Source organism: Phyllostomus discolor, chromosome 7 (genome assembly GCF_004126475.2).
Source record: "Phyllostomus discolor isolate MPI-MPIP mPhyDis1 chromosome 7, mPhyDis1.pri.v3, whole genome shotgun sequence".
NCBI lineage: Eukaryota > Metazoa > Chordata > Mammalia > Chiroptera > Phyllostomidae > Phyllostomus > Phyllostomus discolor.
In genome coordinates, this window is record NC_040909.2 from 133,550,750 (window position 1) to 133,672,645 (window position 121,896).

The 121,896-nt window shown below is 49.2% G+C and overlaps 2 protein-coding genes across 4 annotated transcripts; one reads left to right on the top strand and one right to left on the bottom strand.

Moving 5' to 3' along the window:
* Window positions 1-27,912: 27,912 nt before the first annotated feature.
* EFR3A (EFR3 homolog A) lies at window positions 27,913-93,484 on the top strand. Of its 3 annotated transcripts, XM_036031430.1 has the most exons (24): window positions 27,913-28,153; window positions 48,951-49,027; window positions 51,682-51,809; window positions 53,026-53,176; window positions 56,262-56,383; window positions 59,760-59,909; window positions 60,529-60,666; window positions 61,250-61,328; window positions 62,194-62,329; window positions 63,881-64,048; window positions 68,355-68,469; window positions 69,388-69,439; window positions 71,212-71,384; window positions 71,804-71,879; window positions 72,584-72,745; window positions 73,355-73,486; window positions 74,576-74,643; window positions 75,558-75,685; window positions 76,751-76,801; window positions 80,873-80,964; window positions 86,030-86,078; window positions 87,196-87,299; window positions 87,815-87,864; window positions 90,689-93,484. In XM_036031430.1, exons 1-24 carry the CDS (start codon window positions 28,144-28,146, stop codon window positions 90,792-90,794), a joined length of 2,517 nt encoding a protein of 838 aa, XP_035887323.1. In that variant the 5' UTR covers window positions 27,913-28,143; the 3' UTR covers window positions 90,795-93,484. The 3 variants fall into 3 exon arrangements, with proteins under 3 accessions (XP_035887323.1, XP_028389669.1, XP_035887324.1); XM_028533868.2 differs by lacking the exon at window positions 76,751-76,801 and having other exon boundaries at window positions 90,689-91,143; XM_036031431.1 differs by lacking the exons at window positions 27,913-28,153; window positions 76,751-76,801 and having other exon boundaries at window positions 48,954-49,027.
* A 988-nt stretch (window positions 93,485-94,472) lies between these two features.
* Window positions 94,473-121,522, bottom strand: OC90 (otoconin 90). Its single transcript, XM_036031432.1, has 15 exons — window positions 121,315-121,522; window positions 117,353-117,445; window positions 114,229-114,294; window positions 112,989-113,045; window positions 110,856-111,030; window positions 108,137-108,249; window positions 106,057-106,185; window positions 105,861-105,907; window positions 105,089-105,134; window positions 103,023-103,100; window positions 101,212-101,271; window positions 100,066-100,182; window positions 98,905-99,076; window positions 97,393-97,499; window positions 94,473-95,009 (listed from the first exon to the last, which is right to left on the bottom strand). Exons 2-15 carry the CDS (start codon window positions 117,396-117,398, stop codon window positions 94,708-94,710), a joined length of 1,515 nt encoding a protein of 504 aa, XP_035887325.1. The 5' UTR covers window positions 117,399-117,445; window positions 121,315-121,522; the 3' UTR covers window positions 94,473-94,707.
* Between the last annotated feature and the right edge of the window lie 374 nt (window positions 121,523-121,896).

The following is a 121,896-nucleotide window of genomic DNA, read 5'->3' on the forward strand; positions in this document are numbered from 1 at the left end:
CTCTGAATCATATTAGATCCTTTTATACATGGTCTTTAGCAGTCAGGGTAGGCGAGACCTCTACTGAGAAGCATACCACTCAAAATCTCAGGTGTTGCCCTGGCTGGCATAGCTCAGTGGATTGAGCGTGGGCTGCGAACCAAAGCATCGCAGGTTCAATTCCCTGTCAGGGCACATGCCTGTGTTGCAGGCCACGGCCCCCAGCAATTGCACATTGATGTTTCTCTCTCTCTCTTCCTCCCTCCCTTCCCTCTCTAAAAATAAATAAATAAAATCTTTAAAAAAAAACCTCAAGTGTTAAACCCTGTGAGTTTACTTCTCACCCTTCCAGAGTTAACCACAGGTCGGTTTTCTCTCCAGAGACCTGTGCTCCATGCTGTGACTCCGTGATCCAGGATGCTCATGGTGTGACTTCACCATCCCAAATCAAGGCTTCCAGAACCTCCACAGTAACATAGGAAAAAGGAAAATCCCAAAGATACCTTTCCCCCTCATTCAGAAGCAACACACTTTGCTACCCCTCACATTTATGGCCAAAACTGGCTCCATGGCCTCATCTAACCTCAAGGAGGGACTGAGAGATATAGTTTCCATTGGTCTAGATGGAAGGATAAAGAAACAGGGTTTGTTGAATTCATAATTATCATCTCTTCCACATGGTCATTAGGAAGGAGTATAAAATAATTTTTAGAGTGCTAGTAATGTTGACCATTCTTCAAAAATAATATCTGTGAGCCTTTTAAAGAGTGTACTAAATTTTATCCAAATTTCAACATATCTATATCCTTAAATATCGTGTAGCAAGTAAAAAATTCTATTAGAGAAAGGTGTATAAAATACTAATACCAAAGTGGAATATACTTTGTTGGTATTCCAATACCATGGTATTCCAATACCATGTTGGAATTATCCAACATGCCCTCAGTTTTGTCAAAGAGTAACAAATGAGTACATATGTATAAAAATACTTATACCAGTTACCTCCAGGAGGTGGTATTATGTATGTTTTCATTTTCTTCCCTGTTTTGTTTTGTATCCCTATTTTTTATGAGAAAGAATTATTACTTTTGTTATCATTTGAAAAAGGAGTTTTTCCTCCTAACTTACCCAAATAATGTACCTCCTGAGACAAGAAACTATTAAATCACTCAAGGGTGGAATTAGCTTTCGGTGTTTTTCATCTGGATTCTCCTGGAGGTTCGTGAAATCTGCCCAAAGACAACAGGGATTTTGCCTTCTCCTAAACTGGTGTTTCTAAAACCAATACCCTGTAGCGTTCAGGCATCACATGTGAGAACTGCCGGCCCTGAATTTCAGAAGAAGAAGGACCAGGCTATGAAAACAGCGCAAGCACAGGCTACCCCAGGTGCTGAGCGAGGGAGGCAGGGACCCAGCAGAGACCGTGTAATGGGTGGAAAGGTTGTCACACCCATCCAGGTGGGCATGTTGAGAGCCATGTACCAGGTCAGGAGCTCAGGTGCAGTTTGAGACAAGGGAACAGAATACAGGAGAAGGTGGAAGAGAAAGTAGGAGAAAAGAAGGGAGGAGACTAGAGAAAAATAAGAAGAGGGAATACAATAAGTCATGAACTATGGTAAGGGGATAAAGACAGGGGAGACAGGATGGGAAGGGACAATGGGAAGAAAGGGGACCTCACAGGTAGGACTATTTAAATCAACTACACCTCAATTCAGGTATTGTTCTGCCTCTTATTACCTGGCGTATTCATTTTTACACCTAACCTCTGTTCCTCATTTTTATTTGATGTACATACTTGTTTTTAATCCAAATAATGAATAAACATAAAAAATCCTAGAAGTTTCACACAGCTGTCCAGCTTCTCTGTTCTGTGCCCAAAGTTCTGGACCTTTAGATTCAGAAATTCAAATTCCATTTCCAAAGGGAGGAAGGAGAGGGAGAGAGAGAAAATAGGTCATTATTACCATAAATATACCTATTTTCTTCTTTTTCTGGCTTAATGCCAGCCTGGCCAGGGTGTGTTAGAACCTGAAATAACCTGATGACTAGCAGCGTGGCCTGGGTCGTGTCCCATGAATGAGCACAGCCCCTCTGATTCAGGGCACCGAGCTGTGGCTTCTACCAGCATGGAGCCTGGAAACCCGGCAGAAGGAAATCTCTGCTACCCCGGTGCCCAGGGATGAGGGTTCCCGAGCAGGCAGGAGACACAGAGGGTTATGGAAGGTAGGTTTCTGTGAGGCTCTTGCAGAAGCTACTGTAGAGGTCTCCAGATCTGGCTTTGGAACAAGCAGTCAAATGCACAGTTCCATTAGGGGTAATGTGTTTTTTCTCTGGAACAATGGACAAATAAATCCCTTAGCGAGAACCCCAGGAAAGCTGATTACTTTCATGAAATATTTTTTCTTTCCTTTTTCAATGTTTGGTAAAGATTAAAAACAGAAGATAAATTTCAGTTCCTTGCGTGTTTTTATGTGTGTGAACCAAGAAATTCTATACAGATTCAATTTTAAAAAATCAATGAAGTTTTTGAAAGTACTATGCAATCTAAAGTCCCCCCCGCCATCTAGAATCATCATATTCGGGGGGGATGCACAGAAGGCTTGCAGAATTGCTAATGAAAGAAATCACATTTCCCCGAAACGGTTCTGAATCATCAAGTCTAGGCGCTGGAGAAGGGGCACAAGAGATCACTTTGTCATCTCCCAGCTCAGACACTAAACCAGAAAAATCCTTGTCTGTTCTTTTCCATAAGCCTCCAGAAAAGAAAAGAATTTTCATTCTCCCTTGATAGTGCCACCAGCTGGTGAGTCACTGAGTCAATAGGCACGGAGCATTTTTTTTTTAGCACCCAGTTTGCTATTAACTGGGAAGAAGAAAATTATTCTTGGCATCAGTCGAGCAGGCGGGAGAGACGAGGCATCTGGGACGCTGGCCTAGCAGGTTCTCGAGCCCCGGTCCTTGCCGTTCCCACACTGAATCATTCCATTCGCCTCCCTTCCTTCATCAGAAAAATGCGGATAAACACTGCCCCGCTGGCACGATTGATGAGAGGATTGCGAGAAAGAACAGGGGCTTTGACCGAGATTCAGATCCTAGCTTTGCTCTTTTATGACGTGGGTGATACAGTCAAGGCCCTTACTACCTCTCAGCTCAGCTTCCTCATCTGAAAAACACCACGAAGGGCTGTTGTGAAAATCAAAGATAATCTACACAGTGTAATGGGCACGCGTCTAATAGATGAGGTACTGTTCTTGTTGAAAGTATTTCATTGACTGTGAGCTTCTGTATGCATTTTGGGGACCTCGTGCTCCACCCGAAGCCTCATTGTTATCCCATGGAATTGGCGTGTCGAGTTGTCTCAACCTGGTTGGGAATGAACACAAAAAAGTGTTCTTTTTCTCCCATCACGGCCTCTTCCCCACTCCTCAGTTCTCACTGCCAGGGCCACACCTCATAGTTTCTCGCTGCTGTCCCCCCGAAGCCTAGGATGGGGCAGCTCGGGTCTGGTTACAGTGCAGAGAAAATGCAGACACCTTTGGATGCCAAACGGTGGAAGGATAAAGCAGCTACACTATCAACTCTCTACCTGGCAGCTCTTTCCCTCTCCCTGTCTACCTGCTCAGGTAGACTCAGGCCAGATCGGCAGGCCCGCTGCCTAAGCAGGTGCCCAACCAGCCCATGAGGTGCTAGTAATTGCAAGTTGCCTGCAAATTTCTCAATGGCCTTGCATTTCCTGACCCTTTTATCTATATTGTTGAATCCATCTAGGATATGCCTGCTAGGGAATCAGGTTCAAATGTTGGTTTTAACCAATTGCCTGCCTCTCAGATCCTGTGGGTTTACTTTTCCTCTTCTGAGCCAATCCAGAAACAAAAGAACCCTAGCCACTTGAACTGTTTAAACTAGAGGAACTGTCGGTTGTTAGCTAAAGGCTGTTGTCACAACAAAAATATTAAACCTACAGCCGAGACATGTCCCTACTTGTGCCATATGAAATGCTGGTGTCTTTGCTCACACGACCAATTCCAGGCACTGCAATACAGGAGGTGCAATGGCTGCCATCTATTCCCCCCAAATGCTGCATGGAAGGAAGTGCAGAGGCCAGAGCCCTGGCCAGAATGATAGATGAACTTGTGTCCCCTGACACCAACACCCCGGCCAATGTCTTCATCTACATCTTTGAGGTCATTTCTGCAAAACTGCACGGCCATCAAACAAAGTGACCCTCGGCCAGTTATTCCCTGATCATCCCAGTCATGTGGCATCATTTTCTCTCATTTGCTAGCAAGCGAGGAAGGGGTCGTCAATCAGACCGCAGAGAAGCCAGCCCTAGGGATGCAGACCCAGACCAAAAGGAATCCTCTCCTCCTGGGTTCCCAGCCTCCTGGAGAGACGTAAATTAATATTTACCTTACAGACTGATAATTTTTATGGTGAGGGTCAAGTACTGTGCCGTGGGGGCACAAAGGAGAAGAGTTCGGGGGTCAGAGGAGTCTCACTGAAGAGGATAATGGCCCTCAGCCCTGAAGGACCAGCAAGCACTCCCTGGGTGAAGACGGAGGCTGGTGAGGGCAGGGAGAGCATTTGCAACAAGATTTCTGAGGCATGCCGCCTACGGCATTCTTGGGAAAACTCCAGGTAGTCGGGTGTTACTGAACTGTAGGTGAAGGAGTAGGGAGAGGTAGTGGTGGGAGGTTGTATCTATTGGTGGATCCTAAGTCTTATGACCGTATCTCTATATTTAGTTTAATCCACAGCTCCAGACCACAAGGATTTGCATGTTCTCTATGAGGTTTGTCGAAGAGAGAGTAACAATCCTAACCACCTGTCACATAGATAAGAGATGTTTCTTTCAATTAGGAAAACACTTAGAAAAAAAGAAAACTGAACATTTAGCAAAGATAGTTTATGTTGTACTTCCCTCTGTCATTAGTGAGTCACCTTCCAAGGTCCCTTATGGGCTATTTCTGAAGGTCTCTGATGGTTGAGCACCCAGCCTCAGAATGTTGCCAAGAAGAACTCGGAGGCCAGCAGTCTCTTGGTGAGATGACATGCCCATCTCCCATCTTTGACGCAAGTGACTCCAACAGCTTTCGTGTTTGGTCAGCTTTATCGTGAGTTTAAAATTGGATGCTATCTCTCAAGGGGCCACTTATTAATTTGTTAGTCCAAATGCATACTGTAATATTCCTCCAAATAATACAGAGAGGAGGTGTGGCAACATTAAATACACTAGGACTGACCAAACATTGCAACAAAGGCAAGTCATCGGATTAATACAATAATTACTTTTGCTTGCTCACCTCATAGTCCAATAGAGCAGGTAAGGAGCTCTGTTCTACACAGTCGTCTATGCACCCAGGCTTCTTCCATCTTGTGCAACAACTGCCTTCAACAACTGGTCTTTAAAGTCCTCCTGAAGAAGTAGAGAGCATAGAAGATTCCATGGGCAGGGGTATTTGGCTGGGCGTGGCATGGATTTCTTTTGCATGTACTCTCATGGGCAAAACTCAATCTCATTGCCTCCCTCCAGTTCTAAGGGAATCTTGGAAATATGGTCTTTCTGTGTGCCCAAGGGGAAAATTAAACTGTGTAGGCTGATAATAACATTATTTCAGACACATTAAGAAAGACGGAAAAAAAAAACTAGAGTTGACCACGTCCTTTTGTCAAATTGACTACTGGCACAAGCGAGCAGAGAGAAAATATGGAGCTATTACTCCTTTAGGCCTCTGTACTGAACACGTTCATGTTCACGTGGAGGCCACTTCCACGCGCTGAAGTCAGGATGCACGTACCATCCGAGGCATGCAGCATGGCCGGTGACGAACTTGTCTACTTCTGCACCTTGATATTTATGCATGCGAGCTGAACATTGGAAATGGGCCTTGCAAGCTACTGGAGCTAACTAGAGAATGAAGTATGGAATTTCGCAAGCTCTAAGAGCCTGTGAGTTTGCTAACAAATCTCGTAGTCTGAGAAATGGCCTTTAATATTTTCCCTCTGAGTCTATGCTTTTCAGGCTGTTGGCAATTTTTCCCCCCATATAACAAGATGTCACTTTCATAAGAACACTTGGCAACACCCATGTCCAAGGACTATTCCTCACTGGCCAAGGTTACGATAGAACTAAATTAAATTTGGGAGGAAAAAATGTACCTTTTTATCATCCAAGAGCAAATATATACCTAATAACAGAGCCCATGTAACATTTACACATAGATCTAAAACGATAGCACCTTGGGTGAAATGACAGAAAACAAAGAAGGACATTTTGGTTCATTACATCAGATTCTTGCAAAAGTTCACAGACTTTTGAGCTAATTCTACATTTCTTTTGTATTTGCCATTTCATTGCCTAGCTATATAAAGAAAAGAATTTTTTCTTTAAGATTTATTAAAAATGGCTAAGCATCTTAATGTGAAACATTAGTTATGATACAGGAATATAAAGCAATAGAATCATTTGGGGAAAGACATTATTATATCTCAAAAATATAATGCTGGTTTGGGGGGTTAACCTTTATAATGCTGGTTTGGGGGTGGTTTTAAGACTCATCTTACAGTTATCATTTTGTGTGGGAATTTGAGGTTCCAACATTCTTTCATTTTCTACCCTCCTTCTACCTTGTGCTAACTGTAATTGTTAATATTATTTTGACAAATAAGATAACACAATTCATTCTCTGATAGTGTTGGTGTAAGGATCAAATGAGATAACATGTACCTAATTATTTTTACATAATAAAACGGTCTAGCTGTTACATCACGTGGCCTTGTGCAGGCAGACGTGTCCTGCTCTCCACTGCCCTGCGTTCATTCCCCTACGACAGTCTTATCCCCTGTCGTTGTCTGTCACACAGTCAAGAGCTTGCAGTAGACAGGGTCTTGCGGTAGGTTGGGCAGGAGATACTGCAATAACATGGTGGAGATGCGTGGTAGATGGGCCAGGCACAGGCATGGCACCAAGACCAACTCATGCCCCATCTGAAGACACACAGGGTGTTCTCAATGTCTTTCTTCCTTGGACAGGAAGACACTGAATACCTCTCAGCCCGCCTTCCCATGCAGGCCCACAGGCGGACAAAGAGACTGTCATTTCCACCCCAGCCCCAGAAGGGCGGGAGAGAATGCAGCCGATGTGGCCTACGGCTGTCGTCTCACCCACAGGAGGTCCTGCGACTGGAAAGAGCCTGATATATTTTGGACTATAGCTACCTATTTTCTAACTTTCTCTTTCACCCTCTTTGTTCTTTGTTCTGCCTAGGCTTGGTTCATGAGACAGACTTAACCACTTTCCATATACCTGGATGGATCATGGGGCAGATCCAATCCAGAGATAGGCCCAATATTTAGATTTAGAGGGAGTGAGGGAGAGAAAGAAAGAGAGAGAGGGAGACTTAGCTGGAGGAATTGGCTCACGTGATTGTAAGAGTCTCAGGATCCCTGGGTTCCACAGTCCACCAGCCAACAGTGTGGACACAGGGAGCTCCTGTCCGAGTCTGAAGGCGCGTGGACAAGGGTGGTTGAGGGTGTGAGTCCCAGTGTGAGCCCAAGTCCAAAGGCAGGAGGAGACGGATGCCCCAGCTTAAAGACGGGCAGAGAGAGTTCTTTCTTCCTCTGCCTTTTAGTTCCCTGTCAGCCTTCTGCTTCATTCGGCCTATGAATCTGAAAGTTCATCTCATCCAGAAACCCCTCAAAGACATACCCAGGACACTGCGTAACCAAATACCCAGGCCCCCTCTGGCCCCATCGAGTTGACTTGTAAGACAAACCATCAAAAGTCACAATCTTTAATTCTTTACCAGGGAGTCATCCGTCCAACATCATGAGATCAGCATTGTAAAGCGTCTCCTCTTTCATCAAATCCTTAACACCCTCTCCGTGGAGCCGGTGCTTTGTTCTCCAGACAGCTTCTGGTGATCCCCTAGTGTCCCTCTGCGCTTTCTCTGTATTGTTATTGCACACAACCGCTGAGGCCTAAGAATGTGCTTTGGAGAAGAACAGAACTTGCAGACTGGCCGAGAAAGGACAGCCCTGGAAGACTGATGGGAGAGAGGGGAAAGAGCTAGACACGCACCCATCAGCATTAGGACTTCTTGACAACATTAAGAGAATTCACAGAAAGAAAGGAAAAACAGAGAAGGAAGTAAGGAGATCAAGGTGGCAGATAAGTGCAACCCAAACTTTCATGAAATCAGAAAATTACCACCGTGGAATTGGTGGATTTTTTAGGGCAAAGGAGGTAGAAACTGAGGGTGGCCACAAGCTGTGTGCACATTAGATCCACACAAGAAAGATGCGAAGGTCATAGGCCCTCATTCATTACCTCAAGGGCACCAGCGGGGGTGTGCATGTGTCCATCATTGCCTTGCATCCCAGTAGAAATGTCCACACTCAGAAGGTGAAGAAACTAGGCCAGACGTTGGCGGTGGGTCTCAGGACTCTGCCGCCCTGAAGCAGAGGGACCCAATGCCTGGTCGCTGATGTCCTGGTCGAAGAGAAACAGTGCCACCCAGTGTTCTCAGACCAGCGCCTGTCTAGCTGTTTGCGTTTTTCCCGACTGCATTTGGGAATCTCTTTCAGCTAAGATGTATTTCGGGCTGAAGGACAGCAGTTGATTCACTGGCAAGTATAAATGAGGCCGTCGTTCATGTTATGCTTTGAGAGAGAGAGAGAGGATGGGCTGGGAAAGGAAAGGAAGAGGGTTAAGAGGGTGTTGAAGGTTCCCACGATGGGTCAGGGTCCAGCCTGTGAAGAGGGTAAAGCGAGGTGATCAACACGGAGGGCGGGTCTCACGGGCTCCTCCTTCTGCAGAGGAGGGGCCACCACTCCTTTGGGCAAGGATAAACAGGAAGTACGCGCTAAGCTATCACTTCTGCTAAGGCCCGCGGGGCCCCGGGGCATCTATGTAATGAACCCCACAATAGAAGCAAATGGCAAGGTCTGTGGGAACACGGAAGGGAGCACTTAACTTGATGTGTACACTAAAATAAGATGCCGGCCAATGAGGGTTCTAATCCCAGCCCTAACATTCCCTTGCCGCGGGTCCCAAGACCCTTAAGCAGCCTTAAGCCTCCCTGAGCCTCAGTTTCCTCTGTGAACATGGGGATGGTAATACCGACCACATTGCACTCACTGCAAGGATTAAATAACTGAAGGTATTGAAAGAGCCTAATGCCAGGCTTAACACCTACCAACATCCACCCGAGGCGATTTCCTATCATAGAAGAGGCTCGGCAGGTTTCATTGGGAAAAAGACTTTTGAGCCAGATCCCTATGAAGTAAGAGTCCCATTTTCTTGCCTGAAGAATTTGTATCCTCTTTCATGGAAGGAATAGCTTAAGATTGCCGTGCATGAGGCCATGGGGACCCAAGACAGCCATCCTTCCAGCCAGCCAGATGAATGACTCATTGCAAGAGGTCAGTGGGTGACAGCTGTCATAGACAGACCAGCCAGACAACCCAAAGAATGGGCAGGTCACCCCCAGGTGGAGAGAGCAAGCTCCTTATTCCCAGACAATTTTCTCTGCAGACCAGAAGCTCCAGTCTGAGCCTGTGTCCCTGAGGCTGTTTCATAGGCTGTGGCTGGAAACCCGTGGGTAAGGGGGGCGTTTGTTACAGAGAGCACGAAAGGTTATTCTTGTACTTTATGAGGGCAATGGCTGCTTTCCTGCCACTGAGGGGTTCAGAACGCATTGTGCCTGGAGGAGAGGAGGCTTCCTCTATCCCAGAGATCTTTTCCTGGCTGGCGAGCAGCACGCATTTAAATATGGCTCGGCTCTAACGCCAGAATCTGCAGATTGTTCCAAGTCCTGATCCACAATCACAGCGACACTTCAGGTGAGAGGAAATCGTTCTCTGTTGGGAAAACAAAAAAGATTCTTCCCCGACACAGAGCTTAAATGCAGGACGGCTCTGCACAGCTTTATGCCTCGCTTACAGCGCCACCTGCCGTTTAGAAGCAAGCGATGTCCTCCGTAGGCGACACCTCCCTTTAGAAGGAGTCTTTCCAAATCAATGCTGTCTTCACCGATCAAGAAAAATAGAGATCGGCACTGCATCAGGCGTTAGAAAATACCAAAAGAAGTAAAGGTGACACATTTAACCAAAACTGTGGATTTTATTTCATGAGGAGGGCTGAGGAGGGCAGGGAGAGACATCAGAGCAAAGACATAAATCTGAGAATATGTCAAAATTAAATTTAACTCAGTATGAAAGGAACTGTTGAACCTAGCAACATGTGCCTAGCATTCCTAGGTGCTGGCAATACTTCCGAGCTGAGGAAGATACAATTTTTGGCTTCAGAGATCCAACGTCAAAACAGACCATTGAAACATGGAGTGATTAAGTAAGAGATCAAGTTATAAGGAACAGGGGAAGGGGGCCTGGGGACCTTTGAGAGTTTGAGAACAGGGTCCGGAGAGTCTCAGAGTGGAACCTTTAGAAGGCTAGCCAGGTAAAGACAAAAAGAGAGGGGAAGAAGTGTTTGGGCTGAGGGGTTTAATAGGTATATTTAGGGTTGTCGACCAAATCTGGGGCTGCCCCAAGGGCTGCTTGCTTCGCAGCTGGGGTGGGGCCCCCAGCTGCACGGCTTGTCCTTGGCTGCCCCATTCCCCAGCCTGCGCCGAGTGCACTGAGAGGGAGCACCTTACCCACGCTGAGCTGGGGGTTTGGAACCGGGACCCAGCAGTCTCTGGGTGGGAAGAAGGTGACACCTTACCTAAGGAGGTGTGGAGAAACCGAGATGTGGTGTGCACATGAAGTGTCAAAGAAATCCAGCCTGCAGCAGGAAAATCTAGCTCCATCCCCGTTTACCCCGTCTCTGCTGCGACCCTCTCTCCGTCCTGCATTATTGAAACAGAATAGCCTCCTGACCCACATCCCCACTTGCCTGCCCTTGCCTTCTTGGTCTGTTTTACAGCAGGGGGTGACTCCGTTCAAAGTGTATGCAGATTGTGTTGCTTCTCGTCTCAACAGTCTACCCACTTGACATCTCAGATGGGAAGCTGGAGCACTTCAGTAGTTCAAGAAGCCCACGTGACCTCTCTCGGTCTCTGATCCAACGTCCTGCTAACTAATCGTCCCCTTCCACCACCCTGCGCCAGCCTCCCTGGCCTCCTGCGGTTGCTCAGATGTGGTGCCTCAGGGCCTTTGCATTTGCTCTGCCCACAGCCTAGAATCTCCCGCCCCAGAGATCTGTGTACATGACTCATTTACCCTCTAGGATTTGCTCACATATCAAATTTTTAGGGAAGCCCTTCCCCAAACACCCAGTGAAAAAGCAAAACACTTTGTAACATTCTCTACCCCTTGTTCCTGCTTTCCCCTTCTCCGTAGACCTTATCACCATCTGAATAATTTTGTTATTTATTTTGCTTATTGTCTGGCTTTGACACCGCCATCACCACCACCAGCATGGGGAAAAAAGATTGTAATAAATTCATTAGCTAATTAATGAACTAGATACTCCATTGGTAGGCCACCGATTCATCTGGTCAGAGTCCCAGGTCTCCTGCCACCCGGCCTTGGCCTCTCTACACAAAGCACTTGCTCTTGAAGTTCGGCATAACTGGGTGCTAGGACCACACCTGTCGTTCACTGTCCACGTGGGAAGCAATTGGCCAGTCCTCCAAGCCTTACGTTTCTCATCTGTGAGGAGGTTTCTATTCCCTATTTCCGGGGGTTCTTGCCCGGACTGACTGCAAGAATGGACATAAATGCCTTGTGTAGGGCCTGGCCCTTAGTGATACATGTGTGATAAATGATCCCTACCTTTACACGGCGGGGGGACAGACAGATGAAGGTGGGGACAGACAGATGAAGGTGGGGACAGACAGGTGAAGGTGGGGACAGACAGGAGCAGCAGGGGATTTCGTGGGCCTAAGGCCACGCCTCTGCTGTCTCCCACCCCCCGTGAGTGAACCATGTGTGGAAGGGGGCAGTCTCCTGCAGCGGATCAATGGCCATTTCCGGTGCTTCCTTTTATGCCTGTGTAGCAGAATCTTGGTAAACTGGAGCTGTTTGGACCTTACCAGAAAAAAAAATGAATGGCACAAATTTAATATTTTGTGCACCCCACGCTAAAGTATCTTCAGTGCGTGTGTATGTTTTATTTTTGCTCTGTGTCCAGGCTTTTTGCATACATTACCTCACTGAAGTGGATAGGGAAAGCCTCATTTTATAAATAAGGGTACAATGTTGCAGTGTTAAAAAGGCTCCTCTCTCTCTCTCTCCCTCTCTCTCTCTCTCTCTCTGTGATAGCTTTCATCAGTATCTGAAAATGTCTTTTTCATTTACATGCCGAATATGTACCTTTCTCACGCACTAGACTATAATGTCCTTGAGGGTAGAGATGCCATGGTTTTTACTCTTGCCTCTCTGGAACACAATCGGTGCTTAATAAACACTTGTCAGAAGGGAAATGTACAAGGAGACTAGGCATTTCTGAAAAGATTTGACTGGCCAGAATCAGAGGGAGCCACCACGAGGCTCAGGTAATATGCTTCTCTGAAAAACTACCAGATTATTGAATGTCTATTAAAATCCTGAATATATGCTTTTCTGAAAATTTATGTGATGACTAAGAATATACTAAATTGATGGGGATACCTTGTCTCCATCAGTTTCACCCCTATTACCAAGTCCCCCTCTAGAGAACAGAAAGAAACTTCTTTTATTAAAGATTGAGAATTTCTTTTTTTTCGGGATTTTATTTATTTATTTTTTAGAGAGGGAAAGGAGAAAGAGAGAGTGAGAGAAACATCAATGTGTGGTTGCTGGGGGTTATGACCTGCAACCTAGGCATGTGCCCTGATTGGGAATCGAACCTGCGACACTTTGGTTTGCAGCCTGCGCTCAATCCACTGAGCTATGCCAGCCAGGGCTGAGAAAGAAACTTTTTAAAAGCATCCCTGAGCCCCAACATGCTCAGCAAATTCTCTTTACTCTTCTACTGAATTCTTGGAGGTGTTGAGCCGTGGTCAGATTTCATTGTTGTTGTTTACAGTACACTAACAACATAGCAATATCTACAAATGCCTAGGCAGTCTAAAAATATCTGTGTCCATGGTTTGGGGAGACATGTTCAAGAGTATCCTTTGAGATCGCCCTCACAGTAAAAATGCTGTGGGACTGTATTCTCCCTTTAGTGGTTTTATTCCTTATTCTTATTCACACAAAGGTGAGAATATATTGATGGCAGATATCCTTGGGCTTTTGTATTTCTGCAAAGATGTTCCCATTGAGTTCAACAGCTCTCAGTGAATCATTATAAGACATTCTGCTTTTTAACTCCCGGAAAGCACACTAGGGCAATAAAGGATTCTCAACATCTTTTTAACATTTCAACCATCTCTCCTAATGCATGCCAGCTGCCTGTTAAGAAACGCAAGGGGAAAAAAAATCTCCATTATGTACAAAAAAACTTTAAGAAGGAAAACATAGTAAATGGCAGGAGGAGATAAAAATTGCTCAAGACTCCCTGTAAAGTTTTCATCAGACCCAATTTTGTTGAGAAGAGAATAATGAGCTGCTATTTTTGGAGGCTATGATAATCAGACATTCTGACGACACTGATTCGCTTCGAGGCACAGGACAGGCTCAGGTGGCCGGATGGGGGAGCGACCAGTTCCCAGGCCCATGGAAAGGGGTTAGTGGCTGACTAACACACCAAATCTCCGCATTCGAGAGCTCGTGGCCATCTAGTCCGTAGGGACTCAGACACAGATTCCTGTTTATTTCCCCCATAGTCTTTGCTGCTTAAAAAAGCATCGGCTCACTGATGCGATGGGAAAGAATCTCAGAAGACATGCTGACCGCATCCTCCTTTCCATCCATGGGGATGCCGAGGCAAAGAAAGATTTTCCCAAGTTCAGTCAACAGGATGGACCCTCAAGATGGCAAGGAGCCGCTTTCACTTTTAATAGTTGAAACAAGAGACTAAATTAGCAGCATATACAACCTAATTTAAAACATCAAATTCTACCACCCTACTCGGTAGACTAGTTTCAACCATGCAAGCATAAAGTGTTCTGCAATTAGCCTGAGGAGGATGGTTATTTTCAATAGAATGGCCGTGAGACTGGATGTGGGGGGTGAGGAAGACTGACGTTGCAGATTTCCGGGAATCTGATTAGGTCGACACCTTATGAATTCCACCAGCCGAGAAAGAAGGCAGGATCTCATTTTCACAGCCCCCTTCTCAGCCAAACTCGGTCATGTGACCTGAGCGCCACCAACCAGATGCACCAGTACAAGAATGAGAGGAGGAAGCCGCCAGCACAGGGAGTTTATTCTCCCAGAGAGATCTGGGAGTGACGTAGCAGAAGTTCAAGCACACAGAGGCTGGCATCCTGCGTCGGTGCTCAGGTGAGACGTCGGCGGGTTCTGCGGTATGAGCTTTGCCCTAGAGTTTGGCGCTGTTCTGAACATTTCCCTTGTGTTGACGTGAGCAAGGGCCACGCGGGTAGGGAAGTTTTACGGGCTCACAGGAGCCAAACTGACAACTGTCACCGGAGAGCAAAACCTCAGCTCATTGGGAAAATGCTCTGGGGAGTGGCAGTTTCGCAGCTTATTTTATACGTGCGAATCAAAGGAGGAGAGGGAAGGAGGTTTACATGAAATCCACTGGTGGCAGATTAAGGAGAGGGAGAAGCAAAGTGGGGGACTCTCTGGGACTGGATAAAAAGACAGAACGGAGAGACACACACTCTTCTGCGTCGGTGGGCGGAGCACAGTTCACAGTGGACGTTTGCAGTGCAGTGAGGTGGCGTGCGGGGAACCAGGTCACGACGAGGGGCCGTGGTCTGTGCCTGGTGCAGGGCTGTGCTCTGGGGATCTGGGGAGGAGATCACTCAGACACAAGCCCCGAGGCCGTGCCGCCTTGGATACAAAAGACGACAGACAGGCTCGCCTGACGGAGAGACTGACCTTTGTCATGGAAGTTACAGGCCCAGGACAGGACTCCCTGCCCTGGGCCGCTTTTAGTGTCCTGTGTGGGTTCCTTTCAGTCTCTGAGTTTGCAGGGCCCGCCATGCCGGCCTCCCCTGAGCTTATCTGCTTTTATACACGGCCTGTTTTTTTGCCCACACACCTAAACCTGATTCTTTGGCTTCCCTGGGGAGTCTATGTTATCTGTTCATCACATCTTTCTCTTCAAACCTGTTCGAGTGCTATGGTAGGTGGGCTCCAGAGACGGGTGCCCCTGAGCCTCACCTGGGGTTGCCCCTCCCTCGCATCTGAACTAACCCTGTGACTTGCTCAGGACAGAATGTGATGGACTGACACTGTGTGACTTCCTCAGCCGAGTCGTAAGAATCCTTGCAGTTTCTGCCAGTGCCTCTTGGGTCGCTGGCTCTAGGGAAGCCTCCTCTTTGGAACCCAGCTGCCACTCTGCGAGAAGCTTAAGCCACACGGAGAGGCTAGGCAGTGCAAGGACAAATCAAATGCAAAAGAAGAGACTTTGCATCGTGTGCCCGCCAGCCAAAGTCAGGTCTCCCTCCATCACCACACACGCGACCCCTCCCTACCCATCATTCCCCTCGGGTAACCACCACACTGTTGTCTGTCTCCACGAGTTTTTGTTTGCTTGTCTTGTTTGTTCACTTGTTGCTTTCAGTTTTATATCCCGCATATGAGAGAAATTATAGGGTACTGATAACTAGACAACTTGTAATTTGAAGTACCTGTCTTTGAAATGTATATAGATCCTTTTGAAAACTAAATATAGGTCTCTTATCAACTTTATGATCCAGGAAGGTCTTTCTCAAGGAGCCACTTCTTTAAAGTGTAAACATCAAGATAAATACCATCCCTCCCTCTCTCTCCCTCTCTCTCTCTCTCTCTATGTCTCTCTCTCTCTATCTCACACACACACACAGAGTTTCTCTGAGAGCCTAGGAGCCTAACCTGGGTAGGCTAATCTTGGTCCACACTGCAGAACAATCTCCTGTCCTAAAGCTATCGGAAGTTTGTTATTCCTCTGGATGCCAGTTACTGACAGAGATGGTCCCCCCGATGATCCAATTACCCAGTAAAGCTGGACTGAACTATGTGTGACAAATGCTGTCATCAAGTCCTCTTAACCTGAGAACCAGCTATTGTTTATCTTGGGAGCATGCGTGCAGTAGGTTGCATCTGTTTGGCTGTAGAGAAGGGTGAGATTCCTTCCCGTGCAATCCCTTCGCAGGTTGCCTCTGAAGTGTGTCCCACTGTGGTTTAGTGGCCGTGCGATAGTAAAACCGGTTTCTTTCTCTACTCTCTTCGTGGATGGGTTTTCTGGGTTGGGAGAAGATTTCTTTCGGATTCTATTTCTCGAGAGTAGGTACTCTGGTTGTCAACCCCAGCTGAGGTCCCAGATGACAGACAGCACCAACTTCCGGCCGTGGGAGTGAGCCACCCTGGACATCTGGCCCGGTAAGCCTTCAGGTGACCGCCACCATGGCCAGTGTCTGGCCACACCACATGAGGGACTCCAAGTCAGAGCCTTCTAGCCGAGCCCAGGCAATCGTAGAATTGTGACAGCTCGTGAATTGCTGTTCTGAGCCACTAAGTTTGGGGATGGTTTGTCATACATCGAGAGATGACAAAGACAAATGACTTTTGTTCTTGCAAATAAGAGCTCGGACACACACACATAAGCTCTTCTCTCCTGCGTAGTGAGTATCTTGGAAAGTGGGGGTCCATAGCATCTCCAAATCTCCCTGTTAGACCTGATGGTATTTTATTTTTTTTTGCACAAAGTAGTTACTAGTACATTTGCCTGATTAACTTGCTTTTTGGACAGATTGGAACTTAAAGAAAATAAAAACAACAAATTGGATGCAATTCACTTCGGTTGAACTGAATTGAATATTTTTTTTATCTAACAACTGCTTCCAAAAAGCATTTGTTTCTGTTTGTTTACACACTCCACAGATAATTTCCCTAAAGTTTAAAGCCAATGCACACAAAATTATGTTTAGAGAGCACCAAAGTGGTGTCATTATTCCAAAACCATTTGTAAGTTCTGCCCTTGGTTCGCTGGGCATTTCCCTCTTATGTCCACATCAGTTGGCATCATTGTGGGTCCTGTGCCTACTTTCTTCCACCACCTGTAGCGGAAGGAAGGCGTAACGGTATAATTACTGGTAGTACTGGTATAATTAAGAGCTCTCTGTTAGTTGACCATAGGGACCTCTTTCACAGACATCCGCAGAATACTGTCAAGGCTAAAGGCGAATGATTAGGCATAAAAGTGCTGTCTGCAGGGATCCCCCGTTTCATTTCTCTGGAGCATCAGCCTGCATCTGCAAGGAAGGTTGGGTTATGTTTCTGCTGATACACGTGGTCTCTTAGGATTTGACTCTCTCATCCTCTTGACACATGACTGACTCACGGGTTTCAAGAGAAAAGCAGTCCAGACACTGTCTTTGTGCTTTTCCCAGGGCTGGTAAATGCCTTTTAGTTGCAATTTAAATTGAACTTGGAAATGTGAAGCTGCTCTCCCTAGCTGATCTGGATCCTCCCTGATGGGATTAACTCTCAAAGGAGAAGCTCAGGAAACACGGACTGGTGACATCATTGCCCCATTCTTCCCCCCCCGTTCGTTTTTAAAAGCCTCACGTGGCGGGAATCAGCAGGCCACCCATGTACAGAAAAAAAGAAAAGGAAGGATTGTTGGAAAGGAGACGCCACAAGTGAAAACCAGACGACGAAGCCTGTTGCAGGCCACCACTTCCTGCCTGGGCCTGGCGTGCTGAAGTCCCTGTCTTCCCTCTGTTTCCCCTAATTCCAGGGTTAAAGGCCTAAAGGCAGGGGGTCAAAAGGACTTGAGCTATTTGGCAGAGTATGGGGAGAGGGAGACGTCGGGGAGACGTCGGGGAGACGTCACTCACAGCCTCAGCACCTTCAACTGCAAGAAGGCGACGTGTTCAGAATGTCAGAGTGCATGTCCCGGGTGCCTGGGAAGCCTGAACGTGTAAGTAAGGCTAAGAATGCATAGGTGCTCCCCAGAGTGTCGTGCCTAGCTCTTTGCGAAGTGCTCAGTCAATGTCACCTCCGATGACTGTCATGTCCAGGGCGGTACTGGGAGCAGCACGTGTGTTTGGGGCGCCATGCTTGGAGAAGGACACGGCAAATGCAGAACTACACAAGGAGAAGGCGGATATGGAGGAGGAGAAAGAAGCCAAAGAGAAGGAAGAGGAAAGATAGAGGACGGAGAGGAAGATGACCGGGATGGTGAGAGTCCTACGGGGGAAAAATACATATCTCAGGCCTGGGGAAAATAAAGCACAAAGGTCATGAAAACCAAAATGCATCATGGCTAAAAAAACAGACTCTGTTCATTCAACAGTTACTTATGCAACGCTTATTTTGTCCCTAGCGAGCTGCTAAGCATTGGGAATGCAAACGTGACTCCTGCCCTCACAGAGCTTACAGTGTAGCAGAGGTGACGGCTAATTTAAAAGGTACCGTGACAGTGGGTGTGCCGGTGGCTGTGGTGGGACAGAGCAGGGACGGGTGAAGAGCTTTTGGTGGGAGAGGGGGAAGAAGGGAGTTGTCTAGAGAGGTTTCCACGTACCACACCGGGGGACGAGGGTGCTGGAGAAATCACTTCACCATTGTTAAGTCTCTGACGATCATCTGTCAAATGGGAATTGTAACCGTGCCTGCCCCCAGGGGCGCTGTGAAGCGTAAACGGACAGTCCTTTCTGAGGACTTCCCTGGATCCAACAACGCCCTCCGCCTGGTGGCCTGTGGGGCAAATTAACCCCACCGCCTGCTGAGTCAGGGACTCAACAGGAAATGAGGCGGCCGTGCTTGAAAACTGAGAAATTGTACAGGATATATTTTCAGATTCTCATGAAAATAGGAAAATCTGGCAGCTCTGCTCACACAGCTCCATAAATGGCAACAGTTGGCTGGAGCGGAGAGGCCCAGCTGCCCTTCCGGGCACCGTGTGTGCCCTTTGGCTGGCCAGCTCCCCACCAGCCCCCTGTTCTCCTGTGTGTTACCTGCCCGGGCCCGCAGGTTTCTGAACTGACCACTCCCGGGCCACTGGATACAGCTCGCCCCCTTCCCACAGTTGCGCCCTTCTCCCTCTTTCCTGCAGCGATTCTGAAAAACGTACAACTCCCCCATGATCTCCATGCTCCTCTACTCTCCTTCGTGTTGTTCTTTCTGCCTGCAAGAGAAAGTACAAATCAGCTATTGCCGAGGTAGATTTTAATTATATTTTCAAGTGTGGAAGGATTTTGCCCAGACAAAGCCATCGTCGGACAGATGGCGCATCGTCCTCTGGGTAGTTTTAGACTGTTCATGCAAAAGAGAAGAAATGGGCTGACTGTTACTGTTAAAGGGGGAACCTTTCTGCTTCACACCTGTTGTTTCCTCCCAAGTGGAGGGAGATCCATCACAGCAACACCCCTGACGTCTCCCAGCCTCATGCAGTCTCCCTAAGGCAAGAGCGCGTTTCAGTAAGCTTAGGAAAAAGGTTTGGAATGCACAACCTAGCCCTTCTGTCTATCCTTTTGCTAGTTTGCCTATGAGAAGCATATATTTTGCTCTGCCTCTGTCATGGGGTAGAAGGAATCTGCCCCAGTAACAGAGAGTTTCAGATTCTCAACTGCAACTGTGTCTAGATGGGTAAGCCTGGGTGGTAGAGTATTTGCAAAATGGCCACAATTATTCCTTGCCCCGAATTCAGCCAATAAAGTATCCATACAGCTGCTTCTGGGGGCAGAGAGCTGGGGGCTGAGGGAGGCAGAGCAGGCCTGAGGGGAGCAGGAGAACCCGGAGTTATCTCAGCATCACTTTCAGTTCTGACCCCCTGCGTTTCTCTGCTGCTTTGCATGTTTTAAATTCCTCATTCTGTAGAAAACAGTCTTCAGCCTTTGCCAGTCCAGCACTTGACCTCCACACAGGGAAGGCAGAATCCAACCTCCCAGTCTGGAATTAGAAAACAAGACCAGCAGTTTGCTGTCCTCCTGTCTCCTGCAGCAAGAGGGCCCCTCCCACTGCAGAAATGCTCCTTCCGGGGATTCGCTACAGAGTCTAGGAGTCAGTTTTCCCTGACCACAAGCGTTCTGCTGGGAGATCTGTGAGATTTCTAAACGCCTTATTCATCATCAGAGCATTACATTCAACTTTGCTCTGGACAGGAGCCTCACTTCACAGTGAAAAGAAAGTTAGGTTGTCATATAGGCCATCACTCAAGGACCCCTGGCCTTCTAGAACAGTAGGGGGCTTCGTGAGAACTGAATTCTGATGCCAGTCGGGCTGCTCTGCAAGGCCACACTACAATTGTGTATGCAAGATGGAGTGTGTGCTCTGAGGCAGATACTGGTACGCAGACTATTTCTTCTGTAGCCAGGACACATTGCATCCTGTTCCCACAGCTCTAGACTTTAATGGTTTGGATAATTGAGTGTCCAGGAGAAGAATGTTTCCTTTGGCACACTCTGCGCTGTTTTCTTCCAACGGGGAGCGGAGCTACCACCTGCCTCTTCAGGCTCCTCCATCCAAGGGTCAGGAGGAATAAGAGCTAAGGTGCTGGCTGGCGTGATGAATTCTGATCCGACAGGCAGCTTACCCCACCATGGCAGCCATGTCTGAAACCCAGGAAATCTCCCGTGAGGGCCTGTGAGTATCATTGCCCCATCGAGTGGCAAAAGCTAGTGGAAAATAACAGCAACCCCGTGCAGGCAGAACACAAAGGACTTCTACTCCTCGGGAATGGACACGGGGGTCACCCCACACCAGGTAGAGAACCTCCAAGAGCCGAGCAGCTGGCTGAAGCCCAAGGCGATGGGGCCTGGGCAACAGAGAAGCCATAAATCCATGGATACCCACGGCAGCCTTAGCCACCACCACACACACGAGAACATCAGTGGTAGTCAGCATCTCGACTCACTTCCGAAGAGGACAGGACATTGAGATGGGATGGCGGCTGGAGTGGAGTGGGGATGGGAAAAACGCTCAGACACCCCAGACCTAGAGCTGGATTTGATAACTCGAGTGCCTTCGTGCTGGACTCTTTGAGAGAGGAGGTGAAGATAGTTCTCTGTTTTATGAGGGATATTTGCATTATATTTGGTGAGGGTTTTTTTTAGTGTGTGTGTGTGTGTTGATACTGTAAATGTGAAAAAAAAAACCCAGTGAACATGTGGCTGTTGTGCAGGCAAAAGGTGATCATTTGCCATGACTTTTGGCTGCCAGGCATCTAAACCTCCTTCCTACCTGAGGAGAGCCCCCCGCCCCCGCCGGTCAGGTAAAAACCTATCTCCCACTACAACGTGAAAATCCTAGCTATTTATTTTCCTCCCCTCTTGGCACCTCGCTCAGCCTGGCCTACCAGCCACCAGAGTTTGAATTGCAAGGTAGTGCTGGAAAAGAAAAACAGGCCAGAGTTCCCTGGATCTGGGTTTGGGAAGAAGGGCAGCAGCAGTAGCTGAGTTGCCGGAGAAAAAAGTAGCAATTTCTGGTCCATGAGTCATGACAGTGACAATATTATTACATCAGTGTTGGGAGCAGCAGTCCGGTGGTGCTGCATCAGGCTGGGGTGGTGTTCCCATCTGTAAACTCTGAGCTGAAAGCCCAGCGTTCTGGAGTGCCCTGTGAGTTACCCAGTTCTCTTTTAACAAATTCTTCTGCGTAAATCAGACAGAGTTGGTTCCCATTGACTGACCCTTTGAACCCTGACTGTTGCATGCCATCCATTCAACGAACATTAATCAAACTCTTACTAGGTAAAAGACAGCGAACTGAGCACTATTAGATTCCATGGATACAATAGTGAGCAAATGCAGACATGGTTCCCGCCTATGTGGAGCTTACAGTTTGTAGAGAGGGGGATGGTAATCAAATAATAATGAAAATAGGTGTGATGTTGATTCTGTTGTATTTTCCACATTCATAGTTCCTTGAAGTCCATGACATGATTTTCTCTGTAGACTAGAGCAAAATGTGATTTCTGAGTAAAAGTGAGAAGGATGAACCATCACTGGTATTTTCGTCTTCATAATTTTCCAGATTATCTCCAATTGGCATGTGTGTCTTTTAAAAACGTATCTTTCCGCCCTGGCTGGCGTAGCTCAGTGGATTGAGCGCAGGCTGCGAACCAAAGTGTTGCAGGTTCGGTTCCCAGTCAGGGTACATGCCTGGGTTGCAGGCCGTGACCCCCAGCAACCACACATTGACGTTTCTCTCTCTCTCTCTTTCTCCCTCCCTTCCCTCTGTAAAAATAAATAAATAAAATCTTTAAAAAAAAAAAACAAAAAAACCACATATCTTTTCCATTAAACAGATTGTATTTTATTTTCCAACCAAAATCATAGGAATCTGCAAAGATTTATTGTTAATACAATCAAAAATATTTCCCATGAGTATTCTACACCAGTATACCAACATTTGGAAACTGTATTTAGTTTCTGTGAGGTTACACCAAATTCATTAACTCAATATGACTTGATATAATTGGGAAGATATGCTTTATTTTAATGTCAGTCAGTCATGGAAATAAGTAAAGCAGGTCAGGTTATGGCAAGAGCAATTTTATTGACTATAGAATAAATAACAATGAGCAGCAATTATTCTGAAAATATTTTCAATTAAATTAGGCAATTTTACAATTGGCTTTTTAAATGTCTAAATGCTGGCATCTGCCTAATTATGTAAAATCGTATTACTTTACCTCGATAGTAAATGAGCAGTCACATCGACAGAAATCAATGGCATTTTTCTCTCCCTTTCCCCTCGCAGCTCATTTTTTGTGCTGGGTTTGTTTACCTGAGTCATCTGATGGTCCCCGATGTTCAGAGTCCTGCATCCCACCATGCTTGCCTCTCCTGGTACCATGTAAACGGGCACCAACCTTGCCGTGATTTTGGACAATTAGTTTGAAACTAAGTTTAATAGCAAAATGGGGAATCCCACTGGCCCCATTTCAAGAGTCACTGAGGTTTCCTTTGGCCAACGAATCCTTTCTTTGGGGGACTGGATTCCTCTCCATTTTGCTGTTAAATATCTATCTCTACAAACTTCTTTCCTCCTCAGTTTGTTTCTTTCATTTATAAACTCTTCACACTTGGTTCAAGATGCTCTCTCTGCTGTTCCTAGTTATTCTTTATCACCACACTCAAGGACCTGTTCCTTTTCCCACTGAGGACTTCTGTAAATTAGTAAGACTGACTTCTTCCATAAAAAAGCAAATCCGAAATCCTCCGAGGTTGACCGTCAGAGGGGAAAACTTCCCAGGGAAAGGAAAGCTGGACCTGGAAGCCCTCACCTTTGTCCCCCTGAAGTTCACTGTCCTCGTTGACAGATTCTCGTTCATGACTCTTTTGGAGCAGGATTGAGGGCACAGATAAGACACAGCATGTTACTCCACTCTGTGCTTCCATGCACCATCCTTCCTTCCCTTCCCATAGGCTGTTCGTTTCTGCTCCAACTTGTAGCTTTCTTTGTATCTCCAGCTCAAATTCTGGATGAACAGGCGCGTTGATCTAGGCTACGGTGTCCCCAGTGTCCATTTGGGAGGTGTTGGGCTGCCCACCCAGAGACTGCTGTGTGTGTGGACAACCTGGGCCGCTCTCAGCTGGGGTCTCTGCTGGCCTTGGCTGGACTCACTTTTGAGTACGTGCAAAGCTGGTGGGTCAGCTGTGGCTGGCCCGTTTATGGTGAGAGCACTGGGGGGACTGGGGCCTCTCCCCAGGCTTTGTCACATCTCGACAAAGGCTCTGTTACGTCTCTGAATGCAAAATATTGGTCACTGTCCCATTAGCCAACGCAAGTTGCAAGGCCAACCCTGATTAAGGAGTGGAGAAAGTCTGTACCTCTTTTGGGAGGAGTCACAAAGTCAAGTGTCAGTATGTGCGTACAGCCAGGGGGAGAAACGAGGCTGGTTTTTTCCCCAAACTACTACAAAGAGCTTCTAATGCTTTGATTTACCTACGTTTGCTTCTTGTCTTTATATCCTTTATGTTTCTCTCTCCCCTTCCTCTGCTCCTCCCTCCCTCCCTGTCTTCCTCTTCCCCTAAAAGGTTTACTAAGTTCATTTTACATGTACAAGGTATGCGGGAATAAGTAGGGTTCAATTCCACTTGCCGTAACAGTCTTGTGGAGGACCTCACTAACTAGAATGCCGCTATGTTTAAAAGAACTTCCCTTCCTTTTAGCAGCTTTAACTATACCCCATGTTAAATGTTAGCGTTTTAGTAGATAACAATGATAAATTATACTTCCCTCTAATTGTTTAAAATGATAGTGTTTCTAAGGAAGAGTTTCCTGCTGTTTGACTTAATCAAGAACGAATAACCTCGTTAACCTAGGATTTGGTCTCTACCCATTTGCAATTCTCTTCAGAGAGCACAGGAGACTGTGGCATTTGGCTCCCGGGGAAGATAAGGGCAGTGTGCCTTGCACGGTGGCCTGGTTGGCACAGAAAGGGTTAGGTAATGACCTTTTGGAGTAGAGGCTTATGCTTTGAACTTGTTTTAAGGAGTGTTTCCGACTCCTTTGGCTAGCATGGGAGTGAAAAGAGTTACTCGACAGCTCCGAGTGCAGCAATGTCAAAACACAGGAGCTTGACTGGCAACAGAAATGGCCTAATGAGGGCCACGCCACTCTGACCCAGACCTTCCTTTTCCTTCATCTCTTTCCTGAAGCAGTGAAGCTGGACCTTGGCTGCACACAAAAGGTCCCGTCCCGGGGGGCTTTTAAAACAAGCACAAGCCCAGGCCGGGCTGCAGACCAAATTCTGTCAGAATCTTGGGAGTGGGATCCTGCTCCAAAAATGCTCTTTAAAGGTTCCCTGGTGGTTCCAAAGGTTCACCCGGAGAGAGAAGGGCAGCCTTGCACAGGCTCAGGGAGCGTAGCCGCACGAGGGGATGTCTCTGGATCCTGTGATTGAGGGAAATTAAGTTTAGAGAGGTCAAGGATTGTCGACAGGCCAGGTCAAGGGGAAAAAGCAGGGTTCAGACTCAGGGTTTCCAAGTCCAAGGTCTGCTTTTTATGCTTCATAGGACCTGGAAAGCCCCGAGTCACGATGAAGGAACGGCCGAAATAAAATGGAACGCACTGGAACTGAAGGAGCACATTACTGACATTTAGTGAGAAAGGAAAGTAAGCAGTGAGAGCAGCAGATGGCATCAGGAACTTTTGGGAATGAACTTTTGGGAGAACTAAATATTCTTACAGTTATTTCCTATCAGCTGTGAGTGTGTTGGCAATTGCCTTCGAACAGGAAAATGTGTGCTAATTAAAAGTGAATCGTCTCCGCGCCTGACTTAGAAATTGGAACAAATGCTGGACTAAACTGGAAACAGAGCTATTTCAGGTAATTTGGACTGAAAGCTAATACCCTAATAGGATGTGAACAATGATCTAATGTCATTTGAATTGATGTTTTTCTGGCAGCAGGCATCCTTTGTGGAAAAGGGACCTGGTGGCCCGTCTCTGTGGGCCATACACAGAGATGCAGGGACAAGGGCTGGGCCATTGGAGGAGGGACGAAGATGGACAAAGCCCAGCTCCCACCAGTTCAAGTTTAACTTCAAGAGTGGAGCACTGGCGCAGAGGGGATCCCCAAGGTGCTGAACCAGTCCTTTTGGAAATGGAGGAGGGGGTGCACTGGGGGAGACACAAGCAGAACTTGATTGGGGGACAAATGAATCAAGGTCGTCTGTATGGAAACAGCGTTATCACTAGCCTATGTGTCCAGCCTAGGAAAACACTTAGGTGTGGTATGTGTGAGTCAACCATTATGATGTTATTCTTACTGTATTTCAGCTGTCCTTCCTCACAATCTCTGCTGCTGATTTTATTTCTGGCAACAACACAAAGCCAAAAGATTAAGGAGATCAAAACAATAAGAAGAAGAAGAACTGAACCTATACAGGCCACACTACCTCACGGCCTTCGGGGGTCGAGTCTTTTTGAGTAATGTCCTATCCTCCCTTGGCCTCGGGGCACTGTCCCCTCTGCATCTCCTCTAAGTCTGACTGTCTCTTTGGCTCCACACCCTCCCTCAGCTGGCTTTCTCGGATTCCTGGCTTCAGCTTCTGTTCCTGGGCCAAAGATTCCAAAATCTCCCACCTCGAGATTTCTCTGCCTACCTTCAGCCTGGTATGGCCAGGTCTATGCCCTTGGATGTCACCTCAAGCTTAATATGTCCAACAGAAACTCACGTCTTCTCTTCATGACCCCTCCCTACGGCAGGGTTCCTTCCAACCCGTCTGCCCCCCCTCCCAGCACCCTCGGTTTCCGTAGTCTAACCCTGGAGTTACATAACTAACAGATGCCTCGCTCTGGCTCCCAAGGAGCAGCCAGCAAATCTCCAAGATCCTGCAGTAAGATTCAGCTCTTCCCTTTCCTGCAGCACCCCCTAACACTCCCCTCTGCTTCAGCACTGGGGCCTTCCCTCCACGCTGTCCACTCTGCAGAACCCTGCTTCTGCTGACTTAAGGGTGCTGTTCGGACACAGAACCCAGAATGATTTCTTAAAGGACAGATTCCAAGCTTGTATGCCAAGTCATTAACTCTTTCTATTTTACTTGTTTTCCTGGTCATTGAATAAATATAGTTATTAAATTAATATGTGCTAGCCTCTTGCTGTGGGCCAGGCAGAAATACATAAATACAAAGAGAAATTTTTTTTTTTTAACTTTCTGAAAAGTATATAGTCCCGTCGTGGAATATAAACACTTAGGACAGTTTAATTAGGGTTCCCATGGAAACGTGCTACAGTAGAGGCCAATCTACTTGGGGAGAAAACTGGGAGTGGTAGAAATTTCAAAGATGCTAAAAATAGGCAACAGTATATTGGAGGGTAACTGTTAGTCAAGTACTTTGTAGTTTGGCCTTTACCACTGGCAAGACACTCCCCTCTGGCCAGCTTCTGTGACTCACTCTAACTTGCCTTCCACCCTCTCCCGGCCTCTTTCTTTAAGAACTTCCCAGCTCTGTGCTAATTTAAACCCTGTTTCTGTCGCCAGTCAACCTCAAGACGAATTGCCCCCAAGCCCTTCCTGGCTTCTATTGTCTTTCAATACTGCACAGTATCACTCCTTAACCAGAATGTGGGCACAACCTTCTAAGACAAATGGTCTCAAATTTAAATGTGTATTTGAATCTTCCTCAAGTGTGACTCCATAGGTTTAGCTTCAGACCTACAAATCTCTTTTAAACAGGGACCCTGGTGATTCAGGGCTCACAAGAACCCTGAAGCAGATTGAAGAGCAGTCTCAGACCTCCGTGGCTCCCTTCTATGTCTCCATGCGGGCTGCCCACCGCCTAGCGGAGCGTGGGGGCTTTGCTGAATACCCTAGGCTGCAAGGGTGGGCTTAGTTGGGTGACTATAAGAAAAGTCAATGATTAATGACACTCAAAGAGTCCAGAAATATGGAGTAGACAGACAGCCCCCCCTGGAGGAGACTAACTCCTGACGCATAAAATCTCTCTGGCAGTGCCCAGGAGAGCAGGAGAATGTGACCATTTCTGTCCTCTCCAAAAATGCGCAGCCATCACCCCAAATGACCTCAGAGCGTCTCAAAAAAATAAAATAAAATAAAACAACAACGAAAGTGCTATCAGAGACTGCAGAACGCAGTCTTTTGTTCTTTTGGGAATATGTCCAAGTTCAATAGCTCATAAAAGAAAAAGCCTACAGGTTCCCGTGCTCTGAAAGCAACCCTGCGTACCCTCCCAGGCCTCCTAAACGGGTGCCCCTGTAAGAAACAAACAGTGCTGTGCACCTCGAGAGAGGATTCACGGAAACGCGTTTTACACAAATAACTAGGGTTGGACAACAAAACGAGGGGGCCCGGAGGTGCTCCACCCGCCATCCTCCCCAAGGGCCTCGGTTGCAGCCCTGCGCCGCACAGCCCCCACGCCCGGCGAGGACCGCTCCCGGGCGGGGCCTGGGCGCCGGCGACGTGCTGACGTCAGGGCGTCGGGACGGCCACCGCGTCGTCGGGCGCGGAGCTGGGCCGGCCCCGGCAGCTGTCGCCCGCTTCGTAGCCAGAACCGCCGGTCCGCGCCGTGCCCTTCGTCCTTCGCCCTTCGCCCTTCGCCCCTCGCCTCGTCCGGCCCTCCGCGGCCCGGCGCCGGCGCGTTATGCTGCCGTTGGCGCGCCCTGCGCGGCCCCGCTGAGCCTCGGAGCGGCGGCGATCGCGGCTGGGGGTCACCATGCCTACCCGTGAGTGGCCGGTGGAGGGTCGGGTCGGGCCGGGCCGGGCCGGGCCGGGGGGCGTTGAGCGGCTGAGGCCCCGGGGTCGCGCAGTCTGGGGCGGGGAGGGGGGCGGGGGGCCGTCCGCCGGGGCGACCGGAAAACCGATCGGAGCTGGGGGGAGCCAGGAAGTGCCCGCGACCGGCCGAGTTAGTTTCGCTTCGGCGCAGCCTTCCCAGGGGGCGGCGATAGGAGCCCGCGGCGCGGACGGGGAAACTGAGCCTGGAGCGTTACGGACGCTGGGCTCCTGGGACGTGACTTGCAGTGACCTAGACCTCAGGGACTTCAAAGCCCAAGCTCTTTCCCCAGCTCTCTCTAGAGCCAAGTGACACTTGATGGAAAAATGAAAATTACGCGGCCCCATCGCCATAAACCTTGTCACTTCCTCCAGGACCAGCCCTGGGGAGGGGGGGGATGCACCGGCCGGGGGTCTGGGGCCTGTCCAGGGTCCTTCCCAGCTGCACCCCAAGTCCTCACAGCCTTGACTTGCTCATCGTCTGTAAATCGTCGGGGTGGCTGGAGTGCAGGTTCTTTTGGGAACTTGTTAGGGTTAGAAGTTCCAGAGGGGGGCTGTTGGACCACCTGCTTCAGATGCACCTGGCAGGTCCTTACAGATGCCGGTTTGGGGCTCTCCTCCCAAGACACTTCGGATAAGATTCGGAGTTTGGGGCCCCGAATCTGCATATGTAGGAAGTGCCCTACGTGTTACTGAGGGACCCTAAAATTTGAAGATCACTGGATGTGGGAGGCATTTTGGACACTACTACCCGTGACCCATTTAAAAAAGACCCAAAGTAATCACAATATGACTTTAAACTCAGCGGCCCATATGGATCCACCCTGGTCTTGGATGGAGAGAAAGCATTATTAGAATGGATTTGAGAGTCTTTTCAAGTAGGTCTCTGTTGAGCAAGTGTTCTGTGCTGTAGAATCTTTAAATATTTGTCAGCGTGTTCCTAATACAGCACATATTTCTTAGAATTCGTAACTCCTAACTGTCCTTATTTTGGTAGACATACGGGACATTGGATTTCCAGGTCAGCCTCAAATGCATGCCTTATCTAGTGGTGGGTAAAGAGAAATTAGTTCCCGGTACTGGAAAGGTTTGTGTAATGCCGTGGGAAATCTTTAAATAATCTCGATACAAAGGTTACTCCTAACTCCTCAAACACGTGTGGGTGAGGTGGATTTTGTTTTCTTTATACAGTACTGTGTGTCCTTCACTCTTGTTCTGGGATTCTGTACCCAGTAAATATGTCAGTGGTTTATATTTTTATTCCTCTGGACTGGAGGGTTGTGATTACTGTCAGTTTAGTCCCAGATTCATAGTGACGTTGTTCAGTGAACAGTTGTGATTAGCACTATGATAATCTCTTACTTTCTAAGAAAGCAAACTGAAGGGGTAAACGCCTACTCTTGAAAGTTAATGCATTGACTGGTAGAAGGGCAGTATAAGAGTCCTATGAAATGAAGCACATTTTTAGTTATGTTCACAGAGTGGATGTAGAAAACTTGTTTCTTTTCAAATGTATGGTTTGCAATGCAACATGAGGTAAGGATGAGCCGTGCTGTCCTCGGCAGAGTTAAGAATGCAGATTTCACAACACAGCTAGAAGGCAAGTGAAATGTTTGTTACTTATCGTCATTGTTGTTACTACTTGTTATGGTACAGTTTCTGTGGTTGCATACGGGTGTGGCACTGATTGGTGGTGCCCTGTGACAGTAGTAGGGCTCATTTTGTCTTTTCTTTTTGAGGACAGGATTTCTGGGATAGTGCAGTGGGCAGACAGTAGTACTTTAGGAAATTGTGTGTAGAGGAAATTTCCGGCGTATTAAGTACATAAGCAGAGATAGCAAAATTATTACTTTCTTTAGGGATACTTTTAAGGAAAAAAAAACCATCTCTAAATAAGGTTACCTTTCCTTTTTTTAATGTCAAATAAGTTAAGAGACTCTTTTACAAACCAAACCAGTTCATCCTTAAGGGGTTAGTGAAATAAAGGTAATGCTTTTCTGTCAAGTGAGTGTGGGAGGTGATTACTAGTGTCTCTCGGAGTGTGTAATTCTGAAAGTAGCCCTTGCTCTAGGTCAGAGAATTGTTCTGCTATTGCTGTTTTGTTACTTGTTTGGAATGTTGGTGCGATCTCAGTGATAAGTGGAATCCAGGGGAGCGTGGAATACCCTTGAAGGCAGAGCAGTGGCATCATCTCGCGAGTGGGAGCAGGAGCTCAGCTGCAGTGATTTCGGAGAGCTGTAGACGCTTCAGAAAGCGACTCCCAGGGAGGATTCCTGACAGGAAGGAGGCTGCTACGACACCAGAACAATTCTGGGTGTCACTGAGAGTCACACAGTGTTTTCAGCGATCACTAAGCACCGATTTCAAGGCTGTTTCACTAAGTGATCTTTTTACACCTAGGAACCTATAATTTGACACATCATTTCTCTAAAACCTTTTATTTCATCCTCCTCCCTTCAGAGGATTGTTAAGAAACATTTTGGTCTTAAAGATTTTCAAAGCCTGAATCAGAATTTTGAGTGGAAGAGATGTGAAAGCTTATTAATCCGTTCATTTTGTTTTATTTTACTTTGCATATGAGGCGAGTCAGCCTCAGGAAGTTTCAGTAACTCGACTCAGGTCACATGTGCAGTAGAACCAGGCCCTGAACACCAATCTGGGCCCTGTGACTCCTAGCCACAAGGAGCATAGGCTGCTGGCCGAGGGGCCTTTTGTGTTTGGGCATTGCCTCCCCCAGCCCTCCCGGGCTCCCTCGCCCACCCAGCACCTGGGTGTGCTGCCAGAGTTGCAGGTGAAGAATTCCCTTTCTCACAGTGACCTTTGGCTTGACACTGTTTTGGTTACTATCAGATCTCATCTTTTGATCTGTCCCCACTTAGGGGAACACAGGGCTGCGTTACAGATGGTGTGGGTGGTGGGAGATAAGGCCGGAGATGGAGAGGGGAGCAGGAATTGGAAGGAATTTGCATGCCATTTGCATGTCGGCTTCACTGAAGTTGAGCTCAGGTTGTCCCAGTAGCAGTTACGGTGGCCGTCTGTTTCATGGGCACACTAGCAGTTTCCAGCTTACTCTTTGTAGAAACTTCAAAATTTGCTGTTGAATTAATTATTGAGTACTGATTGTGTGCCAGGCGGTACACTTGGTGCTTTGTCTATCTTTCATTCTCTCCCACTTTAAGAGAGAGAGGCCCTGTGGGACCTGCCGGAGAAATGGGGAGAGTGCAGCTGAAGCGAAGTCACCCGTCTGTGACAGAGCCGCAGCTGGGGTTGGAACCAGACGGGTCCGGCTTCCAAGTCCCACTTCTTTTTTCCTGCCCGCTGCTCTGCGCCAGGCAGGAGCCGAACCCGCAGTCTTCAGATTCCGTCTGTTTTTTTAACACTGTCGCCTTTGCTTAGGGCCGTGCCTAATTACATGATAGGTGCTTGGTAAATGTTGAGTAAATGATTCATTGAATCTTAACCTGGGTCAGCGAAGCTATTCTTTGGACACCGTTACCCGAAGTAACTTCGTTCCCATAAAAACGGTGTTATGAAGTTTTTATGCTGTCTGATTAGATTCTTAGCAGGCGTGCCTGTAAATCGTGCGAGGCCAGAGACAAGAATACAAATGGAGGCCTGCAGATCATCATGTATTTCAGGGCTTTCTAGCCTTTGCACCGTGGACGTCTGGGACCAGCCAGGTGTCCGTGTGGCAGGCGGGGGCCTGCCCTGTGCGCTGTAGGGTGTTGAACAGCATCTCTGGCCCCCGCACGTGGGAAGCCAGTGGTAATCTTCCCTGTCCCCCAAGGACAACCACCAGAAATGTCTCCAGGCAGCACCGTTCTCTCAGAAACCTGAAATGAACATTAAGCTATTACCCTGAGCTGATGCTTCCTTTGGCCCATAAAAAAGAGTATTGCGTAACTGATCAAAGAGTTGTGACCACGTCTGTGGCTTAGAGAAGCGGTGCGTTCTGTTGCCGTGGCTGTGGGGACAGGAACTGTCAAATTCTGTGAACGACTTTGAGCAGTGTTTGGGGATTATGCTGTTCCTGAGTAGGAAGTAAGATAATGGGGCTTTTTTCTTGTCATTGGTGTCTTATTCTAAAAGGAGAAAGATACATTTTTTCTTTTTTTTATATCACACACTGTTTGTCTTCCTGTGTCTTTGCTTGGCATAATGCCCTCAAGGTCCATCCCTATTATTGCAAATGGCAGGATCTCCTTCTTTCTTAGCCAGGAGAAGGAAGAAATAATTTCTGAGTTATTAAGTGGCAGTTTCAGTCATGAAACGCTGAAAGGTTGAGATGAGTCATTATGTGTGGGTTTAATTTATAGGGAGGTTGTAGGTTTCTTTTCTTTTTCTTTTTTTTGAATGATCGTGCACTGTAGAATGAACACAGTTCTAAGGGAGTATGATCACAGAGTGAATGTGAGCAGTTCCTCCTATCATTAACATGTCACACGCGTCAAGATCCTTGTCACTCGCGTCTGCCGGCTGCACCCCGTTCCCAGGCGAGCCAGCGCTCTCTGCGCTCTGAAGCACACGGGAGGGGTTGCTCTTCCCCTCCTCCCGCCGAGGCTGTCCGGTTCCCCCTTCCGCATATTTGTTCCCTGCTCTCTCTCTTGAAGTATATTAGGTAGCAGGATTCTGTTTTTTTATTAAAGGAAGAATCAGTACGCAGGTCTTTTCCCTTGTGCCTCTGAGTCAGGAGTTGGCTGTATTCTGAAGGGAGGTGTGAACCCTTCCACCGCGTCGTCTTCCAGCAGGACCGCGGTCCCTCCGAATGCCGTTAACTCGTGGTGTTACTCTTCGGTGGCGAGTTGCTCAGCTGTGCTCTTTCCTTTGCATCGCCTGAGCCCCAGGGTGTTTCTGCTGCAGTAGTTTTCCTGGATAATGCTAAGTGGTCTTCATACCCCTGCTAGTTAATTAGCTTTTCCAACAACTGTCTTGGCAGTTTGCTGCAAAGTTCTCTGCGCTCCGGCTGCACTTAACTTTAAATGGATCTCGCTCCCGCTGGGCAGAGAAAACGAAGTGTAAGGTGTTCGAGTTTGGCACTGTCAGTTCCTGGGATCACAGAAACTTTGCAAAACGTAGTCTGCCAGGCTATAAAGGGTTAGAAGTTGAAAGGAGTGGCTTATTTATGACCCCTGACTTAAACTGATTTATCACCTTGGTTAGAAGTAATTTTACTTAGCTGTTTGATTTATTAATGAAAAGTGAGGGTATCTTTCAGGGGTATGCAGATGTAGTAGAATTTATGTCATTGGGTTTTGGAGGTAGAAACACTTGATGAACATGTGACTAGAATCGGCATGTTGTCAGGACAGGATCATTGCGTCTTGGATCCTGGCCGTCTGCAGGGAGGAGGGCACTGCAGGTGAGTGCGTAACCGCTGGGGTTTGCGGGGGGGTGGGGGGTGGGGTGGGTCCCAGTCCCTCTGGACTTTCCCATTCTGTTAGCTGGCTGGACTGGGGGAGCGTCAGGGGTCTAGTTTCTTCTTCAGTCCACAGTCCAGGTTAGAAGGAGACTTTAGGTGACTCCTTGGCTGTCCATGCCACCTTTCCCCTGGTTCCATCTAGTTTTTTGCATGGTCTTCCAAGGATGGGAGCACCTTTGGGAAGCAGCGCCAGGTTTGTCTTACTGCACCTGCTTTGTGAAAGGGAAGCAGGTCAGGTCGGGGGGAGCGATGGAAGAAACGTGGGGGCCCCCCGGGCCGGTTCTGCTCCTGTTACCACCGTCACAGGAGCTCCGTTTCCTGCCACGGCCGCTTCGCACTGCTGGCTCCCGAGGAGTCCGTGTTGTTCTCTGTCCACGTCGGAGCGTGGCGCAGGGGAGTCTTGAGTTGCCTTCGGAGCCAGAGTTGTCTGACCGCCTCCCCTGAAGTGTGATGGGCACTTCACACGTGTGGGGAGGATGCCGCAGAGACCAGCAGGTGGGGTTCTCCACGGGACCCCACTTCAGCTGGCAGACTGGCAGATCCGTTTTACTCGTAGGATCCTGCGTGTGATTTCAGCTGGGAAGTAAGTTGGCTACTTACAAAAAGTCTGAAATTTGTGGTCTCAGACATTAGGATATACCCTCTGACAAGAACATAAGAGGTTTTAGAATCAAAAGCTCAGGAACCCAGACACAGAAGCCAAAACCAGTTTAGCTGATGGCGTCTCGCCGGTGCTGCTGTATTGATCTCCAGGGCGGGAGTTGTGTGATTTCTCGTTGTGGGCCTTTCTCGGTCACAGGCACTGTCGATGTGCTCTCGGAGTCACAAAAGTTTGCTTTCAGCTCTTCTTGTTTTCCTGTTGGGTTTCCTTAGGGACTGATTCATTCAGCAAACGTTTTAGTGCCTGCACGTGCAAGGCACTGCTGGGTGCGGAACACAGAGGTTAGTACAGCAGCAGAGAAGTTTATCTGGTTGCTAGAACCTTGTATAGGTAGGTGGCTACCTCGAAAAGCAGGACCTGGCAGGCACCCTGTGAAGGAAGTTGTGGAGTTCAGAGGAGACACTGCACGCGGAAGACGAGTGGAAGATGAGGTCGTAAGCCTGAGCGATTTCAAAGACGATAATTGATTAGAAGTAGTGATTGTAGGAGAAGTGTGGGTTCGGGGGAAATGTCAGTGATGAGTCATGCACGTGAAAATAACCCGCAACCAGTGGGCGTAAGTCATTTGTGCTGGGGAAGGTGGAGACTTCATATACGTGGTGAATTTGTCTCTCACTCGACACACACTTATTGACACGGAGGAGCCCCCAGCACCCGCATACTGGGCATAGTAGGTGTCATCATGGACATGGTACCTGCTCCACGCAGCCTGGCCTGGTGGGGAAGACAGGTACAGAGCTTGCAATGATACTGACCAGACAGGGAGCTGTACGAGCCCCTCTGCCTGTTTTCTTTGCCAGTGCACCCACAGCTCTTGATAACAGTGCTGGGCCCATCGTGCACAGTGAGGAATGGAGAGTGGCTCACATTACTGAGAGAGTGGCCCAGGTTGCTATGGAAACACACAGGAGAGGTTGGAGAGTGGTTGGCCAGGCACGGGAGCCTGAGTGGTGGGCTTTGCATGTGGACGGTGGGCGTGGACTGCAGGGGAGACTGCAGGCTGAGGAGAAGTACAATAAATAGAGGTGCATTGGATCAGTGGCCGAGGGAGGAGGAGGAGTCAGGGTTCACTTCCAGGGGTCGGGCCTGACCACGGGAGTGAACTGCTCTGGTTTGATACAGGGACTTTTGAAGGAAGAACATTTTGGGGAATGGCGAGTGAGTTCAGTTTAAGGTATGACAAGTGTGTAGTGCCTGAAGGACATTCAGGGCACAGTTTCAGGAACACCAGTGGAGGAAGGGAGGAAAGGAATGGCTTGTAAAGAGAGCGCAGAGGCTTAGGACAGAGTCTAGAGGAGAATATCCCTTGAGGACTGAACAGGCAGAGGAACCGAAGAGGGAGCAGGTGGGGCGTCATTCAAACCAAAGCCACTGCAGTGGCTGCTCACGCGGCAAGAGCTGGGTGCGGTTCGGATGGCAGTCCATCTGCTTAGAGAAGCACTTGAAGTGGTCCAGGGTGCCAGTAAAAGAAAGTAAGCCGGACAGTCGTGCTGTTGGATGCTATGTCAAGGATAACTTACGAAGTGTTAAAAAAAATCTTATTTTAAAACTTTGGGACTTAAAGATGATCGTGTGTCTTACCATGGTGTGTAGTGAGTGCCCTGTACTCATATCCTTCACTGTCTTGTCACTGCTGCCTGGCAGGCGAAGAGACGGTCAGAGGAGAGTGGTCCTTGGTTGAGGATGTGAAGTCTGTAACTCCTGGGTAGACATGTGGAATCGTGCAGTTTGCAAATAGAAACTCTAGGGCAGCTCCCTATATGTAGTTTAAGATATTTCATATAGAACTAAGCTGTTAGTAACTTATTCCTTTGCTGTCTTCATTAAGTCTCACTGTTATGTGTATCCATGCAAGAGCTGAGTGATTTTCCGGTGGCAGATGCGATGCTTATGTAAACATGAGGAGGAAGCGCTTTATTTTAAACAAAGAGCTGGGGAGCATTCAGACAGTGGAGGTGTCACCTGAGAGCATCCATTCGCTCTTGCTCTCGGAGTTTTCAGCGGGACGTAGTTTCTCCCCTTACACGGTTCAGACTGCCTGCCCCCCTCCACCCGCAACCCTCACCCGTTGGTTTCTGGGTATTGACTCAGCGTAATGCAGTAGACAGGCTCTAGTCTTTCTTTCCAGCAACATAGGAATGTTGCTGCTCTTTTTGTTGCCATGCTGATAGGTTCCAGCGGCACGCTGGTTACAGGCTGAACATCAGGGTTCTGGGAACATTAGGGAGGGGTGAGTATGGTTAAGATGGGTTATACCGTTGAGTTTTTGCAATTTTAGATTAATATTTTAATCTACAGTTGCACTGCTGACCATTTGAGTATTTGCATAAAAGTGAAATAATTCCTAAAATAGATCATTTAAAATTTTCAAGAGTAAGTTTCTTTTTATAGTTGTAATAATAATATGAAAACTACAAATGTGTACAGAGTTCCAGGTTCTTTGTGTGTATGCCACAGGAAGTTGCTATTTTTTTTTTCTTTTTCTTCCATGCATCAGTAGTAATAAGTATTAACTTTGAACTTGAGGAAATTTAGTACTACATTGACATCTTATGGCAGCATCACATTTTGGTTTATGGTTCAATAATATTTGGTTTAATAATACTGATTAAAATAATAATTCTAATAGTAATATTTGGTTTAATAATATTGATTAGAAAAGATTAGATTATCCTTCTAGAATACTTGAAAATTTCAAGAAGTCTTAGGCTCTTGACTTTGCTACCAAACTCTCAAGTATGGAATGGACAGAAAATGTTTGGGATCGCCATACATCAGTGAGAAGTTTGCGGGGGGGGCCGGGGGGGGGGTGCGGGGGAGGGCTGTATCCAGTGCTGAACCATGAAGGGTTAAGTTAGTAGTTTAGTATTTTTTTTAATTAAACCCTTTCACTTACCTAGGGTTATTCAACAAATCCCAGTTTGTATTTTGCTGTCTTCAAACTTTGGGTAGAGAAACAATTTAAACTCTGCATGCTGTTTAGAGACATAATTAGTGTGCCGCCTTTCTCTTCCTGTACTGCTTGATCAGAAAACTTCATCATCTCGATTCAAATGAAGATCTCCAGCATATGGCACAGACACTGTGGGTGTTACGAAATCTATAAGAAGAATCAGTGCTATTGGTATATTAAATGTATTTGTTCTAAAAATAACTTTGGAAGTTACAAACACCCTCACAGATTCAACACTTTTGTTACTTTTTGACTAATGAGGAAATAAAGTTTTAAATTATGTGTTTGGGGAATTTTAAAGATGTTTTGAATTTTGCCTGAAATAACTCATATCCTGCTTGTGAAATATTCAGAGGATTTTTAATTTAAAATAAATCAACCTAGTTAACTGAAAAAAGTCACAGTCATTGCCTATGGCAGATTCTTTATGCTCATAACAGTGACAAATTAATATCTTTTTTCTAAAGATTTTATTTATTTATCCTTAGGGAAAGGGTAAGAGAGGGAGAAAGAGAGGGGGAGAGATATCAATGTGTGGTTGCCTCTCTTGCATCCCCAACCGGGAACCTGGCCCACAACCCAGGTACGTGCCCTGACTGGGAATCGAACCAGTGACCCTTTGGTTCACAGGGTGGCACTCAATCCATTGACCCACACCAACCAGGGCACAAATTAATATCTTTTGATTTAAGGGTCTGTTTTCCTAGACTGTAGTGCCTTAGCTTGTTTAGGCAGTCTTATAAAGCAGAATTGTATTTGTCGAATCTTTTTAAAAATTTTTTTAATTTGCCCTGGCTGGCGTAGCTCAGTGGATTGAGCACGGACTGCGAACCAGGCATTGCAGGTTCGATTCTCAGTCAGGGTACATGCCTGGGTTGCAGGCCACAGCCCCCAGCAACTGCACATTGATCTCTCTCTCTCTCTCTCTCTGTCTCTCTCTCTGTCTCTCTCTCTCTATCTCCCTCTCCCTTCCTCCCTTCCCTCTCTAAAAATAGATAAATAAAAATCTTTAAAAAAATTTTTTTTAATTTTTAATTTTTTTTATTCTTTAAATCCTTGCCTGAGGATATGTTTATTGATTTTAGAGGGGGGTGGGGAAAGAGAAACATTGATTAGTTCCTCTCATGTGTACCCTGACCCAGCTCGAACCCGCAACCTAGGTATGTGCTGTGACTAGGCATCAGCCCCGCCGCCGCCCTGCCCCGCAGCCCTCTGATGTGTGGGTGATCTCCAGCCCGGCCAGGGCAGGGCTTTTTATAATTTTTTTTTAGAGCTTTATCTAAACTGCAGGGACCCCCACCCTTCCCTTTCATTACAACTACATATCAAGTCAAATAAGTGTAATGAAGGAAAAAACTGATTCAAAACCAGCGGTGTTGAGATGTATTTTTGTATACCATGAAGTTTACACGTGCTAAGGGTAGGGAAGGGCCTGATGTTTGCGTAAAACAAGAACCCTGGGGATTACCCGAGTGCCGATTATAAATGTGAATCCCCGGGCACCTTGCCTTGCCTTCTCCCCATGTTTTGACTCAGTAGGACTCACTTTGCTAAATATCAGGACACTTGCTAAAATTAAAGAGACTGAGTGGTAAGATTCTGAAATTCTAGTTCTTTCCACCTCTTATTTATTAAGAAGATACTTTTATCTCTGAATTTTTAAACTCACATGGAGTATTTTTAAATATCAGAATCTGAAATCACGCAGTATCAGATTACCATAATCACAATACAGATGTTTTAATTTGTGGAGGGGAGAGTCCTTAAAATATTTCAAATTAATTCCTTTTGTATTCCTTTTGTCTTAATATAAACGTCAACATCACAGCCTTTTTAAAGGCTTCTGGAAAATGTCACTTTTTTTTTTAACTTTCACAAATTGGAAATGCCACATTTAAGCAGCTTCTGAGGAGGAAGGAGGAATGAAAGGTGGTTATAATGTGTGTAGGTTTGAATTTTAAACATTCATCCAGTTCCAGTATGAAGTGTTCTGTCTACCAAGAACCTCCGCAGACTTTGTTACCTGCGTGGCAAGTTCACTTGGAAGGAAAGTATCAAAGCGTGAAAATGAGAATCGTGGCGACCTGCACCAGGTCCCATCGCCTACCTAACCCTCCTTGCGGTGTGCATTGTGGGAGGAGCTCATGCAAGATGCTTAGAGATGCTCGTCCTCAGGGACATGGGGGGCGTGGTTTCCCAGCACTGGGGGAGTGCTGGGGATCTCCGCCACCAGCCCCAGCGTGTTGCTGGCAGTGATAACTCCGTCAGCATCTTCTTTGAAGGTGTTTCCAAGTGCCCTGGCATCTGTCTTCTCTGTCACTCAGTTGGCCTCATGGGTAGTGCCTCGTATGATTCATTTATTGTAACGTAGTAGATAATCTCAAGTACAAACTGTATTATAACTTTTTATCTTTTGCGTAAATTAGATAGGAATGGTATCCCAAGTACCTAAAACACACAAGAAGAAAATGTCAGATGCTTAGTTGTTTAAATCACTGTATAAGTCAGAGTGGCTCTCTGGAGCAGTGGTTTCTGAATCTGGGTGTGCGTGATGGTCCTTCCTATCACAGGAAGGGGGGTGATGTTTAGAGATAGGAACGCTGGTACCCTGTCCCCAGAGACTGACTCAGCACATCCTGGTTGGGGCTGGGCGTGTTCGCCTTAAAGATACCCGGGGAATCGTTCTTGGGACGGCTCACAGAGCGCCCGAGGAAAACACTGTACCGGGAAAACAGTTTACGGAGGATTTCTTAGGACATAACCGTGTGTTCACGCTAAGAGTTTAAGCACATTCACATGGGGGACGTGGGGGGCTCTTGGGTACTGGTTTTGTGAGGGGGTTAGGATGGCGGCCGTTGTCCCGGGGCGAGTGTTAGTGTTGAGCGTGGCGGGGAAATCGGTGTCACTGAGCATGTGTACTTCTGCTCCTAATGCCTTGTTGTAAGACTGGGGCGAACTCAGTTACTTTACATTATGATTCTGTCTTTTGTTTTTAGCACAGGAATAGTTATCTTGTTTTCTGAAACACTGATTTCTTATAATTACGTTATATTGATCTTAACGATCACAGTGTCAGGAACCAGTTTGGTTAAATATTCACACATCTCACGATGCCTAGCTTAGTGCCTTGACTATAGCAGGCATTTTGTAAAATATTTAATTATAAATGTCTAGGCAACGTCTCAGTTAATGAGCTTTCTACCCAGATTACTACATTATATGATACTAAGGCTGTAATTATTGTGTACCAGAAAGACTGAGGCTTAGGCAAACTCTAAGGCCTTATTTTTACCAGTCTTCTGTGTCTCCTCTCCACCCCCACGTCTCTCTTCATCCACCTTGGCCGGAGGGCTGCTGTTGTCCTCGTTTTGTAGCTGCAACTGAAAACGTGACCATTTCGTGTCATGCCTTCAGTCACATCCCAGCACTCAGTCTGAGATAGGGAGCAGGAGCATCCTAGGCCCCAGGTTGCTTGTGACGGTCAAGGTTTGGGCTGCTGGCCCTGGCAGCATCCTTAGCAGCACCCTCTGTCACCCTCAAGGTGCTAACTTGCGGATGCACCCTTGGGCCCTGGGGCCGTCCAAATCGCTGGTTGGCAAATTGAGTTCTTGCCTTCGCTTGCCCTTAAGGGCCAGCCACGGGCTCTGCAAGCTCATCTTTCCTTGGGCTGATGCTTGGTCTGTGTCCGCGTTTCGGTTTCTAACGCATGGATTCCTAAACCCCCTAGTCTGGTCCTGTAACAGGCAGCATTCTTACAGTGGGGTGGTCCTCTCGCTCTTCGGCTGGCCCTGTTACGCAGTTGACCCTCGAACGGGACAGGTTCAGCTGCGTGGGTCCACTGATACCCGGGTTTTCCCCAATAAATACTGTGAATGTATTTCCTCTTTCTCATGATTGTCTTAATAACGTTTTCTTTTCCCTAGCTTTATTTAAGAATACAGTACAGGGTAGGCAAAAAAGTAGGTTGACAGTTGTCCGTATGGTTAGAATGACATGCAGGTTATGATCATTACAATAGCTTTATTAACTCAAAAGAATGTCACAATGGCACATGCCCTTGGTACAACCTCGTCAATGCTCAAGTAAGTGACACAACAGTTAATGAGTGAATAACGCAAGGGCAGACTGCGTTTCATGCGCTCACAGCTGGAAACCTACCTCTGCCCACCCCGGTACGGAATGCATATGACATGCAGTACATGTGTTAATCAGTGGTTTACGTTATTGGTAAGGCTTCTGATCAGCAGTAGGCTATCGCTAGTAGTAGTAAGTTGTGGGGGAGTCAAAAGTTAAAGGCCTTTTTCCTACGGCGGAGGTGAGGGGTTGGTTGGCACCCCTAGTATTGTTCATTAGTCAAGCCTATTATGTATTTACCAAGATTGGCTCTGAGACGTGGAAAATGTGTTTTTGTGGAGAAGATGTTTGTTGAGATGTATTCCAGAAGTGCAGATTGTCGGAACCCGTAATGACTCTGCCAGCTGTTTTCCTCGGTGGGCATTAAGTCTCCTTTTGAAGATCAGGATGTTTTGTGTGTGTGTGTGTGTGTGTGTGTGTGTGCACGCGTGTGTGCACTAGAGTTTTGGTTAGATTGTGTTCTAAGTAGGTCTTTTAAAACCCATTAGCGCTTAGTTAGCACCTTACTTTCTCAGTTCCACTTCTATGTAGCAGTCTGTTTGCCTTTGCCCCTCCTCTGTTTTTTGTCTCCCTATTAATCATGATACTTAAAGTCATCTCCCACCACTGCATAGTTCCCCCCTCCCCAAAACATATGAATTATGCAAGGTAAATCTCAATACAGTAGTACGATGGTTTGGATTCAAAAGGAAAGTTGTTGCTCACATACTTAAAAAAAAACAATTACATGGAGAAAATGTTTTTCCTTTTGTAATTCTTAATAGTACTACCAACATTATCATAAAGGACATTTAGGTAATAGTGTATATGTTAGATTAAAAAGGGCATCACACACTATTTCAGTTTTCAGTTCTGCTTCATCCAGTTACTCACCTCCGGCAGCGGGGACACAGGAGAGCTGCGCTCCCCTCCCGAGGCCACGGCCGCGGCCACCTGAGCTCCTGTGAAGGCCTCCGTGGCTCGCAGGGCCCGGGACGCGGTCCGAGAGGGAGGGGCGAGCCCCACGCTCCGGCCCAGCCCGTGCTGGTGGCACAGACACAGGAGCGCCTGTCTGTCCCGGCCGCAGTTCCCGGTCCGTGTCAGCGCCCGACTGGGCGGCCTGTCCGTGCGGCAGGCGGAGCGAGTGGAGAGTTGTGTTTCCTGATTTCAGTATTTGCGGTGATTTTTCTCATATGACGATTCCGGAGGGTTTTTCACATACCATCTTTCAGGAATATGGTTCCTAAAAGCCAGATTATTCTACATTTTATTGCTCTTGTCCTCGGGCAGTTCTGCTGAGTAATCTGTAATCTTTTCCAGTTCGTTACGACAGCACACAGTCAAGTGAGGTCCAGGAATAAAATCTACAGATGGACTTTGCAAGTGGGAGACTGTGTAATACATATTCCCGTATTAAAAATTGTATGTGGGCGGGGAGACGTTGAGTACAGGCCAAACCCTGGGACTCTGCCCAAGGCTGCCCTTCTCTGAAGACGGAGACTCGGAGCCGGTTGGAAAGGGTCGTGTGTGAGTGTCGTGTGTGCCTGTTGCAGAGCCAGGGAAAGCAGGGCAGTGGGGGCGTCCTTGAAACCAGAGCCGGAGCCTCTGGGTCCCCTCGTGGTCTCTGCTGGTGGCCCTTCTCTCTCCCGCAAGGTGCGCGCGCCGGGAACAAGCAACAGGCAGTGACACTGAGAGCGGACGGAGGGAGGGGTAGAATTGCACGTGGAAAGAACCGTGTAATAAAACACTCCTCTGATGGATTAAAGTCTTTTTAAAAGGAACACTTTCCTCAAGATAAGACTGTTGTGTTCCTGTTTCTTTGACCCCCTGTCTGGTTGGTTCCTGAACTCCAGGGACCGAGTTCCAGCCGCCTCCCCCGTCCCTCCTGTCTAAGCTCTGGGCATCAGAAGTGCGCTGTGGCTCTCCCACCTGCCGTCCCCTGTTGTGATGCTCGCACTGTTCCACCCGACTGTCGTCTTCCGTCACTGTCCCCAGCTCGTCCTCACAGTTCAGTCTGCTGGGTCTTCTGGGAAGCCCTCGGGGCAAGTCCTGTGTCCTGCCTAAAACTGCCGTTGTCTGCGCTGCTGTGGCCCTTGCGGCCGTGCGGTCCCCGTGACATTGGATAGGCCTTGTCTTGGGATGTGTCCCTCTGTTGCCCAGGCGAGTCCGAGCCCGGGACCTTGGAGGGCCATGTGCACGTGGGGCCGTGATGCTGCTGACGCTTCTCAGTGGTGTGACGTGAGCTTGTTGTTCTGGCACCAGCTGTACGGGTACCTTGACTTGTCGCTTTAACCTTGGAGGGAACGTATGTGGTGCAGACTCGCACGGGGCTTTGGACACCCCAGAGCTGGACAGAGTTTGGAGGTGATGCATTTTTTAATCTAATAGAAAAAACAGCCTATCTTGTCTCTTTCACCTTGATTACTGATGTCCTCTTCCAGGCCTAAAAATAAACCATTAAATGTTCCAGGTGATTCATGGGCATTGTCATCTGTGCGTCAGAGAAATCATATTGTTCTGGCATTTATTTAGTGGACAGTCTGCTATGTTTGTCATTATTTTGATTCTTACAGCATATATTACAGCAGATCTTAAATTCGTTTTATCAGCTCACTTTGGGTCTACGTTCACTTAGTAAAGAAACACTGTTTGTGAGAATCTGCCCTCTTCAGACATGCACAGCAGTGAGTAAGATACAGGCTTTCTGTTGGAGTGACTTATGTTCTGGCTGTAAAGACAGGTATGTGTGTAAGTAAGGACAGTGAATTGTTACAGGCGCTATGATAGAAATATACATAAAGGACCAAAACCCAGTAATCGCAGCCATTAACACTTGGAAGTACGAAGTGTAGCGAGCCCTAAATACTCCAGTGAGCTCCTGAGACACTACAGTTGAGAAGCAGTTGAGGAAACAGAGTTGCTATGTAGAAGGCGTAGACACGGGCGCGCTCTGCTCTCACAGATCAGCCCGGTCCGGAGGCACACAGCTGCCCCCACAGTGGGACCCGAGCGTTCCCCGACTGCAGTGACCGCGTTAGAGGGCAGTTTGGTCCCCAGTGCCCAGTGCCAAGCTGGCGCTTCATGCTAGAGACATCCGTAGGTTAATAGTGGTTTAACAATGGAGGCATCACTGTTTCCAGTTAGATTTAAACTGTCACCGAGTACTATAGTGAGTTGAAAGTATAAGTGGTTTATTTTAAAAGGGCTCTTTATGAATCACCCAAACCCCCAGACCTTCTTCGTAGGAAAGCTTCCTGGGAAAGCAGATGTCGTCACAGGCTACAAGTATGCCCTGGCAGACCAGCCGCTTAGAAGCCAGCAGAATCCTTCCAGAGCCTTCGTGTGCCCACGCGCCTGACCCCTGCTGTGAGGATCTCTGTGCTGCTCCTCCAGCCCTTCTGGGACTAGGCGAGGGCAGGCTGGGAACCAGTTCTCACCTCACCGTCGAAGGAGGAAGGTGCTAGGGGTGGAGGCCTCTTGCACTGTGGGAGGGGAGGACTTGGGGACATGGGTGAGTCCACGTGGGAATGGCGTTGGGGCGAGAGGGGAAGAGCCAGCTTTGGGTGTCTTTACAGAAGAAATGGTTAACTTGGGAGTATGCAAGTTTTACTAAAAACTGTTACATGTTTTTAAGTGACTTCCACGTTCCAGGGAATTTTTATACTAATTTAGTGTTCCTAAGCTCTGAGAGGTGGGTAGGAGGGTCTTCCTGTCTCTTGAACAGATGGCCCCACGAGCCTGGCACTTTTTGGTGGGGTCATCATTTTTCTCTTTCCAGCTCTTCCCCTGCTCCATTTTCTCATAGACTTTCTGTTTCTCGCCCTAAGTGTGTCATTAGCGGGGTTCTGAGTTCCACAGGCTGTGGGAGAGTAGTGGGTCACTTCTTTATAAGCTGGGACTAAAGTTAAAGCAGAATGTGTATTGCTCAGGCTTGCTGATTGCTTAAGACTTTTGGCATACGCTTAGCCTGTTTTTATTTTTTTTCCTCTTTGGAAAAGAGACCGTTGGGAAGAGATTGGAAAGTGGGGAGCTTGTTGGAAAAGATCAGAAGCAGGGATGAGGAGGAATTAAAGGAATGCCTTAAGGAAAACAGGTAGAAGTATGTTTGTTTTCTTATGTGAACTTTATGGAGATCTGCTTTATTAAACTAGCAGTACAGGTACCTTAATGGTATCTTGTTTAAGCTATTTGACCCTGCCTGCAGAATTCGATATGGATATTATCAGGTGCTTGATAGCTTTATATTTGATGTCAGCAACGAGTTGGATAAGTTACATTACATTAGTGCCCGTTGCTAATTGATTACAAGCGAAGTGGACTCTGCGCTTCCCGGACGGCAGGCGGGAGGATCTGGGAGCGGGTGCATCCACGAGCAGACGGGCGCTGACAGCATGAGAGACTATGTCCAGGTCCCTGCCGCCGAGCTGGAGAGGCCGTACGAGCTGACCCCCACGAGGGAGCCAGCCGCGCTGCTGTGCCTGCGTAGGTCCGGGGCTTGCGCTGTGTGGTTCTCACGGTGCCTGTGAGTCCAGTGCCTCTCATCTAGGCAGTGGGTAGTTATTTCTGTTGTGGTTTCTGTCGCCACAGTCTTTTCAACCTCGTGTTATCTTCAGTATATTCTTATTTTATAGAAACCTGAATGAACTTAACGCTTTAAACCTGGCTTTGTGTGTCTTCTCTATAGTTGGTAGCTTTTCGTTTACAGTAAGTGGTCAGATGGTGTTTTTGTTTTGTTTCACTCGGGCGTTGTGTGTTGTGGAGGAGCTCGATGCGATCGCTTATCTTCCTGCACGGAAGTGCACTCCTCGTCGGTCAGACTTGCTGCTGCAGCCGTGTCCGGCGGTCCCGGTGTGTGGAACGCTAGAATGTGTAATTTAGAGACTGTTCGGCATGTGAGTGTAGTGTGGCAGTTACCCTGGGAAGTCATCAGATAGAGTTGGAATCTCAGCTCCACTGCTCACCAGCTGTGTGCTGGGACCCACGGGCCCCCCAAGCCCCCGCTCCCTCATTTCTCAGACAGAGGAGAGCACCACCCGGGTGGGCGAGAACAAGTAGGAGCGAGTGAGTGATAGTGCGGCACCGTGTGTGCGCGCACCATGTCCAGAAATGGCAGCTCTCCCCGCCACACCGCCGATGCTGATGTCGTTACTGAGAGCTTATTGCGAGCCACCCGTAATAACTGTCACAATTTCAGATGACAGGTTTACAGCAAAGATTTCACGTTGTTGGGGATGTTGTCTCAAGGGCCCCAACCCCCTGCGGACCCCTCTGGTGGCAGTACCCCTCTGTCACTGCACTGCTAACGGTAGCTACCATCTCAGTTCAGTGCTTCCCATGTGTGACACCCTTAAGAAGAAGAACTTTGCATACAGTGGTATATAGTTTCATACAGTAAGTATGAAAAGGGCATCATCGTGCCTGTTTGACTGTCGGGGAAGCGTACGTGAGGGGAGAGGAAGGGAGCCCCCAGCTGGACAGTGAGGGGCCTCGGGCTCACCCCAGGCCCATCTGACCCGGACCCCCGCCCTTCGCCCCACGCTGCCTGCTTCGTGCTTTGGCTTTTCCTGCCGCCCTCTCCCCGGTGGGCCTCAGCTTTCTGACCGTAGGGACAGGGCAGTGCATGCACCCCAAGCTCCCAGCTCTTGTGGGCTCTTTGAAATGAAAGCAGTGTAGAGTATCAGACAGGGTCAGTGTGAGTGAAATTTAGCAGCTTACTGAGAATCCTTAACTGCTGGAAATAACAGTTCACCATCCCGACGAGGAGCGCAGGGCACAGAGACTCGTCTCCAGCCCCGCTGCCCGCCTCTTTGCCGTGACGGGCACCTGCACTTACTGTGCCCCCGGCCTGGCGTTCATTTTGATCTTCTTCACAGGTCACCAGCTTCTTTCCTCCTAAGTAGCACGTGCTGGCTTAGTGCCCCGTATGAGCTGATCGCTCCGTACAGGTCTGATTTTAACCTATTTCAGCGTACTGGCATTTATCTGAAGTATGTTTGTATCGTGTACAGTGAACACAGAATCTGACTTTTGCTTATTTGGCTGTTACCCTTGTTTTTCTCTCTAATAATCAGATTTGTGTTTCGATTTTGAACTCTAAAAAGAATTTAGGCATTTGGTGTTAATACTAAACAATCTCCTAATGGACTCTTTAGCATTGTTTTCATTCTATTAAAGTAAAAAACATGCTGAACAATGGACAGCATTTTCTACTATCAGCCTAAGTATAGACTGCTGAGTTATTCACTACTTTTTACAACAGTTTATAAAGAGCATGTATCCTTCATACCTTCTTGCATCCGTGACATCCGGAGGCTGGTGGATTCGACCCCTAATATGTACTGTGACTCTGGTCAGCCTTACGTGTTTCGGCCTGTGCTGGGCGCTCCGTTGACGGCTGGCGCATGGCTGCGGGCGTGACTGCTGCTGTGCACTTCATGGGCAGAGTGGGATCGGAGCGAGTCTCTTGCGTGACGATAAGGCAGTAGCAGATGTCTGCTTAGATCTGAGCTCTTTTCTCTTCCAGCTCGAGTGTCCCCTCCTTCCTTATTTTGGTCTTTAAATGTATGCAAACGCACACTTATACAGTGACTCGTATACCCCAGTTTCCTAAATCATGAGAATAATTTTGCAATGGCTCAAGACCAGTGTTCCTAGTAAGTGACTAGTTTGCGGGGCAAGACAACTGATTCTTCCCACTTGCATAGTTCTTTCCATGGAGCCGAGGTCATGTAGCAACTTACAGAACTGGAGTGAGCCCTGGTCTTCTGGATCCAAATCCATTGCTCCTTCCAAGACTTCAACAACTGAGAATGAATAGAGCAACCTTCGAGCATTTAAAAATGATTCCTGGACTTTCCCTTCCGCGTGTTTCCCCATCTGTTGTAGTTTCTTATATGATTATCATCTGAATAAAAGTACTAACTGTTTTCACCAGCGAGGAGTGAGCTGTCATTTCAAGACCACTGTGGCTGGGGCCGAGTGGGTTGGGTCCTGCAGAGGGAGGGGCAGCAGGGCGGGTGTGCAGAGACTAGGGTGAGATCGGAGGGGGGTGAGGGGAACAGCGATTCTGTGCTTGCTTTACCGGGCGAGTTCCACAGGGTTCTCTGTGTGTGTGCGTTCTCACACATGCCCCCGTATAACTTGGCTTTGAACTCTGGAATAACTCATTAGTACCTGGTATCTTTGGGGAGGGGAGGAGAAATGTAACTTCTTCATCTTTTTTTACCCTTACCTGAAGATGTGTTTATTGATTTTAGAGGGAGGGACTGGGGGCGGGGAGAGAGGGAGAGAGAGAGAGAGATAGAGAGAGAGAGAGAGAGAGAGAGAGAAAGATCCATCGGCTCTCTTCTTTGCGCACCCTGACTGGGGATTGAACCCACAACCTTTTTGGCGTACAGGACGACACTACAACCAACCGAGCCACCTGGCTAGGGCAGGCATTTTCATTTCTTAGTACTTAAACTTGTGTGTGTTTTTCTGTTTGTGGCAGTTTGGATTTTTCCCCTTTATTTTAAATAACCCTTAAAATTCAGAAACTTGAACTTCAGGGTCCACTTACAGGATGAATAACCTCTGTGCTCTGTGGTTTTGTTCTCTTTTGAACAGGAGTGTGTTGCTGCTGCTCCGCGTTGCGTCCTCGCTACAAGCGCCTGGTGGACAACATATTCCCCGAAGACCCAAAAGTAATGTGATCTCCGTCTCCTGGTCCTTCTCCTTGCTGACCCTCCTCCCCCGCTGACCTCCCTGAGGGCTCCCTCATTTCGTCTCTCTACTCTTACCCCTGCAGCTCACCGCGTGTTCTGCTGTTTGTATGCCTCTCTTCCTTTTGCTTTTAAACGACCAGTGCTTGCTTGTCTAATTTACCAACCTTTTTCATAGATTGGGCATAAATTCGGAATAATTGACCGGTGATGTTCTGTCTGTCTAGCTCCTAAATTTAAGTAATACCCACTCATCAAAGCGTATGAACTGCTCACAGATTCTTTGTGCGAAATGCTGAGAATGCCGCTGTGAGCACAGGCCTGGCTCTCTGACCGCACCGTCCCCGTAGGCGAGAAAGCGGGCGGTTGCAGACCGGACCGTGTGGGAGGCGCGGTGACTGGGAGAGGAAGTGCGGGGCCGCCTGGGTCAGCTGGGGTGACCTCCTGTTCGGGTTTGGGAGAAGGAAAGACTGGCCACAGCTTTTAGAAGAGAACCTTGAAATGTAAAGTAAGAGTTCTCCAGGCAGAGTTTGTTCTCTTTTTACTTAAATTCTTATAAATTTTTTATAAAAGTTACTTTACTGTGGAAGATTACTGGTTTCAAAGCAACTGGGTTTAGTTTAAAAGGTTTTGTTTTGACATTCCTAGATTTTCTAAGACTCCTTTGGTGTAGTGTTTGTGGATATGAGTAAAAATTATTAACATGGGTTTGATTTCCATTTTCCTTATTTTAAAATGTAGCCATCAATAGAAACCTTTTGGCTGTCTTAACATTCATTTATGTATCTCATGAGCTATACCTCATTTTTAATCAATTTGGTTTAAACATTCAGCTATTAGAGGAGGCTCATCGATTAAATACTGCGGGCTGCCAGGCATCCCGCATAATTTGTGGTGTATAAAAAACCCTGAAATATGGTTCCTGCCTCTCAGGAGCTTTCCATCCACTGGCTGACTTAAAGCACAAGCATAGTAAACGTTAAATCACAGCGCATACACCAGTAAGTGAAACATGGGGTGAAGCAGGTGGTAAAGGTCTTTTCCTGTAAAGCAGGGAGGTGTCACTGTGGAGTGCCAGTCTCTGGGGAGCATTCTCCGAGAAAGGTTTGCTGAGCTTTGAAAGGTGTGCTCCACCTGGAGAAGCAGAGACTAGCCTCTCTGGTGCAGGTGATAGGCCAAGCAAGGGAAAGGTCGGAAAGCAAGAGGTACGTTTGAGACCAAGCACCTTCAGATTGTGGAGTGTGATGGGTGCCAGTCCTGCTGGGAATGATTTCTGGTGCACAGTTCAGAAGTATTATTTAGCAGACTCAGTATTCAGATCCTTCCCGCAGTAGTCTGGGCCAGCCGGTTACTGAAGATGGGGTGAGGCCACGTGATGGAGGAACGTGGTGGTGGACGGTCCAGGTGTCTGCTGTGTGCTCTTCAGTTGCAGGTGGTGAGGGAGCTTTGGTCCTGGAAACGGTGGCAGGTAAATTAGAGGATGATCACAGATAGAATATTTTAACGGGGACTTAGATAAGGTTTATTTAAATCGCAGTCTGTACAGTAAGATTAAAAAGGAGATGTACTTGAACCTCGCTGCATAGCTCAGTTGACCACATTTCTTATTTTTAACTCGTTACACAGAAAGATAACCTCGTGTATCTAGAATGGACCAGACGGTAGGTGTCCAGAGTGCAGAGGTCTGCAGTCGTAGGTCCTGCCTTGAAACAGCTGTCGCGTGAGGGGACAAGTAGCCCAGCCATTCCTTCAAGCGACCAGCAATGTGATCTTGGGCCAGTCCCTCAGTTTTCCTTTGTGAAATAAAAATTATAAATAGTTCTTACTTCATAAGGACCTCGTGAAGATTAGACGAGTTAACACAGTTCTTTGTTCACGGGCATTCCCTGGTGTCTGTCAGAAGTTAGCGGTTGACTGGCATTTGCTGGAGATTGTAAAAACAGTATGGCGAAACGTGGCAGTAGAGAGACGTGCCAGGAGCGAAAAGAGCAGGTAGGAGGAGCACCTCCCTCCGACTCAGGAGGGTTGTTGGGAGGTGCGGTGAGAGCTTTTCTGGAGGACGCTGGGACCTGAAGGACACGCAGGAGTTACCCAGGCGAACCATTGAAGGAGGGGTCAGCCCCGGGACTGCACCCAGCAGGCTGGCTGGTGGCGGTGAGAAGCAGAGCGGGGTCGCCCGGAGACGGAAGGTCACGAGGGGTTCTCGGCACACGATGGGAGTACTCTGCCTCCTGTTTGTTACTGGTGGTTGCACAGATGTATACAATGGTCACATTTCAAATTACATGTACTTGAGTGCAGGTTGTTGTATAAATTATTCCTCATTAAAATTAGGAAGGGGTGAAAACAGTGGGTGAGATGCAGTCATGTTTAAATGATGACATTAGAGTAACTCCTTCTTATGAAGGTATATTTCAGTGCTTTGCCTAAATGGGACATTTCTTTAGCTTTTTAAAAGTTCTGCATATTCTGAGTAGTGAATATTAGCACTGAGGAGGCTATATCCAGAAAGGCTCAGCATGAATATGGCTTCATCGCCAACCCAGAAAGGGGAAATAAGCAGCAAGTAGCACTTAGAAATATAAAAAATGAGCATGAGAATACAGATAACCTACTTACCTTGTTGGTGTTTCCAGGATGGCCTTGTTAAGGCCGACATGGAGAAACTGACGTTCTATGCCGTGTCTGCCCCGGAGAAACTGGATCGGATCGGCTCTTACCTGGCGGAGAGGTTGAGCCGGGACGTCGTCAGGCACCGCTCTGGGTAAGGAGAGGCTGGTTGCTGATACTGTATATCTTTGGAAAATTCTCCCCAGGCCAAATCACTCTATAAGTTATTTTGCCATCTGGCAAAAGTGCTTTATAGAGGATAAAACATACGAGGAATTATGTAATACCACACAGGTGCTGCAGCTTTTATCGCTTTCATAGGGCTCAGATTTTAAGAATAGACCCTGTGAGTTAATGGAGTTGCCTTTAGCTTAAGCACCCATTAATTTCTGAGACTTCTCTAATGGAAATAGTAGAAATGGACTCCCTTAGTCTATTAGTGTTGTCCAGTAATTTGAAAACCAGTCTCTAAACTGAAAACAAAGATCCCGTTAACCAGCTGATTTTTAACACGGCTCCAGTGTTACCTCCCAGCAGAGTAATGAAAGAGAACTGTGTGGGGCTTCGGTGTTAAGGTTCAGAGGTTGTAAGCATGCTGCTTTGAAATGATGCTTGCTGTCAGACTCCCTATGAATAAAGGTCGTCCGCCTTAATCCCTTTTCTGAGCTTGAACAGTAATAATTGGTATAATTCAGATTAACTACTTTCCCACATTGTCGTTTTACCATCCTGGTTTCTTAGAGTACTCTGTTCTCCAAGTGGTATACATTGGCTTTCTCTGCTTCCACATTGTTGTCACACAGAACATTTCTGTGAGTCTCAGCACAGTTTTATGGTTGATTACTGAAGCAAAGTTAACTGAAGTCTGAATTTTAGTTTTTACCGTAAGCTTTAAAAGTCAATGAATTTCTAAGGTGAATTTATGAGACGCTTCTTTATAATCTGCTGTTGCTGATGTTTTATATGTTCATGTTACAAATACTAGTAGATTCATGTTGGAAATTTAGGCATGTTGCTTATAATATTATTTTGGATCAGATATAAAAATACGGTTAAAAGTCTGGAAAGGAGAAGATGTCCTTGTTTATGAAGACAGGTGTCCCTCAGGTCCTGTGGACGGAGCTCTGACTGAGCTCTGGGAAGGAGGGGTGGAGTGGTCCAGTCTAGTCTCTGTCCCTCTCACCTGAGGGCTGGTTTGTATCTAAGACCATCCGTGCTCGGGAGAACCACGGTTTCCCTTAGAAACTACTGAATCTGCCTTCCTGCGTTTTGTACAGTTAAATAAACTTATTTTAATTCTTCAGTGGGAAGCACTCAGAATTTAGACGTCAGCTAGGGCTGCTCTGACATTGCCGCGCTCTTATACACAGGTACGTTTTAATTGCCATGGAGGCTTTGGACCAGCTTCTGATGGCTTGCCACTCCCAAAGCATCAAGCCATTTGTGGAAAGCTTTCTCCATATGGTGGCAAAGCTTCTGGAATCAGGGGAGCCCAAGCTTCAAGTCCTTGGAACAAATTCTGTGAGTAAAACTGTTTGCTTACTCATTTTAAGTTTTATTAGCATTGTCATCTCCAGAATTACTCCCTTCTGGGAGTGTCTCCACCCAGGAAAGGTAAATAAATGCTCTGGACGACCAGTCCAGATGCGGACGGTGAGCTCCCTTTGCCTCCAGCTGTGTCTGTGGTCCCTTGTGAGACCTGTGACACTCGCCTCGAGTGAGGCCTCGGGGCATCACTTGGCCGTGCAGGTGCGGGCGTGTTCCCAGCCTTCCTCCATGACGTCAGAGCCACTTCCGCTCGCCACGTTCGTCTCCTCCTGTCTGTCCTGCACCCTGGTTTGTTGAGCTCATGCTGGGGTGCAGAAGGCACATCTGAAAAGGAAAGTAAGGGAAGTAAAATACAGTGATGATCTTCTCTTTGCTGTAGTTTTGTTGTATCGTGTTCAGTCTTCCAGTCCCAGCCTCGTCTCTGAGGAAGCTTTCAGGCGTTCAACCAATCTGTGTGCTCGCGTCCGGGCTTTTATAACGGCAGATGAGGAACTGGAGCTGAACAGCTTGTCCAGAGACACAGTGAAGTCCTGCTGTGTAGAACGGAGACTCGATACCGGTCTTCCTGACGCCAGACCTGGTGTTTTGCATAGTCATACACTGTCATTGCAGATTAAGATCCAGGGAAAGCATAGATTACTTTCCCTTTTCTTCCGCCTGTGTTCAGTGGACCCATCTCACTTTTCTCAGGCCTCGTGACTATTCTCACCCTTTTTCTTTGAATGTCGGTGCCAGTGGCCCATAGGGACTAGTCACTGAGGCCACTCGCTTCACGAATGCAGTGATTCTCAGCCAGGGCGGTCCCCGCCCCTGCCCGTCCCAATCACTGATTTCATTGTGGACTGGGGAGTGTTAGCGGTGTCACGGGTGCTGCTGAACACGCTGTCAATAACGCACAGAATGTGTACTGCACCAAGAATGAGGGGTTTTGTAGAAAATTCTGGAAAAAATGTAGAAAATGTACTACACACACCAAAAAAAAACCCTACCAAGAATATTTTGGGTCCAAAATTCTAATAGTACTTAGTGCAAGAAAATCAGCTTCTAAAGAATTTCATTACTGCTGCTTTTTGAAGCATAATTGTACCTTTTGAAACATAATCTAATTCTCCAATTACATTTTTAAGTGAAAAAAAATAGGACGTATTTTTTATTGAGTATGTACTATGTTCAAGGCATCTTGTTAACTTTTCTTCGGTTCTCATGTGAACCTCTCAACAACTGTGTAAGTTAAATCTTTCATTTCACAAGTCACACGTTTTGTTGGTCAGCCCAGGATCCGAACACAGAGCCCTCTCACTGTTCGTAGTCTCTGTGCTGTGTGCTGCGCCTCACCTGTCCCCGCTTCTCCGTCTGACAACGGGTCCTTTCTGTTCACTGGCATGTTTAGCACAGAGTGTGTGTGTGTTCCCAGCCTGTCGGCGAGCCCCCTGGCTGCGGGAAGTAGAAGAGCTTCTCCACAGAGGGGTCAGGAAGGAGGATGGGCCGTGTGCGTCCCCCCCTGGAGCGGAGCGGCTCTGACTCGGGCTCGGGGCCATGGGGGCTGCTTCTGGCAGCGGACGCGCGGACCGCACTGCCGTTGGGGGCTGCCACTGGGCGAAGAGGGAGTCACGTTGTTCCTCCTGAAATGTTTGCAGTATTTTTAACATTGTAATGGTCAAATTTTTATTTCTGATTAATTTTTTTCTGATTTTAAAAGTAATACATGTTTATTGTAGCAAATTTGGAAAATGCTAGAAAACGTAAAAGTAAACAAGACACGTGTAATTCTAATATTCAGAAGTAATCCTTTAATATTTTTATTCTTAAAATATGTATTAGAAAATGAGGAACATATTGCATATAGACTTTGGTATATATATTTCTTATTTATGTTGTTAAGCATTTTCTCATGTCACGTAAGGTTTATTTTTATGAAAAGTATAAATATTTTCCCACACTATTCACATGGTTAGGGTGTAGTTATGGGAATCGTGAAAATCAGTGTCCAGCCCCAGGCCTGTAATGCCACCAATTTCACTATTTACTGTGTCACTTGGGCATATGACTTACCCTACGAGTTTCAGTGTTCTGATCAATAAAATGGGCATAAAGGACACATTCTTTACAAGGGCATTGGAATAATTAAATAAGAACCCACGTGCAAGTGCCTAGCGCAGTGTACGATACAAAATAGGTAATGAATTCGTTTATTCTCAAGCAGCTGTATTATCTGTGGCTTTTTTCTAGCTACTGTGATTCATATAAAAACATAAGTTAGCACAGATGTTTCAGCACTGGCTGGATCCGTTCCAGCTGCTAGTTCAGTTTGGTTTCCTGGAGCGCACCAGTAAACCGGGCCGGCGATCCTTGGAGACGCAGCCTGGTAGCGCGTCAGTCCGTGTCCCGGCCGGTTGCCCACGTGTGGGCCGTGTGCAGACTTGCAGCCAGACCGAGGGTTTATTGCTGTAGGCCGTTGGGTGTACAGAAGCACCAACCCACCGAGAGAGAGAAAAAGAGTGAATGAGAAAAGGTAGGGTCTGTAATTCGTGTAGGAGATGTAAAATTTCCTGAACACGCGGATTTCCTTTGGTTCACCATTAGGAAGGAGGCAGAATGAATGCTACCCGTCTCAGTAGTTTTCTCCTCTACAGAGGTTATGCCTCCTTTCTCATGTGCTGCGGAGCAGCTGTCGAGAAATCGCCCCCGCCCATGGTCAAGAACTGACAGGCCCTCGGGTGCGGGCCTGGAGCCCGACACTGGGGCCAGCGCCCGGGACGTGCGGGCCAGTGTTAGCGCCAGGCCTCTCCTCCTGCAAAGAAAGGGTCAGCTCACTCGCTCAGGGGAACTGGATTAGCAAGTCATAGTTCGTGCTTAACACATTATATCCTTGATTTTTGCAGTTCATTATTAAACAGTTGTTTTTGTGTGGTGGCGGTATGTATGATATTTCATACACTTCATTTGCTTCTTGGATATTTTTTGCTAATGTAACAAAGAATGAATGAAAGTCAATGTGTTTTGTCTACACTTTCAAAAAGGTGATTAACACATTTATATTGTTGTGTTTTTTTTTCAGTTTGTCAAATTTGCAAATATCGAAGAGGACACGCCATCCTATCACAGACGTTACGACTTCTTTGTGTCCCGCTTCAGTGCCATGTGCCACTCCTGCCACAGCGATCCCGAAACACGGACAGAGTGCGTACCGCTTACCGCTGTGCTCCACAGAGCGGCTCACTGATGAGTCCTGTGTTTACATATTACATAGTGATTGCCTAAGGAAATGTGGAAATATGCGCTTTGTTCCTAAAACGCAGCTTCCCATTGCTTTTATGATACTAGCAAATGGAGTGTGGTGTCTTGACTCATTGCAAATAAAATTCAAAGTCTTGACCGTAACCCAGGGCGCCCCTCTGTGCCCCCCTTGCCAGCCCGGGGTCAGAGCCTGCCATCCCACCTGTCTTCCCCCTTTCACTCCGACCCAGCCACCCGGCTCTCCTTGCCGTGTCTGGAACATGTCAGGCACCCTCCTGCCCAGGGCCTTCGGAATGCTTATCTGGAAACACAGTCCATAGGTTGACAGTTAAGAATTAAAGTCAAAACGACTCTGGTAAATACAGAAAGTAATTTGGACTTTACCATAAAACACTGAAAAGAAAGAAACTAACCTGAATTCAGACTGTTTTGGAGCAGTTTAGCAAGATTTAGCAGGCTTTGTAATTTTTACTTTTCTTTGAAAATAAATGAGATGTGCAGAAATATAACTAGCTTTTAATCTGTAAGCTACAGTGTTGGTTTACACAAAGGAAAACGAGTGTAAAAGTCATTTTAACTTGGAGAAAGAAAGCTGCGAGGTGACTTAACAGTTGTTTTTAGACATGAGATCTGTTTCTGTCCGAGAAGCAGGGAAGGAATTTTTCCTCAGGGTCAGTTAGACCCCGGATGTTCTTCCTTGGTTACGAGGGTGAAGCCGTAGAAAGATAACTGTAACTGTCTTACAGTAATGAAGTTCCTGTTTCCCCAGGTGCCACTAAAATCTCTTCCTCTCCCCTAAATGACATTTAAAAATATTTTATAAAACTGTTTCCTGTTCTCAGGGGCTGACATTAAAATGTTAATGGAACAAAAAAGTATAAAGATTACCTAAATAAAATGGCAATTTTTTCAGTATTGTAACGGTTTTCCTTTTTAAAAAAATACACAGAAAATATCCAGAATGTTGTTTTATTTTCAGTTTAGTATTACACGGATTCATAAAGTACTCTCAGATTTCATATATATCTCTCAAATTTCGGTTGTGGTGAGTTTCACATATAAACCAACGCAGGTGAAAAGTGTTGATGGCATCCATAAAATTAATGAAAGGATGCATTTTAAGAAATACAAAAATGTATTACGTAAGTTGTTTTATTTTAGGTATTTAGCGCCCCCTGGTGGAAGAAGTTCTTTTGAACATACAGGTATTTTCCTGTTACATTTTTCATCATTGTTTACAAAAAGAAACTTGAAATTTTCTGTACACAAATGAAAGGTCTTGTGGTACTCTCTCCTAAATCTTGGTCTTTCCGGTATTGTATGATATTTGGAATTCCAAAATTCCAGCATTTCATTTGAATCACCGGAAAGCAAGTGAGTAAATGAAATGCTTTACTGTACTTAGAGGGTTTGATTTTTTTTTTCTTGCTTTGCCTTAAGTAAAGGTCCTTCTGTCTGTCTTTAGGCATATTTGGATTCCTTTTAGTTTCCCTTTTCGATTTAGATATTTGGTATCAATCCCTTTAATTTTAGCAAAACCCTTTCAGGTGGGACTCGGGGGGTGGGGGCATGCACAGTAGGAAGTGGGGAATGGGTCTGATCACTGGTGAGATTTCCTTAAAATATCTGCCTTGCAGAAGCAGTTCCCACGTGTAAAGCCATGCATCACAGTCTGAAGCTCTGCTTCCTGAGCAGCCTTCAGCTGGGGTAGAAATCCTCATTGTCATCATCATCATCATCATCATTGTGCTGAACAGCATGAGCAGACTCATTATTGAGTGCTTACTGTGTGCCAGTTTGTTTAACCCTTTATTGGATAAGCACTTTACATGAATTAACGTATTTAAACCGTACAACATCCTGTGCTTTAGATAAGACAGTTGGTCTAGCTTACTGATAAGGGAACCATGAATGTTTTTGAGGCCGTGGCTAGAGTAATCAGTGAGGCCGGACGCTGGATCTGAACTGGACGCCAGCTGCGTAGCTGCAGCAGCCTCCCCCTCCCCCAGGCAGGGGCAGCGCCCTCTGCCTGCTCCACGTAGGCCCCCGGGTCTCGAGGCACGAGCCACGCTCTGATGTCATCTGGTCTGCTCCACCGTGTCCTTTCCCAGGGAGCAGCCACAGGTGCCTGAAGCAAACACCTGTGCAGCAGCAGCATCAGGCTTGGCCGCTGTAGCTGAAGGTCTCTCACCCTTGAAACGTTTTAGAAAGCAGCACACCTAGACACAACGTCAAAGTAGGCAGGATGTGTCTGCGTGTCTCCCAGTTCGCTTTCTGACTGCCCCTTCCTGTCCTCCCTCGGCTGCCCCGGAAGGCCGGGGTCGTTTCCCCGAGGGCCTGGAAAGCGGATCGCCCCTTCCCTGCAGCTGTTGTTCTCCAACCCTGTCCACGGGCTGTGTGTGGGAGGGCGGTGCTGGGTAAGCAGAGTAGACCTGCGCTGGTGGCTGCATCCAACAGTAGCAACAAGAAAGTAACAGTCCAATTTGGCCAGAAGGAATGTGTTTTGGGGCAACTGGGCTACCAGTTTACCTCTGCTTTTATATGCTGTGTTCTAGTCACTTCTCATGCTTGAACCTGTAAATGTACATGTGGGGTGAGGAAGAGCTTGAGGAAGAAGCTGGGGCTGTGGGGTGGGGTGGGAGGGTGGGGCAGCATTGTCTCACTGTGGGGTGAATTGTCCGCCACAGATACGCATGATAACTTATGTCAGTACACACAGATACATACGTGTGTATCTATGTGCCTAAGGTTATCTGCACTGCGTTTGGTTAGGTCCCCTGTGTCACACCCTTAAGGAACCAGCCTGGCATCCCAGCCTCCCTCTAGGCGGGCTCAGGGAGGCGGAGCCTGTGGGGAGGAGCCGTGGAAGAGGCTGAGCCAGCCCTGGAGGGCGTTCAGAGGGCAACATCCCCGTTTGCTCAGCGAGCAACATCCCCCTGTTGGCTCAGCGTCAGGCCCCGAGGCAAGAAACGGAGAGAACCTGGCTCCTTACTCCGAACTACTGTCATTTTCTTAAGGAAAACCTAGAGCTTCTGATTAAATTCTCCTATTAAAAATTATACTTAGACTGGATATTACTATATTTTACAGTCCTTTTGGACTTTAAATGTTGATTTTAAAAAGATAGTATTGAAAAGAAGCCTTCTTTTGGAGCTGACTCATCTTTTTGTCCATCCGAGATTATTGAAATTTTAATTTCTCAGACTTGTGTTTTCATTTTATTAACTTAAGGTAACAATATTGGGATTCATTCTTTTAGCTAAACAGGCAGACTTGTTTAAATCACTTTTTCATGACTTGCTTTTTTTTTTTTCCCTAGAATTCGAATTGCTGGGATCAGGGGTATTCAAGGCGTGGTTCGCAAAACAGTTAATGATGAACTTCGGGCTACAATTTGGGAACCCCAGCATATGGATAAAATTGTGCCGTCTCTGCTGTTCAACATGCAGAAGATAGAGGAGGTCGACAGGTACTGGATAAGGGCTTCTGGGTTGGGGGGGCATTGCCTGTGCAGAAATGGGTGTGTGCTCGCTCGCTAGGCTAAGAACCTGGTATCTTTAGTATGTGGTAGACAAGCGGTCTCATAAATTTGAGTGAGTTTAAATATGTGCCCTTTCTGAAAAATTGTTCACCTTTTGTGATCACATTAGGCTTAGGAGAGCACAGATGTTTACTCATACACTTAAGGTTTTATTTGTTTTAGAATAACTTTGTACTTTACACGCTGCTTATCATTGAGCATCCAAATTGGTGTTTACATTAATATATTCACTCTTGCTTAAAGTTGCAAGTGTGAGAAATAAATATTTTAGCTAAACTTATTCTTTAGAGATCCAGCATACTTTTTCATGGAGCTAGAAATAACCACAATAGTAGTAGTAGTAATAATAATAATAGCTATTTACTTTATAATGTTTTCCAACGAAAGGGTTAAACTGTGTATTTCTTGCTCATTCTTATAAGATACTTTGGGGTAAAAAGCGAGTGTTGTTTCACCGTCTCTGGGAAGTGACGCGCGTTTGGTGTGGCTGTGGGAACCAGCGCCAGGACCCCCGCGGTCTGTCTGTTTACTGTCCCTGCGTTCCCAGCCGCATAGGCCCTCCCGCCTCCCCCTCCGCGGCGGACAAGGAGGAGAACCCCGCTGTGCTGGCCGAGAACTGCTTCCGCGAGCTGCTGGGCCGCGCGACCTTCGGGAATATGAACAACGCCGTCAGACCCGTGTTTGCGTGAGTAGCCGGCGTGTTCGTGGCCGTTTGCGACTGCGCATCGTCCGTTCTGTGTTAACTCGCTCACAGAGGGCAGTGCCCTGTCTTGTAAGGGGAGCCGATCGTGGAGCCGTGCGGCCTCTCGGGGCAGTGCAGGACCGAGTCAGACACGCGTGTCTCGGCACTGGTCCGGCCGGCCAGGCGCATCATGTACCCTGAGCTCCTACACACAGACCTTGAAATACATGTTACTGTATTTCAAATGTACTTACGCTGCCTGGGACGGCTGCTGCTTCAGTGTGCACTTGACTTTGCAGATGCTTGCCTTTCTGTGGGGTTCGACGTGAGCAGCTTTTCTTTCTTACCAGGTTGTGTAGGTATTAAAAAGTCTTACACAGTGTGTGGTCTGGTCTTTTATTGGTGGTGTTTTGTGAAAGAACCTGGCAATTGGGGGAAATATGTATCATATTTCTGGAATTGAAACATTGACTTTCTTTTAGATAACCTTGATCTCAAAGCTTTGCATATTGTCGAGAGTTCTAGGGGGGAAATTGTAATAAAAGTAAGGGATGATTGAAGTAATTTTCTCATTGTTTAATTATAGGCATTTAGATCATCACAAACTATGGGATCCTAATGAATTTGCAGTTCACTGCTTTAAAATTATAATGTATTCCATTCAGGTAAGTAATTTTGGCTCTGTATTGATAAGCATAACATCAAAGATGTGATACACTGCAGGACAGCGGGTGTCTGCCCATGCGGCATGGTGCGCTGATGTGCCGCGGGAGCTTTTAAGGCACGCAGCACCCGGCTGCTCAGTGAGGGGCACTGACCTCTTTTTTCCCCTTGAGGGTCAGATCGGAAAACGACAACAGCCAACACAATAGCTGTGTGATGAATCAAAATCATACCTACACTGTTTTGTCACATTGGCAAAAAGTATATTTTTGGTGTACTGCAGAATTTTAGTAATTAGTTTATGTGTGCTCTGAGATGAAAAAGGTTGATAGTCACTGCTGTAGCATGTAAAACATGCTCTTAATGTACTTCTCTCATTTATTTTTATTTACCACTTAATTGTTTTTATTTGCCAAGATGGAAAGATATTTAATAACAAGGGTAAAATGATTTTATGATGGTGCTGTTATTGCACATTTATTTAATGCAATTACTATGTATTTATATTTCACTGATAAACTGCTATTGGAGTTGATACTTCTTTCAGCAGCATAGAGCTGATAATAGTAACTGCCATTTATTGAGTATTTACTATGCTGTATTGCATGTATGAACTCCTCCAGACTTTATAGAACCCTCGACATAGTATCTCACAAATTTTTTTCACTCAGGGTATCATAAATACTTTCTAGTATTCACATTTATTCTTAATGAGAATGATTTCTAATGGCTACGTACAGTTCCATAACGTAATCCCCATCTCCCGCAATCAGATGTCTAAGTAAGTGTCTGCGGTCTCGCATTCTTATGGGCTCTGCTGGATGCACGGGACTCTCACCCGTCTCTGCGTTGTTTTGTCTCTGTCAGGCTCAGTATTCTCACCACGTGATCCAGGAGATTCTGGGCCACCTTGATGCTCGCAAGAAAGACCCGCCCCGGGTTCGCGCCGGGATTATTCAGGTTCTGTTGGAGGCTGTCGCCATCGCTGCTAAAGGCTCCATCGGTGAGTGCCGGCAGGAAGGGAAGCCAGCAGCACGTTGCCGCCTCGGTCTGCTTCAGGATGGTTTCCAGTGGCCGCAGCAGCGGACGGCAAACTCCCGGGAAGCAGTCCTGACGTTTTTAAAAGTGCTGTCATGTGTGCTGAAACTTTGGGTTCGCATCCTCAGAGATCTTTGTGTGTGTACAGTTCAGCATTTTCCTTCAAACCGATCTCTTCTTCCCTCCCCTCTCTTTTCTTTTAAAGATTTTTGGGTACCAGTTACATGCTAAAGATATGGGAGGATACAGATGTGAGAAACTTGTTGCTTACTTGGAGTTAAACAGCTCCACCTAATACTTGAATGAAAGGCAGAAGTTGATCACACACAGGAAACCACGGTTCAGAGCAGGGAGGGAAAGTGGGCTGGCAAGAGCAGCGTGTTTTGTGTAGCCTGTGAGGCTGCGATGTGGGTGCCGGGCGGAGGAAGTCAGAGAGGTGCAGGCTGTGGCCGGCCATGGAGCTGATCCTCCAGTCGATGGTACTCTCCGAAGTTTTCCTGTAGTCTTTATCAGACGTTACAGTAAGTGCTGGAGGGTGATTCGTCTGGCTGCAAAGTGTAGGGCACGTCGGAAGTAGCAGGTGGGTGTCGTCGTGGTAGACGTCAGGGAGGGGACTTGGCACTGGATGGCAGCGAGGAATGTGAAGTCAACAAGATCGGGTAACTGACCAGCGGTCGGGGTAAGGAAAGGGACAGGCGAGGGACCGTGGCTTTTCACCTACACATGATTGTCAGAGTGAAAGGGTCCTTAACAATACTACTGACGTTGGGGGGCAATTCTGGTTACATTTTTTTACTTCAGAATTAAAATGGAAATGTTCTATTAATCTATATTCTCATTCAATGTCAAGTAAGAGTAGGCATTTGGGATACAGACTTTTCACCACCTGTCTTGTTACTTAAAGAGCTGGAAGCAGGTCATACCACCGGATAGTTATTTAATTTGAAATACGAAATGAAGTACAGACGACAGATTGAATCATCACACTTACTGATGTCTGTTCTGTGTGAGAGTCTGTGTCCCGGGCTCTGCACATTCCACAGAGTGTTTAAAGGGGCCTGTGTGTCTGAAGATAGAGGTAAATTCTTCCTTCTTCAGCCTCAGAAGGTGCGAAATCAATTTCCTGTGCTACAGCGAGCTGTATGATCATAATTTCATGGCTTCTGACCCAGTAGTCAGGTTAAACGTCGTCCTCACACGCATTAGTTTGAGCGGACAGGCCTAGATAGGCGGAGAGCATCTGGTCATCTTCATAGGCACGTGCACATTTCGTGTGGGTCAGACCGCGACTCAAACAGCGGGCTGCGTAGAGATGCCAGGAAACGTGCACTGGAGTGGCTGGGAGGCATTCCCTTTACCTTTAATGCATCCGTTTGTTCGTGACTCAGTAAGGCTTCCCGGCCACTTAGAGCCTCGCCAGCATCTCCGTGGCGGAGCACGAGCCCCGGTCTGGGGCAGGAACCGGGGGTGGGGGGGGTGGGGAGTGCGGGCCCGCTCACCTCGGTGCCGCTCACAGGGCCCACGGTGCTGGAGGTGTTCAACACGCTGCTGAAGCACCTGCGCCTCAGCGTGGAGCTGGAAGCCAGTGACCTGCAGGAGGGGTCGGTGGGCAGTGCCGGCCCGAACTCGGGCTCCAGAGACAACGAGGAGAAGATTGTGCAGAATGCCATCATCCAGACCATCGGTGAGTGCGCGTCGCCTCTCCCAACCCTTCCGTGTGTCACGCTGGTTGACACCGCTCTCACGGGAGGCGCTTGAGTCTGAGTGCCTCTGCCAGATAGAGGGGAACGACAGCTTCGACTCCTGAAAGCCTGTATTTAGAAAATAAAACTAAGAATAGGGCACTGTATACCCTTCACCCAGCTTCATCTATTGATGTTTTATGCCATTTATGTGATCCTTTACTTTCTCTGTGTCCTTCCATTTCTCTGTGTGTGCACGTATGTCTGTCTGTATGTACATATATGCACTCATAGAAGTACACACACATACACAGAGATAGAGCATGCACACACACGTACATTCATACATGGACATTTTTTTCCACGAACCACTGAACAGTGAGGGAAAACCATCATGGCTGTGTCCCACAGAGAACTTTTCCTAAAGACAAAGACATTTTCCTACATAACCAGGCTATAGTTATCAACAAGGGGAAATTTAACACTGATACAGTTCTGTAATCCAATTTTTATATATTTTTTTCATTTGACCTAATAATGCCCTGTATAGCATGTTTGTGTTACTGTGGATCTCAGGTCCAGTGTAGGATGGTATGTTGCATGTAGCTGTAATATTCTTCAGTTCCTTTAGTCTGGAGCATTCCATTATGATATGGGCATTATTTAAGAGTACAGCCCCCCACCCCTTTTTTAGTTTCCTCATTTGGGCTAGTCTGGCGTTCCCTCGAGGTTAAATTCAGGTGACGCGCTCCCGGCTGGATGATGATCTTCTCGGAGGGTCCCGCAGAGAGGAGCCTCACACGGGCACTTGCTCCTCGTCGGCGACCTTCATTCCGGTCACTCGGAGCGCCGGGCTGTTTCTCAGCTGGACGGTCTCCATTTTCCCTCTGTAACTAGTAAGCCGTCTCTGAGAAGGTCCTCGTAGAGCAGGCAGGTAATTCTGCTCTTCGTCCAGACTTCCTCTAGGGTTAGCAACCGTTCGTGATTCTTGCCCAACCCGTCTTCCCCCGGATGATGGCAGAGTTACGGTTTTCAGACTCCGCACTCCCTCCCTCCCTCGCTGTCAGGCGGCACCCAGTGCTCTGCTGTAAGCAGGGCCCTTTCCTCTCTGTGTGGGTGTAGGACCCATGCATTCATCCGCCGTTACTGGGTGAGCTCATGGGTTTATGTTTCCATGCTTCATAGTTCATTGTATACTTACTGCCTTTGGTGCTCAGACTGTCCCAGCCACGGCCAGTGGGAGGCCCTGCAAGCGTCTCCTACGTCTCTGTAACACACACACCCCATTCTTTCGAGCAGAGCCTCACGCGTGCAAGCTGTCCCAGGCTGGCTTCCTGCTTCCTGCCCCGCCTGGAGCCAGGCCTTCCTCCGGGAGCTGGGGCTCCTGTCACTGGGGGTGGTGTTGGAGACCGGGATCTGGGGGCGGATCCCCTGTGCTTCAGTGTCATAAGCCTTTTATTTTTTAACCCAGTGACCAAAATATAAAGGGTGAGAAGGTAAAGAGCTTCCTTAAACAAGTGACAAGCCGTGAGTGTTTTGGGAAATGCGACGCTCTGGCTGTACACAAACACAAACTGAAGCAGGCAAACCCTTTTCCTGCTCTGGCCCTGCCCTCCCCCATGTCTGCACTATATCCACATCGTACTCCAATGTAACTGCGTGGTTGCTGGGATGATTTCAAAATTAATTTGTCTTCCTGGGGTTTGATACTGAATTTCTAATGGTTACCAATAGTTTCTCTAATACTAGAGTCATGTATCAGTTTATGCTGGTGCTCAGCTCACACCTTTATCTGGGTAATTTTCTGATCTGTGAGCCCCTTGTTTATAACAGGCCTTTGGAACATATAATACAAGGTTCGTCTTCGTCCTCTTATTTCTAAAGCTCCGTGGATATGCGTGCGTGCAGTGTGCGTTCCGCAGCTGTTTACTGAGTGTGTGCGGCACACCCGGCCCCCGGCCAGGCTTCGTGACGCACAGGGCTGTCCCCCCGTGGAGGCACTTGGTTGGTGCGGTACCTCCGTTTTACCTGGTCACAGCCTCGTCGGGTGCACAGGAATTGTCCTCGTGACAGCGGGCATCCACGTGTGCCTTATTCACACAGATAGGAGGAGGTGGTTAGGGTTTTGGAGTGGCTGAAAAGGAAACCGTGTTAGAGTTCAGTATCACCATGGAGTCGCAATAAAGCAAGACACTCTAGTTATTGCTTACAGCAGTTAGTATCAGTGTATGGTAAACTTTTAAGGTGACTCTTAATTTTCCTTTTTTAATTTGAGAGAGAGAGAGAGAAACATGATTCATTGTTCTGCTTATTCATGCATTCATTGGTTGCTTCTTGTATGTGCCCTGACTGGGGATCGAACCTGCAACCTTGGGGTATCGGGGCAATGCTCCAACCAACTGAGCTACCCACCCAGGGCATGACTCTTAAATTTATTTGCATTCTTTATGGATTTTCAGTGATATTTTAATATGGTATATCAAATCATCTCATCATGTTTTAATGCAGTTAGTATAAATTGTTTTTGCGACTTTTAATTAGTGCAGTGCGTTTTACTTTAGAAGGTTTAATTTATTGTATCTCAAGTATCTTATTATAAAACATATATACAGCAGACTCAAGCAATATTTCTGTGACATAACATGTTCAGAAATAACATGTGAAAATTAAAACATGACCAAGAAGAAATGCAGTGTAGCACAGAGAGTAAGATTTTTATTTAAATCACACTGCCGATTTTCTCAATATTTTCTTGGAGAAGTTCTCAGTATCTGGCAGTTACCAGATCAGACGGGTATTTCTGTTGGTGGGTTGTGGAGCAGGGTTGCTGTAGCTTTTGCCCTTCACGTTGTGGAGCTGTTGGCCAGGTTCTTTCTTTTAAAACAACGGAGCACATAGCTCCTTGATGGTTGGTTTGTTTTTTGGTGGGGGGTGGATCATTAGCATTTTTAGTTGAGAAGTTCCAGCACAAACAGTGGGTCTAGAGAACGAGTGACCTTCAGGACCGTCCCCACAGCTGGTCATGTCGGAGACTTCATGTCCTGGTGGGAAGGACAAACGTGCTTGGAACAGAGGATCAGTGTCCAGTGGTGTATGGGGGTTAGGAGGATTTCTAACTGGGTCCTTGGAAAGGTAAAAGTCCCTCATGAGGAGGAAGCAGAGAGTAGCAATGGCGTGGGCTTTGGAAACGAGTAGTCGCCCTCATCTCGGGCCTTCGTGTTAGTTCCCTGTGTGAGGTCTTGCCCTCCCTCACCCTCACTTCCACGAGAGGAAGTTGAGGCAGTAACAGTGCCTAGTCTCAGAGGGTTGTCGTGAGGTCCAGATACGAAGTGGAGTGTTACCCCAGAGGTGTGCGCTCTGTGAGCATTGGCTAGAATAATATATTTTATGCAGATTGAGTAATAGTAAGAAGATGAGATTTTTTATTGCTAAAGTATATGATAATGGGAAATTATTTTTAACCAGTGGGATATTATTTTTGACCTCATGTCCAATCAAAATCATGAATAGAATAATTTGAGTTTGTGTCAGTAGATTATTAACTCTAATAATAGAAGCTGAAGAGTAACTTATTCTTAGAGAAATATTGTAAATCAGAAGTTTTCTGTAATGATTATGTTATATTTTAAGATATGAACAAAAACAGCCATGATTTGATATCTGTTCTCATCTTTCAAAGAAACAACAAAGTCTGAAGTTTGAATAAATGTTAATTTAATGTTGTAAGTCTTTTATGACCAGCAAGTAAATATTTAAAAGCTATGGCAGGCAAATTAAAATATCCACAAAACCCAAGAATGAATGAGGAAAATGACAGGTAAACCAGTCATTATTTCTTAACACCAGCTGAATCGTCTATGTGGGAATAACTCCCAGGGTTAAACTGTGATCTTGGCCTGTGATAATGACGTTTTAAAACATTTAACAATCCTAGGAAACCAAAGTAGTGATCTAATTATTGACTTCTTTATAGAACAAGAATCTGTGTTCACAGTATATGAGCAAGAGTTTCATCAGAAATACTACCAAAGGTTTTTTCCTTTTTCTAAAACTCCAGCTCAAATTGATGGTTGTGTGCCACTGTTAACTATAAGCAAAAGACTCTTAGCCATTTATTTTGTCTTAGTCCATTATATAAGTTTCATATGGTATATGACTAAATGATTTTAGTTACATTAAATTATAATATCACTGGAGTTCAAAGACACTGTTTTACCACACAGTGAAAGCTTTGGTTAAAAATATAATTTTTTACTATATGGAAACATAAATGTTTTAATTTGTAAAATGTATCTCGACTTTTTGTAGGGTTTTTTGGCAGCAACCTGCCGGACTACCAGCGCTCGGAAATCATGATGTTCGTCATGGGGAAAGTGCCGGTGTTCGGGGCGTCCACCCACACGCTGGACGTCGGGCAGCTCGGGTGCGTGCATGTGGTTCCCTGGGTTCCAGACCATGCGTTTCAGCTGAACAGTGGTGGTTTGATTTCCTTTTAGAGAAATCTGGAAAATGTATTTTTTTTAATTACTAGAAATAAAAATCCTATGGGAAGTAGTATTTTTATGGTACTAGCTCGCTACGGAATTCAGTCAGCTTTTGGAGTCAGTTTTCAGTATACCATAAATGCTCTCACTTTCTTATACTGACCAGACGGAAAGTTCGTTTGGCCTGGACATTGTCTACATACGTAGGTATTTAGGATAAAGCTTTAAGTTTCCTGTAAAAAATCAATAATTAACGTCAGTGTGGCAGGAATATTGACTTATTTCCGGAGTTCTAGAACTGAAAGTGATTTCAGGGATCATGTGCTTGGGTCCGCTCATTCTGTGGATTGGACTTGACTCTACAGTGTGCCCAAGCTTTAGCTCGTGCTTGTTTCTGTGCTGTTTGCTGCTTTAGTAATGAGAGAGTAGTCTTACTTGATTTATATTTCTTTGACCGTTAATTAGATAACCCATTTCCACTTGTTAATTGATTTTGAATCATCAGTTTTTACCTATTAGATATGTTAGTCAGTTATATTTACAGTGAGTGTCTCCTCAACTTAATTCGTGTTGTTTCGTTGTGTACTCACATGGTTTGATTTTCATGTCAGCCATGCACAGGTCTCTCCTTTGAGAGCCGGTAACTTCATTTTTTTGTTTGAATTTGATTTTTTTACGTATAACTCTTTAATTCATATGAAGTTTAGAGTACAAAGTGAACCACAACTTAGCTGCTATTATGAAAGTAAAATCTACTTAGCCAGTATGAATAGAGTCTTAGAATCAGTAACTAATAAGTAAGTGACGTGACTGTTCATTGCTGTCGATAGGTAATGCTAGTGTGCTATGTGTTTTAGGGATCTGGGGACCAGGCGGATTCAGATCATGCTGCTGAGGTCTCTGCTTATGGTAAGACATTTCCGACAGGCGACGAGCACACTTACCCTTTAACTACTGAAGAGGTTAAAAGAACAGTTTCACGTTATTAACTTCCCTTTCTTATATAGCCTGCTATTGATGGTTACTTCTTTTCTATGGTTTATGTAATTAAGTATTATGCTTTACTTTTATTTTATTTTACTATACTTTTATAGTAAAATAAAATAAAAGTTACCTTTCCTATTACCGTATTTGACATTTACAATGGTGAAACACACCAGGAAGTATTGCCGATTTAGAGATGAAGATGCCCGGGCCAGCAGTGGAGGAGGGTCACCGGGGTCACGGAGCTAAAGAATAGAACTTGGACTTGAAATGCAATGCTCTGTCTAAATATCATGTTATTCTTTCACATACTGACCAAATAATGGCTTGTTGTTTGGAAAATAACTCAGCTATAAGTAGCAGAGAAGGAAAAGCATCCCTCAGGTGTGAGGCCCTGTGCGTATTTCGCTATGAGCGTGTCCACCTTTGGTCCAGCCCCAGCCAGCACAGCGCCCAAGCTGAGCAGGGCTGCGCTCAGGGTGAGTCCTTTTCCAGTCAGCGCTTCCAGAGGGTATTCTCGGCGTCTCCTTAGACGGGACCCCAGTTCGTAAAAGAAATATTTCGTACCAAGGAGAAGTATGAAAATACGTGATTTTATATTTGATCCTGTGAATGGTGCCTGTGATAAGGAAATTTTAAATTCTGATATGGCCAGGTGTATCAGTTCCTCCCTGTGTGCTTCCATCTTTCTTATGTGTGTCCTGTTTAGGGCTCCGTGCCTCCTCTGATGATGTAAACACGTTTGTTTGTGTTTTCTTCCAAAAGTTTTTAAAATGTGGCTTTCTATATCTAGAACTTGGACCTGAAGATTATTTTTATATGTGGTATGAGACGTAGATGTAATTTTATTTTTTAGGTGGGTAGCAATTGTCCCACAAATTTCTTCACTCACCTGTAAGGTCACCTCCACCCTGTAATACACGTGCAATATAAGTGTTAGATGTTCCAAATATGCTTGCACATGTAAATGTAAATTGAAATTACCGACTGAAATTTCATCCGGTCCCAAGTGTTTTATTAAACAAATTCCCCGAGTCAGTCATCTTGATGGAGCCCCCTGCACCACCTCGTCAGCTGCGTGCAGGTCTGTGGGGTAGGGGTAGGATGGTTAACAGAAGGCAAGTACATGCTCTTGAAAAGCTTTAAATACAGCAATCACTCCGAAATGTCAAATTAAATACCTGAAAGTACAGCTTTCCAAACTGAAAATGGATTCCTATGAACCCAAACTGCTTAATTTAAAGTAAAAGAGTAGTTTACAGATTTAAATGAAACATTCTCAGCTTTTACTTGTACCACTTGCTGTGTAGTCCCCTTATGTCCGTTCTGTGCGAACTGCCTGTCCCATGTGTGCTTAACCCCGGCCCTCAGTTTTCCCGTGTAAAGTGGGGGTGCGCATGCGCCCACCTCGCGGGGACATGGCGAGGACACAGTTGATGCATGTGTAGTGCTAGATGTGTGGCTGGCACGTGGGAGATGTGACTTGTTACTAAGTTTACCTCTTTCCGGATGACGATTTGTAAACTCAGTAAAGTCCTCATCATCTTACAAAATTCTTTTTTGTTTTTTCTTCAAGCTCATGTCCATACTTGTTCTCCTTAGTTTGTGAGTATTATAAACAGTTTGAGAATTTGACCAAAGGAAGACTCATGCCAAAGATTTTTGTTTGTTTCTGTGACTTTGCTCCCTATGATCAGGTCACCTCTGGCTACAAAGCCAAGACGATTGTCACCGCGCTGCCTGGGTCCTTTCTGGACCCTCTGTTATCAGCATCCCTCATGGAAGACTACGAGCTGAGACAGTTGGTCTTGGAAGTGATGCACAATCTCATGGATCGCCATGACAACAGGGCGAAGCTTCGAGGGATCAGGTATTGCACCATCTTGAAACAGGCTTGATGATGATGTTTTTCAGTTTCGACATTCGTGTAGTTAAGTGTTGTGATTTGTAGGTTTTCTGAATCCAATTTAATTATTAATATAGTTTAAGACAGCAATGTTTGGAGGTCTTTTCAGAAATTTCAACTACTAGTGGTCTCTAGTTACATGAACTTTATGTCAGTTTTGTTTTAAACTTAGAAATGGCATTAGGAGTCAAGAGTACTTTAAGAAATTGTTAATTAAACTTGCTAATTCAGTGGTGTCATTACATAAGGGCTGAGGAACGTGCCCATTGAAATGAGTGTTATGCAGCTCAGACTCCTGAGTGTAACTATTGATTTGCCTGGTAAGACATGATATAATAACTAAATGTGCTATTGGTTAAAAATGATATATTGATTACCTCTAGAATAATACCTGATGTAGCTGACCTGAAGATCAAAAGAGAAAAAATTTGTAGGCAAGACACAAGTTTCATGAAAAAGGTAAGGCTGTCTCCTAAAAAATAACGCATGCTACCAGTTAAAGCCGTCTGAATTGTTAGGTGGTTTTATATCGCTCTAGGACCTTGAAATGAAGCTGCACTGTGTTAGCATAGCTACTTGGACTGGTTTGGTTCAGGGGAAACCTCTGTGCGATCCCTGGAAGTTTCCGCAACCTCTCCCCTGTGTACTGGCTGCAGGCCTCCCTCTGGGGGCTGCGTGCCGGTGTGTGGCAGAAACTACAGAGGCCCCTCCCGGCCGGGTCCTGTGTGGGTCCTAGCCGCCCACAGGCCAGAACGCCTGAGCACAGTGCCCTCCGCCACGTGTCCCCCACCATCGCCGGAACTGCCGGGACTTTGTCATCCCTTTGGATTGTTTCTCATGCCAGTCTGCAGTTTGCTCCCGTCTTTGCAAATTATCGCTAAAAACATTTTCATTGTTGACATGAGAGCCATTCCCTCCTTGCCGCTTTCATTGAAGGCTTCGTCTTCAACGCTACTGTCAGTTGGTGGGAGTGTGCTAGTGTTGTGCTAGTGTATGTGTAGACGTCAGTGATGGGAACACAGTTAGACCTTCTACTTACCGGTTTAAGTCTTCCTTCCATGGTAACCAGATAGCCACTTTGTGGGTGGTTGTATGCATGTGAAGTCTGCCTTTACTACCTTTTAAGCAAACTTACCTTTTTCCTCTGTCGCTCCCCTTTTCAGAACGGGCAGCAGCTGTACCGGCACATATATCTGGGCTGTAAAGAGGAAGACAATGTTCAGAAAAACTATGAGTTACTTTATACTTCTCTCGCCCTTATAACTATCGAACTGGCCAATGAAGAAGTGGTTATTGATCTCATTCGCTTAGCCATTGCTCTGCAGGTATGCTTTCGTAGCCCTTCGTCGAAGGACACATTCTGCTTCCGACGAAGTGGGCACCATCGTTAAAGCGCTGTTGCCTTTACCCAAGCACGTGCATTTTCAAAGGGGTGTGTCTATTTTAAATCTAAAACATTCACGAAAAGGATCATAGTCATTTATTTTTTTAACAAATGTCAAGTGAGCATTTGACTGTGTGTTAAACATTTTTCAAGGCCCCAGGAAAGTGGGGGACAGCACAGCCCCTGTGCTCATGCTTGGGGTTCAGTGGGGAGGTGGTCGCTAAGTCATATCCGTGTGTTGTTTGGTGGGGCCTTAGGTACTGTGTAGTTAAAGGGCAGTAGGTGAGAATCTGTCTAATATGTGCATGTCCGAGTGATATATTAACATATATATTTAACATATATGTACTTTTTTCCTTACAAAACGCTGTTTGAGAGATTTTACTCTCCTGTGAATGGGCAGTCATTTCCTTTCAGAGTTAGAAAAACAATTAACTTCTTGTAAGATGGCATTGCCTTGTTAGCACCCAGAGCACCCGCAGTCTCTCAGGGCAGGCGGCGGGGGCGCTGGCGGGGCCTGAGAGCCCGTGCTGTGCTCGCTCCGCCTCAGGACAGCGCGCTGGTCAACGAGGACGGCCTGCCCGTGTTCCACCGCTGCGGCATCATGGCACTGGTCGCCGCCTACCTCAACTTCGTGAGCCAGATGATCGCCGTGCCCGCCTTCTGCCAGCACGTGTCCAAGGTGAGGTGCCTAGGCGGTCCGGCCCGACCTTTGTACGAAACGCCTGATTCCCTTCCCGTGATGGTTAGTTGTAGTTTCCATATTTGTGTATCAGATGAAGATGATTCCATAAAAATATGCAGTGGCTAAATTGAAACTACAGTTAGAACTACAGGCAATTTTTATATTTTCCTTGATGCCTGTTGTGGTGGTAGAATTTTCTGTGTAGTGGTTGACTAGAATACTTGGTTTACCTCTAGACTACTTCGTGTGATTTCTTAGACAAGTTTTTTCTTTTAAACAGTTATGAATCTTAGTATCTAAATTTTCTTAAATTATACTATTTTTGTTGCTATTGTTCTAAACCAATGTACTTGAGCCACATCTCAAAAGTTGAATGATTAATGTGCCTGAGAGATTTGTTCTTTGTCATTGAACTATATTACTTTTTTTCAGCAGCAACGCATTAAATAGTTGCTCGCATGACTTAATAGCATTTTACAGAACCTCAGTTTATGGACCTGGAAGCGCATCTCTCAGTCCTGGCTAAAGTGTCGGACTTCGGGGCGTTTGGAGAAAGAGCGCTCGTCCGTGCACTAGACAGGCGTTTGGGTGAATGTGCAGTGCCCGCTGTAGGAGACAGAAGTACTGGGAGAGCGGGGTGCGCCCTGCGGGGGCTCACGGTTGAGCGGAGGGGCCCGACTGCCCCGCGCACTGAGCCCTCCCACACGGGCTGCAGCCCAAGCAAGGGGGTGGGGGCGCTGTGGCGAGGGCCTGACGCTTCCTGAAGGGGTTTCCAGAACAGTGGCCGCTGAGAAAGTGGGTTCTTTTCCCTGCGTGGCAGGTCTGACCAGATGCAACGTCCTGCTGTTTTCTACTACATGATCCCTGCACAATTTTGTTATCTGATGAATTTTGAAAATAATAAATGTAAAGCAAAATGAACTCTGGTTTGAGCTATAAATGTAGTTTAAATTCCAAAATAAAGTGATGGTATTTCTTATAAATCTTTACTTTTCATTCCTGCTTTTTCAGTTTTCCACATTTTCATGGCAAGCTCCTGAAAGTGAGGTTTTTGATTTTTCTGTTTTGTTTTTGGATATATTTCAGGTTATTGAAATTCGAACTATGGAAGCCCCTTACTTTCTGCCAGAGCACATTTTCAGAGATAAGTGCATGTACGTTACTTCCTTACACTTGAAGAAGGGGGCAGTCAGTGATGGTATAAAGGAATACACTGTTGTCAGAATAATTTTCTGGTGTTTTATAATAATCATGTTCTGTGTGTCTGTCATTTAATTCATCTCAGTTCTTTCTCGCTATGAAGTTCTTGTACATGATGAATGTAGGCTTAGGCGTACATAGATCAATCTTTGATACAAAATTTATTTTTTTAATATGGAGATATATCTCTTAAATATAGCATGTTCTCATATAAATGAACATTCCTTTAAGGGAATGTAATATCCTGTTCAAAACTTTCAGTAAGAGATAACAATACTCATAAAATTGTGGGAGAAAGAATGTATTAAGGAAAATTAATAATTTGTAACCTGCATTCTTTCTTGCTCTCCAAACCAAGAAAAAAAAAAAGAACAGTATGTTCTTCACACTTTGGGGCTGTAAAGTGGTTTGATATTGGAAGCCTCAGCGTGAGAGCAAACCAGGGCCTTTCAGAGGAAAAGGGAGGTTCCCGTGGTTGGGCCAGTGCTTTCTGCCACTTGGCTGGCTGACAGGTGTTTTCCATGAGCTGCCAGTGAACCGCAGTGTGGGCTTCTCCTCGCGGTAGGGTTTTGGTCAGCCCGACAGGGAAGGCTGGATGTGGTCCTCGTCGTCGTTTCTCCTGGGAACGCCTGCAGACCAGCGCGCTGGGACGGTGCTGGGGAAGCAGCCGCAGCCGCGGGGTGTCCCTGGGGAAGGACCGATCCCTGTGCTGTAAACAGCCGGACCGTCCTCTGCAGTACCCTGTCGTCACTGCCCACGGTTTATGTCCATCACACTGAGACCCTGACATCCGGTGTTTGCGTGTTGACTCGTTTTCGCTCCGTAGTTCACGTCACACTGACGGGCTCTTGTCTGGCCGACCCGACAGGCTCCCCAAATCGCTGGAGAAGCACGACAAGAGTCTGTACTTCCTCACCAACAAGATCGCGGAGTCCCTCGGGGGCAGCGGCTACAGCGTGGAGAGGCTGTCGGTGCCCTACGTGCCGCAGGTCACAGGTGAGGGGCCCGTGCGGGCTGGTCCCCGCGGTGGCCGGGTCACTGCCCCACGCCCCGTCCGCAGGGGACGGTGAGCATGTGCGTGCTTGCTACATGCACCACGGCCCTGTCAACTGCTGCCGGGGGGGGGGGGGGGGGGGGGGGGGGGGGCTTCCTTGTGTTTCCAAGTTTCCTCCCTGCAAACTGTTAGTGAGTCTCTACAGGCACGTGCAGGAGTGGGCGGAAGTGGGTTTGCAGTTGTGAGTACACGAAACAGTTCACACTCGGATTATTTATTAATTACTATACTATTTACTGCACTATCACCTACTTTTGCCCACCCTTGTGTATGATTGTGTCATGAACACATTGAGTCCTCAAGTGATTATGCTTATGATAAATAACATTACGCTTTAAACAGCGAAGGAAAGGGAGAGCCTTCCTCAGTAACCGGTGTTGCGTTTAACTTAAGGAAATGGGCGGAAATTGTTTAATCTGTTACTTGTGTTCATTGAGCTTAATGAATTAGGCAAACCTCTGTCACTTGAAAGAGAACAGATCATTTGCTGCACAAAGAAATTTTCAAACTTTTTAAGTGAAGAGTATGTTCCCCTCTGAGCACGCACTTCCTTTTACTCTTTCCGCTGGATGCAGCGATCCTCTTGCGTGCAAGGCAGCGCTGCACGGTGTCGTGCGTCCAGTTTCTGCTTGAGGAATTACAGTCAAACAGTCCTGTCTCCCACTTTCATGTCCACTTGGTGATGGTGTAAATATTAAATGTGATAGGACTAGGTCTTCCTTTGGGGACACCTTTGTCGTGTAAGAGAGCTGTTCGGTTTCGGTTAGGTGGCTCTATGGAATACTCATGCGGACCCAACATGCATACATTCATTACAGTGATGGTTGTTCATAATAGTGGGAGACGTTAATGAATTCTTTTGCATTTTATTTCCAGTTCTATACTGCCAAAGGTTTTATTCTTCAGGAATTCCATGGGGAAGTGAAAATGTTAAGAATGAAAACGTTAGTAGAACATTAGAGTATAAAAGACTTTTAAAATGTTTTATTCTTATCATTTGGATTTAGCTCTCTCTTCTTCAGGCAAAAAGCCTCGTAAGCCCAGGCACAAGTGCAAAGGTAAACCCAGGGTCACCTCGGCCTGCCCTGTCGTCACCCGTCCTGTAGGAAGTAGCTTAGTGAACTGTGCCTTTTAGAAAACGGAGCCAGTGCCTGCAGTGCCTGCGTGTCATGTGCTTGCAGGCTCGGTCGTTACGTTGCCCTGCCTTCCCCGTAGCTGTGGTCCGTCCCCACCGCGTCTTCCCTGTGCCCGACCCTTCGGCTCGTAACAGTTGTCGGTGAGCGCTCTGGGGCTTCTCTCCGACTGACCGGCGGTTGCCCTCCCCATGCCCTCCCACCCCCGGAAAGAGAGGTGTCCCCTCTTGTAACGCCTCTGCATCGCTGACTGGAAGAATCCCGAATAGTCCAGTCCTTAGTTATGTAACTGCAGAGAAGTCGCTCAGTCAGCACGAGACTTTTTCTGGTTTACAAAGACTTGGGTGGTTCGGAGCAGCCTGTGGTGCACGTGTCCTGCGTTCATGCAGAAACGGGCGGCGACACTTCACGGGCGGTCAGCCGGGCATTACGTTTTTCTTGCCTGCATAACCGCCAGGTATTCGTTTTGAAAACAAACAGATTTAAGAACATTATACCCAAAGAAAAAGGGAAACATATTTAGTTTGTTTCGTGCCGTGCGTATGGGTGGGTGGATGGTCGATAGATGGAGATACGGTGTAGATGCAGATGCAGATGCACAGAGACAGATGCACCGCCATCATCAAGAGAGCAGCTGCCTTTATTATGCACTCGCTGTATGCCAGGCACTGTGATGTGCACTTTGTGTTCACTTTCTCGTTTAACCTTGAAAATAGTGTAGTGAGGAGGGTAGCATTATCTTTGTTGACAAATGAGGATAGTGAGTATGAAATTAAATAATTTCATTATTACTTCTTATTCCATGATTTGTAGTTTGTTTTTACTCTGTAAATATGCGTCAATTCTAGATGGAATCCTGTGTTTTTCTGTAGGACCAAAAAAGCACACCGGTGTGAGCGGTAGCAGCATTAAACTATGACAGTTTGAATTTTGTGTAGATAGGTTACTTCTGAAACTCTGTTTGATTCCAGCTAGCTTTTTAATGAAATCTGAGTGGTATTGTAGCCCTAATTACATTTATGATTTATTATATACAGTTAAATCAATTTCTATATCTTAGTTTCAAATAGCCATAGACAGTTGGCTGAGAGAAATCGAGTATAGTTCAGCCCTACACGCGTCCTCAGACTGCTTTCTCTGTTAGCCATCTGAACGCGGCTGTGCGCATCACAGGCAGACGCACCAGGGGGCAGCACAGTGTCACTGGAGGAAGCTAGGGCCGCTCTAAAGATTGCTTCTGAAACCCGGGTGCCACTTAAAATCAGGAGAGCTGGGGAGTACGTTGCATATGGCAGATGTGGGAAGGAGGAGGGCGGGGTGGAAAAGGAAAGGACACAGGAAGTGGAGTCCAGGACCCTCCCAGCCCCACTGGGGGAGGGCAGCAAGGGTCTCCCCGGGCGTGCGCACACCAGATGCTGAGATGGGGACAGGGCGATCTCTGGGCCAGCGGGCAGGGCAGTCCCTGGGGCCGCAGTGCTGCGTCACTCCGCAGGCCTGCAGAGCTGCCGGGCACAGACGCCAGTGGCCCACGGGAACAGGGTCATCTCCCGTGAGCTCTGCTGTAGAGGCCCTCTGCTTGTGTAGGCGTGCCAGTGCCGATTGTCATGTGTCCTGGCTTTCCTGCGGGCACCTATGAGCAGGTGACTGTGTGAGTCAAAAAGAAGAAAACCCTAACATTTCGAGAATATAGTGTTAGGGTTTCCCATTAAAGTCTGTTGCCTTCCCTTTTACAAGTTTGATTTTTTTTTTATCTTTCTCCTTGATACTTCCCTTCTGTTCTCATTGGTCTTTGCCTCAGTGATCCTTTCCTGCCCCGAACCTCTCTTTTCCTTTTGCTCTCAGGCTTTAGCTTGACTCTTTCCTGCAGCCCCTCAGCCTGTGTGCACGAGCCTGGACGGTCTTGCAGGTGCCCTCTGTGAAGCAGGCCGTTTACTGCTCATTCTGAGTTCTGGTGGGACCTGGGAAGGGGGCCTTCCTGGGGCGTAAAGGCAGGTGGGCAGTGGTGCCCACACGCCATTTCGTAGCAGTTCCAGTGCTGTCGCTGTGCTTGCTGGTGTGCGTGAAAGCACGCGATCACCGAGGAAAAACAGGAAGAAGGCGGTGTCTTAGGTCGGCTCAGCAGTAGCCACGTGCGGTGGCGCAGTGGCCTGAAAACCACAGGGAAACAGCACGTGGCGGTGGTTTGTCTCCTGGAGCCTGTGTTAGTTCGGTGCCTCCAGCCTTCATGGAGCTGAGCCAGAGCGGCCCCTGGGTGACCGGGGCCCAGTGCGGTCAGTCACTGAGTTCTGCACAGCGGGGTGTGAGACGTTAACGCCTAGGTCCGGAGTCCAGTACATGGCTGGGGGGTGCTGGTGACCAAAGAAGGGAAGACTAGGTATAGCTGACAGTGCATTTTTGAGCCTAGTAGAAAGAAGAGAAGCAGAAATAGCTGGTGTGATAGTTCAGCTTTTTGAGAAAATGATGTATTCATTAAGCCTTGAAAGATATGAATCTCTATAGTTGGGAGGGCATAAAGAAGGACAGGTGACACAGGGTGTCCAGTGGGGGTTCGTGTCTGTAGGAAAGTGTGGCAGACAGATGTGGTGGAGCGTGTCAGAGGTTGGGGAGGAGGCACGCTCGACTCAGACACCAGAAAGTTACTGTATTTTGCCCTGTGTTTATTATACACACTCCCGTGTGTAATGAGCACCCGTGGTTTCGGCCCAAACTTTCAGGAAAAAAAATTTTTAATTTTTTCAATTTTTTATGTGTCTGTATTTAGATACCTGTGTTTTGTATTATAAAGGAATTTTAGCATTTATTTTTGAACATATTATGGTACAAGAAATTTATGTAACAAATAATTATAAAACACAAGAACGGTTATAAGGTATTTCGGGTACTACCCACGTATAATGCGCATCTTTATTTTTCTCTCAAAAATGTGGGCACAGAAGTGCACGTGATACATGACGAAATATGGGCCCGAGCGATCGAAGGCACTACTGGCGTGGATGAGCTCTGATGAGGGAGCCTGGGGTGCTCACTCAGCTCAGCAGGCAGTCCAGTTGGGGGGACCTTGTGGGGCAGTGGCATGGCCAGTGCTTTAAGAGGCTTGTAACGTGATGGTGGCACACAGGGACATTGCAGAAACGTCACCGGTTGGGATGGGCTAGGGTGGTGGTTCTCACCTGAGGGTGGCGTGTCCCCATCCCCTGGGGACACGTCAATCCTGGGGACACTTGTAGTTATCAGCACTGGGACAGGCCTGCGGGCATCTCAGGGGTAGAAGCCAGGGACGCTGCGGAGCCTCCTGCGGTGCACAGAACAGCTTCCTGCCACCGCCGTTACCCAGCCCGAGGCGCCTGTAGTGCCGGGGCGAGAAAGCTGCCTTGGTTGTGCTGGGGTAACAAGCAGTCGCAGGTTCTTAGTGCTTTAAAGCAGCAAAGATTTATTTGTGCTCGATCGAACCGTGCATATCTTCGTATCATCCGTATCTGGACTCCACGCTGATGGAGCAGCCATGCTCGGAGACTTCGCTCACATTTCGTTGGCCAGAACTAGTGCCCCTCCTAACCATAGGCAGGCCGGGAATTGCAGCCTTACTGCGTGTCCAGAAAAAGAGTAAACCACCAGTTCGATTGATAGCATTCCTTCCTACCGTGGAGCAGTAGGGAGACAGCATTCATGACTACCGTGGAGCAGTAGGGAGACAGCATTCATGCCTACCGTGGAGGGGAGGAGCAGGCAGCGGGAGAGAAACCGGTTTCTCTGTCCTCGCCGCCGCCTTCCCAGTTGGTCAGCACTGAAGTCGCAGTGCGTGCAGACCAGCATCAGGAAGACGGAGGAGTGCCCGGCTGCACAGCACAGTTTGTAAGTCTGAGGACACAGCGCTTTGTTTAGAAAGTGCAGGAATGACTGTCTTAATTTTCTGAAATTTTTTGAAACCTGAATTACGTAGTTTATAAATGACATAATTTCTAACTGGCTTATAATGGGGACACTTTTTTATTTTAGATGAAGATCGGCTGTCTAGGAGGAAAAGCATCGTGGACACAGTATCCATCCAAGTGGACATTTTACCCAGCAGCGCCCCGTCGGACGATGCGGTGAGTGCCCAGAGCTGGCGGGCGGGTGGCGGCGCCTCTCCGGGCGTCTTTCCGGAGAGAGAGGCCCGCGTGGAAGGGTTTCCCCCCGTGCCCCGGACAGGAGCAGATGCCACTCCACACTGTCCCCAGATCCCCGAGCTCTGTTGTTGGCAGGAGCTAATTGATTTGGCCTTGAATTTACTGGTAATTTACTTCAGTAAACTCATGTCGCTATCTGCAAAGGTACATAAATATAACGTGTTTTATGAATTATTATATTTTATGTTGTAATTTAGTTTAATAACAGGAACTGTAAGACAGAACCAAGTAAGGTTTTTTCCATAAGTGAGAAATTTCACATAAGGCCTGATAATTAAATTAGGGGATCTCTAGACTCTATTTTTAAAGATTTATGAAACATAAGTTACAAGAATAAATGGAATTAGACACTTCACATGAAGGCCGATGTGCACGACTTTTAGAAAGTTTCAAAATGTCACCTGTGAGGGAAATTTCGTACCATTTTAGGTAGTAACTGACAAAGCTAACGTAGGTGAAGCTGTCTCAATTGCCCGTGTACCCTTTGGGGACTGTGACTGACTTGCAACATCACAGACTTAATGCTCTCCTCCTGTTTCAATAGCGCCACAAGAGTACCCTCCTGAGTTGTAGGAAGAAAAAGCAGCCGGCCCCCTCTGGGACTTATTCCGCACAAACCACCAGAGAATTTTTTGACAGTCACGTAAAAGTGACGAAATGCCCGCCTGCCAAGTCAGCCTCCTCCCTGTGACTCACTCAGTGTTGGCCCTCCTCGGCACTGCTTTATTTCTCGGTGCTGCCTTATTTCTCGCTGGTGCAATACGAATAATTAAAAGACTGTCCGTCTAAGAAAAGGGGAAGGAAGTTGTCTGAATTCATGCTTTCTCGGCCTCCTCTCTCCTGCCCGTCCTAATCCCCGCTGGGGAATTCTTCTGTAGGAATTAAAACAGTCTGGGGGCCAGGGCGCCGCTGACCAGCTCCTGGGCTGACCGGCTCCTGGGCTGACTGGCTCCCCGTGCCGTGGAAGGGATCAGTGCTACTGGGAAAGGGTCGGCAGCGCATCGAGAGGCAGTTAGTGTTCATTGTGCAACTTAGTGTCCTGAGAGCTGTTGCAAGTTTCTCGCCAATGTAAGGCTCCAGAAAAATCATCTTCCCTAAAGTCACCCCTTCTAAGCCATTTTAATCTCTGTACTCCTTACTAGAAAGGAGGGGATCTTACTAGCTCTGTCTTTTAATGCTTTTTAACCTGGCGCAGTTACATTCAGAGGGAAGAAAGTCATCACTAAAGCCATAGTTTATACACTTTATCTTATCAAGAGTGCACTATAGTATGTTGACTGGTATTACTCCATTTTCCTTTTGGAACCATTTTCCTTTCTTTTAAAGATACATACAAAGCACTTCAAACTTGCTAACGGTTTATTTTGATAACATGAACTGAAGAGACATTTGCATAAAGATAGGGTAGGAGGAAGATTCCTGGAAATGAACTTTACATTAGAAGTCCACTAATACATGTGTTAGCTTGTTAAAGATCCTTTCTCTTTGCCATAAATCCAAAGTCAAATATGCCTCGCACTGAGCATTTGAAAAGTTAAGTAAACCATTTGCTGTAAGATTTCCTTAAGCACGCTGGCGTTTCAAACCCATTTACCATTATGGAATTTGATTTTGAATACTAGGAATGATTGCTCAAATGCCAGAAGACAAAATAAGTTGCCCCCTAGGCTAGGAAACAGATCAGCCGCACGGTGTGGACAGGAGGAGCGGGCGTCGGTCAGGCATTCACCAGCTGACGGTGTGCCAGAGCACCAGGCTGTGAATGCGTCCCTCCGCTCACAGTGAGCCAGGGAAGAAAAGTGCCCACTGAGAAGCATCGTTCTCATATTCGATCAGAATTAGTTGAAGTTTTGCATATATAACCCCAGTTAGTCTTCATATGTATCTGATACCTGCTTTTAGGGCGTATAACTAAAACACGAGGTCAGAGGACCGTTTAGATGGAGGTCAGAGCGACTGTGCTTTGTCTAGACACAGCTCACACTGTCACTGTAGTCTGATGAAAGGTACGTCAGCTTCAGCATCTGCGATTCAGCAAACCTTAGCTGGCTGTGACGCACCTAGTGAATCTTTTAAAGATTGCCATGTGTGCACCTTGATGCGTATGAACTTTTTCTGGAAATCTTTACAAATATCTCATACGTGATTAAGTCGAGACCATAAGTGGCTGAAAGGATCTTCCTCCTGGGACGAGAAGGTCAGCATGAGTGACCGAATGGCACACGGTGGGCGTGCCCTTTGACCCCTAGGGCCCTCTTTCAGCCTCATGGGCACGATTGCTGCACGTCAGGGAGGTTAGGGAAGGTTGAAATCACCACCCAGTTCTCCTCTGTAAAGGTGTAATGGTCCGTGCTTAGTTATTTGGGGGATGGATGGGAGGTGATGGAAGGTTATGCATGTTCAATTTTTCTTTGTGCAAAATTAAGCAACGGCTGGCTGGAAAGGATTGTTATTTGTGCTAGGACAAATAACCCATATTTTTATACCTACATATTCCTGCCTTTTTCCCAAATGCAAGTGAAGATACCTGCATGTGTGTTAACAAAACAATCATGCTAACATAAGTGAATGTTAGTCGGAACCTGCTGGGCTGGGTGGCCGATCAGTTATTACGGTACCAGTGGGGGGAGTGACGTCATAGCCGGTCTGACTGGGGACGATGAGCAGCAGGTTGCAGGCAGGCCCGGGGGGGCTGCACGGTCTGGGCTGGAGCTGCAGGTCGCAAGTGCGGCAGAGGCCAGAAAGAGGAAGGGGGCTGAAACCCCTCTGGAGGGGATGCCTTTGCACCGAGTTCCCGAAACTCCAGCACACCCAGCTAGAGTCAGCACAGATCCTCACTGAATAGACATTTTACTTTACTTTTGATTTTAGAGAGGGCAGGGAGGGAGATGAAAAATACCAGTGGGAGAGAGAAGCACCAGTTGGCTGCCTCCTGCATGCGCCTCAGGGGACCCAGCCTACAGCTGAGGCGTGTGCCCCGACCGGCAGTGGAACCAGTGACGTCTCGGTGTGCCCCACCAGCTGGGCCGCCCTGGCCAGCGTGGGACCGATGCTAGTGCAGTGGAGCACCATCTGAAATACGCAGCTTGCATTCAGCAGCTGCATTGTATAAAAAGTATTAATCATTAAACACTATCATAAAGCAATTTTTTAAAAATAGCTCCCACAAAAAGGGAATCCTGGGAAACAAGGTGGAAGACAAGTTACAGAAGGGCTTCTCCCCAGCCCCAGGGCTTCATCTGTCATTGGGAGGGAGTGGGGGAACACCGAGGTGCGGGGGGCGCCATTTCAGAGCTGTGCTTCTGTGAATGAACGGGAGAAGCGTGACTCCGTGGAGCTGGAAAGAGGAGACTGGGAGCGAGGGGCCGGCACGAGGGCCCAGAGCAGCCAGGCTACAGACGAGCAAGAGGGACAGGGGCAGGGGCGCCCTGTTCCGAAGGCAGAGTGGGTGGGACCAGCAAGCGACTGACTGGAAGCAGGCTAGAGAAAGGAGGCTGAAAAAAAAAAGGACAAGGACAGAATGACTCGGTTCTGATGCTCAGACTGAATCACAGTTCCCGGAGTTGAGGAGGACAAGAACAAACAGGGAAGAAGAGTTATTAGGTGGAGTACCTTAGCTTTTCACTTACCCAGACTGAACAGGTAATAAGTAAAAATCTCCAGGGTTCTCTCTCTGGCGCTGCGGTTGCTCCTCAAGAGTCTAGTGCTCTTCACCAGCTGTGAGAACAAAAGTACTTTTTGTTGTTGTTGTTTTTCACTGAGCCACTAGGTTGCTTCTGGGTACGAATGATTGACCAGCCAGAGCCTACTCTTGTATGTCTGCCCCAAATGTCTAGAACAAAGCCGCTGAAGATTTCCACTTTCAGTCTGACTTCAACTGGAATACGAACCCTCAGTGGAAACACTGAGGCAAGAGAACTGTCCGCTGCCGCTCGATTCCAGCCAGAGCCTCTGCATCACAGAGAAGCCAGGGTGCAAGGCGTGAAGCCTTTGGCTTTCACCAGTCTCGTGCTTAGACTTAGCAGAGCAGCTCGTGAGCTAAAATTAGGGATGACCAGAGCCCCAGGAGGTGCTGCTGTATCATTTCTTAATTTTTATTCAGAGATAATATAGTAGCTGGACATGTTATTTCTCCTGAAAATGTGCTGATGCCACAAAAAGTATTACCGACTATTTTTATTATTAAGCAGTGGATTTCACACCTTTTACATATCAAAGCAACAGAGATTTGAAAGCCCAAGTGGAAGGCTGTTTCTGGAGAGGAAGACCAGGGTAGGCCGACCTTACAGGATCCAGAAAATGATTGTTTTAAGCTGTTAATTATACTCAGTGAACACTTCCCAAAGTAGTGATTCTTGCTTTTAAACCATCTACAGTTTTAGGTTATTTCCTTTTTGGTTTGTAAACTGCATGTGGTACCGGAATCTCCGAGGCTACAGAGGACTTAGTTTTTATTTGCTGCATGGCGGAGACTGTGCGCAGTCTCTGCCTTGAATATTGGCAAGCACTGCTGCCCGACGGAGCCGTTCCGTTTCCGTCGGTGGGACCCAAGTCTCGCCGCACACCACACGGCCGGAGACGATTCTCATCCAGCCAGGGCTGGGTCGTCCGGAGGACGCGAGCTCGGCCGGCCGAGCGCTGGTGTGTAGACTTGTGGGGAACCTCTGTGGCAGGCCATTGTCACAACCACGGGAGGAGGGGAGATTAGGTGGCTCAGTTGGTTGGAGCATCATCCCATACATCAAAGAGGCTGCAGGTTCGATCCCACCCCCCACCTCGCCAGCCTGGGTGCATACAGGGGGCAACCTGTTGATGCATCTCTCTCGCATCGATGTTTCCCTCTGTCTGCCCATCCGTCTCTCTCTCTCTACAATTAAGAAACATATCCTTGGGTGAGGGTGAAAAAGTTTTTATATGACTTGCACTAGGTGAAAGTATTATTTATATTGATCTTCCTTAATTATTTTACTTAAAATCCCCTTTCCAGGTTAGTAACACTGAAGAAATCACCTTTGAAACATTAAAGAAAGCAATTGGTAAGATTTTTTATACTCATTAACTCTGTTAATATTTTGGTAGCATATCTTTGTCTTAGTGCATGTTTATATGCCAGAAGAAGTAAAGGCAGTATGGGGAGATATATATGTGTGTGTGTGTGTGTATATATGTATGTATGTATGTATGTATGTATATGTATATATGCACACATTGTTGACTGCTGTATAAGTACATACTTGATTTATTTAGCTGTGTTCTTCAGGCTTTTGCAACTGTAAAAAAAATCAGAGTAATGTTTCATACAAGGATAACAGAAGGGTGCAGAGTTAGTCCAACTGGTGCGATCTCGGGACAATTTGTTCATGTCCCTGCCTCGGGGTTTTCCTTGGTGAAATAGCGAGGGTTAGCGTGACACCCTCTCAGCCTCCTGCCGCTCGGCCAGCCCCTCTCGCCCCGGGGCGAACACACCGCCCATCCAGCTGCTCTGTGCCGGTGAAAGGTCAGGTGAAAGGTCACTCCGTCCGCCTGACCCAGTGCTCCTGAGAGCTTCCAGCCGGACTCTCTCCGGGTCTGTGCGGCCTGCAGGCGGCACCCACCACGGGCGGCACCGAAACCCCCTGTGCCTGACGTGCCCGCACGGCCTCCCAGAGTCTGTACGAGGGAAGGGGCTGCCTGTGCCCTGACAGAGCACACGTCGTCTATAGCTACAGAGTCACCCTCCAGAGCGTGGTAACCAGATGGGAAAGGCTAAGGCGGTCGGTTCAGAGTGACCTGTGTGTTGCGCCATCCGATGCCGAGTGTGGCGGACTTGGAAGGCAGGGCCTGTTCTGGGCATGGGCCTGGTTGTGGATCAAAGGCTCGCCCTCCAGGAAGGAAGCCAGCGTGCTCTGCTTTTCTGTTAGAGAGACAGAGGTAGTCTGTAAAAACAAGTCTTACGTAGTTTTAACCCTTAGATTTAAAAAAATTTCGTGCATGTGTTGCTTTCTAGCTGTAAGACATTTCAGGCGTGTTTACACCTTTGCTTTGTTTCATATAAAAGCAGCCCTGTAAATTTCGCTTCTTTTTGGTTTTGAGATCATTTACTTTTGTGGACGTTGGCAAGGTTCTGTGCAATTCTGTGTTCCTTTTAACGGGTCTTTATAACCATACACGTAGATACCAATGGAATGGAAGAACAGGAGAAGGAAAAGAGGCGTCTCGTCATTGAGAAATTCCAGAAAGCGCCTTTTGAAGAAATAGCAGCGCAGTGCGAATCCAAAGTGAGTGAATGCGTGTTGAAGGGGCAGGGGCGGGGGCCGGGGGGCGTGTGATCTGGGGAAAAGGCCTTGGTAGTTAGCTGGCAGGTCCCACGTTCAGGCAGATCAGCGGAACACAACATAATGTATCACACAGGGACCAAAAACTCTAAAGGCATAGACACCGATGATGTCTAAGTCATTTACTTTTGTAACGCAAGCTGATGGGAGTGAGAGACCCCAAACTACACATTAATGATTGTTGTTGTTTTGGTACCTTTTCTGCAGTGGTTTTCAAAGATTTTGCTGTGGGTAGTTTATGTTGTGTATCTGTTGGTTCATTTTTACCCGTGAGATTGGAAAGGATTAAGGAGGAACTTGATATTATGTGGGACAGACAAAACCAAACCATTAAAGCATTCTGTGCTGTTGGTACAATAGTTACAGTTATGCTTTGTCTTTTAAGTTGCGTTCGTATTATCGCATATGGGCATTTGGAAAACAGTGAGTTTGTTCTTCACATGTTTTCTCTTCTATAGGCAAATCTACTTCATGACAGACTCACTCAGATACTGGAGCTCACCATACGGTAAGGGTGTTGTTACTTGTCACCCCACAGCAGTCGAACTACAACAGAATAGGCACTGCTCGCCCCTGTAAATCCGCCGCTGACTGTGCTTCAGTAACTGTGGTTTCCACTTGGGATGAACACGGGGTCATACAGGTACCGCTGTCTAGCGGTCACGCTCCTCGCTGGACAGAGTCCGGTGCCATTTCTGGTCCAGGTGCCTTCTGGCTTCTCTAGCTGTCCTTTACAATGTTTTTATGAGGCTGTTCGGGTAGCTTGGAAGACTCACATTCTAACGGTGTGTTGAACCCGGTAGTTTCTCCCATTCAGCCTTTGTGACCTGCAGAGCCGCAGGGCTTTCGGTTTGCCCTCGTGGCCCTTTCCAGCAGCTTCTCTCGCAAGTGCCCCTCACCGGGAGGGCGGGCGGGCGGACGGCAGGCCAGGGGTGGCGCTCCTACTGCAGTGAAACCCTCTTCAGCAATACAAAGAAATACATTTTTTGGATAACTCTAAAAAAACATACTGAGCAAAAGAAGTCAGACAGAAAAGAGTGTAGCTTCTGCGGACCATTCCTGTAGGCTGTGTAGAGCCTTGGAATGAAGTTCAAGTAGCACTGATGTCCCTCAGAGACCAGGACCTCGGTGCTGGACCTGGGTGTGTCGGGGATACCTGGGCGGAGGGGGAGTGACTGGCGAGGGGCACAGAGGGACTCTTTTTCGGATGATGAGAGATACTGAGGGGCTCAGGGTCCTTATTAGGCTGTACTTTACATAGGTTATATCTTTGTCCAACAGTGTGTTTAAATCTGCATTTCACTCAGTGAAAATTGTCCGTCCCTCAATGAAAACATAAAGGGACGTTATAAATACTGGAATAATAATTGCAAAATAATTACTAGTTGCTAGAAATGAGATAATATATCAGGAAAATATAAGATAACCAACTGAATAACTAAATTAAGAAAAGTTTACAGTTAGACAATTGTATGGGGTTAAATTTATACATATTAATGTAAACTTATTACTATATATAATTCATTTCCATGAATTACATTCATAACTGCAAAATACTAACAAACTCAAAGAGCTGTGTGCGACATGCAGTAACTGTAAATCTCCGAAGTACACGTGAGACACTTACGTGAGTAGAAACGCGCACCTTGTCACTGTGGAGGAAGTCACCGTCGTAAGGGCCTCCCTTCTCTGCTGTTACTCTGTAGGTGTAGCCCAGACCTTCACGGTTCGCTTTATATCTGAACCAACGATGCTGAGGGCAGTGTGGACGAATCCGCAGTAAAGCGGTCAGGAACACGCTGTGTGCGGAAAAACGAGGGAGCGTTTGCCTTGCTGGGTAGGAAAGCGTTGTAGGTGTTTGGTCCCTGCAACAGGTGGGGCTGGGTGCAGGCGAGTAGAGTAGAGTAGATCTCAGGTTGGGGGGGAGGGGACGGACGTTCCGTAAACCTTGTGTGGACAGCTGCTTCCGGCTACCGACCAGCGAGAGGGGGAGGGTGGGAGGGCGGGGGGAATCCCCACACCTTGACCGAAATAGAAAGTTTAACTGTTTAGGAAACACATAGAAATACTAGAATTTTACAGGATTTATATTTATAATCTTGGTATGGAAAAGTCTTCCTTAGCATAATACAACAAATTAGAAATCATAAATCATTGAGCTTTTGTCAGGTTTTGAAGCATTTGGCAAAAAAAGAAGAAGGTTGAGAAGAATTAACTAATGAATTGTGGAGAGGCGTTTGCATCTTATGACAAAAGATTAGTTTCCTGAATTGTTAAGAGAAAGATATCTGAGTAAAAATATAGGCAGTGGACTCAGGTAGATGAGTCACTTTATTTTATTTTATTTTATTTTTTAAATTTATTTAAGGCTTTATTTATTCCTAGAGAGAGGGAAGGGAGGGAGGAAGAGAGGGAGAGGAATGTCAGTGTGTGGTTGACTCTCATGTGGCCCCCACTGAGGACCTGACCTACAGCCCAGGAATATGTCCTGACTGGGAATCGAACCAGTGACCCTTTGGTTCACAGTCTGTGCTCAATCCACTGAGCTACACCAGCCAGGGCTAGACGAGTCATTTTAAAAGAAACATAAGATGAATACTAAGTCTACAAGGATATTTAGCATTAATGGTAGTCCAAAATTGAAAATTAAAGTAAGAACGAATTCCCTTTGCTTGTCCAATTGGCCAGATTTAAACACAACATGATCGATTACACCCAAGATTTACAGTGGTGTCAGAGAGTGGTGACACTCAAATGTTGGGAATTGGAATGGCTGCTGCTCTGGCAGTATACACCGAAGTCAGAACTGTGAGACACAGGTACACTTTGATCCAGAAACTCTGTTTATGTGACAATAAACCTAAGAGACAATCAGGATAAAACTCAGCATGTATAAGAACAGACCTATGAGAATTAACTATAATAATGAACAATGGATATCAGCCGGCATTTATCTACTGGATTAAAGCAATTATGATATGTCCATATAATGAAATACTGCGCTATCATCAAAAAAGAGTAATAGATTTGTATTTGAAGGATTTTTTCCCAGTGAAACAGCAAGCTTACAAGACTTGTAAGTTGTAATTCTAAATTGCAATAAGGCGGGTAAGTCCTTATCTCACTCCTGGAGTCATGTGTAGGCATATTCAAAGGGACGCCTCTGGTTTAGACTTAAACGCAGCCCGACGCCAGCGTGGTCTGTTCTCCGCGTGGCCTGGCAGCCCCCGGCCGGTGGCACAGGAGTCCCCCCTGTGGCGGGCATCGGGACCTAGGGGGCTCTGTGCGCCTGGAGGAGCCCCTGCTGACAGCGGCCTGCTCTTCTTTTCCAGTCCTCCCCCGAGCCCGTCGGGAACACTGACCATCACGTCTGGGCATGCCCAGTACCAGTCCGTCCCAGTCTACGAGATGAAATTCCCGGATCTGTGTGTGTACTGAGTGGCTCAGGAGGACCTCAGCAGAGGAGTTGAAAGCCTAAAATTGAAGGCCAGGCGGTCTGTTTCCAAGGGTTACTGAGTGCGTATTAGCATGCTTCTTGAAAAGAGCGATGGAACCTACCTTTGACCAAATGCTTGGCACGACACCACGTTAGAGAGTTAGCAGCTGTGTGTGACTTAGAGTACTTCTGGGGGTAGGTTTATGCCACGTTCATTTCTTTTGAAGTTCCCGTTGTCTGTTAAAGTTGAACATGTATCGGTCTCAAAGTTATTTCATTGTAAAACAGTGTATTTTAAACTTTTCAAAAACATGTAATTTTTTAAAGTAAGCCTTCAGAGGGTTGAAAGCCGTACGAAGTGTCTACTGTGCTCCTTACACGTCTGCATAACTGCTTGGAGTAGCGCTGCTCTGGGTCCCGGCCAGCTGCGAAAGCAGACACACCCAAGGACGCCCCGGGCGCAGAACGGCTCGGGGCTCCTCGCCCACGTGCCGTGCGCCGTGGCGGGCGGGCGTCCCTGCAGTCGTTCGCCGTGGCGGTGCGTGGGGGGCGCCCCTCAGCCTGTGCGTGGTAGTGAGTTGTGTTGGAGATACTCACAGGGCCTGACCCTGAAGCCACCGTGCTTTGAAGTGTCGCGCTCCTGTCATACTGTGTCTCCTGCCCAAGCCTGCGCATCGACCCTGAGAGACAGCGGGCCAGCTCCCGGGGCAGCGGACTGTGCTCCCGGGGCGGCGGACCGCGCGATTCTGTTTACGCCCCCATGTGCCGGTTTACAGACTGCACTTTGAGACTGGAGTCCTGTTCCGCTTCCGCTCCGTTCGCTAAATGAGCTCTCTATTTACAGTGGCTCCTAGTTCACCTGTGAAGAGTGTACATTTTGATTTTTATTAAGAGCTCATTAATTTACACTTTTATATATTGTGCATTGTCTTAAATCCTCATCATAGTCAGAAAACTACCAAAACGGACTCTGAGTTTGTTGGATCTGAACTGTAGCCTGTATGCATCTCCGTTGGGGGTTTGCTGCATGACCCTGGGGCGGGCGCCCAGGGCTTTCTCAGTCGGGCGCGCTGAGGACTGGCCGTGGGAGGAAGCCCCTGTCGACGGGAGCTGCCGGGCGCACCTGTGCTGACACCCATCGCGTGCAGACGGACCCACGGTGTTTCTTAAAACGATTCACGCTTCGGTGAGCCCCTCACACGGCAGAATGAACAGCTTTCTCTGTGAGTCTTACCGCATTCTCTTCGAGCATTTTTATAAAATAACCTGTTTATAGTTCTTCCTTTTCAGATTTTATTTCTTCATAATTAAAGAATATACCTATCAGAAATTGCAGCTCAGAAAAAAAAATTCTGTTTTTGGCTTTTGTTTTTGTTTGGGAAATTGTAGTGATGAATGGCATGGTGCACCTTTAGGTTGGGTTATTTGGGCACCCGTAGTGGAAACAGAAAAAAGTAACGAAGCATACTCAAAAATTTTTGAGTATTTAAACCGAAGGGCAGCATCTTGAGATGAGTTGCAGGAGACTCCAGTCCCGTACGCCTGTCAAGGACACTCAGACGTGCGGGCGCTCCAGTCAAGGGCGGGGAGGGGGCCTCGTCCTCCCAGTGACAGGGCCGTCCCCGCCGGGCTGCGGGGCCCGCTGCCGCCGTCACTGCATTTGCCTCTCAGTCGGCTGAAGTGTTTCACCATTTGGTAGGCCAAATGTTACGGGCTTTTCTTTTTTAACTCCTCTTTTTTTTCTGTATTTTTAAAGAAGGACATTCATTTTTGACACTGCATTTAAAAAATCAAAGCAGGGGGACGTGCAAAAACAGTCATCCACTTGGATGTCATTTTATAGATGAACACTGTGTGCTTTTGTATGAACAAACTTGTAATCTAGTAGTGGGAGAGAAGAAGATCTATATTTGTTTGCACTCATGCGGAACAGACGTGGCCACTCAGAGGCTCACGTTTCTCTGACGTGTCAGTGCGTGCGCTGCACGGGAAGGACCGTCATTTCAGCTGCCGCCTCTGCCCCCACCCCCGCCCCGGGTTGGTGTGTGAGCTGTTGGCCGGCGTCCTGTGGGGCAGCGCTGTGTCTGACCCACCGCAGACTGTGTGCGCGCTGGGCTGTGGGCCTGGTCTCGCCAACAGTGACTCCCCAGCGTGGGTCTTGCTCTCGGCTTGCCCCTTCCCGGAGACCCTGCAGGGAGCGGCGTGCACACTGGATCATATCTGGTTTTGAGACTGAAAGCGTAGGGTTTGTTGAAGTGCACTGTATTGCTATATTTTTGTAGATATGTAAAATTCTTAATAAACTGTTAAATCACTTTCTTTTTGTGGTATGCAGATGCTTACGTCATTCTGTTTTTTTTTTTCTGGACGTTGAACAGTTAACATTTAAGCGTTCCTCCTACACTTGTGTTGTCTCGGCTCGTAGGGTTTCATTGTCAGCGGAGTCAGCTTGAAAACACACACACACACACACACACACTTCCTTAGCACTTCCGAACTCGCGATCTTCCAGAGTGATGGAACACTTTACCAGCAGTTAACTTCCGTCCCTCAAAGTGTCTCTCATCTTTTTGTCTGAAACCAATTCATGGCAATATATGTAATAAGTGTAATGAAGTGAGCTTTTGGAAATGTGAAAAAATTCACTGTGCAATTCATATATAAGCAATAAAAAAATCAAAATACTTGTGCACCCGTACATTTTTCTATAGCTATTATTACAGGCATTAAATAAATGTATTGACTACTCTGCTGTCGTTAAACATGAAAAATTTTAGTGAACAATCAGGTTGCCAAATAGGTCCATCCTCACATCCCCTGGAGAGTTGGCCCGTGGCTGCTGGTCGTGGGAGGCGTGGCTCAGGGAAAGCCACGTGGGAGCTGGGGGAGCACAGCTGCCCACCCCCCCCTGCATCCAGCTCCACGTGGGGGTCTCTAACCCACCTCCTTGCTGTGGGAATTACAGGGAGCCCCCCTCCAAACCAAGGGCTGGTCTGGGGCCGTCTGCCACCTGCGCCGGTGCCTGAGGGCCCTGGGACTTCCTCGGGCAGTGATTCTTCATCGTGGTGGCTGCGGCATGCAGCCACGCCCCGGTCACTAGAGAGAGCTACCGCCTTGGTCCTTGGCCTGCGTCTTTGGTGGGTTATTGGTCACTGATAGGTGATTCATATGACCGGCTGTACATAGTTTTTCTTTTAATAGAAGAAAATTAGCTTCCCATGATTAGGGAGCAGAGACATTTTTTTCCTTCTCTGTCTCTGTCATGTCACCTTTGCAGTCTTTTCACGCACCAGTGCCTACAACTTTTCTTAAAAATACACAGAGCCGAGTATTATGCTAAGCGAAATGAGCCAGGCAGTGAAAGACAAATACCATATGATATCACCTTTAACAGGAACCTAAACAACAAAACAAAGAAACAAACAAAATATAACCAAAGACACTGAAATAAAGAACAGGCTGACAGTGACCGCAGGGGAGAGAAGAGGGAATTTCAGGGGGAAAGGGGAAGGGTTTGCAGGAACGAGTATAAGGACACATGGACAAAAACTAGGGGTGGGTGGAAATGGGAGGGAAGACGGGAGGGTTGGCTGGGTAGGCTGGGATGGGAGTAAAAGAAAATTGTACTGCAACAACAATTTAAATTTAAAAAAAAACAAAGCCAAAGGGGGAAAAAACCATTGATTGGAGTATTTATTGAGCCTCCATAGTGCACTACAGAAAGCACAGAACCACACCGGTTGTGCCCTCCCCACACGCACGTGCAAGTGTGAGCTGACATGTCCCAGTGCCTCTGCAGAGGTCTCACTGCCTCTCTTCCCTTCGTGCCCCTGCCCAGGGGAGGAGGCCGTGGCCCAAAGACGTCACCGTAACAAGAAGCAGGACAACAGGGTGCTCCTCATTTTCTCGGGGGCTCTATCTGGGGCGGTGGGGTGGCCCGGCCCGCACAGGACCGAGTGACTTCCCCAGAAACCTGGCTCTTCTCGGGTGTGCCACGTGGGGCTCAGCCTCCTCCTCGCTGCTGTCCTCGGAGCTGGAGCCCGGGGACGGAGCGGAAGGCCCGCCCTGCTCGCCGTCCTCGCAGGGGGCCGGGCTGCCCTGGCACTCCGGCCTGCCGGCCCTCGCCAGGCTCTGGTTAAAGAAGGCAGCGGCCATGCACTGGGCCGCCGTCTGGTCGCAGGCACAGAGCAGCTTCGCGCACAGGCTCTGCCCGGCACCTTTGAGGGGGAGAGAGCGGAGAGCAGGCGTGAGAGCCGGCACCACGGTACGGGAAGGCCTCCGTGGTGGCCTGACCACTTCTTCAGCCCTGGCTGGCCTCCCACCCCCCACCTTGAACCTCTTGGTCGGCACCCAGCGCACCCTGACTCCGCTACTGGAAACACTCCCAGCCGTGTCGTCCCGATTCACTCACGCTTGGTGGAGCGCCCCTGAGTGTCCCTGGGTCCAGAAAGCTTCCTTGGGCCCCAAGGCTCAACGGAGCATCTTTCCTGCAGGCTGACCTCGAATGAACCCCTACTGTGTTTATTTTTTTTTTGCTCCACCATATTTCTTGAGTGTTTTCGTCGCGTGCAGCGGGCGTGGGGGTGACAGCGTGTGTGGCCCGTGCAGAGTGTGTTTCAAGGTGCTTAGGCATAGATGAGCTTTCTGCAGATACCCTTGCCGTCCGTAGTTTTCAAAGAGGTGTCTGGTCTGTGGCAGTTCTCTCATCTGATCCCACCATGAAGTGCAGACCAGCCAGGTGTTTTCTCATCACCCTGCCCCTCCAGGCCTCGCACACCAGCCCTTGCAGCAGTCCCAGAGCCGTGCGTGTGTGAGCAGCAGGAAGAGGCGTGTACGGCAGATGCTCACGTGAGCCTGCTTCCTGGAGCCATTAAGCCCTTCCCCCCCGTGCCCAGTGTCAGGACGGCAGGGAGCCAGCTTCCAGGCCCCTCCTGTCTCATCACCTGTCCCTGCCCCAGGCGCAGGACCCTGAGCTCGGAGCCCACAGGGGTCGGACGGCTCCCCTGGAGCTCTGTGGGAGTTCACGCCGCACATGCGTGTTCTGGCTTCTCTGAGACCAGAGGGACGGGGGGGCCTTCAGCTGGGCGGGGGAGACCTCGTGGTGTGATGGCATCACATGACAATATAATCTGATCCTGTCACTCGTGGGCTCTCCACCTTCCCCTGCGTGGCCCCTTGTCCCCCATAGGACGGAATGTCCATGTTTCAGTCTCGAGTTTATGACCCAGTACCTGTCCATCCCCCCCAGCCTCACCTCGCACTTCAACAGCCTCCCCAGTGCCCACTTTCTCTGCCTGCAACGCAGAACCACACTCTGGCCCCACGCTGCCAGGTGTCCCTGGCATGCTATGATTTTTCTTGCTTCCTTCCCTCTTCTCAGGACTTCCACCGCTGGCACGGCCATGCTGGGAAGGTCTCACCTCACTGCCTCTTCTGGCTTCTCCCTAATGCTCCACCCCCCGCCATACTCGGCGGGCTCCAGCCCGCATTACCCACGTGCCCAGACACCTGCCCCACCTGTTAGCACTTAGGGCATGGGATTAGGAAGTCCCTGGCTCATCCCTCTTCCCCCCAGGCTCTGAGAGATTGGTGGCAGGGATCGTGCATGCTCGCTCCTTTCCTAGCTCCCGATGAAGGTGTGTTGGGTAAGCAGATAATTGAGGGGATGGGTGGATGGATGGTGAGTGACGTGGAAGCATGGAGCTCCTGGGAAGTGAGAGGCACATGATTCTAGAAGGCGGGACAGATGGCATGGAGGTGCATGCAATGTTCGGAGGAAGGAAGGGGGACAGGGGACTGCCCACCCGCCAGGGGTTCCCCAGAAGAAATACAGATGAGGACGAACCCTCGCTGGGCATTTCCCTCTGTAAACTGCAAAGCCTCTGGGAAATGCATGCACCGAGGAGGAAGAGGAAATGGAGTTGGAGAGGGTTAGACAGGGCCCGTGCTGGAAGCAGGCCGTCCCCACCTGAGGCCCTGAATGGAGACGGAGGAGCCTCCAGCTTCCAGGATAGAGGGGGGTTGCACCGCAGGCCCACCTGTCCCCTCGGCCAGGACCACTGTCCCCCTTAAGGGGCCCCCCAGAAGATTTCACTTGGGAAAGGGTTCTGCCTCTTAGGAAAAGAGAGCCACCGGCATGGTTCAAGGTCCGAGGCACCGGCAGTGTGGTGTTACGGCCCCAGCCCAGCTCTGTCACTGACTTCTACCTGAGCGACCTGGGACCTCGGCCTCCACCTCTGCCATCTGGGGGGCCTCCTGGTGCTGTGTCCCCACGGCTGTGGGGAGGAACTCTGCTAACACACAGCAGGAACTTAGAACCACACGGTGAGCACTCCCCGCACGGGGCTCCGATGCCTGCTCCCGGCCTGCGCCTCGCCAGCGCTGTGACTCCGGGCAGCTGACTCAGCCTCTCAGATGTGAGTCTCCTCCCCAGGGCAACAGGGGGCCTGGTAGGTGCCTCGAAGTTAAGAAGAGCATCAGGTCACAGGATGAAACCTGGGATGAAGAAGTGCCAGGGGAAAGCATGCGTGGGCACGCACTGTGGTCATGGCCTTGACCTGAGTGAAGAAGTGACTCCCTGCGCAGGCGCGTGGCACTTACACTGGGGGGCGCCGTCCGCGCAGCCCGCCGGGGACGGAGGAAGCCTCTCGGGCAGGCAGCCCAGCCTCCTCACCTGCCGCAGGCAGCAGCGGTGAGACCAGCAGCACCTGAGACCGAGGACAACAAACCCCTTAGTGCCCAGAGCTCGCGGCTGCCCCACAGCGCCACACGCCCGCCTCTGCCACACGCCCTGCCGCAGCGAGAGATGCCGGTGCCCCCTTTCCGGGGCGCGTGGGGCCCACGTAGCCACGGGCCAGGGACCACCACGCACGGCTGCTCAGGGTGCACGCTGCACCAAAATGCCACATCCAGGGGACACATCTGAATTCTAGAAGTTCTTTTTTTTTTGTTTTGAATTTTACAATCCTGTTGACTGCAAAGAGGAGTGATGAGCATATTTATTATGATAATTTTCCAACAGATGGAAACTAAGGGCCTTGAGGATGGGCACCAGTTGTCATTGACACAGAGGCACGACCTGCCCTGGCCACGGCCCCACGCCCCACAAGCTTGTACAGAGCGGACAGGTAGTCCCACACCCACAGGCTGCCCCACGGGGTCCCCAGCCTTGAAAAAGGGGCTGGAGGGGCTACCTTGGGCATAAAGCAAGACCTGCATCTGGAAAAGGGCCCAGCGCAGAGCGGGACCTCAGTGGGCACTGGGGAAGGCGTCAGCGCCGTGCTCTGAGACCCGGGCCCTGGCGTGGGTGGGCCAGCGCCCGCCTGCCGTCAGCCCTGAAGCCTCATCCGCCACTCTCAGCTGCACTGCTCCGACTCATGTGCAGGCTGAGTCCCCATCGCTTCCCCTGCTTCTCCCCACGCATCGGTCATACTGCGTGGGCTTGTCAGAAAAGTGTCCTCTTTCCCTGTGCGAGCTCCTGCTGGGCACAGGGAGTGTGATCTGCTCCGTTCACGTGCCATCGTTTTTGTGTCCCCGCCACCGAGCCCAGTGGCTGGCACAGAGCCAGAGCTCAAGGAATGGGGGCTGAATGCACATGCGCATGAATGAATGAATGAATCAGCGAATGCGTGAGGGCAGTGAAAATCCTCCCTGAGCAGTGAATACAAACTTCAGATAGAAAACTCACCAGCGACACTTAAAAGTCGCTGAGACCCTAATTTCACTGTGGCCTTGGGTAGAACAAATCAACCGGAGACCCTGGCTGCATATGTCACTTGTTTGCAGGATAGGCAGAGTTGGGGGCCTCCAAAGTGTCTTTGCAGAGTGACCCCCCCCCGGGTGGCTGGAGAGTCTTTGTGGTACAGCCCCAGACCCCCACCTCAGAAGGCAGGGATCTGTCTGGCTGCCCCTTTGTCAGTGGATGACCCCAGGGAAGTGACACTCAGCCCGTCACGGGGAAGACGGGCCTCTGGGGGTGATGAGCCCCCCTAAGGGAGACAGCCGGGCACCAAGCTCTTTGTGAGGCTGAAGGTGACAGCCAGGGCAGAGGAGGGCTGTCGCCACTCACCGCAGCATCTGTGTCACTGGCCTGCCACCCTCGGGCGACCCTACCTGTCCAGGGTGTCCGCTGGTTCGCCGCCCCCTTCTCGCCCACAGTAGCAGCCGTACGATTCAAACTCCTCCGGGCACCGGGGCGTCAGGCAGGAGAGCATCTCTCCCAGCTGCGGCATCGCCTGTGTGCGGTCCTCACTCCCCAGGTGCAGGAAGGTGACCCTGTCACAAGCTGGGGAACAGACAAGGACTCAGGAGAGCCAGAAGCCTCAGGACAGCGTTCACAGAAGGGGGGAGGGGCCGGGGTCACCATGGCCCCTAGCCCTCCCAGGAGCCCTGTGCCCTCCGTCTCGCCCCACCACTCCTCCGGGAGACTATTTTGCAACTGGTCCCCTGTCTGGGATGAGCTGTCGTTCAGAGAGAAGTCTTCCTCACTGGGCTCCCGCTCTGCCCAGAGCCCTCGTGACATCCCCTTGGGCATGGGGACTCGTCAGGAACGAAGATGCTCATTGGGCAACATTTTATTGCTGAGTGGAGGGATGGGCAGGACCCGGCCTCCTGGGGGACTCCTGGTGGTCCTCTCTCGCTGCCCGACTCCATCAGGTTGGCGCGCACAGCCTGGTGGAGCTTGTCTTCAGAACCTTGGTTTTCTGACTCTCTCTCTCCCTCCCCATCCCCACGCTACTGCCCTCCTCCTGCACTGGGCAAACCCGGTCTTCACGGGTCTGGTGGGAAGAACCAAGAAGGTAGAGCGCCTGGGCTCGGCCTCCCTCTCAAATGCAGCTGCCCCCCGTAGCTCCGCATCACACACATGGAGGGCTGCCCAGGCCGCACCGGAGTCCTCCTCCGTGTCCCGCTGCCTGTGGCCCCATGCAGGTGCATGGCCTTAGGTGAGGCACCCCGAGGGAGGAGAGCCATGGAGGGCGGTTGCTAAGACCCAGCACTCAGTTCTGCCCAAGAAACCAAGACGATGCCAGGCCCTTGCCCTCTGGGCCAGTGCGAGGGGGAGAGCGCTCAGTAGGACCCTCCTTCCCCGGCCCGGCCTCCCGGCAGCTGTGCCGACAGAAGTCCATCCTCTCTGAGTCCCGCTGGCCAGGGGCTGGCCCCCTTCTAATCGCACCAGCATGACAAGGGCACAGTACGACACAGTGGCTTTTTCACCAGCTACCCAGAGCCCAAGGCTGGGAGAGGACAGACGCTCCTCTGCCTGCTTCTGCTCACCTTTCCCAGTTGTCCGCTCGGGACCACGTCCGACAGACGACACAGCCAGCCCCGAAGACTTAGTGCTGGCGGGGATGACGGTCCCCCCTCTGGCTGTGGTGGCGACCTCTGCGGACCCTGCAAATGCACGACTTTACAGCCCACGTTCAAAGAGTGACCCGGGAAGAGCAGAGGGGCACCAGGTCCAGGCCCGAGGCAGACGGGTGACTCGGAGCAGCGGAGCAGCGGGGCGGGGTCCTCAGGCTGGGTCTGCAGGCGTCAGAGCAGACTCTCGGGGGGCCGGGGATGCTGCAGGTATCCCGGGTTTTCTGTGGTCACCTTAAATCTGACAGGGGGCTGTGCTGGACCCTCCGGACGGCAGCGCATGGGACAGAACGGTCCCTGTCAGGCCCGTGTTTGTGTGGTGCTCACTCCCACGCACCTTCAAAGTGAAGCCCCAGCGCAGTGTTGATGAGGGGACAAGAACGATGGGGAATGAAGCCAGCTCCTGGCCCACAGTCACCAGTGGGCAACCAAGACCGTTCCAACCCTGCAGACACCGCAACGGCGGCTCAGCGCAGGGTCCCCGCCGTGGCCAGCGAGGCTGCCGGGACCTGGCTCTGCCGCCCCTCAGACAGGCTCCCCGGCCCCCGCGGGATCCCCCTGGGTGCTCCTGTCCCCCATCCCCACCTGCCTTCCCAGCTGGGGGCAGCCAGGTGTCCAGCCCGGTCTGGCCCAGAGGAAGGGACGGCAGGCGCTGGGCCCCGCCCATCTGCTGACCCAGCACAGTTCTGGGCGCCGGTGGAGGCCCAGGCAGAGTCGCTGTGCAGATGCTTGGGGGGGAATGAGGGAAAGTGTTTCCAAATATTAAACGTGGCCATCTTTACCATGTGAACTTGGAGGTGATGTAAATAGAAAATTAAATAGAGCTTTCTGTATTTTTGTAAGGCCTCTCCATAGCAGGTAAGCCTCCATGTCCCTCTATGAATGGGTCGGTATTTTTATTTCGTTCGTCTTTCTCAGGTGCGCTAAAGGTGAGCTGGCTCCCTGGTTTCTCCCACTGTGAGTCTGGCATCTTCTCCAAGGCCTCCTTGCAGCACCCCGGACTTGGTACACATAAAGGAGGCAACAACGCTGTCAAAAGCGGGAGGAGCCAGGTGTGCTTACCTGGAGGGGTGGGGGTGCTCACAGCTGCTGTGCCTTCCGGGTGTTGCAGTGGTTCTGCTCGCAGAAAAGAAGGACAGGGTGAGTGTCCCCCCCAGCAGCCTGTCCCACCTCCTTCTCCAGGGCAGCTCCCACCCCACTGGGCCCCGGGGGGCAGCGTGGCCTTTGCTCTGCCCCTGGGGGCCTCACAGGGGAGCTGGCATTGGCGGAGCCACCGCTGAGCCGAAAGGAGACGCACCTCCCCCCACCCCGACACACACAGAGGCTTGCTGGGGAACTCAGCTGCAGGTGAGTCTGTTGGAATTATATATATATATATATATATATATATATTTTTTTTTTTTTTTTAACAGAGAAGAATGAGGCGGAACTGTGTGACTCCTTTAGCTTGCTACATGCCTCCAGGAAGGCGGCTGAGCCTCTGCTCCTCTGTGAAATGAGTTTATTTACTTTTTACCAGCAATCAAGCTCATACTATGCTACAGACTGAGTGCCCGTGTCCCCCCAGATCCACGTGTCCGAATCTTAGCCCCTCATGAGTAGGTGTTAGGAGGTGCAGCTTTGGGGGTGATCAGGTCGTGAGGGTGGAGCCCTCATGACTGGGATTAGTGCCCTATCACGGGACCCCAGAGAGCACCCTGGTGTCTTCTACCACGTGGGGACACAGCAGGAAGACCACTGTCTACGGATCAGGAGGGCCCTCGCCAGACGCTGGACCTCCAGCCCCCATGACTGGGAGAAGCACATTTCTGCTGTTGATAGGCCACGCAGTCTGTGCTCCTTTGTTACAGTAGCTGAAGAGACTGAAGCTTATGTACTACACGCCAGCTACAGCTCCCAGGGCTTTGCTCATACTGCCTGAGTAACCACCCCGTGGGTGAGCACAGTGCTCGCCCCCTTTCAGTGATGAGAAAGGTGATGCACAGGAAAAGGGAGGTCCCTTGCTCAAGGTCATGCGGCTAGGAAGTGGCAGAACACAAACCCAGGTCACCTGCTGAAGTTGACCCTCTGAACCACAGTCTAGGCTACTATTTTACTGCTGACTGCTGGCTGACCCACAGAGGGCCAGAGATGGCCACTCCAAAGATGCTTTGGAGAGGAAGGAACTGCTTGAAATTCCACGTGTCAGAGATCAAGACTATGATGGTATTGTGTGCACACCGGGCATTTACTAAGGGGACAAAGAGAGTCTGAATCGTTCTAAGCTGGGGCAGTGGGTCTCCTCAAAGACGAAATGTACAGATTCAGAAGTTACAGAGCACAGCCCTGGACCACCCCGGGCAGATGACCCTGCCCCTTGGAGCTTCTCCTTTAGCTGTCAAGTCGGGGTGAACAACCAGGACCAGGGAAGAATAACTCACAGAATGTTGTGTGTAGGGGCTTAGAAACACGCTAGCACATGGAGGTCCTCGACAATGTCTCCGCCCTGGAACCACTCTTAGTAATTAGTAAGCAGTTATGACCTGTGATTTGTACTCATTACTACAGTATCCGTGGTTCTTCATCGCCACAAGCAAAGTAAATGGTTAGGTTAACCCTTCCGATGGCTTCCCGGCTTAGACATTTCTGGGTCAGGGGTCGTGCTCCGTGAGTCACTATCACATGACCCAGAGAAAACAAGTCTTATATAGCCCCAAGTCTGGAGTGAGAGACCCGTCCAACAAACCACTTGCTGAGTGACTTGGAACTTTTAACCCCCAGAACCTCAGTTTCCTGCGTTATCTGCAAAATGTTATAGTAATACTTCCTCAGGGCCCTAACAAACAGTGGTCACCCAACTGAATGCGAATATTTATTTAGATGGCATTTGTCCTCTGCTGTCTCCTGGAGTCCCCTGGGCTTACTTGTCCTGAGGAGAGTGGTCAGTTGGTCGCCTCTGGTCTCAGCAGACACTGCGGAGAGAACCCGCCCCATCAGCAACCAGTCACCGATGACCAGTCCAGCCCAGCACCTCGGCCAGGCCAGGGTCGCTTGTAAACACGATGGGCTGGGAGCGGAGGGACTGAGGGGAGGAGGCCACGGCAATCTGATCGGGCGGTGAGCGTGTCTGGGTCTTGGTGCTCTTTCAGTTCCGGGTCAGTGGCCAAGGGGCCAGATCAGGGTCAGTCCTGGGATCAGGCGAGGAAACCAGCCAGTGGGAGAAAGAGCTGGCATTTACCCTGATTGGATCAGATCCTTGTGGGAGGGAGGTTATTCTAGAAGGAAGCAAGGACCCATCAGAGGCCTGAGTCCCAGCCCTACCACTCGGTGCTGCATCTTGGACAACTTTATCCGTCTCAATCTACCATCTCAGCATGAAGGTCCATACAGCTGGGCGGGCATTAAATGAGACTACGTGCTTTAGGCTAGTCCTCCAGTGTCCTGCTAGACAGGTGGTGTGTGCTGCTTTTACAGTTCCACTGGAGCTTCTGGAAGAAGAGGCTGGCCCAGAACCTGCCCATGCTCTCTCTCATTCAATCTGCTGCCGCCCTACAGGACAAGTATAATCAGCCCTTTTCAGGGGCTGGTAAAGGATGGTCTGGCCCTTGGCGTGTTTTTGTAAATAAAGTTTTATGGGCACACAGCCACAGCCACAGCCAGCTGGTTACGGACTGTCTACGGCTGCTCTCCTGCTAGGGGGGCAGAGTTGGGCAGCTGCAACAGAGATCCTCTGTCCAAAATGTTTGCTGTCCAGCTCTTTACAGAAAGGTCTGCAGTCACCCTGCTTTACGCCTGGGGAGGTTAAACCACTCTGCCGAAGTCACACAGCTAAAAAGTGGGAAAGCCTGGATTGTATCCCAAACCTTCCCGCCACCCACACGTGACTGCTTCATCCCGTGGCGGGGATGCACTCACAAGCCCTACGGTGTTTGCTCACAGCCTGTCTCACCTGCACCTGGGTGGGGGGGTGTCGATGCCGCATTCAGGCCACGGCCTCTCCGGAGGGCACCCGTGTGCACCGACTAGGTCTCGGGCATGAGTGCATGTGTGCTGGGGGCAAAGGTGTGTGCATCCACCGCCCTTCCCCAGCTGGACTCCAGGCTCCTTGAGGAAACCTGTTTCCTTTCCATGTTTCCCAGGTTCATGCCACAAGGGGAGGGGAGTTCAGGCGGGCGACAGTGGACAATGTACCAGCTGGGGACTATTTGGGGATTGTCTGATGGGCTGTGAAGTCTGCAGCATTTTCTTTCATTTAGACTGGAAGTCACCGGGAGTGGTTACTGCTTGGGCAGGGCATCTGGTGAAGCTTTGGTGGGGCACAGGTGCCACTTCATGTCTTTTCTAGACCTGGACCCAAAGGCACAGGCTGTCCTGGAGCTCTTGAGGATGAGAAACCCTTGGACATGGACATGGACATGGACATGGCCAGGAGTGAGTCACACCTGGTTGCCTCTCCTTACTGTAGCAGCAGCAGCAGCAGCAGCCACAGGGGGGAGAAACAAACGAACTTCCAGGGAGACGTTGGGCACTGTGACCCCCTGAGGTGCAGGGTGGCCAGAGTTAACACCTGAAACTACAGGGTGCCCAGCTGAACTGGGATTCCCGATGAGTAGCAAATGCTTTCTTAGGCTAAGTGTGTCCCGGAATTTGCATGGGACATACTTGTACTTAAAAGTTGTTCGCTGTCCATCCACAGTCCAACTTCAGATGGCGGGGGGGTGGGGGGGGGGCACTCTGCACTTTCTCTGACAGCCCCACCGAGCTGGAGTCGGAGTGCGGGCGAAAGCTGGACAAGTGGAGGTTTGGGGTCAGGAGGAGGGAGGATTGGTGCTGGAATGTACTGAGGCTGACCCACTGCAGGCCCAGGCAGGGGCATGCAAGGGAAGGTGATTCCAGCAAGTAGTCACATGCTATCATCGAAAGGGGCATTTGGGTCGCATGCCTGTCCCTCTGAGCTCACCTTCTCCTGAGAGGGCCAGCAGGCCGCTGTCTGTGGGCTCCGCGGGCTCCACGGGCTCCACTGAAAATAGAGAGCCCCCAACGGCAATGAGTGGTGGGCACGGGGTCAACACCAAGGGTCTCAGCCAAGAACAGGCTGGTCAGGACCAAGAGGGGGTGTCATTCCTCTGTCTTAGGGTTCCCTGCCTCTCGTACACCTCCCAGAATGCAGGGGTACCCAGAAGCCCCCAGCTCAGGAGGGACTCCAGGTGGCTCTGGGTTCTGGGGGAGGAGGTGACGCTACCGAACACAGGCTGTGACGGTGAAAGGGCTGCGTCCCCTGAAGGAGGGGGGCTGTGGCGTGTGGCACCCTGACTGGCGGAGATCGCTGTTCTACGGGGAGGTGGGATGGCGGAGAGGAAGGAGGCTGGGCTCAGAGAATGCCTGGAGATGCAGCGCACACCCCACACGCATGCACACGCACATACACACACGTGTGCATGCACCAGGCACATACCATACCACGCGTGCACACGCCCAGAGATCCACCACACACACCCACGTCAGCTCCCTCTTCACCAAACACTGCAGCGCTATTTCTGGGGAAGAGACCCCAGCCCAGGAAACGAGGGACGCTCTGGGAAGGTGCACCTTGAACTCCCCACCCCAGGTACCCGTGGCGCTGGGACTCAGAGATCGTGGGAACTTTGGGGAACAGGGAATAACAGGTGTATAACGCATGCCGGTCCACCAGCTCCCATCAGGTCCGAGTGAGAACAGCCCCCCTGGGAGGCCTTACCTCTGGGCAGAAGGGTCGTCAGCTCCTTCCTGCTGGTTGTCTCTGTAAAGGAAACCCACAGAGAGTGGGTGTGCAGACCGTGAGGAGATGGCCTCGGCCCCTGCAGATACACAGCACCCACACCAGGGGCCCACAGCAGCTCCTGCCCCCACCTCAACCCTGCCAAGGATACAGGGCCGGTGTCTTCCTACCTGGAGGCTGAGCCAGGCAGAAGGCGGGGTCCAGCAGGATCAGGGAGGAGTTGATCGTGGACTGGGCCAAGCACTCAATGGCGGCCTTGTCGCACGTGCACAGCAGGCGCTCACAAGGGTCCCTGGACTCTGTGCATGGGGCAAGGGGGGCAGAGCCAGCTGGAAGAGCTCACTTGGAATCCCAAGAGGTAATGCAAACTCCAAAGCTGAATTCCCGCTCTGCACTGCCCATGCCCCACGCCTCCCCTGGTCTCCTCATCTCCTCGGGTGCCTGCTCCACCTCTTCAGGGGTTGGGTGGGTCCAGTCTGGACCCCTGTGCCCTCCTGTTCTCACACACTCACACACACACACACACACACTAACACTCACACGACGACCCATCGAGCCATCTTATGGGCTCTGCTGTCATCCTGTTTAGAGTCTGCCATGGCTCCCCCTCCCCGCTCCACTGTCCTGGCCGCTCCGTCACCTCCTGTGTGGGCTGCATCAGTGGCCTCCTAACAACTCCCTGCCGCCTCCCCGGCTGCTCAGTCCGGTCCCACCGAGGAGCCAGAGCAATCCTTTGGACACTTGGGTCACACCGTCACGCCACGGTTTTTGTGTTCAGAACCCCCCAACTCAGTCAAAGCCGCTGATCCCACTCCTTCTCAGGCCTCATCTCCTTCTCCCTCCCCACCCCATTCCTGACTCACTGGCCCCCCATTTCTCAAACACGCCAGGCACCTCGAGCCTCGGGGCCACGGGTGCTGATTCATCCATCTGCACTGCCCTTCTCCCCAGTACGCCTCGTCTCTGCCTTGGCTCAACCGTCACCTTCCCTGGGAGGCTGCTCTTGACCTTCCTGCTTAAACAGGGGCCCCCACCCCAGCCTCCCTGTGCCTGTCCCTGACGGACTGTCCTGCACAGCTCCTGTCACTATCTAACAGATGTAGCATTTGTTTCTGGTACTTTCGGCATCTAACAATGATGATGTAATTATAGACCATCAGGATGTCCCCAGTGCCTGGACACTTGTCTTGGACTTGGTGTAGGAGCTCAGCACATTTCTGATGAATGAATGAGTGAATGAATGGATGAGTGAGTGAGTGAGTGAATGAATGAGTGAGTGAATGAATGAGTGAATGAATGCATAGTGCCTTCAGTGTTCGCTGTGTGCCTCACCTAGTGACTTACACCCATGCCTCTCCTCACATCTTTCTGGAAGCTCCTTACTCTAGCTTGTCCTTGTCACCTGGCCTGTGGAGTCCCTCTCACCTGGATTCAAACCCTGGCTCTGCCACTTAGCAGCCATGTGACTCTGAACAAGCTATCTAATGTCTCTGTGCTCCCTTCTCCTTGTCTGGGAGCTGGGAATAATGACCCCCGTCTGACAGGGTTCTCTAGGAGATCAGAGTTGTGGTGTATAAAGCGTATGGCACATAGTAGGCACTTCCACAGGGTGGCTCCAAGATGGTACCACCAAGGCACCATGCTCCCCCCCACCCGCCGCCCTTGCTATTCTCCTTCCTCTGCCCAGAGACATGAAACAAAATTCCTGGAGTCACACAGCAGAGCAAGGTGGACAGCTGATTCTTACAAACCACCACCAGGGCCTTCTTCACGCATCACAGCTTCTCTCTCCACTCCCACCATTGAGTTCCTAACACACACCAGTCACCACGCCCACTCTTTTACGAGCATTATTTATCTTGCATAACAAGTCTCTGAAACAGATGTTCCCCTCCCCATCCTCATGAGGTTCAGAGGAGGTCATAATTTCCCCTAGTCACACGGGATGTGAGTAGCCAACTATTTGCCCTTCCCAAGCTCCCAGGGTTGCTACAAACATGAACACTGTACATCAAATGATCTGCTGATTAACTATTGTGTCAACCCAAAAAGCAAGTAGTGTGCATCTACTGTGCAAGGTGTAGGTGGTGCCACAGAACCAGCTCTCATGGGGCCCTATGTATAGATGACAAGGATGCCAGTGGTGATGATGATGAACTTGACCTCTGGGAGCCCTTGGCCTGGTCCTGTCTGGGGCCTCTGAACAGTCTTCTCTCACCCAGCACCCCGAGGACACCTAGAGGTGCTCACCGCATGTGATCTTCTTGCTGACGCAGTTGATGTCCGTGCTCATCTTGCTGGGGTCCTGGAGGCAGTCCGTCTCAGCGGCCTCCTCGTAGCACCTGCGGTGCTGGAAGCAGCATCTGTGGCAGGAAGGGGCGGGGGCAGGAGCGAGGCAGACAGCCCGCGGTCACCCCGTGTCTCCGGATGGTTCCTGGCGGCGGTCTGTTTCAAACAGTGCGCTCCCACACACGCACACACACTCACACACTATTTGAATTATGTTGCCTAGGCAGCAGGTGCTGTTCCTATTGTGAGCCTTTACATAGGTGAGGGCTGGACGCGTGGGGCTCTGTAGCTTGCCAAGGCCAAGGTTGATCACAGAGTATAGCCGGCATTCCATGTGGTCAGCTGGCAGCAGCACAGAGGAGGCCAGTGGAGACCAGTGGAACGAAGAAAAAATATACAGGCAGCTGATGACCTTGGGCAAGTTACTAACTTCCTCACATGACATAACTCATAAGAATTTGGGGAGATTCAAGAAATCATCCATATAAATCCTGCCATGTGGTAGGGGCTCAAAACTTGGTAGCAATTATTTTTGCAACCCGGTGTGCAAATTCAAGGTGGCCATACCCTGTCCTCCAGGAGTTTGGAAATCCCCACCCTATCCACTGAACAGTGCAACGTAATTGAAGTTGAGTGGGACCCACGATCCTGCCAGGTTCTCGCTGTCAGCGCTTTGATCATTCTTTTGGGGCTGGAGGCAGTGATGAATTACTGCCTCGTTGCTTTGACTCCCAGGTTTTCAAGGTGTTTTACTAATTAAAGGAAGTGCTAAGGGAGGACCCGAAAGGAAAACGCTGCCAGAAAGGGCCCCGGCACCACACCCCTACAGAGCCAGCCTCCCCCTTTCTGCGGGTCAGCGAGCTGGCTCCAGGGTTGGTCCGCTCACGGTCCCGGAATGGGGCTCTGCTCTCCGGTCCGGAGGTGACCTACCCCTTCTCTTGGGGATTTGGAGATGGGACAGATCTGTGTTTTCATTTCAAAGCCATTCGTCCTTCTCAGTCAAGGACATATCACTTTCTAATCAATCCATTTATTTCTTTTTCATCTCTGAAAAGCAATTAGAAGTTGACCACCCGGTCAATCAGTTGATTTATTGAGCTTTCTGGGCCAGCTGCTGAGGTCCGTGCTGGGGCTACAAAGCAATACTTCTGTATAGACCGCCCTCAGAGGATGTGGAGTGGGGTGGGAGACACGTGTGTCCACAGAGGCTCCCACGTGGTAGGAGCAAGAAAGGGGAGCCCGGGTGTTGGGGAGCCCAGAGGCTGCCCTGATGCATTCGCAGAGGGGCTCTAGGGGAGAAACGCCAGGGAGACCAGGGCTGCCCCATGGATTCCAAAGAGGAGTCCTTTCCACTTCTGTGAGCCTGTGTGGATGAGAACACACACACGCCCTCACACTGGGTCTGGGCCCCAGTGGGGTGGGGACGTGGTTCTGGGAGCAGGTCGAGACCTGCATCCCATTTCTCGCTTCCGTACTACTGCTGCTACCGCTGTTGCTATGGTTACAACGGCTGATACTACGGCTGCAGTAAATAGTAAACAGTGATAGTAACTGGCACTATTAATGCTACAACAGATACTGTGCCTACTGATACTACTAGCAGGATCCTACCAGCACGTTGCTGTTGCACCACCATCGCCAGCACTCCCCCGCCACTGCAGCTCTGCAGCGACTGTTACTGCCACTGCGGCGGCTGTTAATGCTGCTGTCACTACTGCTGTCATTCGTTACTGTCACTACTCCTGCTCCAGCCCTCCTACGGCTTACTCTCGCTTACTCACTCATACTCTCGGGTACTTAATTAGCCAGGCAGAATCCCAACCTCTTTAACTCGTACTTGGCCACTTAATCTTCAATTATATCTCTATAAGTTTGGCATTATTATTACCTCTATTTTATAGGTCAGAAACTGGAGCACATGGAAGTTCAGTAACGTGCCTCGGGTCACAGAGCCCAGGGGAGCAGAGGACTGGAATTACTGGGTCGTAGGTGATATGTCAAAAACCCCTAACGGATTCCACCGATTTTTCCTAAAGGCCCCTCCACCTGCCAGGGTCTGTCTGGTGCATCCTTGCTAACACTTGATGCCTCCAAGATTACAAATCTGATTGCCAGTCTGATGGCACCTGCTTCTAGTTCACTCCCCTTGTGTGTGGGGAGGGAGGACACCCTTACGGGGCACTGATTGATATTTCCTCTGCATCCCCCACTAGACACACACCTCTCTGGGGCAGGGATGGCATTCTGTTTATATTAAGTGTGGTGTTCGCATATTATTGGTATTTGGTACACGTTTGTGGAAAATTGAACAGAAACCTATCCTGAATCCAAGGCAGTTCTCAGGATTTATTATGCTTAGGAGTCACCTGGACGGATTGTTTAAAATCCAGACTCCCGGGTTCTCCCTGAAGGTCACCTGAGTCACTAGATCTGGGCGGGGTCTCCGGAACCTGCCTTTTAGCGTGCATCTGGGTGGTGGACCCGAACTCGGAGACACTGAAATGAAGTTAGCACACTGGACGTAACATAGGGTCTTGACAACTTCCTAGGATGCGAGCAGATCACGGACTAACTGCGATTTAAAGGTGAGGAGAGCAGCCCCCCAGCAGGGAGTGTTCTGTGCCCCTGCCCTGCTGAGCACCAGCCGGCCCGCCACGGCCTCCCCTGGGGTCCTGCTCACCTGTCCGGTGCGTCCACGGGCGGCCCTTCCATCTCAAACCGGCAGGCGCAGCCGTAGTCTTCCAAGTCGCGGGGGCAGAGGCCAGCCACGCACCTCAGGCCGCTGACGAACTGCAGCAGTGCGGGGAAGTTGGTGAAGACGGCCTGCAGCCAGGTGAAGTGGGAGCCCAGGCAGTCTGGAGGGGGGGGGAGCAGGCCGGGTGCTGGCAGCCAGAGCCGGGGAGGGAGCCCTGGCCCGCGACTTCGTACCGCGCAAGGGGCTGGTGCCTCCTCAACCTGCTCAGCACCTGCTGTGTCCTCAGGGCTGTGCTGGACTATTAAAGGGGAGTCGGTTTATGAGCCGGGGCCCCTGCTGCTTGCCCACCTAATAGCCATGATCCCTTCTTCCTTGCCAACAAAAGTGACAGTACTCAAGGAAGGGGAGCCTTCTCCCCAAGGCCCCGGGGAGGTCACACGATCACTTGCAGCTGGTCATGGTCATCCAATGGTCTAGGGTTGAGTACCTGAGTACAGAACCCAGATGTGGCCAAAACAACTTAACGGAAAGTCTATGAGAGGCTTTGGAAAATCCCTTTTCTCCTAATAAAGAATAAAAGCGTGTAAGGAGATCCTTTTGATCTATACCGTTCTCCTTCCTTGAATGTGGGTGAGGATGTGCTGGCTGGAACTGCAGCAGCCACTTTGCAACCATGAGGTCCACACCTCACACTGGAAAACCTATAGGCCTGGGGAGCAATGGGCCAAGACAGAACGAGCCTGCTGGGTCTCAGACCGGCTTTGAGCTACTTACTGCACCAGTCCTGGTGCCCACAGATGGCTTATGTGAGATGCTTAAAGAACTTTATTATTTAAGTCACTGTCGGTTTGCTGAATGGATCCTCAATGATAGACTACGGACACTGGAGACCTGTAAGTCAGTGCAGGAAGAGAATAGGTATGGATGGTAGTAATTTGGGGGCACCTACTATGTTCCTGACACTGTGTTTGAAATAGCACAATAGAGTGATGCTTTAGAAAGCATTCGCTTTTTCTCTTGTCCTGTAAACCTCATGTTAATCACACGAAGGCAGGTGCTATTCCATCACTTTTGTTTCACAGGTAAGAAGCTGAAGGTCAGAGCCATGCCCGAGGTATCCACCAGTGACAATAACTTGCCCTAAACAAAAATGCTCTTGCAAACAAAATGGGTGTGAAAATGGTGTCCAGTTCTTTGGCTCTAACCCTGACCACCCCCCATCTCCACACCTGCTCTTCTGACCAGAGGGCCAGTGGGGACTGAGTGTGGGACCGAAGGGCACGGGGTCACAAGAGGGCACTGGGGGGGGGGGGGCGGTTCAGAGCTGCCTGTGAGGACCCACTGGACGGACCCACAGGACCCAGCCCTGATGGTTCAGCTTCTTCCCACCTCACAGAAATGTCCTTCCCGTGTGTTTTATTTCGGCACGTCCTAAGCAAAAACATGAAGCAACGACTCTGCGCTAATGAGAAAAGCCAGGCTAAGATTTGTGTGTGTGTGTGTGTGTGTGTGTGTGTGTGTTTATGTAAACACATGTTTTCACTCAAAAACCCCCAGGCACCTCCCCTCAGTCACGTGTGCAGTCAGATGCAGTCTGTGACCAGCGCTGCCTAATTCAATCGCAGCTCAGAATCTTTTTGGCTCGCGTCCGTCGTATGATCGTCTTATATTTTCAGTAACTTAAGTAATCAGTGATAGAAACCACTATGGTAATTCAAAGTTGCTTAATAGATATGTTATTGGTAAATCGAATGCTTGATGCCTGTTGGAATTCTTAGGTCTTAGGCATAGTTACTAGTTGGGAACAGAAAATAAAGTTACTTGGGTGCAGGGAGACTAAGGTCTGGATTCAGGGGAGAACTTCTTTCTTTCAGCCGTGCGGCCTTGGGCGAGTCCTGAGCCGCCGTTTCCTCCCCCGTAGGTGGGCTACTGGGCGACTCGGCGAGGCACCCCGCACTCAAGGCGCTGCCTGTGTGCCCAGAACCTGGACCGAATTCTTTGGAGCTGGCTGGGGGGCCATGGGCGTGCGGGGATCAGAGACCAAGGTCATTTCCTGAGATTCGCCCCACCCCTGCGCACCAGCTCTGGGGCCTACAGCCTCACTCAGCCCGAACTTACCGAAAATTTCGGACGCGCTTTCCACATTTTTAAACATGCCATTGAGGAGCGTGACATCTAAGCGGAAGGAAGAGACAACAGATTACACCCCCCCGGGTGGAGAGTAAGTGAAAACCCTTTCCCTTCCTCTGAGGACAGATTTGACCCGGGGCTAACGTTCCAGGAGCACGGTTACCACAATAGAGACCCGATAAGATGTAACAACACCTGTGTCACTAGGCAACGCTGCTCCATGGTTAGGAACACAAACACGAACAAAGCCCTGGGTGGTCAGGGGCACCTGGACCGGTGGGAGCTGTAGGTGAGCCATCAGTGCCAGGCGGGGTGACTCTGGGGCAGGCCCCGGGCGCCCCAGAACCTGCGGCTGTGAAGTTGTCACTAGAGACACTGGTTCCTACGGGGAATGGACCCTCTGGGCCAGGGGGGACCCCAGGGCGGCCCTACCCGGGGCTGCCGGGCTCTGCGTGGTCACTGCCAGGCCCCTGTCGCTGGGGAGGGATGGCCACCAGGGCCGCCTGGCACGCTGCTTCCTGGCCCAGGTCTTCTAAGTGCCCAGTGTGGCCCGTGAGTTTAAAGGTAGGATGTCCCGGGGGCATTGGCCTTCCCTTGGGGACCGTGCCATTCGGAGAGAGGCCACCTGTCCCCTGGGTCTGGGTGGGACTGAGCACTTGGACTGCAGGAGCCGTACGCAAATCATTGGGCCCACTCGGCTCCCCGCCCTGAGAGGTCGGATGTGACCCTTGAATTCGGGGCTGGCGGCCAGCGAGTTCAGGGTGCGTTAAGTTCTCCAGCGATGGCCCTGTAAGAACCTGCCCGAGAGGTCCTTGCAATCCGCCCCTACGAGAGAGTGTCCCCTCCCCCTGGGACATTACAACATCATCTGTCTGTCGTCACTCTGCTTTCGGGAGCTCAGAGCTCAGGTGGAAGCTAACACACCAGTCACCTCTGACCCTTGTGACCAGTCACCTCTGACCCTTATGATCAGACCGTTCATTTCCCTTTGGTTTTCCCTTCCAGCTGCCATTTCTCTCTCGATGGGAATTTTTAGTATTTTGTCTCGAAGGAGAGACTGGTGGTGGGTCAGCCTGCTGAGGGAGAGGCTTTTGAATCCCTTCACCCACAGACGTCGCCACAGTAAGTGGTTTTGGGGCATAGTCAGAAGGGGGCATTTTCTTTGCCGCCGCCCTAGGCCACGCTCTACCCAGCTCCGTCTCCTAAGAAAAGTCCAAAGAACACTTACTGATGTTTTTTGAGAGTCCTGGCAGCAGCTCCTGCGGCCGGTGGGGCGTGTCCAGAGGGTGGCTCCCTGCGCAGGAGGAGGTGGGATTGGTATGAGCGCGGCCACCACCTGCCGGCTGGGCTGAGGCTGGGTGACGGCCAGGGTGGTGGCCGGATGCCCGTCAGTTCAGTCCTACGTATATCTTTCCGGCACCTGCCGTGTGCCGGGTCTCAGGGGTAGTAGCTCCTAAAGACAGCAGCGCAGACTTTCCAGGCGGGAGGGGGCTTCAGTTCCATTTGCGATCTTGTCCCAGGGTCCTGGGGACTGCTAGGGCGCACCTGGCATCACTGCCCAGTAAGCCCACTGCTCACTGTTTCACATCACACCAGCCAGCAGCTAAGAATACTTCAGCGGCAACTGTCAACTCTTTCCCACTCCTAGATAATGACTTCCCGGGCATTCCTGGTGCCACGGGTCTTTAAGTTCCTGCTCTGGAGGTGAGGGACGGTCCCGTGGCTATAATGTGCTAATAGGGGACACTGGGCCCTCACATACTCCCCCTAACGGTCAGGATATCGACACCCACACACTTTCATTGGCAACGGACAAAGTCACCCTGGCTTTGAAACTGCTCATCTCAGGGGACTGGATTAGCTGACTCACGCAGTCCAGAGGGCAGTGGGGAGGGGGTCAGAAGAAATGTAAGGATAAACTTCACCACAACAAAGCTAATTCTGACTCGGTGGGAGAGGGACGTGACTGGCATTGGTACCGTTCTTGCTTCAGGTGGCAAGTGTCCGCTGCACCTCTCACCCTCTGCCCGACCCCGTGAGGTGCGTGTTAGCACAGCATTTTACGGACAACGAAACTGAGACTCCCTGGTGGAGCGCCGGCAGCTCCGACCAGGCACCTAGGCTTTCCTTGCCCTGGTCCCCGCCTAGCTCGGCCCAGCCACCTCCTACCTCGACCCTCATCTCCTGTGCTGCTGGAAAGCTTACGTTTTCTGGACACCCAGCTGCCTCTTGTCGCCCTGCCTTTGCTGTGCCCGAGGCCCGGGGGCCTGCTCTTCTGTCCGCTCTACTCTGCATTGCCAACTCCTTCCAACATTTCAGGGCTCCGCTGGAAGCTCAGGGAGTCCCGCCTGGCCCCCGGCCTGGGCGCTTCAGGAGCATTTCCCTGGCCCCCCCAGTGCCAGGCTTCCTTCTTTCCTTGCGCTGATCACCCTGTGCTACAGTGACCTGCCCGTGCAGCTGCTTCCCGCTCCACGGGGCACTCCCTGAGGGCGAGCACGCTGCCAGTGGACGCACGGTCGCTGTCTGCTCAGCGACTGAATGAGTGCACCGCGGCTGAACCAGCCACCGCAGGGCCAATGAGTGATGCCCACCAGGAACACAGACTCTTAGTCCAGCAAACATTTAGCAAATTTAGGGGACGTCATCTCTAGATGGCAGAAGGGTAAGGTCTCTTAGTGGTTGCCAGTGGGATGTCCCAGTGTTAAGTGTTGTACCCTGAAGATCCATCAGGAAGGCACTCAGCCTGCCTTTGCCGGGCCCCGCCGCCACCCCCAGGGGTTCTGGAGGGAGAGGGAGCCTCAGAGGACAATGGGGAGTGAGAGCCTGTATCTCCGTGTGCCGTGGGGCTGGTGCAACAGACTCCATCGCAAAGCTCCCTGAGGTGCGGAGCTGACGGTGCACGTGGGAGGCCCGAGGGTGCCTCCGTCTCCTCACACAGGTCTACCGCCACCTCGCCGGCCAGCCCCTGCCTGCCTTCACAGCGAGGAGAAGAGGGAGACCGGCGCTGCCCCGCTGTGTGGAGGGGCAGACAGGCCGGCAGCACCCAGCCCTGCCCCGGGGACGGCAAACAGCCTGCAGGGAGGCCGTCTGCTCAGTGAGGCACCGAGACCCTCCCTATGACACACACACCTGACGCGTGGTCTCAGATTCCGACTCAGACCGCCCTGGGGGCAGCCATGAGGGGGCACAGGAAGCTATAGAGTACTTGACAGTTTTGTCACCAAAAACGAGGCAGGTCAAGTTCATGGCTGGAACTTGATCCAGTTGGGTTGAAGTCTTGGTCAAGTTCGAGTGGCTGACATACAAGCCCCAGTCGCACTAACAATCGGGTCCCAGTTCATGATAAAAACGATGTCATAAGGAAAAAAGTGCACTCGGAAGAAGTAATGAGTGAACGGGAGCCCAGCTACCTCTGCAGGTGGCTGGTGTGCTCTGCCCGAGAGAGGGTCCCGGGTGCTGTTTGGAGGCATCTGGGCCTGGCGGGAGACCCCGAGTCCTATGTGCAAAGGCTACACTGTAATTTCCACTTCCAGGCTCCAGGTAACAAGCAGACCTCTTGTGCTGTCCACACTCACTTGGGTCATAGTCAAGAATAGTGGTCACTAATACTGTGGACCCATTTTGCCTCACTCTTATATTGGAATGTTTGGAAGGGAGGCTTATAGCGGGGGAGTCCAGGGTGTTGGTCCGGAGTTCTCCTGGATGTGAGAAGGGAAGGGAAGGACGCCCAGGCAGCTCCTTACTCCAGGGCCCGACCCTCTGCGGGAAGGAGAGCGGTGAGCCGGGGTGTTGGAGAGCTACACAAGCGTACAGACAGGGAAGAAAAGCAGACCGCGCCAGAAGACGCAGAGTTGAAACCAAGACTCCAAGGGAACTTGAAATGACTGTTCCAGGCTGCCAAGAAGTGTGCTTCGGTGACTAGGTTTTGGTGGCATGGGGCCCGAGTTTAGGATGTGGGGGTTGTGTGTTCCCCCTTTATACTGGCCTTACCTCCAAAGGGGACAAGAGCTGTCGCCTGTCAGGAAGGCCACTCCAGGGTCATCAGCAAAACAAGGGACAGTGGCCCGTGAGCAAAGGGGAAGCAGGTGCTACCAGGTGGAGAGAAGATTGCGCACCTTGCCTTGGTCCTTCCTGGCTCCCCACCTCATCTGTCATGCACTATACAGCACGCTCAAAAATATCCAATGAATTAAACTCACAGCTTATCATTAATGTTTGACTTCCATCACCCCTCAGGCAAGGGGATAAAGCAGACATGGGCAAATCAGATGAAGTTTGGCAATGCGTCCCAGGGCTCAGGGTAAGTGATTACACACTAGGGCAGAAGCACAGAGTAGAATACCAGTACTCACCCACACCGGGGGCCACCAGCATCCCTATGAGGAGCAGCACAGCCATCACCGGAGAGCCCAGGGTGGGACTGAGGCGCCACCAGGAGCGGCCTTCTGGGAGAGAAGCCAGTGGAGTGTGACAGGTGTGCTTTCAGAAATGCCACAGGACCCCTTGTCCCACCAGGCAGAGAGCCCAAGGACAAAGCCTGCAAAGCTTTCTGTTCCCGCTTTGCCCCTCACTAACACTGTGCCATTAAAGAGACTCAGTTTATCCATCTGTAAAATGGAAACTTTACTAGACGCTCCTTGAGGGCATGTTTCATTCATTCATTCATTCATTCATCGGGCACATTGCAGGGATCTGGGGATGCATGGTGAGGAATGCACACTCCTCACCTGTGACTTGTTCACAGACTAATGGGGAAGGGAGGCAATTGAGCCAATGACCCGCTCTGACTTTGGCCAATTGAATTTCAAGTAACCCACGCACGGTGCCACAGCAGCATCCTGAATGCCTATTAGCAGGCTGACTTTGAACCTTCGTACCATCACCTGACGTGAGTAAATCTGGCCGTGGCGTGCCGGCGCTGCCTGCCAGCAAATTATGTTCCACCTTTCTCCCTTTCCTTGGCTTTTCAGCAATTGGAACACGTTGTGGCTGTCCCGGGGGTTAGAGAGACGTGTCTCAGGGGCAGCCAGGGGGAAGGGGCAAGGTGGGCAGCGTCCAGGAGCCCACCACATTTCAACTTAAGCTGCTCTGCGCCCAGGTCAGCAGCAGGCACTTCCTGTGCTCAACCGTGTATTCCACAGGGAAGGGAAAAGCTTCAAGACCAGAGGGATTTTGGAAGGACATTCACTTCCCAGAAATGTCCCTCCTTAAGGAATGCTAGACGGGTGGTTGACCGTGACTCTCTGGCTTTCGAGCATGTTTTTAGGACCAAGTGTGAGTGATAATGCAGTGGGACCGCATCACCCCAGTGGCACACTCAGGGCTGCTGGGTAAGGTTGTACATGTTGTGCAACATGTGAAGTATTGCATCGAGCAAGCAAGCAGGGGCTGAAATGCAGCCAGTGCTGCACCCGCGAGCTTGCCCTTTGCAGGGCTGCAGCCACATGCAATGAGCTCCCCCCAAGGCAAAGTCTGCCCCGTGCCCTGGCGGCTGTGCATAGGCGCCCAGGGCTGCCGTGGGCATGCCGCCGGTGGGCAGGGCCTGGCATTGAGGAAGGTGTTTCAGAGGAGAACACGCGTGTAGGATGTGAGGTCACTACTCTATGGACCCTCCCCTAGAGGGCCTAGCAGCGTCTCTGGTGGCTGTGAACTAAATGTTTGTTGAATGAATGCAAAAGAGCAGGGTGGGAGTTCTTCAGGATTCTCACTCAGCTCGAGCATTCTCTAATGTTCTGCTGATGGTCTGATGTTGCTCAGGCTGAATGCTCTGCCTGAAACCTTTTTGAGCCAGACAAATTCTTAGAGCAGGTCCACTTTCAAGGTTAGGCAGGCTCTCTGCTCTCTGCAGGGGTTCATATCTGAATGACTGCGTGTCACGGCCATGAACCCCGACTAGAAACTAGGTGCGAGGACTGGGATGTCTCTAGATAGAAAGTGACACGCCCTGGAAAGCCCGTGCATGGGTGAGCAGCTGGTGGCCTTTCAGAAGACCCCACTGAAGTCACGCCCGCTTGCCTGAAGCTGATGTCCATACCTGGCACTTCCTGAGTGGGGCTTTTTATTGTTACCAGCACACGGTGGGAGAAGCCGGGCCGTCTGAGCTCAGAAGAGGCACTGGAATCTTGAGTCCAAACTCACATTTCACTAATGAGATCATTGGGCTCAGAGACTGGAGATTGAGGGTGAAAATGTCCCCCTTCTCAGGTCCGGGGCTCATTGTAACGACGGTACCTGCCTTAGTAGTTCGTTGTGAGAATGGAATGAGTGGTCTAAGCAGGACATTTGCAACAGAGCCTGACGGACAAAAACGGCTCAGGAAATGTTCGCAATGACAACCACTGTGTCCGGCACTCGGTAAAGGTTCAATAAGTAGCAGCTCTTACAAGAAAGCCCCCAGTTCCTCGTGGACGTTGGAGCCCTGTTGGGTGACATGGGGAAGGTGGTCGGTTCAGCACGGTGCCTGTGGTTGGTTCTTTCTCGTGTGACTCTCATTTCAGGGGACATCCCCCTGGTTTGTCCTGATGCTCAGAGAAGACAGGCTGAAGACGGGGTTTATTGGAATTGCAAATGCATTTATTGGATTTTCAGGCATATATTTATTAGAATGCAAATGAGGAAAAGTGATGTTCTTACAGACATGTCCTTCCCTCAGCTCTAATATAATTTTTTTTAAATAGGCTGTGGGAAGGGAGAGTGGGGAGTTCGTGCTGGACAGCGCAGAGTGTCGGTTCGGGAGGATGAAAAAGGTCTGGGGTGGAGGCTGGGGCGGTTGCACAGCCACGTGAGTGTGCTGACCGCCCCTGAACAGTGCGCTTAGAAGTGGCTACGATGGTCAGTCTTATGTTTGCATGCTTTCCCACACAGAAACAAAGTAAGTCAGACCCTATTTCTTTAAACACCCTGCCCTTTCACTTATCAGGTTATTCTCTGTGCCGGGTGCTGCACCAAGCTTTCTCCGTGCGCCAGCTTGTAAAGAAACCCTAGAACTTGGACCATCTCACGCCTCACTTTCTAGGTGGGAAGCTGAGGCTCGGAGAGGTCCAGTAACCGGCTGAGACTGCCTTTGCGAAGAGGCACCGTGGTAGGGGGGCTGTGGTGCCTCAGACTTCGAACTGAGGTCACCCGTCCATGGGTGTCACCTTGCACTGCCCTGCTGACCATCAAATCCAAAATCAGCAGCCTAGCCATACTGCATGGAAGCACTAGCACCATTCTGGGTGACGCTTGCTTGTGAGGCCCCTCAGGGTGGCCTGCCACTCTCTGGAATGTACTGTGACCCCGTGGTTGACCATCCCCAGCTAAGAGTTAAGAAAAGGGAAATGTGGGTGCAGCCCTGAGCAATGGTGAGGGACACCCCTATCGGGGACATGCACATTAGGGTCTGGGGGAGAGACAGCCAAGGGCAGCTGCTGAAATCTAGCACCTTCTGTTGGTCGAGTCAGGGGCTCGACCCACACTTGGGTGTGGGGCTGTATCCACCTGGAGGAAGGACCCCCTTTTCCTCATTTGCTCAAGGAAGCTACTGGGCTGTCAGTGTCCCTGGGTGGGGGGGTTGGGGTGGACAGGGCTGCCTTGTGGGACTGAGGGGTCCCCAAGTCCCACATACACTGGCTGCATACACTGGAGCCCTGGTTCACCAAGCTCTGCCCAATGACCGGCCTCACGCAGTGCAGGCATTGTCTGGGAGCGAAGCCTTTGTGGCTGGGCAGACCTGGGGTGGGGTGGGGCTGTGGGGCTCAGGCTCTGCCTTTCCCTCGAGGGCCCTAGCCAGGCTCTGAGGCTGCCTGGAACTCGCTTTACGGACAGTAACGTGTCCACGTGGTGGCTCTCCATCCGGGCGTCATGAGGGTTAATGGCTAATCCTTGTGCATGGGGGGTAGGGCACCGTGCTCGGTAAGGCCGGCCATCATTAATGATGATTCTATTCCCACACAGGCACCCTGGGCAGAGTCACTGGCCCACACAGGTCCGCAGGAGCCCCACTGGAAGGTGTTTTCCCGGGTAAACACACCCACAGTTGTTTCCCTGGCATTGCCTCCCCTTGCACAAGGGCTCGGACGGCCTTGGCTTTCTGGATACGTCCCAGAGTCGCAGCCAGGTCTCAGAGCACCCCCTCCCTCCTCCTTTCTCTGTCCACCCCCCTCCCTTCCCTTCCTCTCTCTGTCCTTCCCTCTCTCCCGACTCCCTCGCTCCTTTCGTCCATGTCTACCCTCGTTCTCCCTCCCTGTCCTTCCCTTCACCCCATCCTTGCCCCCTCCATCCACCCCACCCTCTCTTCTTGGCTCCCCACCCATCAGAAGAAGGGGGCGCCTACCGTGCAGGTCCCACTGGAAAGCAGTTGGATGTATGATCCTCGGCTTTAAACAAGATGGGTGCTGAGTCCTTTATACCCCAAGGAAAGACCCTGGGTCACGTGACCCCACCCCCTCTCTCCTCGACAGGACAGCCTTTCATGAACAGCGGCAGGTGGGCTGCCTCCGTGGGGGAGGAGGCTTCCTAAAGCTGCGGCTATGAGCAGGTGCGGGCTCCACTGTAAGAGGCCCCGTTCTGAGCCTCAGGGAGACCCGGGCTCTAATCAGAGAACAAGGGCTCCCCTGTTCTGCACCTCCACCACACCTCAAAGGCTCAGAGGCCCAGGGATTTTGTCTCAGGGTCGTCCGGGGCACCCTGGGGGTTGAAAGACAGCTGAAAGCCGCAGGGGCTCTCCTGAAGGGAAAGAAGGCTGGCTTTGTCTGGCCCAGTTAATTCTTCAGCGAGATCTCGGGGTTGACCCTTCCGTGTCCTTGGCCTCAGGCCTGGGAACTTGATGCCTCCCTCCTTTAGGGGTTTTCTGCCCCAGCTCTGGGGTGGGGCGACACGGGGCTCTATAATCAGACATCTTCTGAGCCGGTGCCAG

Coding starts and splice junctions, on each gene's coding strand:
- EFR3A (XM_036031430.1), top strand. Junction 71,385..71,803: donor GCGAAGCTTCGAGGGATCAG/GTATTGCACCAT, acceptor GATTACCTCTAG/AATAATACCTGATGTAGCTG. Junction 71,880..72,583: donor ACACAAGTTTCATGAAAAAG/GTAAGGCTGTCT, acceptor TCCCCTTTTCAG/AACGGGCAGCAGCTGTACCG.
- OC90 (XM_036031432.1), bottom strand. CDS start 117,398: ATGGCTGTGCTGCTCCTCATAGGGATGCTGGTGGCCCCCGGTGTGG. Junction 106,186..108,136: donor CAGCAAGAAGATCACATGCG/GTGAGCACCTCT, acceptor CCCCATGCACAG/AGTCCAGGGACCCTTGTGAG. Junction 103,101..105,088: donor GCTGGCCCTCTCAGGAGAAG/GTGAGCTCAGAG, acceptor TTCTCTCCGCAG/TGTCTGCTGAGACCAGAGGC.